Source organism: Tripterygium wilfordii, chromosome 8, assembly GCF_013401445.1.
Source record: "Tripterygium wilfordii isolate XIE 37 chromosome 8, ASM1340144v1, whole genome shotgun sequence".
NCBI classification, from domain to species: Eukaryota; Viridiplantae; Streptophyta; class Magnoliopsida; order Celastrales; family Celastraceae; genus Tripterygium; species Tripterygium wilfordii.
The window spans coordinates 11,694,007-11,834,965 of NC_052239.1; the positions used below are offsets into that span (position 1 = coordinate 11,694,007).

At 36.7% G+C, this 140,959-nt stretch overlaps 13 protein-coding genes, 1 long non-coding RNA gene and 2 pseudogenes across 28 annotated transcripts in view; 9 read left to right on the forward strand and 7 right to left on the reverse strand.

Annotated features, from left to right (window-relative positions):
* The first annotated feature begins 7,758 nt into the window (after positions 1-7,758).
* LOC120003364 lies at positions 7,759-11,764 on the forward strand (annotated as a pseudogene).
* A 4,380-nt stretch (positions 11,765-16,144) lies between these two features.
* On the forward strand, positions 16,145-16,887 carry LOC120003366 (protein LITTLE ZIPPER 2-like). 2 transcript variants are annotated; one of them, XM_038852325.1, is made up of 2 exons: positions 16,145-16,472; positions 16,551-16,887. In XM_038852325.1, exons 1-2 carry the CDS (start codon positions 16,381-16,383, stop codon positions 16,792-16,794), a joined length of 336 nt encoding a protein of 111 aa, XP_038708253.1. In that variant the 5' UTR covers positions 16,145-16,380; the 3' UTR covers positions 16,795-16,887. The 2 variants fall into 2 exon arrangements, with proteins under 2 accessions (XP_038708253.1, XP_038708254.1); XM_038852326.1 differs by having other exon boundaries at positions 16,175-16,472; positions 16,554-16,887.
* Positions 16,888-18,213: 1,326 nt separating this feature from the next.
* On the reverse strand, positions 18,214-21,464 carry LOC120004290 (serine/threonine-protein kinase Aurora-3). 2 transcript variants are annotated; one of them, XM_038853595.1, is made up of 6 exons: positions 21,144-21,464; positions 20,556-20,798; positions 19,834-19,908; positions 18,752-18,966; positions 18,598-18,670; positions 18,214-18,511 (listed from the first exon to the last, which is right to left on the reverse strand). In XM_038853595.1, exons 1-6 carry the CDS (start codon positions 21,267-21,269, stop codon positions 18,404-18,406), a joined length of 840 nt encoding a protein of 279 aa, XP_038709523.1. In that variant the 5' UTR covers positions 21,270-21,464; the 3' UTR covers positions 18,214-18,403. The 2 variants fall into 2 exon arrangements, with proteins under 2 accessions (XP_038709523.1, XP_038709522.1); XM_038853594.1 differs by having other exon boundaries at positions 19,834-19,929; positions 21,144-21,462.
* A 1,331-nt stretch (positions 21,465-22,795) lies between these two features.
* LOC120004383 (spastin) lies at positions 22,796-33,854 on the reverse strand. 3 transcript variants are annotated; one of them, XR_005469519.1, is made up of 14 exons: positions 33,399-33,854; positions 32,068-32,159; positions 31,914-31,927; positions 30,300-30,552; positions 30,120-30,215; positions 29,897-30,012; positions 29,695-29,775; positions 27,760-27,883; positions 26,864-26,913; positions 26,269-26,359; positions 24,214-24,249; positions 23,853-23,950; positions 23,410-23,508; positions 22,796-23,163 (listed from the first exon to the last, which is right to left on the reverse strand). XR_005469519.1 is itself a non-coding variant. In XM_038853726.1 (13 exons), exons 1-13 carry the CDS (start codon positions 33,710-33,712, stop codon positions 23,047-23,049), a joined length of 1,470 nt encoding a protein of 489 aa, XP_038709654.1. In that variant the 5' UTR covers positions 33,713-33,853; the 3' UTR covers positions 22,796-23,046. The 3 variants fall into 3 exon arrangements, 2 of the variants coding, with proteins under 2 accessions (XP_038709654.1, XP_038709653.1); XM_038853726.1 differs by lacking the exon at positions 23,410-23,508 and having other exon boundaries at positions 30,300-30,540; positions 33,399-33,853; XM_038853725.1 differs by lacking the exon at positions 23,410-23,508 and having other exon boundaries at positions 33,399-33,852.
* Positions 33,855-35,077: 1,223 nt separating this feature from the next.
* Positions 35,078-39,814, reverse strand: LOC120004560 (disease resistance protein RPV1-like). The gene is made up of 5 exons (XM_038853926.1): positions 39,124-39,814; positions 37,721-38,822; positions 37,157-37,612; positions 36,101-37,042; positions 35,078-36,013 (listed from the first exon to the last, which is right to left on the reverse strand). The coding sequence occupies exons 1-5, from the start codon at positions 39,618-39,620 to the stop codon at positions 35,438-35,440; spliced, it is 3,573 nt and encodes a 1,190-aa protein (XP_038709854.1). The 5' UTR covers positions 39,621-39,814; the 3' UTR covers positions 35,078-35,437.
* Positions 39,815-42,519: 2,705 nt separating this feature from the next.
* LOC120004289 (cytochrome P450 704C1) lies at positions 42,520-46,201 on the forward strand. 4 transcript variants are annotated; one of them, XM_038853591.1, is made up of 10 exons: positions 42,520-42,981; positions 43,075-43,113; positions 43,327-43,415; positions 43,648-43,669; positions 43,789-43,912; positions 44,082-44,675; positions 44,850-45,134; positions 45,209-45,547; positions 45,631-45,834; positions 45,926-46,201. In XM_038853591.1, the coding sequence occupies exons 6-10, from the start codon at positions 44,151-44,153 to the stop codon at positions 46,118-46,120; spliced, it is 1,548 nt and encodes a 515-aa protein (XP_038709519.1). In that variant the 5' UTR covers positions 42,520-42,981; positions 43,075-43,113; positions 43,327-43,415; positions 43,648-43,669; positions 43,789-43,912; positions 44,082-44,150; the 3' UTR covers positions 46,121-46,201. The 4 variants fall into 4 exon arrangements, with proteins under 4 accessions (XP_038709519.1, XP_038709518.1, XP_038709520.1 ...); XM_038853590.1 differs by having other exon boundaries at positions 42,520-43,113; XM_038853592.1 differs by lacking the exon at positions 43,075-43,113.
* A 632-nt stretch (positions 46,202-46,833) lies between these two features.
* On the reverse strand, positions 46,834-48,254 carry LOC120003659. The gene is made up of 3 exons (XM_038852674.1): positions 48,079-48,254; positions 47,218-47,344; positions 46,834-47,134 (listed from the first exon to the last, which is right to left on the reverse strand). Exons 1-3 carry the CDS (start codon positions 48,252-48,254, stop codon positions 47,003-47,005), a joined length of 435 nt encoding a protein of 144 aa, XP_038708602.1. The 3' UTR covers positions 46,834-47,002.
* Positions 48,255-49,554: 1,300 nt separating this feature from the next.
* On the forward strand, positions 49,555-58,637 carry LOC120004143 (synaptotagmin-4-like). 2 transcript variants are annotated; one of them, XM_038853405.1, is made up of 12 exons: positions 49,555-49,774; positions 49,930-50,041; positions 52,821-52,922; positions 53,523-53,573; positions 54,239-54,359; positions 54,874-54,995; positions 55,127-55,225; positions 55,772-55,852; positions 55,943-56,028; positions 56,399-56,624; positions 57,528-57,692; positions 57,957-58,637. In XM_038853405.1, the coding sequence occupies exons 2-12, from the start codon at positions 49,937-49,939 to the stop codon at positions 58,278-58,280; spliced, it is 1,482 nt and encodes a 493-aa protein (XP_038709333.1). In that variant the 5' UTR covers positions 49,555-49,774; positions 49,930-49,936; the 3' UTR covers positions 58,281-58,637. The 2 variants fall into 2 exon arrangements, with proteins under 2 accessions (XP_038709333.1, XP_038709334.1); XM_038853406.1 differs by lacking the exon at positions 49,555-49,774 and having other exon boundaries at positions 49,901-50,041.
* A 2,576-nt stretch (positions 58,638-61,213) lies between these two features.
* On the forward strand, positions 61,214-63,508 carry LOC120004579 (receptor-like serine/threonine-protein kinase At2g45590). The gene has a single exon (XM_038853944.1). The coding sequence runs from the start codon at positions 61,301-61,303 to the stop codon at positions 63,239-63,241; it is 1,941 nt and encodes a 646-aa protein (XP_038709872.1). The 5' UTR covers positions 61,214-61,300; the 3' UTR covers positions 63,242-63,508.
* Positions 63,509-65,465: 1,957 nt separating this feature from the next.
* LOC120003510 (probable carboxylesterase 8) lies at positions 65,466-66,617 on the forward strand. The gene has a single exon (XM_038852522.1). The coding sequence runs from the start codon at positions 65,554-65,556 to the stop codon at positions 66,559-66,561; it is 1,008 nt and encodes a 335-aa protein (XP_038708450.1). The 5' UTR covers positions 65,466-65,553; the 3' UTR covers positions 66,562-66,617.
* A 28,924-nt stretch (positions 66,618-95,541) lies between these two features.
* On the forward strand, positions 95,542-101,994 carry LOC120003305 (UTP:RNA uridylyltransferase 1-like). 3 transcript variants are annotated; one of them, XM_038852235.1, is made up of 6 exons: positions 95,542-96,904; positions 97,307-97,675; positions 98,203-98,426; positions 98,733-98,796; positions 99,809-100,005; positions 100,630-101,426. In XM_038852235.1, exons 1-6 carry the CDS (start codon positions 95,720-95,722, stop codon positions 100,712-100,714), a joined length of 2,124 nt encoding a protein of 707 aa, XP_038708163.1. In that variant the 5' UTR covers positions 95,542-95,719; the 3' UTR covers positions 100,715-101,426. The 3 variants fall into 3 exon arrangements, with proteins under 3 accessions (XP_038708163.1, XP_038708164.1, XP_038708162.1); XM_038852236.1 differs by having other exon boundaries at positions 95,543-96,904; positions 100,634-101,426; XM_038852234.1 differs by lacking the exon at positions 100,630-101,426 and adding an exon at positions 101,573-101,994 and having other exon boundaries at positions 95,547-96,904.
* A 385-nt stretch (positions 101,995-102,379) lies between these two features.
* Positions 102,380-106,541, reverse strand: LOC120003309 (histone deacetylase complex subunit SAP18-like). Its single transcript, XM_038852243.1, has 6 exons — positions 106,331-106,541; positions 106,173-106,205; positions 104,770-104,880; positions 103,308-103,403; positions 102,788-102,862; positions 102,380-102,705 (listed from the first exon to the last, which is right to left on the reverse strand). Exons 1-6 carry the CDS (start codon positions 106,445-106,447, stop codon positions 102,673-102,675), a joined length of 465 nt encoding a protein of 154 aa, XP_038708171.1. The 5' UTR covers positions 106,448-106,541; the 3' UTR covers positions 102,380-102,672.
* A 74-nt stretch (positions 106,542-106,615) lies between these two features.
* LOC120003306 (pentatricopeptide repeat-containing protein At4g14190, chloroplastic) lies at positions 106,616-109,078 on the forward strand. Its single transcript, XM_038852237.1, has 2 exons — positions 106,616-107,044; positions 107,335-109,078. Exons 1-2 carry the CDS (start codon positions 106,646-106,648, stop codon positions 108,493-108,495), a joined length of 1,560 nt encoding a protein of 519 aa, XP_038708165.1. The 5' UTR covers positions 106,616-106,645; the 3' UTR covers positions 108,496-109,078.
* Positions 109,079-109,246: 168 nt separating this feature from the next.
* On the reverse strand, positions 109,247-115,719 carry LOC120003307 (MADS-box protein SOC1-like). 5 transcript variants are annotated; one of them, XM_038852239.1, is made up of 8 exons: positions 115,609-115,719; positions 114,436-114,631; positions 110,911-110,989; positions 110,425-110,486; positions 110,213-110,312; positions 110,079-110,120; positions 109,763-109,804; positions 109,247-109,614 (listed from the first exon to the last, which is right to left on the reverse strand). In XM_038852239.1, the coding sequence occupies exons 2-8, from the start codon at positions 114,615-114,617 to the stop codon at positions 109,468-109,470; spliced, it is 654 nt and encodes a 217-aa protein (XP_038708167.1). In that variant the 5' UTR covers positions 114,618-114,631; positions 115,609-115,719; the 3' UTR covers positions 109,247-109,467. The 5 variants fall into 5 exon arrangements, with proteins under 5 accessions (XP_038708167.1, XP_038708166.1, XP_038708169.1 ...); XM_038852238.1 differs by lacking the exon at positions 115,609-115,719 and adding an exon at positions 115,168-115,345; XM_038852241.1 differs by lacking the exon at positions 115,609-115,719 and adding an exon at positions 115,067-115,161.
* Positions 115,720-123,818: 8,099 nt separating this feature from the next.
* Positions 123,819-140,959, forward strand: part of LOC120004501 — a 21,731-nt pseudogene continuing 4,590 nt past the window's right edge.
* The window catches only part of LOC120004502, a 3,656-nt gene continuing 3,329 nt past the window's right edge, over positions 140,633-140,959 (reverse strand). The window contains exon 2 of the long non-coding RNA XR_005469553.1: positions 140,633-140,913. This is a non-coding gene — a long non-coding RNA (uncharacterized LOC120004502). The remainder of the gene's footprint in view (positions 140,914-140,959) is intronic.

Consider the following 140,959-nt stretch of genomic DNA (forward strand, 5'->3'; position numbering starts at 1 on the left):
TCCATATTAGTTTTAAACTTATCTAGTTAATTATAAACTTGTCAAACATTAGATCTCGCTCATGCTAGACCAGTATAACATTTCATGAAGGGATTAAATTAATCTTAGCTGGGATGGCTAAGTCTAACCAGCAAAAGGTCATGAGTTTTAATCTTTTATCGAGTTTGGAGCTCCACAATCTTAGAGTCTACGATTCAAATCTAAGGACAGAAAAAATATGGCAAGTTTTAAAATTAAAAAAACAAAAATTTTGTGTGATGTGACACACCTCTCAAATCATTAGATTTAAATTGTAGACTCTATAATTTTAAACGAATTGTGGAGCTCCTAGGTCCTTTTGGAGAACACCAAAAGATGTGGCTTATAAGAAAAGCTAAAACTTCTCCAATCAACAGAGGTCTTTTTCTGGGCTCAAGTATCGTTAAATGAGACAACCCATAAAAACAAATCCATGCGCTATCGATAAAGCCAAAACAGACAATATTTGTTGTTTGAGTGAGTTGAGATTTCTGATAGTTCTCCCTCATTCTCAGTAGTCATGAGTTCAAATCTTGTAAGTGTCAGGACTTACATTTCACATTGGTCTGACATAACTCAGCTGAGTAGTTTATAAGTAAAGTCCAACTCCTCACACATCAACAAGGTTTTTTTTTAGGCTCAAGCACCATTAAGTGCGACAAGGAAGAAGAATAAAATTATGCGGACCCGATGTATATAAAGTTTCACCGATAAAGCCAAAGCGGACAATATTATCTGAGTGTTTGGCCTAAAAATTTCAACATGGTATCGAAAAATCTACCTGTCCACTTGTTCGGTCTAGCATAACCTAGCCCCACAAGTGATGTGGATTAGGGAAAAGTACTAAAATGGCCCTCAAATTTTTACAAACGGATCGATTAAGCCCCTAAACTTTTTTTTGGCTATTTGAGCCCTTCAACTTATAACTTTGGTTCATGTTAGCCCTTATGGTCATTTTCCGTTAAAAACTACATATGTGGTAACTTTTTTTGTTACATAGCCATCAAATTAAGAAATAAAAAAAAATATGTGGAAATTATATGGTCCATGGACATGGAGCCCATTGAAGATATTATCAAAAAATAAAAAGTTAAATAAAAAGAAACCCTAAACCAATGACCTTAAGCCAAGTATCTTAGTGAAAGGATTGAGAACAGCCCTCCCTATTTAGTATCTACACCCTCATTTACAAGAGGTTTAGAGCAGTGGCGGGCTATACCACATATTATTACTAGGCCCCCAATGACCGGTGCGAATTAAAAAGATGAACATTATTTGCATCATATTTTTTATTAGGTACACTCTATTTTAGTATATTTTTAAAAGATTAATGAGGTGGACTTAATAAAAAATGGGATGTAAATAATATTCATCATGAAAAATACAAGTCCAATATCTAGTCCCACTGTCAATTAAAAATAATAGTCCAATTGTCCACAATACTATAAAAAATAGTAGTCCAATTGCTAAGACAGCCCAATCTTTGTTCGCCAAATCTTTTAATCTCAATTTCTTTTATTTTTTTTTCCTTCTCTTTATCTTTGTTGTGCAACGCGATACAGGGACAACAGTGCTCTTCCGACCTCACCTTTTGTGTGATTGTGTCACAAGTCACAACATAACTATCTATTCACTTACCAAAGAATTTAGTATAAGAGGTACGATTTGTTTATTTTCTTAATTTCTATCTAGCTTATTTTTAATTGGTTCTTTTGTAGTGATTCAATGCTTCTGAAGTTGGTGTGCCGTGGTGGTGAATAGTGATTCATGATGAGTTTGTGGTTAAGTAGTTATGTCTTTTATAATTATAATGCTGTTAAAATAGTTGTCTTTTATGTAATATGAGTTTATTATTGATACCCCAATTTTTAAATGATTGTCTTGTATGTTTCACTGAAAAAGAGTTTATTGGAACTAATGTTGTAATAGAACGTTTTCAGAAAATGAAAACACATAGAGAATAATTATGATAAATAAAGATTTATGTTTTATTACTTGAAATTATTATTAGTAGTTTTTTTCGTGTTATATAATAATCCAAAAAAAACCGTCACTTATTTTTGTCCCTAGTGATTTCAAATCCTGGATCCGCCACTAACTGGGGCTGGCCCCGGTGTAATTCAAGTCCATCCGCCCCTGGTTTAGAGTAAACATCTAAGTGATCTTGCCATAATCATTCCCTCACTACCCCGTATAAAATCTATCTTCTTCACAAGTGTAGCTGGTGCTTCTCCCATACTTGATTCCTTCTCAACTGTTTAATACTTTCTACAAAGAAAAGACATAGATTTCTCTATATATATAGCTTGTGCGGTTCTCAAAATAAAAAGATAAAAACTAGCTTTGCAAGAAAAGCCCATCTCCGACTTTCTTCATTTCTTGAAACTTTTTCCTTCTAAACTTCAGTCTTTCTCTGTATCTCTCCCTTTCTTCCCTGCAAAAACAGAGGTTGTACGGACATTCTCCTCCACCAGTAGCCGCATTTTTTTTAATATTTAATATTAGTTTCTAGTTAAGTTGTTTATCCAAGACTTCAGGGTCTCTTCACTGAGTTTACTTTCAGTCTATAAAAAGAATACTTTCATTGTCTTACTCACAAACGGACCTCTCTTTCTTGGGTCAACCCGTAAGCAGGTACAAAGATGAGGCTTTCCATGTCCACAACCTATAAGCAAGTACAGCCTCTAGTGAACTTCCAAGCACAATGAAAGAAGGGTCCTTATTTTGGTCTATTGTGCTAATTAAATGGTGAGGTACCCCGCAACACTCATCTTCAGTGACCTTATTAGTGACGATGTCAAGGCCTTTATTGGCTTGTATTTTATCTGAGTTAACGATCTCTGCTGGAATTTGGTTTGCTAGGTCGATAGCGAGTCTTGACTTGCCTGTGCCGGTTGCTCCAATTACAAATACGACCTTATCTTTCCGATGAAAGATGGATTCCAGGTTGGGTCCTCCTTGGAAGTTCAACCGGAAAGATAAGGTAGTATTTTTAATTGGAGCAACCGGCATAGGCAAGTCAAGACTCACTATCGACCTAGCAAACCAAATTCCAGCAGAGATCGTCACTAATAAGGTCATTGAAGAGGAGTGTCGTGGGGTACATCACCATTTAATTAGCACAACAGACCAATGCAATTTAAATTTGTTTTGTATAGCCTGGAACATCAATTTCTAGAGTCGTTGATCGTGGAACTACAAAGAAGAAGAAACCTTCTCAAGACGGACAAAGCGGGCAACAAGAGTAGCATGTAGTTTGCATTATACCTATGTATTTCTAGATAGTGTTTATGTGATATGTAATATTTTGGATCTTAATTGCGATTTATTAGGGATTTGCTTGATATGCTGATGTCCGTTATGGATATCATTTTGTTATGGATATTTTGGATGTGCTAATGGATTTTCTGGTTGTTACTGGTCAGAGTATGTAAGAACCTTTTTGAACCATTTTTCCAAACATCAAGGGCTTAAATGATTCATTTTCTAAAGTACAACGTTAAAGTTGTCTTTCAAAATTGTTACCAAAGAAAGTAGAGAGCTAGGTTGAAGCAGTAAATCAACCAGCAAAGCAAAGGTAAGTTATTATTACTATAAAAACAGTTTGTTTTGATGCTCACAGTTGAAACCCTAGATGTACTTTTCTTTCAAGTACTCAACTGCAATATTCCTTCCTTCCTTTCCTTCTTCTCTCCAACTAGAGTTTCAAGAGATTCTTTTTGTTATTCATGAACATACTAGCTAGTAATTTTATTTAATCCTAGCTTGAATTTCCCATTTCCTGTTGGGCTGATATATATACATACACAATACTATTAATGCAATGCATTATTCTTTGATTGTATGGCTTCCTGATCTTAATACTTCTTCCAAGCCTTATATTTATGCTAGTTTTGTGCATGTATATGCATATATTGTTTTTGGTATTGGATATACTCATTCAAGATGTATAACACAATTCATATTCGTCCATCCCTTTTAAACATGGTCATTAACATCATCATTCGAGTCTTATCCTAAATTATTCGCAGTCGGCTATATTTGAGAAAAAATATAAACTCTTCTAGTTACAATACGTAAATTAGTAGATTAATTCCCTCTATTTGATTAAATGCATGTCATTAGGGCCGTTTTGCTTGTCCATACTTTGTGATTACCTAGTTTTTGTGTTTTTTATTTGGGATATGGAGCTTGTGATTCAATCATATCATGATGCTTTCACTTTACATTTGGTCGTTTCCTTTAGAAGTTTGCTGATCCTGTGAATAGGCTTTTTATGTATCAACATCATGCATGTCACCTAGGCCATGTACAACTTTACATTGGATGTGATTTTAGGTGGACCATGTCTTTTGTACTTTGATAGAAATATGCCATTCTGGTTCATTCATTATCAACACCTCTCCTGATTCTTTGAACTGAACTTCAATTATTGTTGTGTGTGGCCCATCTTGTCTATCTTTCTTTTGGTGTAATTGTTAAGGATCTTAATGTTTTTTGTCCTTATATGTTATCCCAAATATTAAAATTGATGCACATGATCTATGTGAAATTATGAGTCTTACATATGATCCATACGAAATAGTTTGCATCCATCTTAATATTTGGGTAGAACATTGGGATCCGTGTAAGACTAATGATTTTTGGTACTTTACACATCTTATGACTGGAAAACAAAACCCTCTTCATTCTTTCGTTTTCTTCTACTTCATATCTTTTTCTGCCTTAATGGTTGTACTTGATTGCTTAGATTGTTGTTAGGTATGGCTCGAAAGTAGCCCTGCTAGCTATCATCACTATCTATATTTTTCTTCATATATATCCACACTCGTGGGCGCTGTAAACCAATGAATATATTGTTGTGTGGCGTTCTCAGGATGGACGACATGGGCCGCCGCCCAAGGCCTCAAATCCCTAGAGCCCTATATTTTCGAAAAAAATATCAATGTTATAATAGCCATAAACTCTTTTAAGTAGTAACATACAACAATTAATTTTTAAGAGGACAAATTTCTTAGAATTCGTCCAGGACCCCCGAAGACTAAGGTACGCCACTAAATCTTTTGTTCTATCTTCAATCATTTTTGTTAAATAGCTTATATTTATTAGCAACAATAGGAGAATTGCAATTTCAGAAAAAAAAAAAAAACTGGATGTGAATAGAGACAGAGGTTTTGATGATGATAGAAGGTCATGAAAAAGAAAGAAGAAAGAGAAACCAAAGTGATCGAGGAATAATAGTAAATATGGTATGAAGAAGAGGGTATTTGGGCCTTGTCATTGTTATTGTTTGGTGTATGTGAGACGAGAAATTTGTATACTACAAAAATAGTTAGTGCAAAGGCCAAACACTAACTGCATAATTTATTGGTAATTTTTCATAACCTTATTAAGTATAATTGTAAAAGCGAATATGTGGCCTAATGATTGTTGCAGATGTGTAATTTAAAGGTCACGTGTTCAAATTGTGGAAACAATCTCTCTACATATTATACAAGAAAGGTTGCATACATTTTTCTTATCTCCGATCCCGTCCACTATGGTGATTTGTCAACGTGATTTGTTTAGCTTTTATCTTTGTTAAATATAATTAATATATTTTATAGTCTTTCTAATTTAGGGGAAATTTTATCTACACACCATAAAAATATTATCTTTACACCACTTTTTAATTTTTTATAATTTACATAAATATTTTTTGTACAATGATATAAATACCCCTTGTCTGGATCAAAGGAAAAAAATCTTTGTATTTCTTGTTTATGGACGCGGTTTGAAGGAAAAGGGGGCAAAGTAGAATCGGACCCTACCCAATGTAGTCAAGCTGATGTAATGGAGAAAATATTCAGTGATATCAGCACACCACGTCACCGTGATGACGTGGTGCACATGACCCACTCAATATTTGACACGTATAAATCAATCATGATATTACTTTACAGGTGTTTGTTGGTTTTTGCCAGATCTACTTCGTCTACAACCTCAAGTCTAGCTTCCATGTTCAACCGGGACCAGCACAAATTAGTTGATCCAGGCGCCGGTATGCTGCCTCATGGACTTGTTGATGCTACCAGACTTTCCGATCACGCCATCTGCCTTCATTTCGTGGCAAAGAATTTGGTAGCCCGTTGTCACAGTTATGGGAGGAGAATCATGGGGTTTCGACTGTCGATTGCCGAACACGAAGGTGGTTATTGGTCATCGGGCCCATGGTGGCGGTTGAATCTGGGTTTGACCCTACACATATCGGCACATACTCTTGGTCGTAACAAAGGTTCCGTTTAGATCTAGATCTAGATCTCTCCATCAAATTCAAGGTCTTCCCAAATTCGTTCCTCCTTTTACGTCAACGTTCAAGATTAGCGCCTTTTACTTGGACACTGAAACTTTTCAAGGTTTATGATTTTGAAAATTACTCTGTGTTGAAATCAAATTTAAAATCTGCCAACTTAGTTCCTCTTTGTTTCTCGAGAAAGGGAAAGACAAAGCAACTCTAGAAGTTGAAATCCCTAAGAAAGAAGTAGGAGTCACGTGTTGTTGACTTGGATTAAATTGCCACATGTCAAATATTGAGTGGGTCATGCGCACCATGTCATCACTGTGACGTGGTGTGCTGATACAACTAAATATTTTCTCGATGTAATCTCGCTGTTAATATGATCAAAAAGTGTTCAATGATTGAAGAAATGGCTCTGAAAGCTCATAGTTTTATTACCTTGTTTTCATACGCAACGCCTGAGAATGCGCCTTCATCAAAATCGCTCGGAGCTTCAAGATCGGTGGTACCCATCTCCGGAGTGGGAGATTGTCAGAATGAGTCGAACACATGTTCCTGGAAGAGAGAAATATGAGAGAGAGCGTACCATCTATAAACAAGGGTAATTTAGTATTTTCATTACAATTTTGTGTGTAAACTTATAAATATTTGATGTAAACTTATTATGTTGAAAAAGTGATGTAAAAATAGTGTTTTTGTGATGTATGTATAAAATTTTCCCTAATCCAGTCCTCGATTGGATTGGGCCAACATCTCGAAGCCCATATATTCGACTCAAGAGCCCATCTTTTGTTGGGGCTTGGCCTGATTGTCCTAACCATTTGTACCACGGTAATATCTTGATCATCTGGACCATTCATCTTAATTAATCAAGATTTATCATTAATCATCAAGCGCCTCTATTACTTAATTTGAATAATCCATTCAAACTTACAACACACATGATAATTTTATTATATACTAGATGGTCTAAAAAATGTTTGAATGGTCTCACTCAAACAATCGTAAACATAATAATTTCATTAGATACTAATCCCTTAAAAAATATTTTCAATTTAAATATACAAAAAATCAATAATAAATACACCAACACACCCGTTGACTAAATGTCAAATTAACAAAAAGTCGGACTTAAATTGTATAAAATCTATTTGAAATTTCGGATCACCATTTTGTCTCATTTGAAATATTGGGTGGTATCTTTAAAACAAATACACATGTGTGACTGACTCGTATTATACCCTATCTTTCTATACTGATAAGTATAATTAATCATTTATTATATTTACACATTTTGGCACCCCACAAACTTTGAGGTCATATTTCAAGTTCATTGTTTCTTAAAAAATAAATTATGGGGAATTTTTTTTTATAGAAAAGTGAAAATTAATTTTTGAAGCCGAAAATAAATTTACTGATAAATTTATGGATGAGTTATTGAGAAACGCTTTTTTCGTAGAAATCGAACAGCGATGAACACTCGGCTACATTTGAATATATTGGAACCCTAAAACACTACAGCCACCTCATCTGGTCCTCTAGCTCGGGAGACTCCTTTACGTTTTAAGTCTTCGATTTCTTCGCCGGAATCGGACGTTATGGCCAGCCATAGCCGCAGCAGCTCTGTCGTCTTCTTTCCGTCTCACAATCGCCTTCACTACGATTATTACTACCACCAGTATTATGACGATTATCACCGAGACCATTCACTGAAAAATCTCGATTTTGCTTATCCGTTTGAACTTTGAGCTACTGTTCTGAAGACATGGTAGTATAGTACAACTGGTATCGAAAGTATAATTTGGTTAGGCTTGCGATTTCGGGCTTTATTGAAGCTAAAAAATGACAACGCTAAGGAGCTATGGTTCGTGCTTGAGGGAATCCGCTCCCCATTTTCCACGTCCTAATTGCGGAGACGATTACAAGAGGTTACTTTGATTCTCTTCTCAACGAATTTATTGATTAACATTATTGTAAACTGAATAATATATTTTTTATGTTATTTGAATTTGCAATTGATTACATCATTCTTTACTTTTGTTCTCTTTATGTATCTGCCGCTGAATGTTGAGAATAGGTTCTTTACATATTTCTGGGTTTCTTTGATTTTAACTGAATTACTTTATTTTACACCTGTTATTTGTATGTCCTGCATGTTATTAGTAGTTTGCAAATTTTTATTTTTTATTTTTGTGAAGCATTTTGTATTTGAGTTTTGCCTAATTATTCTAATAGAAATTTTGCTTTTTGTTTTTGTTTGGGATTGCTTGAGAATGACTCTGTAAAGAACAAAATAATTTTATGTTCTTGATCAATTTTGTGACGTTCCCTGTCTGCTTTCATTTCTTTTGGCCGTGCGGACATGCTCCAAACAGGAAGACTGAACTGGTCACATCACTAAAGTTATTGTACTGTTTTTTCTCGAAAAATTATATTAATTTCAGGTATAACTTCTAAGGCCTTGTTCTCGCTTCATAATGTGGGAGCATTCTCAGAGTAATTTTGTTTCATTTGATTACTTTGAACAATGTTGTCATAATTATGGTGGTTAGGCATATTGCATTCAAAATGTTGGTTAGGGATACTAATTTCAGACTTTGAGCCCCTTAGTAATTAGGAATTCAATGACTGTTCTAGTTATCATTCTTCTTAAGTATTTTTCTTCTATTAGTGAGTAATTCTTTTCTATTTAGTTAGAAGTATTTTGCTTTTCCATATGGCTCGGCATTCTTTAGCTTTGGCTTGTATGTAGTTATGTTTCTCATAAATGTTGAGAACAGTTTTCCTGTTTATACTTGTATTCTGGATCTTTTTATCTTTATTTTTTTGCTTGAACTTGATTCGATTGATAGCTGTTATTTTCATTTCATGGATGACAGAAAAAATCAATGTGGATTGGTGGAGGTTTTTATTTTGTGAAGCAGTTTGTGCTTAAGTTTTGGTGACTTTGGTTGGATTCTTTTCAGTAGAAGCTTGGAATATGAACATTCATATGATCAAGACATTTAATATATGTTCTCAGTGAAAATGTTTTCATCATTTATGACATGATTTACTTAAAGCAACCTTCATACGTTGTTGAAGTCAAATGAATCTTGGACTATTGATCGCAACCTGGAATTTTGGAATCTGTGTATGTTGTCAACTTGTCGTATTTCTAGTTTAGGTGATAAGGAAAACTAATTTAATGTCTAGTTTGATGTTATGATGAAGTATGCTTTACCTTATTTCGTTAGTGTTGTTCAATATAGGGGGTATTTTCCCCATCAAGGTATAGGTTGGCTGATGCATCCCTCTGGACCTTTTTTACTTGAAACTTGAATGCTAAGATATTCTTACACAATTCCAGTGCTTTTTAATTGCTAGCAGCAAAGGTAATGGGACTTGATTTCACTAGACATAAGATTGTTGATTTCTTCTTACATTCACGAAATTTTTTGTATTTTGTACTTTCTCTCAAGATGCTGATATTCCTTTTGAATTTGATCTATTTAAGTGAAATGGGTCATGATATATGTGTATTGATGATCTCTTTATTTAAGTTTGAAGCATCAAGTCCTATATATATATTTTCTTCTAAGAAAATGGATATTAAATTCTCATGGAATGAGGGATTGTGTTGTGAAGTCCTGCACTTCAATCTAAGTTGACGTCAAGTTTTGGTAGTTGGTACGCATATGAGAAAAGGATGCTAAATTTTTTTGCTCGACGTCCTTTTCTGCTTGAACTGCTGGATTTGCTAATGTCAGTACTCTGTGTGAAACAGGACGAATGTTAAATGGAGATCTCCGAGAGCAGCTGTATACCTAATTTCCATCTCCCAATGCTTAGTTTCGAGGTAAAAAATAGGTAAGTTAATGTATTATATAGATCAGCTTCAGATGCTTGTTTCATTGGATGGATTTTTACATCACATCAATAACATTTTGAGTTCCCATTATTTTGCAATTGTGGGGAAGCATGAGTACACATGAAAATAATATGACTTTAACCCTGTGTGGTTCTATGTATATAGATACCTTTGAACGAGTAGAAGAGATTTTGATAGTGTAAGTTAGTTACACATCAGATGGACAAGCAATTGAAACCCATTTCTTTTTTTGTTGATGCATCATGCGCATCTGCTAGTTTTTCTGTGCCTACATTGCTTGCTAATCAGACCTTTGTTTGCCATTTGAATGATGTTAGACTTGGGGTTCTTTGACATTTCTTTAGCAGATAACTTAATTTACCGCCTTGTATACTCATTATGATTATGTCTTTCTCCTGTTTTTGTAGGACGTCAACAGAGGATATAACGTCCATCAGGCTGATAAATGCCATCAAAACCCCATATTTGCCTGATGGGAGGTTTGATTTGGAAGCATATGATGACCTGGTGAATAAACAGATTGAGCATGGTGCTGAAGGTGTTATTGTTGGTGGCACAACTGGTGAGGGCCAACTGATGAGTTGGGATGAACATATAATGCTTGTTGGCCAAACTGTTAATTGTTTTGGGGGATCAATCAAGGTTATTGGGAACACAGGAAGCAACTCCACAAGAGAAGCCATTCATGCCACTGAACAAGGTTTTGCTGTTGGAATGCATGCTGCCCTTCACGTCAATCCATACTATGGCAAAACCTCTTTGGAAGGCTTGGTACTTCATTTTAATAGTGTGCTGCCGATGGGCCCTACTATCATAGACAATGTGCCGTCACGAACTGCCCAAGATATCCCTCCACGGGTGATTCATACTGTAGCACAAAGTCCCAACTTGGCAGGCATTAAGGAATGTGTTGGAAATGATAGGGTCGAAGAGTACACAAACAAGGGGTATGCGGTGTGGAGTGGAAATGATGATCAGTGCCATGATGCAAGATGGGATTATGGAGCGACTGGTGTGATTTCTGTCACTAGTAACATAGTTCCAGGTTTAATTCGAGAACTCATGTTTGCAGGGAAGAACCCTTCCCTTAATGCAAAGCTTCTGCCTCTTATTGAATGGCTTTTCCAGGAGCCAAATCCCATTGGGGTGAATACCGCTCTCGCCCAACTTGGTGTTGTAAGGCCAGTTTTCAGATTACCAGATGTACCTCTTCCTTTGGCAAAGAGGGTGGAGTTTGTGAATTTAGTGAAGCAAATTGGGCGGGAGCATTTTGTTGGAGAAAAAGATGTCCAGGTCTTCGATGATGATAAGTTCGTCTTGATCGGTCGATATTGATGATGATGAATTCTTCTTGATTGGTGGATATTAGTCAGATTTCATGTTTAGGAACTATAGTATAATGTCCAGTTTGAACTTGCCTTTCTTATTTCTGTTTCAAAAAAAATGTTGGTCAGAGTAAATCTCCTGTTTTCAGTTGATTGAGAAAGAAAGCTTGTTTAACAGCTTGTAGGCAATCGGTCAGTATTGTGGCCTTGGATGTTTTGATATGAATCATATGATCATAAGCAAAGTATCTTGATTGGATTGACCTCACCTAATTTTGCGAGACAGTAATGGATTCTGGTTTTATTTGATTGTGAGAATTGAGAGAACAGATTTTGTTTTTTAGTAATCAATAACGACTTTATACAAGTTTGTTTTTTACAGTTTTGACATTCGATATGAGTTTAAACTTAGGTCGTCAGTCTGAGTGTACAGAACTTAAACTTAGGTCGTCAGTCTGAGTGTACAGAACTTCCTACATAACCACACGTTAAGTTAGGCTAAGTTAGGCCAAAGTTCAGTGTGTGGCATATTCGATAAATACCAAAAAAATAAATAAATTGGATGTGGTATCAAGATGCAATAACCTGAGTTTGCAACCAAAAGAACTCCATAGAATTCAGAGATGGTGCAATTATATCATCATCATCTTGAAAGAGGGTATATGATTTCGTTATTGACTAACTTCACAATAATGTGTGGTGATAAAACAAGAAGAAAAATAGTGAGGCCCATCTCTTGTAGTCCTTGTCCTCATCAAATACCTCAACAGAGATATATATATGTTCAAAATATCATGATGTACAAGGATAGAGTCTGAGTTGCACAAGTTACTAAAAAGAAAGTAAAATACAAGACTTACCCACAAAAGTCAATAGATTCTCAATCTTATGTGCTATTTTGCATGATTTCAATGAATTATTGAATACCATCCAGACCATTATGGGCTGGCAAACTAAATGTTCAATTGGCCACATTAAACAATAGGGACCATGGGAAGCGACTCAGACGAAGTTGGACAAGAAATTCCACTATCATTATCATCATCATCACATACCATCTTATGGAAGAGAGCAGAGAGAGAGTCAGCCAGAGAGGAGATGATTTTTCTTTTAATTGAAAACGATTTTATACAAGTTTATCTTTTCTGATATGAGTTTAAATTCGGGTGTTAGATCCGCATACAAATAAATTTTTCACCTAGTGACAAGATAAATTGGGCCTCAAAATCCGATGTTAGATCACAAGAATATTTGTCCACAGAGGTGGTGATGATGATTAGGGATGGCAAAAATTCTATTTCGGGTTAGATAGTATCACGAGTTTACAAAATATTTATATGTCCAGATCATAACCCTGATTGGATTTCGGACGTACCTAATTGACCAAACCCCGATTCGTTTAAATCCGGACAAGTAAATCAGGCAACAATCTAATCCGAGTTAGGATTCGGATAAGTAAATCATTGTGTTTGGATTCAGACTCGTTTTAAACCGGATAAAAATTTTGTGTTTGAACCCGGATTTCAAACATATAACTTATGCTTAATCTTGATTTATTCTGAGTCGGACAAATTTGATCATCCAAACCGGATAAAGTTTTATCACCTCTAATGATGATGGAGAAGAAAGTAGAAGATGAATCGAAAATGGGGTTTCATTTTCCAATTAAATGAGCATGGCGTTTGCTACTCAATTACACCTACAAAATTGACAAAACAACAACCTAACTACATTGACTACCTACGTTCATATATACACATGTCCTCACTCCATTCACCCTTAAATCCTAACCATTCTTTCTTCCATGTCCAACTCATCCCCGACCCCCACATTGGCCCACTATCTTATGGTTTGAATCGAATATTGGACACACATGTGCTTAACCCAATCAAATCAACTCGCATTGGTCAATAACGATGTATCCTAACACTAGCTTTTTACCACTAAAACAATTCGATCAGTGAGGACAAATTACAAATTCATTAACTTTATTATAAGAGTTTTAGATTTACACACTTTCAACTTTGGAGGGTTGAAGAAGTAAAGGGATAGATATTCTCATAGATAAAGCAGAACCGTTATCAATTTGCAAAGAGTCTTCAATGAATTCTTTATACAACTTTTTGTGGAATCATCTCTTTGGACCATGTATGCATGTGTGGACAAAATTTTAAGCTCAAATATTCTCGGTAATTAATAGCACAATATCTTAAAAAAAAAAACTTAACTGTAAAGTCTATATATTATACGCTTAAATGTTTTTCCAAAATCCATTGTTTTTGATGATTATGTAAATGAATCAAGATAAATCATTATTTTTTTATTGTCAATTAAAAACAATTTAGTCTATAATAGTATTAGCAATAGCAAATGCATCTTTGATGCAGTCATTCATTCTCCTAAGAGTTCACAATTAGCGTGAACAAATATGTAAGACAGTGTTTTTTTCTTTTTACGTGTTTCTAGGGTCTTTTCTTTTTTTTCACATTTTTTTGTACTGACAAGTACCAAGAAAGATTGCGCTTATATGTTCAAATTTTGATTTGACAAGATTAATAATCATGTTTTAGACTCTTGAACATTGATAATAGCTAATTAATAGGCATATATATATATATATCACAAACATAATTAAGAGTGTGCCTTTGAAACTTTGACTAATTTGCTTTGTGTGGCTGTTTCTATCAAACATCCTGTCCTTTAGGTTTATATGCATATTGTATGCTTAAATATATTAAAAGCCATTAAAAAAAAACATCATGAGACCTTGTGAGCTTTTTGACCCCTTTAGGTTTGGCTATTTGTTAGACTTTCTTTGGTTTCACATCCATATTAGTTTTAAACTTATCTAGTTAGTTATAAACTTGTCAAACATTGATCCTTACTCATGCTAGACCAGTACAACATTTCATGGAAGGGATTAAATTAATCTTAGCTGGGATGGCTAAGTCTAATCAGCAAGAGGTCATGAGTTCTAATATTTTATCGAGTTTGAGACTTCATAATTTCTTAGAGTCTACGATTCAAATCTAAGGACGGAGAAAAAATATAACAAGTTTTAAAATTAAAAAACAAAAATTATGTGTGATGTGACACACTTCCCAAATCATTAGATTTAAATTGTAAACTCTACATTTCAAACATATTGCGGAGCTCCTAGGTCCGTTTGGAGAACACCAAAAGATGTGGCTTATAAGAAAAGCTAAAACTTCTCTCAATCAACAAGGACCTTTTTTCTGGGCTCAAGTACAGATGATCCATAACAAAAATCTATGCGCGACTGATGTATCCACAATGAATCGATAGATCTAAAGCAGGCAATATTTGTTGATTTGAGTGAGCTGAGATTTATGATAGTTCTCCCTCCTTCTCAGTAGTCATGAGTTCAAATCTTGTAAGTGTCAAGACTTAAATTTCACATCAGTCTGGCATAACTCAGCCGAGTAGTTTATAAGTAAAGTCCAACTTCTCACACATCAACAAGGCTTTTTTTAGGCTCAAGCACATTAAGTGAGACGAGGAATAAGAACAAAGTCGTGCAGGCCCGATGTATATAAATTGAACTGGTAAAGCCAAAGCGGACAATATTATTGGAGTGTTTAGCCTGGAAATTTCAACATGGTGTCAATTTGTTTGGTCTGACATAACTTAGCCCCACAAGTGATGTGGATTATAATGAAAACTAAGTCCCTACAATACTATTAAGTGAGACAGCCTAAGAAAAACAAAATCATGCGGATCTGATGTATTCACGGGAACTGAATAACCTAAAGCGGACAATATCTTTGATGTGAGTAGGGCTGAAATTTTCAACTTGATATCTGATCAATTGGTCCAGTTGGACATGACATCTACTCCATTTGTTGTGTTTGACGTAACTTAGTCCACAAGTGCGGGAGAGTGTCAAGACTGAAATCCCACATCGATTTGGCATAACCCAGTCGAGTGGTCTATAAGTAAAGCCCAACCCCTCACACATTAAAAGGTATTTTCTAGGGTCAAGTACCATCAAGTATTTTCTGGGTTCAAGTACCATTAAATAAGACAGTCTAGAAAAACAAAGTCGTCTAAGTCTGATATATCCGAAGTGAATTAGTAGACTCACAACTTACAATATTATTGGTATGTTTAGGATGTGACTAGACATTTCACAACTAGTGGATATCATAACTACTGCCTTAAGGTGTGCATGATCTATCCGATTCGTCTCCCTAAGAAAGATTTCAAATGTCAATCACCAAATGATGGCACACCACATTTTCTTCTTGCCCCAAATATGAACCCTGGAGTAGATGCAGCTAAGCTAGCAATGTTTGAATTTTTGTACAGTTTGGGTAAATTTCCACCTTAATAATGTCAAGTAAATGATTACACCCCACATGAGAAAATACACTTTGGTTTACCCAATTGGGATCTCAAATATCCAAACACTAATCAAGTTCCAAGAATCAAGTACCTTCTTGGAAATGAGAGAAACTTCTAAGTATATTCAACAAAGTCACTTGTAGCCTTGATTAGAGTTGAGATTGATCATATGCAATCAAAGAAACAACAAGACACCAAGCCCTTTTTGTTTTTCTTCTGCAATTTTTTCATCTATGGCTGGCCATTGTAATCATGGCTCTCTACTTGTCAGCATTACCATGTAAAGCCTCTCTCTCTCTCTCTCTCTCTCTCTCTCTCTCTCTCTCTCTCCCCCCTTTGCATATACAACCACAATATCTCCGGCTATATAAATTGCATCTTTGCTATGCAAGAAAATCCAATAAACCCATCTTCATTGATAACTCAATACAACTCCACCACTTCTCTTCTCTATCAATCAATCAATCTCTATTACATATACCCACATATATATATATATACACCCAAAAGAAGAAGATAGGAAGATGTGCAATAACATTTCAATACCAACTCCATTGTACTTTGCTCTTCGCTGTCCATCAAAGGGAAAAAATGTTCGAGTTCACTGCTTCAAAAGGTTAGTTTCTAGTTTCTATACAAACTCTCTGTTTCACTCTGTCTCTGTTTTTCAACATGGAAAAAAACTGTTGCATAGCAGGAGGAGAAGATTAACAAGAGAAGCAAGAGGGAAGGGAATGGTTGGGGAGAGGAGAAGGGTGGAAATAAAGAATCTAAAGCTGTACAAGGAGAACCAGAGCATCATGAGAGCAAATGAAAGGCTGAGGAAGAAAGCTCTTCTTCTCCACCAAGAGAACCAGGAGTTGTTATTTCAGCTTCAAAACAAGTACTCTGTTCCTCAGACAGACTTTGCTCACACTCACAGTCACAGCAGCATCTAACAAGAGCTATTTCTTAATTTAGATTTATACATAATTCATTACTGCAAAGTAGAGAACTATCAAGGAATTAAGAAGCTTTACTTTCTTTGATTATTAATGTTTTCTTAATGTTTTTTTCTTTCAATAAGTTCGAGGATAGTATAAACAAGGGGGGGTTTTTTATTTTATTTTTTATTTTTTGTTGTTGTTTGGGATAAGGAAAAGTAAGGCTGTCCTTTTGTTGTTATTATGTATGAAATCCAATATTAGAGTGGGGGTTAACATGAAAATGTTTATGTACAATAATTTTATTTAAAAAAAAGTTATTTAATATTATTTGGTATTTATTTCATTAGTCTCAAATGCAACAATGGATATAAACCCACTAAGATTGAGCAAAATGAAGTGATAATGATCACATAAAAAAGGAACAAAAATACTGGGAGAAAAAGCTACAAACCAATAGCACTAGAACCACTGTCAATACTTGAGAACCTTCATCAAACACCCGTCTTTAAAGGTATGCCATTGCTGTTCTTTTGATTAAAACGTAAGAACTCTTGCAGAATTTCTGTTATCTTGAACTTCATTTAGATGAATCTTATTTGCACCCCATTTTTTGCTAAGTACACCCCATTCACCCTTTGAAAATACATTAGATTGGGGTGTACTTAGCAAAAAATGGGGTGCAAATAAGAGTCATCCTTCATTTATTGTCTGGCGTTCAAGGCCCAGTGACATAAGGGAATAGTGTTAATAATCAAATCCCACATCGGTTTTACACGGGCAAAGCCCTCTCTCAACTATCAATCAAGCCTTTTCTCCTGAGCTTGGTTCAGTTGGGCTTCGACTCAACTGTTGGATCTAGGACGAACAAACTCATGTAGGCCTGATGTATCTGCTAGAACCGGTAAACCCAAAACGAACAATATGGTTGATATATATGGTGGTGTGGATTTCTGATAAATAGAACATGCAAGTGTAGATGCATACTCAATGGGATCAAGAAAGGATTAGAATCTTGTGAGACTCACTTTTGGGATCCTAGTACCAATAGAAGACCTTTTTTTTGGTGACGAGTGAAACCACCGAACTCCATCTCAAATCTCAATCGTAAACCCATGGGTCACATTCAATACCCACAAACCACATGAGCCGACTAAGTAATGGACCGAAACCTAGTGTGGGTTCAAGAAAGGGCTAGAATCTTGTGAGACTCACTTTTGGGATCCTAGTACCAATAGAAGACCTTTTTTTTGGGTGACGAGTGAACCCACTAAAAACCCAGTCCACCGAACTCTATCCCAAATGTCAATGGTAAACCCATGAGTCACATACAATACCCGCAAACCATATGGGCTGACTAAGTCCTGAACCGAAACCATAGTCTCAAGTGCAAAGACAGCCAAATCAAAGCTAGTATGTAAATAATGTTACACATGATCTAACGTTTCATATTTTCAGGAAAAATAAAATCCTTTTTTGTCCTTCAGGCTAGTAAAATATACAATGATGTCATTGCGAAGACAAGCTCACTAATGTAAGAAGACCATCTTTTTGGCCCAAATATAAACACCATTAGGTGCAGTTGTTTTCAATCCTCGTAAACAAGGTAAATTCAGAATGGAAGTTACTTAATCATGTTGCTGGAGCCTGAAGGGTCTGCATTCTTGATAATCCAAGGGTGTTCAAGGATCTTCTGAAGAGAGAGCCTTTTTGAAGAGTCCTTCACCAGAAGCTGCAAAATTTATGAGCGGAATATCAAGGAAGGTGAATTAAATTCATCCCCTGAGAATATTTCACATTAGTATGGTAAAAGCTTACTCGGGAAATGATATCTTTCGCTTCTGCAGAAACAGAATGAGTGGAAGGGAAGCTCAGGTCAACCTCAACGATCCTGCATCACGAGTTTGTTACTCAAGGTACAGTTCAGAACAAGTGTGCATATGAAGAGGTAGAACAGATAACCCTGTCTTACTTTTTAAATGTATCATTTTGACTCTCGGCCTCGAATGGAGGGACACCATAGAGGAACTCATAACATAGGATACCCAAAGTCCAGTTATCAACTGCATAATCATGAGCTTTGTTCTGTACCATTTCTGGTGCTAAATAATCCAATGTTCCACACATTGTGTGTCTCTTGCTTCTGGACTGTACAGACCACCCAAAGTCTGCAATTTTCAACCGACCCTACAACATGACCATAAACAAAATCACAAATCTAAAAGGTATAATTACCAGGAGACTCAGAACCACACATGAGATATGTTAAATGAAATATTTATAAGTTATAGAAGTATAGAATATAGATACAGCATAACTCGTACTTGTTAAAATAATCAGTGTGAAGAATATGACAATGGAATATTGGTAAGAAGAAATAGATTGCTAAAATTTATTTCCACCATCAAATTTCCAAAATGTACAAGCAAAAGATTTTCCCAATGTTGAGTTGTTGTATAATATTGTAGCAGAGCAGCCGCAGAAAAATGCGTTAAATTGACCTAGAACGTGCAAGCCATATGCCAAAGGGCCATGCCAGATTTCAAAAACAGCAATAAGAGTGAGAGCATAAATCCACCATATATGGTTGGCCACTACAAATACCATCATATGAACACTTGTCATGAGATCAATATTTCAAGGTTATGGGTGAGAAATTCAGACAATTATGAAATGCTATACCAAAAAAAGGAATTTTAGCAAAAGATTTGATCTTGTGGATACCAGTTTGATGTTTTCGACATTTCAATTTTAAGTTAGAAAATAAGATAGCCAGAGTAATTTAATGTGTTGGATTATTACACATTTAGACCATCCACTGGAAAAGAACACGTGGACAAATGAAGAATCAAGCCCAACAAAGTTCTAAATAGGGAGAGGCTAACTTCGCAAAGTTGGGTCAACTGAGGCCCTTCCTTGGGAAAGTTCCATGTCCTCCGAAGAAAAAAAAGGTTCCAGACATGGGCCTTTACTTCGCATATAAATAGATATGATTTCAAGCTTCTTCAATACTGATTTGACAAAAGAGAATCAAGAAAGATCCAAAAGTCTTACCTCATGATCAAGCAACAGATTTTCTGGCTTGATATCCCTATGAATGACATGCTTTTCGTGACAGTATGCCAATGCCTGGGTAAGATTTGAAATGTACTGAATTTCACAGAAAAAAAGAAATACAACCACATTAAGAACTGATCAAATGGAGGTCCAGAGTTCAGTTGCTATAAAAAAAAATGGAGGTCCAGGGCCTCTATAAAGAAAGAGCAAAAGTACACAAGATAAAGAGCAGTAAACCAGTAAACCCTGTGAAAACCACAATTGACGACCCTAAGGGAAACAGGAAGGAAAGTTGTACAGCAGAGCACAATGCACAACATCAACATTTCAAAAAGAAATAAACATAACACCACTAGACTATGATATCTAGTAAACTTCATTATGCGGATCACTACAATTTGGACCAGAGAATCAAAATTAATAACATCTTTTTCATCACTAAGCCTTATAAACTTTATGAATGCCACATTATAATAAACTCAGAATACAATGTGAACAATCAGACTACTCATGCCTCAATTTGTTTTGCTTTTTGACAAGTATTTTGGTCTTAATTTACCGAATGATGATCTAGGAAAGAAATTTTGTATCCTTTAAGTGGAATGGGCAATAAAGGATTTTAAAATGTTAACCACCTTTCTTCTTCCTTGATACCTACATCCTAACAAAACAATATTGAATGCTTGGTCTCGAATACACAAGAAGCTCAGAGATTTTACCGTGGCAGCCTGCTTCTCACTGAGATAGCTTTTTTTCCTTAGCTCCCTATAAAGTTCACCACCATGAGCATACTCAAGTATCAAGAAAATCCGTTCACTGTCATGGAACCAGCCATAGAGACGCAATATATTTGGGTGACGAAGACTAGTCTGTATCTCCATCTCTCTCCTCAACTGATGATGAATCCTGTACTTCTCCATCTGTTCCTTGAATATCACCTTCAATGCCACTATATACTTGCTCTTTGCACCAAAAAGAAAAATATTGGAAGAATTAAAACTAGGAATAAGAGTTTCATAACTTCTTGCACATTGAGATCAAAGCTCATCTTTAATTTTGTGATTGCAGAATAGCTGAAAGATGTATCCATGACCACCTGTCTTCCAGAAAAAAATTAAGGAAAAATAGGTTGATTGAACCCAAAATTTGGAACCCTGAACTAGAATCCCTAAATCACATTGCTAAGAACTGCTACTGCGCAACTCGTTTGTTTCTCGAGACCCTAAAAATTGAAAATTTTGAACTTTTTTTCTTTTTCACGTCTCGGATTTTCTCTGTAACCAAACAGAAAAGCTTAATAGAAATACCTTGACTTCCCTGGCGAGGTATACCCTACCGAATTTGCCTTTTCCGAGGGGCTTCCCGATCTCAAAGTCCTGTAACGACCACTCCCTCTTCGGATTCTCGTGTTGCTCTTGCATTTGGGAAATCATTTCCTCCGGTGACTGCAAATGACTGGAATTTTTCTATAGATTAGCGATTTCGAAGAGCGAGTGAGGGAATTCTGGGAGTGGAGGTTGAGGGCTCGTAGACTCGTGTAGATCGTCGTTGTAGCCGTACTTGGGAGAAATTTGAATTTCTTCGCCCGCACAAGCCTGAAGCCTCAACGCACCGTTTGGACTTCCTCGCCTTGTTTGCTACCAGTATAAAGTATAAACTTTAAAGGGTTGGCGCAAAAGTGATTTTAGTAATTTTATGTTTCTCATTTTCTATAGGTAATTATCAGCCTGTTAATTTTTTTTTTGGTATTAATAACGTATGCCCTGAGAAGACTTGCTAAGAATTTACTATAGCGATGAATACACTCTCACATATATTTTTTTTCAACTTAAAATAATATCTTTTTCAAGTTTCAATACACATTTTTCATCCTTATCTAGTGCCTTAAGAGTACACATTATCATTTTCTTTCTTTTTTCCAGAAAAAAATATTGTTCTTTCTTTTTTTTAGTATTATATCTTGAAAAAATACGTTATGCTTTAACCAGCTTCAGTTGTAGCTCGGCTCGTTTAATTGTGTAAATGTTCGAGCTTGACTCGCAAGTAAACGAACTCGAATTTCATCACAAACAAATTCATGGGTTTTGTTTGATAAGACATAGACGAACGTGTTCATGAGCTCATTTGCGAGTTAGGTAAGGAGTAGGTTGACAAACATTATATCACAACATTTACACTAACATATAAAGCAAAACACTTAAACGAGGTTATTCGTGAACTATAAACGAGCTAACTTGCGAATATCTTAACAAGTTTGTTCGCGAATGTAAATGAGTCAAATATCTTCATGTCCAAGCTCTACTCGTTTACAAAACGAGCTTAGAAAAGTTTTTCAAACTTGATTCAATCAATTAATCAAACGAGCTTTTAACGAGTCGCGTAGAGCTCAATGAATGCTTGAATCATTTACGCCCCTAGTTGTATGCGTGACCATAGAAGTACTCACATATTGTGAAATATCTCGTTTGAACCAAAATTATTGTCAATAAGATAAGCGCATCATCACAGTCAGGATGAGCGGGGTGTGTGTATCCCGTTTGAGTCATAAACTACAACCAATAGACAAGCACATCACCATAGCTTGCCAAAACGCACGCTGGCTGCTGGCATTAGCTTACTCCCCAACAGTATCTAACTTACAAACTTCATTCACCATACTTTGATCTAAAAACTTTGAACTTGCAACAACTGAAAAGTAAAAAGGTAAACAACTCACGTACATAATACTCTTGACGTGCACAAGCATTGTCATCACTTGCATTGATTAATATTGTTAAGAGTTACATTACAGTGTTAAGTGTTATATATGTAGAGACTAGAGAGTGTACTTTGGTCTTTTCTATTGCATATATAGACTTGAGCACACATTGATATTCGTCAAGCTAAGCCAGTTTATACTTCATAGTTCTGTCAGTTTCCTATATGTATACAAAATAGTCTTCTAATATGCAGTCATTACTTGGATAATGATTAAACGAGCAAATTGATATATTAATGCGCAAAACACATTTGGGACGCACATCCAAGTCATCGTCTATGGCTTTTACAATATTTAGCATTCAAAATGTGGCACCATATTTACAGATTATGGGAGCACTACAATTTTTTTATCCTCTCCAGCAGTACTGCCTCGCTTCCCATTATGGTAAGACGAATCAACAAAACAACTAGTTTGCATCAAATAAGGTTTTGCATAAACTGCAGAAGAGCTCAATTGGAGCCAAATTCTTCATTCCAATGCTCAAGCTCTTTCCACTTGCTTTTATTTAAGCTGGGTCTAATAACCGTCATTGCCTTTCGAAAGTCTTCATACCTTAGTGGTCTCACCTGGTGTCAAAGCATGAACAGCAAATAAAGTCTGAAATCCTTGAAACTTGAATAGTCCTAGAAATTACTTGTCAAATATGAAGTCTAGCAAATATCACAAATCAATAAAAGAGGGAATAGGAAGTTTGCATGATATCCACAGAACCTAGCTCGAGGAAATTACTCACTAGAATCTTTAAGCTATATGATACTCTAAGGAAGTAGCAAAAAGCATTGGAGGTTTTCAATTGGTTTAGTAAGACGAACCATTTCAAGTTGATGACCATGGCATGACACATATATCACACACTGGAAGGTGACCACTCAATCTTTGAATATATAGAAAGATCTCTCACACCTCAGTTCCTGTTATTCAATGAAACGGCAGAAGGGACCTCCTAGTTACATTAGACAGTTTGCTTCACTAAGTATCAACGACACCACCATTGCTTAAAGACAGCAATTGATGGGAATTTATTAAATTCAAAAATTAATAATAATCCAAAATCAGCATTTATGTTCTACAAATGAAAACTTTCGAGGATATTTTGAAAGTTTGGTGAAAGGAGCTCCTGTTAGACTACTATCCATTGCAAATCCAGTTTTGTCCACAAAAGACACCAAATTTGGTTTTTATTTTCAGGGAGACCAAAAAAAAACTTGTTACTCATGACAGTAGCACAAAGAAAAAAGATTTTCGGGGTGACTACCTGATTTGCCTGAACGGTAAGAACATTTGCACCAAGCTCTCTAATTGGCATCATTGCAGCTTCTTCACATAAGGCTTTTAGATCACTTCCAGAATATCCTGTATATAAAGAAGGGCAACTTGAAGTGGATCTAGTTTGAGAGTTACATACATGATACATGCATATGAATCCTCCTAGTGGCATAAGTAAATTAGCTGGAATCAGCAGCCATGCACGGAGTTAGAACTTAGAACACCTATTGCGGTATTGCCTAGTCTTGGCTGATGGCCCTTGCCAAACTAGATGACTCAAATCACTCCATCACCCTAGTAAGCAACACTAAAGAAAAGATACAAGCCTAGAGCATTGAAAACCATCGTACCTTCTGTGTCCCTTGCAAGCCTTTCGAGGTCTCCATCTGTCACAATGAGAATAAATTGTCTAGTAAATTCCAATGCAATTTTACTTTTTGATGGCAAAAGAGAATTTACTAAGAGGGGCACCAAGAAGGAAACCCCAAGAAGAAAAGATAAAGTGAAACCAAAAGGAATAGTAAAATCAAGAGTGTTTTGATTGCACTCTACAGAACTGTGCTGCAAAATGTGCACGACATTAATATTACTGTCACACATCCCTCGGTCCCTTAAATCTAACCTCATCTGGCAGTCATCATAACCTATTTGACGAGAATGACGGCATCAACCAAGTAAGTTCTGGTAGGTCAAAGAGAATAAATATTTCCTTTTGCACCACTGATAGTTAATTAGTTACCAACATGGCACCACCAAAGGCCCTCAAACTCAAAACAACTCGACATTTACATGTGTAAGGATATACACACATGCTTATTCTTTCCCTTAGTATCTTCTTAAGATATGCGAACAATCTAAGAAAAAGTAGAAATAAGTTATAATAATTGTAAATCCGCTCTTCCCCGACCCAGCATCCATTGCGAGAGCCTTGTGCACAAGATTTGTTTACCTTTAAGAATGTTCCATCAGTGGAAGAAGGCTAATTTTTGTCAATCATCAGTATTGTATAGCATCGTGATATATGAAACATAGGGGCAGGATCACAGAACCCTACAGTTACGTCCTCATTCTTCTCCCATCTCCACTTCTAATAGTCTTCTACACTATTTTCCAGAACTTACAAGAAAATTGATACCTGATAATACTTTATTCAATTTCTTGTCACAGCCTTCTGATTTCATGTTTAGAAGTTAAACAGAACCAGAACATGACCATTGGATTGGAAATATGTTTAGTAGATTGACTTCTATGACAGCAAGACTTAAAATCCAACTTAATCTTATTATATTTCACTTATCACGTCCCTCAGAGTTGTGGTCAATTGAAGCAACCTGTGTTCAGAAGTTTTTCTTTAAGAATTAATAAACATGTTTTCCATAGACATAACGGAAATAAGATTTTTTTTAAACCTACATTCTTAAAAACTATGTACTTTGTAATATTTTCATTTCAGTGAATTTCTGTTTACTGATCTGAACTATTATTGAATCGATCCCCTTCTCAATGCACAGCAATATGTTGGAGTGCGTCAACTCGGCATGTATAAAGGCACAAGGAGAACGTTCTTTTGCTGATATTATTACAATGAGAAGGAAGAGTTTAGGGTTACATATAGAGAGGGAGAATAGGGAAAGACTAAACTACCCTTAAGACTATAACTATTATAACATTACATAATATCTCTAACATATTCGATATTGGGTCATTCATAGTTATCTGATTATATATCCATGCAAATGCAATTTCAGTCCTACATTTACTCGTTCCTAAGCCAAATCATGCACATAAAATATTGGGTGTAAAAGCAGATAAAATCTTTAACAATATATAACAAAAATAGAGAATATAGGCTATTGTGGTAAAGATTTAAATGACTCAAATCATGATTCATGACCATGAGCACGTTAAATAATCATTAGAAATCAAAATAAGCAATGATGCAGTGTTTTGGGGTTTCAATGTCAATGGACTCAAGAAGTGGTGAGATTAATGGATGGGTGAAAAGCTCAAGCAGATAAAATCTAACAATATATAACAATCTAAACAGAGAATATAGCCTATTGTGGTAAGGATTTAAATGACTCAAATCATGATTCTTGACCATGAGCATGTTAAATAATCATAAGAAATCAAAATACGCAATGATACAGTGTTTTGGGGTTTCAATGTCAATGGAACTCAAGAGTTGGTGAGATTAATTGCCGTAGAGGCTTTTATTGTGTAATCAATATGTTTAATCCTGTAAATATTTAATAATGACACATTAACATGTCGAGATTAGAAATTTTGTCTGACAATATTCATCAAAATTGAAATTTTGAGCCCATAAGGAAAACAAAGGAAAAAGAGGGGAAAAAAAACGAAAAAAAACCCTCAAACGCATTAAGAAGGAAGATCACCCTTACCAGATAAAGAAGATGACTGTCCCTTAAGTTTGTGCTTCAAAAGAAGTCTTCGAATGTTTTCATCTGGTAGAGGTACATATATCCTCTTGACCTACATTGGGGACAATCGAAAGAAAATCAAGACAATTGGCAACTTGCAACACACTTTATGTTCAGACCATCCAGCAGGGATCCATGTGCCTTGATAAAATGTTACAACTCATTCTCGCAGGAACCAAACAATAAATAAAAACCAGGTATTCAAGAGCGGATCTAGGTCCAATTGAAGACGGTAAAACAAAAGTAAAGCCTCACCAAGTTTACTTGATACTTGGTCATACAATCAGAAAGTTAATTCCGAAGCCCTAGCCAACATCAATCAAAGCAATGGTGGTGGTATCATTTGATCAGCATTAAAATCCGAACAAGTAAAAATAAGCTACAAGCTATGATGATCATATCACCCCTCCATGATCAACATCAAATCTTGTCTAAAATAGTAAAATGTTAGTCTAGGAGACACTATATATGCAACGTTTCATAGAAGCTACAAAATTAACATCCATTTCTGTGAATAGGATACAGTAAATTCTTAAAATAAAAAAAAAATACTAACCAATCGCCTTAAAACCGCATCATCCAATTCTTGTGGCTTATTAGTAGCACCTGCATTAATTAAAAGAAGTGTACAACATGAGAAAACTGAATGCTAGATACATGATTTAACCATATTTACCAACATGAACCCAAACAAGTAAGTATTCGGTTTCGATAACTGATTAGGTTCTACTTGTACGTTAATTATTGAAGCAAGATTCAAAAATAAAAACACGACTTTCAAAATGGAAAGAAGAATTTATGACTGGCTCTTTGTTTGGTACAAACTCTATATAATAACTTCAACCGGAAGTTGGCGACTTGGGGATGGTTTACTTCTGTCTCCATCAATATACTAAAAGAAGTATTCAACAAAATGTTTGCATGTCCAAAACAAAAAGAAACAAAATGATACATCACCGTGTTAAGGTCACCATTTAAGATAAAAAATCTACATTGATAAAAGGTGAAAGGCCTTGTGGACTTGAAGAAAAAGATACACTAGAATATGGTCATTCAATAGATGCAGCAGAATGATGGGGTACCAACAGGCTGTGTTATGAATGTGTAGGTTCTAGAGCAATATGCAGCACAATCTCCTCTTCTTTTTTACTTCTTTTTCTTTAACATGATTAGTTCAACGAACTTTGGCTATTTCAATATTCTTGCAGCTCTTTGTTTTATCTTATTAGTGTTGTCAGAGCAAATGCAGCATCAAAATAATAAAAGGAGTGATGAAATTCAACTAGAAGGAGCATGTTTAAGGATCAAAAAAGATAATTCATCATAGGACATGACAACTTACTGTTCCACGTCAACGAGCATCACAAGCCCCTTTTATAAATTCTTCATTTTCCGTGCAAAAAAAGAACGAGCATGGCAATAGAAAGAAATAATAAAGCTCATATAACTTACCAATAACAATCACCAAATCATCAGGATTAGAGGTCACCCCATCAAACTGTATCAAAAATTCTGACTTTAACCTTCTGCTTGCATCATTCTCATTTGCCACTCTTGTTGACATGATACTATCAATCTGTTAATAATCAAGCCAAAAGACAAAGAAATTGAAAAGGTTGCAAGAAATGCCATAGACATATACATTCACTACACAACAAAGCCTTCTATGATTAGATCCCATATACAAGGAGAGAAAAGTTTGAGTAGGAAATAGGTGCAAATATGCTGCAAGGTAACAGATGTTGGGATCAAAACATACAGATAGTCGCTCAATATTACATTGACAAAATAATACAAAATTACTTAACCATGAGGTCCATGACTGCACCTATGTTTAACTAAACAAGAACCAAAGTGGACAGGGAAAAATTGCAAATATGGTTCGTATGAATATGATTTTGAATATCTACCAAACATCGTACAGATTAAAAAGAAAGATAATTATGACCTAAATACTGCCTCTTCCCGGCAGGCAGGACTATGGATAAGTTGGCCACGGGTGAACGCTTGCAGCTGGGAGACGCTGGTTTGAGTCGCCATAGTAAGAAAAAATCAGCAACTTTACTGAGTCAAGGTGAGGGGCTGCTTCGAGTGACTAGGGTGTTCACCTATTATTTCGAACATGGTTTTCCTTGAACAAGTCATCCGGGGCTTTAAGCGATTGAAGAGAGAACATATCGAAAAAAATATAGGTAACAGAAATGTGAATGCTTCGTTGGATGAGTGGTCACACGAGAGAATATAGGATAAGAAATGAGAAAAAAAAAAAAAAACCCTTTAAGATGATATTGGCATGTACAAGTGTACAACGTCGAGATAACGGCGCGACGATGAGGAGAATCGATAGAGTTTATACAGAAGAGAGTAGGAGGCGAAGAGAAAGACCCAAAAAGACATTACTTGAAGTAGTAAGAAAGGATTTGGATTCAATAGGAGTTGATGGAAGTATGATCCTAAATAGAAAAAATGGCGGAAAGAATATATGTAGCGAATTCCGGATTTCCGATTGATTTTATCATAGACCCATGTAGTCGAACCCAAACTTTTGGCATAAAGGCTAAGATGATGATGATGACCAAGGTGGTGTCACCCTGTACATACCTTAATAGCTTTCAAATTTTTTTGGACAATTGTTACTATTTCAAGATGGGATGATAGGAGATACTTCAGAAGCAGCAACAGAAAATGCAACCTTAGAAAGTACTAGAATAATATAACTAAAAGGAGAATTTGAAAATCAACACATCAAATATGGGGTAATAGAGAGTGTGCAAGCTCTCCAAAGACAAGATTTCCATAGTTAATTCCTATTACATGAAACAGTTTTAGTTCAATCATCACCTAGGTAGTTCTTCATTTCCCTGGTAGTGCAGTTGGAACCGTAAAGCCCCTCCTAGACTTGCCTTCTTCTGCGAGGGCAGAGTCTTGACTTTGGATATTCACAGAAACAATGGTTTTCCTTAGCAAATAGACGCTGCCTCTGTAAAGACAATCAAGAGTCTCTAAACCATATCCTCCTCCATTTTCCCCACGAAAGGAAGGTCTGGAACATTGTTTTTAATCTGATGGGGGTTAAATGGGTGACTGGCTGCACTGTAGATCTCAGTTGTGTTATATTTTGGTGTTCCTCTCTTTCTAAACAGTTTTCTTGAGGCAATTAATGATAAGCCTATCATCCTTGTAGTTCCCTTAGTGAATTAATACAAAATTTTCCATTCAAAAAAAGTAGTGGGTGTAGAAGCACCGCCATATTAAAAATTATCAAAAATATATATCAATTTCAAGCACTATTCCATCATCACCAAAACAAAGAGCAAAGCAGAAGTATAAACAGAATTGTGGTGTCTTTTAAATTGACACTCACAATGGGCAGAAGCAGTAGCATACTTCATCCATGAAAATTACAGATGGTTGTCTGGATATAGCGACCATGAATAGAGTTCGAACCAGCTTCTCACCCTCCCCAACCTAAGGTATTACCAATTACACTTATCAGAAATCCAAAAATAATATAAAAAAACCATTAAAAAAAAAACTGTAGCCAGCTCAAGTAATTAGAAATATATAGGTGAAGGCATGGGAGGCATACCCATTTCGATGTTAAGGAAGATGCAGAAACGTTGAAAAACGTTGCCTCGGATTCTGATGCAACTGCTTTAGCAAGCATGGTCTTCCCATTGCCAGGAGGACCAAAAAGAAGCAAACCTAACAAAAAAGTTCAACTCTTAATTCTTGAAACAAGTTCCCTGGCCATAGTGCCATCATTTTTTTTTTTTTTTCTTTTTTTGCTTAAATTTTTTTTCAGAAATTACCTTTGGCTGGCCTCCGAAGGCCAGTAAACAAGTCTCTCCTTCTAGTTGGAAAAATTACCATTTCCATCAAAGCTTGCTTTGCCTTCTCAAGCCCAGCTGCAAAAAACTTAGATGAGGTGAGTTGACAAATTTACAGCTTTATCTTTCTCACAAGGATAGAAAAAGCTTAACGTTTCTCACCAACATCATCCCATTTAACAGAAGGACTTCTATCAACAATAGATGTGTTTATCATTTCAACCAACTTCGCATCATAATTGGAACCAGATTCTTGAGCAGGTTTCGAGCTTCCAACTTTATCTGTCTGATTTCTTAACACAGGCATGCTTCCAGTAGGACGAAGACGTCTTTGTGACACGCCATTTCTAGAACTTGATGTAGCTGATGAAACAGCACCAGTTTGTGCATGAGTTAAAGTGTTCTGCAAATTTTTCTTCAAAACATAAAACATATACGACAGTCATCAACATCAATCAACAATCCACAGTAGAAAATCTTGCAGAAAAGGTACACATTAGGAAAGTACAAATCGCCTCTTCTAAAAATCGTACGCAAAAATAGAAAAATTAGTGATTTCTTCTCAGAAACAGATGACAAACACCAGTGCCATATGCAAAACTTACTATTTCATGTCCCAATGAAACTCAGGTAACTTTGGATGACAACATAATTTTAATGGGTTCCACCAGTTTTCTTTAACTTCCAAAATTATTTTAAACTCTCAGTTTTATGCTTCAATGTACATGAAAATACATGGCTTCATCAATTCTAGCTGTCTATGACTGGAGTTTTGCTAAGAAATATGATCAAGCAATTCACCGTGACATGAAGTATATACTGACGAGTCATAACTCACAAGTTTACAGGTTTGCGCCAATTCTAAGTTCTACCCTTTCCTGCCATTTCTAGCATAATTAAATCTCATAATACGTATCATCAGATTTATAATCAAGTGCTGAAAATAATTTTCTTTAATTCTTTTGTTAACGTGCTGAACATCACCAAGGCAGGGCTACATTGGACCCACCCCTGAAGTGTAAACCCTGGATATTGGCAACTACCTGTAAACCACTAGTATCAACTGAACCTTAAGTTACTAGGCAGGATTTATTCATTACTTCTCTCATTAGGTTTAACCTGGATATTGGTAAACGTTAATCACCCAAAAACTACCAATATCGCTTATTAAACCTTAGGAGCACCAGGCGGGCTTAAATTATTACCTATGATGTTGCTCTTAAATCAATTAATCAAACAGAAGTGTTATGTTTAATATAAACAAATAAAATTAAACCTATATAGGTTCAACTTAGCAACTGAAAATGAAGGCAATAATGAGAGAAGCCAACCCTATGTATCACTGTAAAAATTAAAGAGGCTTTCTTGCAGTAAAATGTAGGCCATTTGAGATCAAATAAACTACGGCTGCTACGTTCTGAAAGGGGTTGAAAATGAGAGAACTCTTAATATTAGTATTCCAAATAAGAATAATTGCAACAACTAAAAACTCAGCATGTCTAATGCTGTTAGTGTCTAAGAAAAGAAGCCGGAGTCTAGGACCCAGGACCCTTAATTTCATACAAAATACTAAGTTTCTCTCTTTCCTTAAGTGATTGCAAGATCCTATTTCGTGGATAACCATAACCTCTATTCTCCATGGATACCGCACAAATAATTGGAATACATGAAACGATAACCCCTTGTATATCTTGCAAATCAAATCATACACTCAAATAGAGGAGGAAAAAGGGGCAAAAAAACACAACGGCGACAGTTAATCCAAATCACGCATACCTTTGATGCTCCACCTGAAATGGAAAGAGAGAGAGAAAAATATTAAGAGGAAGAATAGAAAACTTGGGATGACAGAGCACAAGACAAGACTACCCCAGTTTTTCTAAGAAGTTTCAAGAAATTTACAATAAATTTTATCAGCATGGTTACAAACCTGTTCGCTGATTCAATGTTTGTAATCTCTCAGATACTTGGCTTTGCCATTTTGATATTTTCTGACGATAAGATTTCACCTTCTGCTGTTCACTGTTACAAAAATGATAGATTTACAATAGAAAGCATGAGTACATTCCAGAATGTCCAAAATAAGAAATCATAACCAAAGGAAACAGAAAACTGGGAGACTACCATTCAACTCAATTAACAATTAGGCTTTGTTCTTTGAAACCAAATAGGATACCAAGTGAAACCTCCATTCAACTTCCAATAACTAAAAAATCCAAAAGAATGTTTAAATAATAAATAATTGACTACTTTGCGATCCCGTATCGCACCATTTGAAATCACTCATCGAGATTTCATTTCAAAATGCTGCTATGATATACCCAAGTCAACCATGACTTCCCAGCATTCCCTCTGACTCATTTTTGTAGCCATTTTAGATTAAACAAATCATCTAGGGAACTGCTATATTCATAAACACCACAAAATTCTAATTTCAGAAAGTAAGAGCTATAGTCCCACAAGCCTACCCTCCTGCTCGGGAAGAAGATGCACCTATTATTTTTCAGAATATTTTAGGCATACCATGGAAAATTCTAAGACCAGATAAAAATTATAGACTTTTAGTTGCTTCAGTTTCATGATGAGAAAAAGAGAAAAGATATTGCAGCATAAATAAGACTACCCCTAGGCGGCTAGGCCGATATGAAAGGATCCTATTTACCAAGACTTCAATTTGGGCCCTTTTATAGAAGGATCACTTGTGCCACAATCCAGCTGTAAATGCAGTAATTAACTACTTATGCACACCATTCCAATCAAATTGAGGAGCCAACTAACAGATCATAGAATTTCACTGCAAAAATCCTGGTACAATCAAACTTGTTTATCATGTGATATTTACAATGCCAATATAAACAAACAGAGAACTCACAAGTCTCTTGAAAACTTCCCTACAAATCGACCCATGAAATGTGCAGTCCTAAAACCAATCACATTGATGTTGTTGATAAAGCCAGGCTCATTTAAATCATCCAGCAAAAATAATTCGTGACTCCCATGTAATATTTTTTCTACTGATGAGTTTCGATCATTCTAGCTCCTTAGACTTCATTTTTCTCAAAACCCACAAATTAAAGAGCACACGCACAAACTGATGTTACAAAAAAGAGGCGCAAATAATTGGTAGAATTTTCACACTGCAAACTGAAATAGTCAAATAGAAATATTTCTCACAACTCTTAAGCACCACCAAACCACCAAATGAAAATTGTACAATAAAGCAAATCAAATTATCAGTTAAGCCTAACGATTTCTCAATACCTAAAACTGATCAAAGAAGGCACGGTGGTGGAGCTGGCTTCAATGAGAATTCGCTGAGCGTTCCTGTAATGAATAATAGCATCGTCAACGAGACCCCACTCTTCGGCCCTGACAGCCTTGTCGATCTCTTCCGTAGCCAAATCGTAATAACCTTTAAGCTTATAGGCGACGCGTTCGTTTGAGGAGGAAGTCGCAGCTACGCCTTCCATGGTTGAAGGATTGGGATGGCTAGGGTTTGATTGGGACACGTACGAAGAAGTACTGTCGGAGAGAACTGAGCTCAGAGAATCGATTATACCTTTCAAGAAACTCATGCGTTTGATAGTGTGAGCAGCGATGCATTGAAAGTTCTGGACATAACCAAAATCAATTTAGGAATTGCGATAACCGGGAAGAAGATGAATAGGTGATTCTGTCGGAGTTAAAAAAGGGAGAGAAAAAGAAATATGCACATTAACCCCCAAAATTTGGGAAATATGCACATTAACCCCTGAACTTTGTGAAAAATCCCTCAACTTTCAATTATTGCAGCTCCTTTGAAAGAAAACATATTTTTCGTGAATTAAAAAAAAGAAATATGCTGAGTCCCTGAACTTTGAGAACTTTAATTAGTTTTTAAGTAAAAGTATTAGTTGGTCTTTCCAAAATAAAAAAGAAAATAGTTTCATTACAACTATTTTTACTGTTGTTAAAAGAGTTGTAATATATTGGTGACTTGGTAATGGGTTGTCTTGATCTAGAATTTCATGTTGTGGGATTTGAATCTACAATATCGGGTTTTAAGACTCACCACTAAGAGCAACCAAAATAGTGATTCTTTGCTAGGGACAAGAAAATATATTGGGAAAAAAAATTTGCTAATGTGGTTGGGCCACAAAATATATTAGTACAATAGTGTAAATTTATTGGTTTTACTTTTTATGTAATAAAAGTGGATACGATATTAATTTCTGTGTAAAAATATAAGTGTATTAGTGGCAGTACCCACATGAAGAGCAAACATGTGGGCAAATCAATGTCCCCTCCTCTCTCCATGCCACAACAAAAATAAATCAACAAAATCTCATTGTTGTATCCACCAATTCATCCATGTCCCATCAAATGTTACTTTAGAGCATCCATGCCCCGATATATTGTCATTGTTGTGGTTGCTCTAAGAGCAATAAAAATGAACTAAGCAATTGAAATGGTGTCATTGCCATTGGGGACATTAGAATTATTAGGAAGTGTGCTTTGGTGATATGGCATAAGAAACGATATGAAGATCACACAATAGTGTATTTTTACTTGTTTACGTTATTATTTGCATATGACTCCAAAAAGTTGCACTATATGACATAAACCAAGTAAGCATCGGGTCAACCAAAGTCCGTGCCCTCATAATTGACCCAACAAAATAAAGCCAATAAAGCCACCGAAGTAGCATTGTTGTGCTATCATTTTGATCCGTGCCCAACAAAATTTGCAAAAAACCATACCCATGCTCCAACATAATCCCATTAGTGCAATTGCTAATAGCGCTTTAATTTCATACAAGGATTCGATATGAATATCAATCTAGTCTATATTCATTAATTTATAACACAAATTTATTAATGGATTTTATATGCATGTAAGAATTATTAGTGTAATTGGTGGATATACTCTCATTGATATGCTTCAATTTTAAATAAAGATCGTCAAAAACCTGATATTTGCTTAATTTAATGAGAAAATATATAACACCAGAGTAAAAGATAAACAATTCCCGTACACAAGAGTTTTATAGAACCAGAGTCTACATAGAAAAATGATCCAACACATTAAGCCTCCAACACCTTAACCCACTTTAATGTGAGGAAAACATAAATTATCAGAGTTATTTAATAAAGCAAATGCTCTAAGCAATGAATACACCAAGCTTTAGCAGTTGTGTGCAGCTGCTAGCTCTTAAGACAATTTAATGATTTATCCATATTCATTCATCCTTCTGTCTGAACTCTGAAAAAGTTCCACACTAGCAATGAACTGCCAACGCCAAATTTGAAGAAAAACAAGTGCTAAAACTTGCTGAATTTGGGTAAATCTGACGCATTTGGTACCTTAAACCTGGACAGAGTCGACAGACTCAGTTTCATGCGGGGAAATTTGTGATGCCGAACAAAATATTGAGCTTTTGCTGAAACATTTGCATTCATCTCTTGACTGTTGTATTGAGTTCCCATCTCTTCCTGTTCATACAAGAGTTGGATGCCGATCTTTTCCACTTGAAAGCCTGATGCTAGATCCACAGAAACATTTCCTCCATTGCCAGCCTTCAATTGTTTCATCGATTCCCAATGGCTTAACCATATCATACGTTGACTGAGTTCAGGGATTCCATAAAAAGTTGGGGAATAGACTCGTATACAACCTTTGCTTTTAGCACTGATTCTAGCTGTGTGTTCGTCAGTGTCCTCTTGATTCCTTCTTTTGCCTTTTGCATACACAACGCATAGATTCAATGCCTGGATCTTGTGACCAAGAGGTGGGGAAACTTCAAAAGATATTGAGGAGCCCTCACTTTGATAGTTGAACCAGCTTGGAACCTCGTTACCGGGAAAGAAAATGCTCGATATGCCAAATTCATACAATACCTGCACCATTGGGAATGTTAGTTCTATAAAAGTATCAAATGACATGTTAAAGTAACAAGAATTTATGCTAGTAGGTAACAAGATAACCTGGAGTGGAATCTTCCTTTTTCTTTGTGCCATGACATTGTAAATTTTCACCTCAGTACTGCATAAATCTTCCAAATTGGACAAGCCCATACTGTTGATCACTTTTGAGTTGTTATTTGTCACTGGTTCTAGTTTGAAAAAGTTATGAACCTCAACTACTTGGAGACAACCGACTAAATCCAAGGACAATGGTAACATATGTGGCAGATACGCAATTCTTTCCAACGATGTACAATCTCTAGCACGGAAAGCTTTCAAACTTGTTGGAAGCACTGGAAGTGATCTGAGCATGTTGCATTGATTTAACTGAAGAGATTTAAGCATAGTGAGGCTTTTTATGCTTTCCGGTAGGCTAAGAAGGGGGTTTCCACTAAGATTTAAATTTTGCAAGAAGGGTAGGCCAGTGTTAAGGTCATTAGGAATATGATTATCTGATATGTTGCAGTCTGCAAGACTTAAGCTTACCAAACAGGGTGGTAACAGAGCCAGTGAAAAACTTGGGAGCTGTGATCCTTGTCTTGGTGATACCCATGACCAAAAGATTGAATGCCATGAACTTGTGGACAACAGATTGAGCCTCTTCCCATCTCTAAGGGTGGAACGCAATCCATTCATACAAGTTCCATTGGCAAGAAATACCCTCAGAGATTTCATTTTCTGCAGATCCTCAGGTAGCTGTTCAAGACTAGAACAACCCGATAAAACAAGTTCTTCCAAAGACTTCAGCATGGTTATATTTCTTGGAAGCCTCTTCATATTTCTGCATCCTTTTAAGTTTAATAAAAAAAGTCTCGTCAAGTCTCTGATACTTTCGTCAACCTTGATCAAATTTACGCAGAATTTAAGTAGCAACCTCTCGAGACTCGGGAGTCCGGTGAAGTTAGGTGTTCTAATGAGACCATGTGAATGACTGAGATTAAGGATTTTCAAACCTACAAGAGGCTATTGTTAAAAGAAAAAAAGAAAATTGATTATTTCCAAAGAAAATAAAATCAGAATAAAATGGTTGTTTGGGTGTTGCTAAGGAGAAGGGTGAGAAACAATGAGTATATGTACCTTAATTCCCTTCCAAACTTGTTTGAGACAACTATTGCGCATGTCAAGAACGACGAGCCTCTCCAGATTGAAGTTTTTTGGCATAGATTCAAAGGGGAAACCACGCCAGCACAACCATACTAGACTTTTAGGAAAATCTTCATACCCACCATCAAGTTTAACATGATTGAGCTGCAACAATTTTAGTCTCTGCATCCTTGCAATTGCCACCGTTTTCAAGTTTACCTCATCTGAACAGGGAAATGAGTATGCTCGAGAAGTACTTCCGAGTGTGAAGGTGAGAAATCCAAGACGACGTCTTTTTGAACAGTTTTCTTGGTGAGATAGGTTGCACTTATCAACATAGTCATCGTCCCGATTTCTTTTGAAACCACTGAAAGGGGGGATTTTCTTTCCATGCTCATTTTCCATTACTGAAGGCAGGCTTAAGGCAAATCCCCTTACAGTTTCTGTTCCCTGATTAAGGACAAAATTTTAAAAGAAAATGATCAGAAATATTGAACAAGTGAAATGGTTGACATTTAAAAATGCACACCAACACAACATAAAAATTGTAGATCTTACAGTATTTTCTCTCAAAATGTTTAATGCATCCTTATAATGCCACACTCTACTACGCTTCCCGGGGTCCATAGGTGATTCTTCGCGAGTGATACCTCTTCCCATATCTTGGATCAATTGGTGCATCATTAGCTTGTTCCTTTTATCGACTGTCAAGAGACATCTATCAATGAGGCTCTGGATGCCCCAGGCTGAGTAGAAATCACAGCCATCTAGAATTTTAACTACATAATCTTTGTCCTTCCCTACAAAGAAACAAGCTATGTCAAGGAATAAATTTCTGTCATGGTCATCTTCTAGAGACTCATAGCTTACTCTAAGAATTGGCTGGATCTTGCCATCTGGAAGAGCTTTCAGCTTCTGCAATTTACTTTCCCACACTTCGATACTCTTTCCCGACAGAGAAGAACCCAGAACTTGAAGAGCTAATGGAAGGCCACCACATTGGTCTACCACGCTTTTAGAGTTCGTCAGGTAGCCTTCGATTGGATGGTCTTTTCCAAAGGCATGCCAACTGAAAAGCTGAAGGGATTCACTGTAGTTCATTTTATGAACTTCAAACTTCCGAAAAACTTTATGGGGAGGAATTAGACTCTCAAATCTAGTTGTTAGAATGATTTTGCTTCCTGGAGATAGCTCCTCCCACTCCCCAATCAAAGCATGCACTTCATCGAGATCGTCCACATCATCAAGAACAATTAGGACTTTCTTATAAGAAATAACTTTCTTGATCTCGTAGATCCCTTCATCACCACTATGTATCCGCTTTTCTTTCCCCTTTATCATATCTTTAAGAAGCTGCCTTTGCAAGCGAACTAATCCCTTGGACTCTTTTAAAGTACCTTTGACGTCTGAAAGGAAACTCCCACCATTGAATCTCTCCAAGTTTTGGTTAAACACAGTCTTGGCAATAGTTGTTTTACCTATTCCACCAATTCCAAAAATGGTTGCTACGCCAACTTCATCAGAACCATCTTGTAACCACGAATTAATGTATTTGACACGAGCATCCATTCCAACTAGGTGGGAACGGACATTTAGTACTGTCCGATTTACCTTCCTTTCAACCTCTTTAACAATTTGTTCAATGAACTGTGACTCATGCCTAGGAATTGAAATACAGAAAATACAGATCACAGTCCATAATCAACATGTTACAGTAGTTGCAGAGTTGATTAAGCTTCTATGCACAGAAAAAAAAAAGTTTCTACTGCTAATGGAATTGAAGAATGAACATCCCATCAAATTGTAACTGAGAATATCATTCCCACTGCCATGTCAAATTGGTATTGAAATGTTACTGGAAATGAAATTCACAATCACATTGCAACAATTGCGAACCAAACATAAGCTACATCAAATACATCTATGGAATCCATTGGGTTCATAAAGATAGTAATGCTTACTGATTTTCCAAGACCATTCCTCCTAAATCAGCAGCCTCTCGAAGCGCAGCTCTCCAATGCTCCACCCTCTCCCTTTGATCCTTGAATCGCTTCTCATGTCCAACAAATGCTTTACGAAAACTTCCCGTCTGCTTCCTTACATGAGATGGATTGACATGGTAGAAAACTGGCAGTACAATGAGCCCAACGGTTCTCCTACGCTCCATGATCATCACAAGTTCATCGAGGCACCATCGAGAAGAAGCATAGTCCTTGGAGAACACAATGATCGCCGCTTTAGACCCTTGAATGGCTTCATAGAGTGCCGATTGGATGTTCTCTCCTCTGTCGATCTCATCGTCGTCTCTGAACACGTGAATTCCTCTCTGCACCAAGGCTGTGTACAGATGGTCGGTGAAGTTCTTACGGGTTTCTTCGCCTCTGAAGCTCAGAAAAACATGATAAGAAAATCGGGTTGTCGAAGAGGATTCATCCAGCTTGGATCTTGTGGTAGCCATTGAAGAATACACTCACGAGACCGGCTAACGAGGAGGCCGAAAATCGATACATAACCAAAAATGTCGAACTGCCATAGAAAGGAAGAATCGGAGACGAAGCCAGTAATGGAGAGATGTTCTAGAAGCTGTGTAGTCAACGTCGATGAAAGGGGGAAAAAATCAAAAAGAAAAGTACGCCTTTGTTTCACACGACGTATTTGGCATTTCTGGCCTTTTTTTTTCTACAAAAGAAAAGTTACACGAAGGAGACTGGAAATGGCTAAAATATTATATATATCCTTGGACTCTCATATTTTTATTGATTGTGTCCTTAAACTATTTTTTTTCCTCATTCTATCCTTAAACTATTGTTTTTCACATCGTTTATATCCTGAGTCAGCTTTCCGGGGTTGACTCCGGTAAAAACGCTAACGTGGCATCCAGTATTTAAAAAAAAAATCAATTAACACGTGTATATGCAATTGCCTGCGAAAGTCTATTGCTTTTCCGCCCAATTTTTAGGGTTTTCTTTATATGACATCGTTTGCTCTTTGTAAGCAGGAAAGAGAAACGTTGCAGACGTCGGCAATATTGAACGAAGAGTTGCTGGCACAGAGGTAGATCCATCCACATATGGGAGGATCCATCCACATATGGTTAACTACTTTAACGAGTGTAACTTCAACAGAACTGACATGAGAAGAGACTCAGCAATGGGACATCAAACTTATGTTGGTTATCATGGGGAGAGCTCTTCAAGTGCGCAAACGAGGCTGGATGAAAATACCTATCCAAGTCAACAATCCACTATTGATATGTAATGTAAACAGTCATTGGTTGTGGATCATTTTTTGTTAAACTTTTGGTATCATTTAGGATGACTATTGTAATGGCTTATGTCCAACTTTTGGATTTCTTGAAACTTCTTTGATCGATTTCGTCGAACTGATGATATCAGTCTTGCAATCAACCATTTTGGAATAGAAATCTTAGTAAATTTGGGTTTTATAAGATGTGTGCTTTACGATTTGAAGAGGCGAATTGGAGATTGAATTTTTTATAATTTTTTAGAGAATTTCCACCTCAATTATACACGTGTTAATTGAATTTTTTTTAAAAAAAAAAACACGTGGATGCCACATCAGAGTTTTCGTCGGAGTCAACCCCGGAAAGCTGAATCAGGATATAAACGATGTGAAAAACAATAGTTTGAGGATAGAATGAGGAAAAAAAAATAATTTAAGGACATAATCGAGAAAAATGTGAAAATCCAAAGTTATATATAATATTTTAACCCACGGGAAAGTTCAAAGAAAGAGACTCAGCTCCCTCGCTAGACAAAATTGGTTCTATGATCTACTTAGGCTTCGATGATATGCGAACATGCAATCATGTGTTAGGAATGGCTGGCTAAACAAGATATAATTTGGGTTTTCTGTCAGGTGAAGAAAATTTTCTATGCACGGAAGGTGTTCGACTAAATGTTTGACTATCCATATTAGGCTAAAACATGTATAATTTTCTCCAGGAGGTTAGTCCACTTTTTCTTTCTTTTGTTTCTGGCATAAGTAATAGGGGATCTTACTCATATCTTACATTCATCAAAACAGTCCGACACATTAAGCTTGTAAATAGCATTTAACTTCAAGATGCTGAAAAATGTAAGATTTATATGAAATTAAGTTACACTTAATTATCCTGGTTGGCCTTCCTTCTCATGCAGGTACCCTCCCAAGAGCTTGCTTTTATCTTCTCCTTGCTGTATCACACGTGGTTGACTCGCAATAAGCAAGTCTATGAAGCTGAAAATGGTGAGGAGTTGACATCCAATGTTACAATACTTGCAACATCCCAGAAACTAGTTCGGGACTATAGGGAAGCTCAATCTCATGTACAACCGACCCCAACCATGCGACCTACGGTCAATCATTGGGAAGGACCTCCCCCAGGGAGTCACAAAGTTAATGTTGATGGTAGTTGGGTGGACAATGACCCATTTGGAGGAGTGGGTGTTATTATCGGAGATCACAGTGGGATTGCTGTGGCTTCGGGATACAAGAGACTTTATTCTGCTGGTGGAGCTAGTACAATTGAAGCTGCTGCCTTCCTATATGGCATCCAGATGGCGATATAGGAAGCTCGACTGGACCGTTTATCTGAGGTCTCAGGATTTATTTTAGGTGATGTCCCTGCCGCTGTTAAGCAGGTTTATCTTAGTGATGTACCTTCCTTTGGCTAATATATTCCGTTTTTTCCCTCAAAAAAAAAAGTTATACTTGATTATCACTTTGAAGACTGGAAAAAGCAATCTATTCGAGCTTAACAGCCTCTGGGTCTGGGGAGAACCTCGAGAAACTTAGGCCATATTTGGAGACTGGAAAAATCAAGCCTGTGATTTATCCTACAGACCCATATCATTTTACGGATGTAGTTGAAGCTTTTCAGTATTTAGGAACCGGAAGAGCCAGGGCTAAGGTAGTTATCTCTCTCTTCCATCCATGTCATGTCCCTTCTCTTGCTTCTTGGGAGAGCAAAAAACAATCCCATGGCTGAAGTGATTTCGCAGAAGACGTCTGTCGACGTTGTTTACTGATGTATGGCCCAGGTACTTATAGAATGGAAGCCTTGAATTGTCAGTGCTGCAGTAGAATTTAAAGTTTTTGTGATACTTTTTAGTTTTTTTTTTTTTTTTCCCTTAATGAGCCACATGCAGTTTCATAAATCATAAGTATGTGTTGATAATCTGAGGGCTTTGCTTGTTTCAGGATCCACACCATTTTCAAACAGGTAAGGGAAGCATAAAAAATTCAAGGGTTTCTACACCGGATATAGGATGTGCCAAAAGTGTTATGATGTTACATTACTAATGGATTATTAGGCTGATACTATCAATAATATTACAGGGATACTATTTCATTTGGTTACTGCTATCCTATGTGAACCAGAAGTGATAGCGACTTCGCAACAAGGTGATGATGCACAAATTGCTGCAGAAAATGCATACTTATTGTCATTTTTTGTCAACTGCATCCAAGGAACTGTTTTATTCTCTACCTAAATAATGTTTACTCAATTCTTATTTCTTTATTTGTTTATATTTTCTTCATATCAATTCATACTTATCATCTTGAGGTGTCAGCAAGAACTATTATGTGGTGGCCAAGGATGATGCATCAATAGTTGACATAACATAGCCTCCATCTTATCCAAAATTAATTTATTCGAGCTTAACAGCCTCTGGGGAAAACCTTGAGAAACTTAGGCCATATTTTGGAGACTGGAAAAATCAAGTCTCTGATTGATCCTACAGGCCCATATCATTTTACAGATGTAGTTGAAGCATTTCTGCCTTTCTGGTATTTAGAAACCGGAAGATCCAGAGGTAAGCTTGTTATATTCTTTTCTCTCTTCCATCCACACACGTTCCTTCTCTTGCTTCTTGGAAGATCAAGAAAAATCCCATGTGATTTCGCAGAAGATGTCTGTCGAGGTTGTTTACTGATGCATGGCCCAGGTACTTAAAGAATGGAAGCCTTGAATTTTCAGTGCAGAAGTGGAATGAAAAACATGATTTATCAAAAAAAATGTTTCTTGTTATGGATTTCCTCTGCTATAACTGAGGATGCTGTTAAGATTTGTTTATGCCATCTTCTTAATAAGACAAAAGTTTAAAGTTTTTTTGTGATAATTGCTAATTAATTTTTTTTGTTCTTGATGAGTTATGTAGGACAAATTGCTAAACATTTTATGGAGCAATTGGATCACCGAAAAAAAGGATGAGAAGGCCCATATAGTTTTCAAAAGTTTACTAAAACGGTGACTAATTTTACTTAGTTGTTAATTTTTCGTAGCTGTTAAGTTATTCACTTGGTGGTTAAGTTCATGGTTCTATATTAATACCATAATGTAACCTTTTGAGAGTTAACTTTGATTTTGAAAAAATATATTGAAAACCTCGGAAGTTACTCTCAAATCTGTTAGATTCCAGTGCCATGCCCTTTTTTTTTATAAGTATGTGTTGATAATCTGTCGGTTTTGCTTGTTTCAGGATCCACACCATTCACAAATAGGTCAGGCAAGCATACAAATTTTATTGGTTTTTATACAGGATATAGGATGTGCCAAATGGGTTATGATGTTACATCACTAATGGATTATTAGTAGGCTGATACTATCAATAATATTACAGGGATGCTATTTCGTTTGGTTACTGCTATGTAAACCAGAGTTGATAGCGAGTTTGCAACAAGGTGATGAGATTGCTGCAGAAAATGCCAAGGGAGGTCACTATGATGTTAAACGTAGCGAATAAGGTAAATATTACATAGCGATTGGTTTGGATATATCTGTTAAATATATATCTGGTAGCATTACTGATTGGAAAGTAACTTGAAAGCTCCATAAACCCATGGCCAAGACACTTGAGGACATTCATTTGTTTTCTCTGTTTGTCTGAATTATATTCTCTTATTATGTTTGTAGAATCCAAGAAGATGATATGACCATTGATCACTCTGGCTTCTCAAGTGAAGGAGATTTCTATCACAAGAAATGGAAGTTCTCTTAATCATCTTCACCTCGATCGCTGCAAGTCCACTAGTTCTCTTCATAAGCTTCTTTTTATATGTCGTACTCCAGATCTTCGTTAACAAAGCCATCAATGATCCTCAATACCCACCTGTAAAAGGCACAGTTTTTCACCAGCTTATCCACTTCAAGAAACTCTATGACGACCAAACTGAAGTTGCCAGAAGACACCCTACTTTCCGGCTTCTCGCTCCAGGGCAGAGCGAAATATACACAACTGATCAAAGGAACATAGAGCATATACTGAAGACTAATTTTGACAAGTATTCCAAAGGAAAGTATAATCAAGATATTGTGACAGATCTATTTGGTGATGGGATTTTCGCGGTTGATGGGGACAAGTGGAGGCAGCAGAGGAAGCTTGCTAGCTTTGAGTTCTCAACTAGAGTTCTTAGAGATTTTAGCTGTTGTGTGTTCAGAACAAATGCTGTCAAACTGGTTAGGGTCGTTTCTAAGTTTTCTGCTGCAGGCCAGAGTTTTGACATTCAAGTGAGTTCCACATAAATTCGACTGATTAGTCTGGCTCATCAAATTTTGCTCTTATATTTTATTTTGAGAGCTATAGATTCTTTTTTTTCTTCTATTCACTGGTAAACAAATCATGGCCATACTAGATTTGTCAATTCTGCAATATTTGTTCATGAATTCAGCACTATTTTGTAGGATATCTTTATGCGATGTGCTTTGGATTCCATATTCAAAGTTGGGTTCGGAATGGAATTGAATTGCTTGGAGGGTTCAACTGAAGAGGCAACTGCGTTTATGAAAGCATTTGATGATTCAAATGCTCTAGTCTATTGGCGTTATGTTGATCCATTCTGGAGACTGAAAAGGTTACTTAACATCGGTTCTGAAGCTTCGCTTAAGAAAAATGTCAGACTCATTGATAATTTTGTATATAAGCTCATTAGCACGAGAAGGAACCTGCTTGTGAAGCAACTAGATAATGTGAGTTCATCTTATATTTTCGTAAGTATGCAAATTTCGTTGTTACTGAAGACTGATTTTTTTGATAATTCAAGAATGCTAAGGAGGACATACTGTCAAGGTTTTTGGTGGACAGTGAAAAGAATCCAGACAAAATGAATGATCGATATCTGAGGGATATAATTCTGAATTTTATGATCGCTGGCAAAGATACTAGCGCAAATACTCTGTCGTGGTTCATCTACGCACTCTGCAAGAACCCTCTAATCCAAGAGAAACTGGCACAAGAAGTGAGAGATGTCACTGGTAGTCAAGAGGAAGCAATAAGGATTGACGATTTCATAACCAAGACAACTGACTCAACACTTGAGCAAATGCATTATCTGCACTCAGCATTGACAGAGACTTTACGACTCTACCCTGCAGTTCCTATGGTAAATTTTTCTTCCAAATTGTTGTACGGCATGATATATCAGTAATATGTTTATACTATGATGTTCTTGATGCACTCTTCAAGGATGGAAGGTGCGCGGAGACCGATGATGTACTTCCCGATGGCTTTAGGCTCCGAAAAGGAGATGGAGTGTATTACATGGCCTATGCAATGGGGAGGATGCCACATATATGGGGAGAAGATGCAGAGGATTTTCGTCCGGAGAGGTGGCTTGACAGTAACGGAGTTTTCCAGCCCGAATCGCCTTTCAAATTTATATCATTTCATGTCTGTATCTTTATCTCAGCAATCTCTTTTGAACTCTTCATCAATAGATTCTCATGCTTTTTTAATTGTGTTTTTTTTCTTCCTCTTGAAGGCTGGTCCTAGAATCTGTCTAGGCAAGGACTTTGCTTATCGGCAGATGAAGATATTATCCATGGCGCTGCTACGCTTCTTCCGCTTCAAATTGGCTGATGATACAAGAACAGTAACTTACAGAACAATGCTCACTCTCCACATTGATGGAGGCCTCCATGTATGTGCGGTTCCAAGGACGAATTCAGGAATTTGAAGTATCTGTACACCCTTAGCATATGAATGTCATTTCTAATTCAAATAAAAAGGAATCTCTAGCTTGTTGGTTGTTGAGTCATTTGCTGCAAATTATTGAAAATGGAAGGCCAAGAGAAGAGGCAGTCTATAATCACTTGACGATAGGCATGATTGAATCAAAACCCATGCAGGAATAGACCTGGAAGTGAGACAAGCCCACAAAACCAAAATTCTATAAGAAAATATCTCAATTGGTTGATTCGAAACTCTCGACCTCGAGTACCGTACATTTCAAATCTATAAAGATAACCAACTAGGCTATCGTCAAGTGGTTACGAGGCAGGCAGTCTACAAGGTAAAACAATAGTACTTTTCTTGCCAAGATCAATGTCTTCACCTTACCGTAAGTTTCAGAAAGCTAGATTCAACCCAAAAAAACAACACTTCAACACAAACCCACAATTTCAGACAGCTGAACACAAGGAAGGCTATGATGCCGTAATGTCATCATCATGCCACCCTTAATACATAAGTTGGAATCCATTATTCATATTAGAGTACACTACTGATGAGATACACAAATTATGTTGTCCAAGCAAACACTCCCTTTACAACTTTGAAGTATGATTAAGAAAACATATGATCTACCGAACAGATGCCTATACAATAACTACCACTGAGAGACTAAATAATCGCAATAACCAAACACTTAAACAAAACAGGAGGAGGAAGGAAGGTGAAGCCCAGATTTTATAAAGTTTGACTATGTTGATTGTGTCATTGTCACAGAATTTTCGCATTTGTCATTAAGATTAAAAAAAAATTGACAAAAAGCATAGGAGTGTAAACTATTAAACGAAAACACACCCTATGCTGTCATGTGTGCACAAATTAATTACAGTTATGGTGAAGTAGTCACAGGAGGAGGAAGGTGAAGCCCTGGTCTTGATGACCATCCTTTACGATTCCTGTACGCCTCAATAGCCTTTAAACGAAGCCTCTCTTGTGAAGCATTTTGGGCGCTCTTAAATGCCTGCAGAAAAAAAGGGGATAAAATTTCCAGTTTACACCAAAAGGTATATTTTAATTTGTGCAGAATAAAGATTGAAATGCTACCTTAAGTATCACGGCCAACTTTGGAGGAGCTTCAACCACTTCTCCAAATTTTATACTCTCACGTCCAGGAAAATCAAGAACATCTTTCGTTTCAGCTTTCTTCTTCTTTTTCTTTTCTTCGAAATACCTATAGAAATTTAAAACTGACAGTCATCGTTTAAACAAATGCAGGAGACAACAAGAATGGAGCCAAGCTTGTGAAGATAAAAACAATAGCTAGTTACTAACATCCTGCTTTTCCACTGAAAAAAAGTGAAGTGTATATTTACACAAGGCTAATGAGATGATCCATATCAAGTGTTTCCAAAATACTCTTCAAAACTTGAGAGGAAAGTCACAAAATTCATGCATGTGTAAATCTTGGTATGTTATTAGAAGTTCATATGTATTCTTTCCCCATATATAGATGGAATAATTTCACCCAACAACTAAATTTTAAAGCAATATCATATAAATATCAATGAAACGACACATAGTAGATAGCTCATGATCAGCATATTTTCACATATCATGATTTCAGACAAATAGCTAGTCTATTAAACGACAGACTAAGGAATTTCAAGATGCAACTTCATGGAAAACATCACAAATGGGTCACACAAGGTAGTTGGCAGAAGAAGCCCAGCTTATCAGGACTGGGTACAGGCCATTTAGATCCATCAACAACAGGACAACATTTCAATGCTAGAAAGGGGCACATTCTTGTTTTTCACAAGGATTTATTTAGCCCTTTAAAATTGTTAATCTTCTACTCATTTCCATACACGAACTAACGAGCAACAAAGTTTTAAAAGTTGCAGGAAGAAAATGGAGAAGTTGACAGCTTTATTTCAGTATAATAATCAAAAACAGAATGCCTACTTTTTCTTACGCTCCTTTCTCTTAGAGATGGAGCCAAGCTCTTGCGTTGTTTCAAATCTCAAGTCGCTCACTTGTTTCCTCTTCCTCTTCTTCTTTCTCTTCTCGTTCGTGTTATTACTATGAGCAACCTCATTATCACTATCATCCCGCCTAGCTAGCTTCCTCACTAACCACATTCTTCACACCGCCTTTCTGTACAGACAATTATTTAGCACAACCGCTCCGAAAATATACACGAGAGAGAGAGACATAGAATTATTGAAGAACTTACTTTGTGACCATCACCATCTCCATCTCCTCTTTTCCTCTTCTCTTGAGCAACCATGGCAGAACCTGGAAAGATACACAAGGTTTTGGGATGCTAACCGGAACAAGAACTGACAAAGCAACTACTATTTTTTAGTTTTCCACAACGTAGTAAAGTTGATTCCTCACCTTTTTTTTTGTTCGTTTTCCATTTGTCCTTCCAACTACCAACCAGTGCATTAACTATGCTTGAATTCTACTAGTGAAATCCTTTATGATAAGGAACTCTGGTCTCTCTTTGCCTCTGCGTGCGGTTTCTTAGGAAGTCCTAGACCTTGGGTTCTATCAGTTGAGAACTATAACACTCTAGTTGAGCACGAATTCCTCTGTTTTTCGACTCTGTTTTGGGTATGGGGTGTATTTCTAAAATATAGGATATTTTATGTATTTTGATGTCATTAATAAAATTTACAAAAAAAATTGGGTTGTTATTAACATGGGATGCGTTTAGTAAAAAATAGGGTATGACTAAAGCTCCTCAAAACTTAGCCCATAACCTCTAACCGAATGATAAATATACGGCCTCTAAATCTTGGACGAAAAAAACAAAATGGCCAAGATTTTAGGGGACAAAATCGCCATTGACTATGAAACACAAGATAAAATATAATCTGGAAAACAAAATATAATATTTGGTTCCCCGATTATACCCATAGTTTTACTCTCATCCTTAATTTTTTTATCTTTTAACTTCATCCTTCAATTATAGAAAGATATATATTTCATCCTTTAAGTGAGAGAGTAGTCGAAAAAATATAATGTACCATTTATTTGACATATCACAGTAATTCTAATTGGTAAACTTTGACAAACATAAACGATATTATCCATAAACTATTAATGTTCATTGTCTAGTACTTTTAGTGCTTAAACTATATATAGTATATACAACAAAATAGTTGGGAAATTTTGAAGAGTTACGTATTTTGAGGATTTTGTGAGATGATAGGTGTGAAATTTAAGTCAAGTAAGATGACATGGTTTATTTTTCTGATGTCGAAATCATTTGAGATACGAGTAAGGTGCCTTTGAATAGTTTAGGGATGATTTTAAAAGAAAAACAATTTTGAGGACAAATATGAAATGAATGGTATAATTGAGGGATCAAATATATATTTTTGCCTATGGAATGACGTTAAAAATTAGAACTTACCGACGCGTAATTAAAACGAGAAATTAAAACGAACGTGGCGATGATGAACGAAGAGAGTTGTCTCTCTCCTCTGGCCTTCCAGATTTCAATGCTTTCAATATTTTTTTTCACACTTCCTTCCCATCTTGTGGAGCACAGCAACACAACACAAAGAGGTTGACACAGACGCTTAGAGCGAGAACCTGATAATTTTTTAGAGAGAGAGGGGAAAAAGCCAAAATCTCTCTTTCAGAGCCAGTAAGTGGTCCTTTGTTCATGGATCCGGTATTTGTCACTGTCTTCGAATTATTGAATTTCTATTTTTTTTTTGTAAGATTTTAATTGTGTTGTTTTTTTTCTAATTTCTTTGCGAATTTTCGGATTTGTTTTCTTTGGTGAATCTGTTTGGATAGGAGGAAAATGGGGTTGATCTCGGGGATATTGTTGGGAATGATATTCGGGATCGCGTTGATGGCAGGATGGAGGCATATGATGAGGTACCGAAGCACCAAGAGAGTTGCCAAGGTACCCTTGATTTTTGAGAAAATTTAGGGGAATCTTGAGTAGTTAAGTTTTCAATTGCTTGATTAGTTCGGTATATTTTAATTTATTTGGTTCTATATGCCGTGTTGTCTGTAAATTTTCTGGTGATTACTGGTTGAACGTGAGACTAGTTGAACTTCATTTTTTACGGTGTCCCATTGAAGCTTTAGAGATTTTGAAACTTATACATAAAAAGATATTTCCACTGATTCTCATGACTTAATTTGAGCGTGTTTGATGCTGTTTGAGTGATCATTGAATCTTGTGAGCTTTTTTCCTTACTACATTTGGGTTGATGTAACCTACATTGATTTTAGATCTTCTCAGAGAAGGAGAGGATTGAAGAGATATTCTAAATTTTGCTCTCGCAGTTTTTCTTCTTGATGAATGATGATGGAATTTTTATTGGTGAAAGAAATGGGAAAATGCGCCTTTATGGAGTAGAGACTTGTACTTTGGATAAAGAGCATATTGATCTTTAGTCTTCTTAACAGTAATGCGGATGAGATTTTTTATGGACAAGACTATCTTGATGCCTGCTTTTGTTGTGGATGATTTAATTTTAGCAGTCCTTCACTAGGTTGACCTCCACTGCATCAATGATTCAATATTCACTTTTTTGAGTTCTCAAGTTCCTGTAACCTCCTCTGCCTCCAGATGCACTTTTACGAGTTCTCAAGTTCCTATTGCAACTGGGCCAACTTAATATTCTAATTTGATAGGCCATTGTCTTCCCAAGTTTCTATATTGGCAGGCACAATTGTGCTTGTTATCTTGAAGTGAAATTTTTTTCATCCAAGTCTATAAACTTGCCTAATTAGTGTTTACCAGGCTCTACTCTTAATAATTTATTTTCTATCCAATACTTGGCGTTTTCTTCTTATGAAGATAGATGCATGAAAGAGCCGAACTGTGGAAAGAGTCATGACATGGTAAGAAGACTAACAGTCGAACAGTGGTGTTTATGGATGGATATGTGATATTGAGAATTTTTATTAATTGGATGTCTCTTTGCAACAACTCTTTGAGTGAGAAACGATGTTTGTATATGTTGGTGAGAAGCAGTCTATAAACAACACAGAAGCAAGGAGCTACAGATGAATAGTGAATACCATAATTTTGTGTAATTTGTTCACTTAATACCACTGGCTTTTGTCACTTGCTTTTCTGTTGGTTTGAGTGAATGGATGTGAGGGGAATGCAGGAAAATCCTTGTTAGAGGTCAAATGTTGAGCATTGGCATGCATTGATGGTCAGCATATAATATTTTTGTACTTTGGGTGGAGTTATGAATTTTTAAATGGAAAGAGAGGACACTTCCTATCTTCTTCTTTTTTGTTGGGGCGTAGCCTTAATAACGGTTATTATATATTTATATTAAAAGATAACGGAAAATAAGAAATTGGCACTGTAAACTTTCCTTTCCCCCCTTTTGAGCTACAACTCTAAACTAGGGGAGCTACTTTTGCAAAATGTTTCGAGTTTCATAGAAGCTTGTTTAGTCACAAATGAAATGCACAGATTATGGTTGATAATTAAGAGACCGGTTTTGATATAATTATCATGGATGTTTCTACGAAGGGGAAAATCACTCACTGCATATTCTTTCTTTAATAAGCCATGGGGTTATGTACTTATATTCTTAATTTTTTGAGGAAGAGTCCATAGAACCTTATGTTTTTTGTTCAAATGTAAAGAGTTGGTCACCTTTTTTTTTTGGCAAGTGTAAAGAGTTAGTCACCACTAGACTGCAAGATCTCTTTTCAATTCATTATTCATGTTCTTAATGTACTCTAATTCTGACTTGCTCCGAAGTCATTTTATTTCAATATTTTTTCTTATCTTTTGGACGACTTGGACAGAGAGGAATTTGACGGTCTTTGAAAGCATTGGGACTTGAGAGCCCAAGTAAACTCCTTAAAGATAGGTGGTTTCAGTCCCTAGGCTACCGGTTTTCTGTTGATTGTAAAATGGATGAAAATCTTAAGTTTGACATTTAGAAATTGACTTGGTGTGCTTGGATGGCTCCCTTTTCGTGCCTTCTAATATATTTAGTTCTTTTTACTACTAAAAAAATGTTACATGCTTTTAGCCTTTTCTTTCGGCTGACTTAATGGGATCTCTCACATATTGAACATATTATTACTACTAAAATAAGGAATGGCTCATTGTTTGTTCAGTTCTATGAGGAAGCAACTCTTAAAACATTTGAAGTCAACCTAAAAAGGAGCTCTTGGCCTAGTGGTAGCTACTTAGGACGCTAAATTAACAAACATTAAAATCAATATATGTTAATGAAAAAAAATTGAAGTCAACTCTCACCTTACATTTCACACATAAGTTTTTCATTAGCGAGAAAGATAAATATATTGCAATTTTTTGCATCATTTTCCTTGCTGAAAGATTTTACATAAGCATTCAAAACATAAGGAAAAAAATACCTGACCATTAACTATCAGAAAAGTTGTTATATAAAGATGGTAATTTTTTCTCTGTAACTATTGCCGTGCTAACTTTTTGTGCCTAGAAATAATGTTTTTCGTAAGTTCTTGCATTTTCTCGTATATTTGTGCATTTCTGGGTGTCCATATGTGGCAGACACTATCAATGGCTATGTGCTTATGTGATTGATTCACATACTAAATATCCAAGTCATTGTCAGCAATAAACAATTAGATTTCATTCTGCCTTTTAACAATTCTTAACTTTTGAATGCCTCTGAACTTTCTTGACCATTATTCATATGTCTTTTCTCCTGCAGGCAGTTGATATAAAACTACTTGGCTCCCTCAGTAGAGAAGATCTGAAGAAAATATGCGGCGATAACTTTCCTGAATGGATATCTTTCCCTGCCTTTGAACAGGTTGGTTTATTCGTTTTCATAGTCCTGGTGTTTTTAGTCATTTTGGTCATTAGAAAAAGCTACGTATGTATCTATCATTAATTCTTTTTATTCTATTGGCTTAGAGTCTGTGGATATTTATTAGAAAAAGCTACATATTTATCAACGTTTTTTTTTCCCAATAAGCATAAAGTACCAGTGATGTTATGATATTCAAGTGCTAAGAATAATGTAAGAGAAAATTTTCTGCTTCGTAATTGACATTTACTATGGTTAAGATTGGTTACTTTGGCATTCAACCCAATAAGTTAACTTGTTGGATTGGGTCATTTCACATCATTTTTACATATTCTAACAATTACTATACATTGCTTCATTTAAGCTGTCTACATTTAGTCAGTTGGACTAGTCATGCATGTCGGTCAGATTGAGATGTAATATTTTGTTGTTAACTATTGTTCTGAAACTAATCTTATGTATATGTAGTGTTTTAAGCCAATCTTGCTATATAATGTCCTACAATTAATATGCCTTTTGAAATCGTTACCAATAATATTGTATGAGTTGGTGTCATCTGTCATGCTCTTTCTTATAATGCTATATTTTGGTTGGTCCTTTCAGGTGAAATGGCTGAACAAACTACTTAGCAAATTGTGGCCTTTCGTTGCCGATGTAAGCTTCTTATTTTCTCACTTCATATTATTATGGATCACCTAGGATACTTTTTCTTAGTAAATTTTTTTAAGTCTACATGTCCTTCACTTTTTCTCTTGAGATATAGGTTTTAGTTAAAATGAATACCGTGTTACTAAGTATCCTGGACTTTCAGCTTACATGATGGTAATGAGATGCATACGTCTTTTGGTTTCTTTGTGCTTAATATTACCGGGAACTTCCTTGCATTCTTGCTGCATAAGATATTCTTTGGATCGGTGAGCCCCACCTTCTTCCATCTGCCAAAATTTCTTTGAAGCTTTGAATGATTTTGGGATTCCAATGTTTTGAGCATATTTAGTAGTGATGATAATCCAATGGATGACATAGAAGATAGATACTGTGATCACCAAAGTTTATTTGAAGCTTTGAATGATTTTGGGATTCCAATGTTTCGAGCATATTTAGTAGTGATGAAATCCAACAGATGACATAGAAGATAGATATTGTGATCAAATCTGAAAATTAATTGCCAAGGCAACGGAGATTCTGAAGGGGCTTATTCTCCTGAGGGGCTGGGAAAAATGAATGGCTAAATGTATAGCAACTTTGCTGCACCTGTGTAAGAATTCATGTATCTGAAAATTTTGGTTTTTTTTTTTATTTTTATTTTATGTTTTCAGGCAGCAACGCTTATCATAAGAGAATCGGTTGAACCACTGTTGGAAGAATATCGTCCTCCTGGAATTACTTCATTAAAGTTCAGCAAATTATCACTTGGAAATGTGCCACCCAAGATTGAAGGTATGAAGTAATTGATAGTACTTTTATATCTTTTTTTGTTAGCATACCTGGACATTGGGTTTCCTTCTCTTTTTAGTTTTTTTTTTGTTTTAACATGTGGATATCTTTGTTTTTTGGGGTTTGGGGAATACCGGAATACAAATGTGACGATAATTTTGGAACTTCTTTTCCACACTGCTGAATGTGAGGAAATTGCCTGAAGGCTCTGAATGTCATCACAGTTAATTCTGCTTAGGTTATAATGCATCATCCCCAGTACTTATATTGAGTTTTATTTCTTTTTTGACATTAATTACAATGTTGCTTTTCTTGTATCATTAATTTATCTTGCTTTAAAAGTTATATTAAATTTTAACACTTCTTTGCTAGTGCATTAATTTATAGTTATCCTTCCACACTGAGCAATGAATGCCATTGTCATACATAAGCTTATCTCATTTTTTCCTTCTCTTTTTTATGGACTACTCTATGCTTCTCTTTAAGCATCACTGCCCTCTCTCTTAAATCAATGTAGGAATTCGTGTTCAAAGTCTAAACAAGGGACAGGTAATTATGGATATTGATTTTCGATGGGGTGGTGATCCGAGCATCATTTTAGGCGTTGAAGCTGCACTCGTTGCTTCAATTCCCATTCAGGTTGGTGCACTGACAACTTTGGAAGCTCATGTTTTCTTGTGTTTTGTTACCAAATTATGCCGAGTACAACAATTACTTTTTTGTTTCGAAGAGAGTCTTAATTTGTATTTTCCATGTTACTTTTTCAACAGTTAAAGGATCTTCAAGTGTTCACTGTTATCCGTGTTATCTTCCAACTTGCTGAAGAAATACCTTGTATCTCTGCCGTTGTTGTTGCACTTCTTTCTGAGGTACATTTGGCAGAAATCTTTTATTTTTAAATTTTTTTATTATTCTGATGTGTAATGTGCTCATCGTTCCATGGCTAATAGACCGATATTTTGATCTGGGATTCTTGTCTTTCAATTCTCACACTACAATATATTCTCATACATCATCTGCACAAGGGGCAATTGTTGGATGAGATATTGCAAATAAATTATGTTCATCATGATCATCTTGTCGGAGATTATACAAGGTGAGGAAGACCTAAAAAGACATGCATGACAAGAATTACTCTATTACTGAAGGACAATACTGGCGCAACATGAAACACTACATAAAACAATAGTACAATGCTTAAGCATGCTTTATGTGGCTATTTCGAAATCCAAGCCTCCAAAGCCATTTTAGCCTACATTTTCTTCTCTTTGAAAATAATCATCTCCATTCTGCTTCTTGTTTCTGTTTCTTTTTGTTAACATTCAGTTATCAAAGAGTTCTTTTTTCATAATTTTACAACATTATCTGTCTTATTTATTTCTGGAAATGACTTAGCCTGTCATAATTCTTATCAGCCAAAGCCTAGAATTGACTATACGCTGAAGGCTGTTGGTGGAAGCTTAACGGCAATTCCTGGAATTTCAGATATGATTGATGTAAGTTTTGTGCAATTGATCCATATTTGTTGGTACCTATTGGCTTGGTATCGTTACTCTTTAGATTGGCCTACTCACATCACATTGCAGGACACTGTGGAATCAATTGTCACAGATATGCTCCAGTGGCCCCACAGGATTGTTGTTCCAATTGGTGGTACACCCGTCGATCTTAGGTACATTTTCCCCCTTTTCCTGGTTCATTTATTTACTCATATTCCTGGAGTTATTTTGTTGTTCCACCTCCTTTTGTTTCTTACAATTTACTAAGAAAGAATTAAATTAACAGACGTCTTCACAAGATGTCTTTTCTCAACTTTTGTTATATTCTTTGGCTTGAACTCCAATGTCTAATGTATTGGTTGTTCTTGATAGTGAGTGACAAATTTGAGAATTGCCTTTTCTTTATATTTTCTTAATGATTCCCGAACTATCTGATTTATGTGAAATGTTTTATTCGTCTAAGCTTCCATTGTTTCCATTCTTAGATGACTGATTTATAACACACATATTGAGTATTGTCATTTTCTTACCCTTTGAATGCAGTGAATTGGAACATAAACCACAGGGCAAGCTTACTGTGACAGTGGTGAAGGCGAATGATCTAAAGAACATGGAAATGATTGGGAAATCTGATCCTTATGTGGTTTTGTTCATTCGGCCTCTATACAAAGTCAAGACACGTGTGGTAGAGAACAACCTGAACCCTGTTTGGAATCAATCTTTTGAGTTGATTGCCGAAGACAAGGAGACACAGTCGCTTACGTTGGAGGTTTTACACCATCTATATCTTACACATTTTTTACTCGTGCTCTGATATTTTTCCTTTCTGAATATAGTTCTTTCGTAATTTTCTGATGGAAAGTATGTCCATTCATTGTTCATCCTGTTGACTTGTTATTCCTTTCTAATTAGGGATTCATTGTTCATTCTGTTGGCAATCATTCATTTGAATTTGAGGCTGATATCACAAGTTAACAGTATCAGCATTAGTAGAATAATGTTGAATGTTTAAGATATCATTAAGATTGCTCGCTCCCTTTCTTTGTCTGGAAAGCATAAAGACTTCAGACGCAGTTTTGAATCTACACCCAATGTAGGTTAGCATTCTCCTATTATTGATTCACACATATTCACATTCCTTTTGAGCAATCATTATATGATGGGATTTCAAAACGGATATTCCAAGTTAATAGTACCACCACCATTAGTCTAATAATTATGAAAGTTTTCAATATGGTTGTGACTGCTGTCTTTCTTTCTTTGTCTAGAAAGAGTAGGCAACAATTTCAGATGCAGTTTTGAATACTCGTGTCAACTTAGGTTAGCATTAGTCCTGCGTAACTGGGGTTGAGAACTTTGTCTGTTTCTACCTGTTACACAGGCATTTGTAGGTGCATGCGTGTGTCTTTTTCCTGACCTTTTTATTTTCCCGTTTGTTGTTTGGGTAGGTATGTGTCTTCTGTAGACTCTCTCGACTTCTGAAACATGTACCTTTGGCCAATGTTATGTTTTGTTTACTGCATATGCTCTCTCTCCTTTTGCCACACGTACACACCTGCACTACCACAGGGCTGAAACAAAGGGGTGATTCCAACTATCAGATTTTTTTTTTCATTTTGTAAGTTTTTGATGCATATTTATTATTACTAATCATGATAATGTTTTTTAATAGGTATTCGATAAAGACATCGGACAAGATAAAAGGTTAGGAATAGCGAAGTTACCTTTAATCAACTTGGAAGAAGAGGTTGAGAAAGAGGTTGATTTGAGGCTGCTACCATCACTTGATATGATGAAAATAAAAGACAAGAAGGATAGAGGAACTGTGACAGTTAAGGTTAGATGCTCGAGGCTATTATCAGCAGTTTTTCATGTTTGTCCACTTTCTCTTGCTTTTTCTATTATGTCATTCTATGGAAATTCTACTGTGTTGGGAACATTCGCATTACAATTTCTTTCATGATATTGTGGTGCCACACTGTTTAGCCTTTTCTTTTCCTTATCTTTTTCAGTTGTGTTCATATAGCTCTACGTTAACTGATATATTATATTGTTTATTTGTTTTGCCTAATTCAAGGTTTTATTTGGATTGGATGTCTAGGTCTTCTACCATCATTTTAACAAGGAGGAGCAGTTGGCTGCTCTAGAAGAAGAGAAGAGGATCCTAGAAGAAAGAAAGAAACTGAAAGAAGCAGGAGTCATAGGGAGCACAATGGATGCACTTGATGGAGCTGCATCACTGGTTGGGTCTGGTGTTGGGATGGTGGGAAGCGGTGTTGGTGCTGGCCTTGGCGTTGTTGGCAGTGGCCTAACTAAAGCGGGAAGATTCATGGGCAGGACCATTACTGGGCAATCTAGCAAGAGAAGTGGCTCCACAACTCCAGTCAATAGTGTGCAAGAAAATGGTGGGCCAAAGCCACTGTAAATTAGCTCCTCCTGAAAAGTATGTGAATTTGGCCTTTGGGTTGTGCAGTATGTTGGCCTTTAGCACGGATGATCCTCCCCTTTCGATCCTTTAGCACGGATGATCCTGCTTTCGATAATAGAGGCAGGATGGGCTTCGGACACAGATCAAAAAGAGAAGTAGAGCGTTCTTAGTAAAGGCTGGGCCGAGTCTTTTCCTAGCTCGCAACACTCCTACTATATGTGAATTTCAATAAGGATTGAAATAGAATTCATGCCCTTTCGCCTATAGATATGAATTGCATATTGAGTGAAGAAAGATATTCAATCAAGCAAGACATCTTTTTTTTTCTTCAATAAGAGTTAAACGCACGGCTACTGTCTTCTTTTTTTTTTTAAACAGGAGTTTGAAAAAGGGTAGGGTTCGAACCCATATCTAAAGGAAAGATGATTCTTTATATGTAATGTGATTGTCATCAACAGCTCAGTTACTGCACGGCTACTATCAGATCACCCTTTACATGTGTAATAAAATAAAGATGGAAGTAGGAGAAAATGCACGGCTACTATCAGATCACCCTTTACATGTGTAATAAAATAAAGATGGAAGTAGGAGAAAATGGACCAAAGAATTTATTGAAATGTCAGGACTAATAATTCAAAATCAATTTTGCGTTACAACTATCAGAAATCAGGAATATATTGAAAATAAAAAAAATAAGAGTGTGAGAGCAGCTAAAGTGCTCCAGCAACGCCAATATGTTAGCCTCATTTTTATTCTGAAAAAGATATTTGTCCCACCAATAATGATCCCAATTGTTAAGGTGTATGAATCAAAATTAAAGTACATGTGATAGGCTTTACATACACTTTAAATGATGTCCATACATCTTAGCAATTGGGATTCAAGACGATTAAACACTTTTGTTTTGTTGTGTCATGGATGTGGGCTTGTAAAATGTCATGCCCCATATGTTTGCTCTCAAGTGGGCCCCACAACACACACATTTTATCTTAAAATAAAATTAGTATTGGATTTCACCTCTATCACACAAAAATCAACTCAATAAATTTAGGACAATGCTAGAGACCCTCAAAATTTGATCCCCAAAAGTTCCTCAAATCTATGTGGCATTAAAATAGTCATTGATTAAAAACACACATGTAGGGCCCACTTCACATCCAACACTTCATATTAAATAGGGGGTCTTTTAGGGGTCACTTTTTGGAGGTCTCAAGCATTAACCTTATATTTATATCATTGTATCGATATTTTTTTTGCCTCAATCACATCAATAAAACATATCTCAATACAGTTTGTCAACCTCAATAAAAAATAAAAATAAAAAAGCATTGCAAGTGGCCGTCGGTAGAAGTGTAGAAGAAGAAAACTACAAACAGTTTGTTGTAGGTAAATAAGGACAAGAAAACTTTGTGTTAAGTGCAGTTTGCAGTGGCATGAGCTGTCACTACCAACATCCAGACTCGTGATATCGTCGTCGTCTTCTTCTTCTTCTAACCCCAGAAATTTGTCACGTCGAATCGAATATGTAGCTTAGCACGTGAATAAACAACCTGTTCAAACAAAAAACAAACAGTTCCATTCTTTTTGGCATCAAGCACCTTCATAATATCTTCCTAGGAATATCAACTACTATTCGACACCGTTTCATCTCTTATTCCTTGTGTGGCCCCTTCAACGAATCATATCTTGCTGAGATTATTTTGATTTTTAATAAAAAAAATTATTAATTAGTTTATTTATTTATTATTATTATTTATAAATTTGGGGTTTCAAAATTTCAATTGTTTAATCATTCCAAGCAGATTGTTTGAGGTCAACATCATTACGGTTTAGTTCTTGAAAATACCTCTCAGGCTCTCACGGTCGGAAGCACAGTAGACCCTGCCCTAAATAAGTTTAGGGACACTTTAAATTTGTTTATTTTTTATAAAAAAATTATGGTTATGTCTTGATCGGGAGGGATTACAAGTTCAACGATATTTTTTTTAATCTCAAACAAAAATTAAATTAAACATAAAAATTATATCGTTAGACTCGTAATTCGATCAAAACACAATCAAGTGTTCCTTAACTCATTTTATAGTGGGGTTTGTTGTAAAAAATTTATAGTAGACCCTTGACACTCCTCACGGTCACGAGTCAGCCTCACCCGCTAAGCTTGGCGTACAAGAGGGAAGAGATTGTGGATAGCTCCTGTTGTAGTTTAATAATCTGCCTAAAAAAATTATTTTTATCAGTTTTACGAATTCAACAATATATTTTTGTTCAAAATAAAAATTAAATTCAATATGAAAAGTGCATGACAATTTTATACTGTTGATCCGTTGGATATAAATAAAAAATATTACATATATTTTTCGAGTTGAATTTAATTTTTGTTTGAAAAAAAAATTAATAGATTCGTAAATCTAATCAAAAAATGAATATAATTTTTAAAAAAAAAATTTTGAGCCTTCCAAAATGAATTTACAGTGGGCCCCGGCCCCCAAAGGTCAACACCAAATCAAAATCGAAGAAGAAAGCATTGGGTTCTGCTGACGTGCGCACTGAGCGAGACAGCGAATAAAAATATCGGCTTTTCAAAATCCGGAAATAATATAAACAATCACGAGTATCCAAACACAGCACTCCTACGCCACGCGATCTACAAACCGCGCGTTGTTTAGACTCGTGGACCCACAAACCGCTGGATTTTGTTCCCCACTTGATTTCCAACCATTTAAAAACGCATCCCCGGCGCGTGAGCTAGACTTCCCAGCCGCAGCGGCAGTCAACCCATTCAGCTTCGCTATCAATAAATTCACAAGCTAAAACGTACTTAACTGCCACGACAGGGTTGGACTTTTAGATCCGCCAATAGGAAACTGCCACGTCTAAATAAAGTCAAAAATAAAAAAATAAGATAAAAAATTAGGATTGGTGATGCAGAGAGAAGCAAGTAGTAATCAGTGCCAGAGTGAAGAAAACGTCATTCTTGATACCTATCACCTTCGTCTTCCCCCATTTCTTTTACAATTATGCCATCGAGACAACCGCAGGCGGTGGCAGCGCCGCCGCCCTACCTCAGTCACCATCGCCACCCTTCGAGCATCCACCTCGCATTTATTCTTATTGGAGTCCTTGTATTTGCGATAATTTCGCTTCTCGTTTTTATTATTGTCTTGTATCGGAAACTTTCCCGCAACCGAACTGCCCCCACTGATTCCAGATCTCCCAATCACCACCTCCAAATACGGAGATTCTCGTACTCGCTCCTCCGCCGTGCCACAGCCTCGTTCTCGCCCTCCTGCCTACTCGGACATGGCGGATTTGGTTCGGTCTACAAGGCTACTATTCCGTCTAATCAAGCAGTTGCAGTCAAGCTCATGGACCCCAACGGTTCTCTTCAGGGGGAGCGAGAGTTCCACAATGAGCTCTCTCTCGCCTCTTCTCTTCATTCTCCCTACATTGTCTCCCTCCTTGGCTACGCATCTCACCGCCGTAAGCTCCTCCTTGTCTATGAGCTTATGGAGAATCGCAGCCTCCAAGATGCCTTGTTGGATCGTAAGTGCCCGGAGCTCATGGGGTGGAATGTTCGATTCAGTTTGATACTCGACATTTCAAGGGGTCTAGAGTATCTCCATCACTATTGTACTCCTCCCGTGATCCATGGAGACATCAAACCCAGTAATATCTTGGTTGATTGTCATTTCAAAGCCAAAATTGGGGATTTTGGTCTTGCCAGAGTGAAGAGTGAGGATCTACCGGAGGAGAGGAAGGAGGCTGTCAGTGGAGAAGATAACGGGTCGATTTTGGAGGAGACGGAGAGTATAGTTACAGGGTATGAGGAGAGTGCGGTGGTTGCCACTGATCGCTCGCCGGAGAGTTTTGCAGTTAGGGTTTTGGATTCAGAGGCATCACCGGATACTGCCCAGGCCTTGTCTCCGGAACTGGGGGTCGATAAAGGGAGTGTGTCGGATGCTTGTTTCGACAAGGCCAGCGTTGATAGTGGGAAAGATTTGAATAGCGGTGGAAAGAAAGGTGGTTCGAGGAGGGATTGGTGGTGGAAGCAGGACAATGGAGGAGAATCTGAATCAGGGCGAGTGAAGGACTATGTTATGGAGTGGATTGGAAGTGAAATCAAGAAGGAGAGACCTAAGGGTGAGTGGATTGCTTCAGCAAGCAGTTCTAAAATTGAAACCAAGAAGCGTAGAAAGCGATTGGAGTGGTGGGCATCATTGGATGAAGAGAGGATTCAAAAGAAAGAGAAGAACAGAAAGCCAAGGGAGTGGTGGAAGGAAGAGTTTTGTGAGGAGCTCACAAAGAAGAAAAAGAAGAAAAGAGGACTTAGTGGTGGAGGAGATGCGTGGTGGCAAAAGGATGTTGATGTGGTTGCGGCAAGGAAGAAAAGGAAGAGCAGGAGTAGCAGGGGAAGCATTGATTGGTGGTTGGATAGTTTTAGCGGTGAATTTCGACATGGCGGAAATAGCCAAGATTGGACAAGTGGAGAAATACCCAAGAGTGGAGGTGTTAGTAGCACGCCGAGTATGAGAGGAACGGTTTGTTACATTGCCCCTGAATATGGTGGTGGTGGCTTGCTTTCGGAGAAATGTGATGTGTATAGCTTTGGTGTTCTGCTTTTAGTTGTAGTTTCTGGAAGAAGGCCTCTTCAAGTGACGGCATCGCCAATGTCAGAATTCGAAAGGGCGAATTTGATATCATGGGCTAGGCAATTGGCTTACAATAGCAAGCTTTTGGATCTTGTTGATCCATCCATTCATTCAATGGATAAAGAACAGGCATTGCTCTGTATTACTATTGCACTACTCTGTTTGCAGAAGTCACCAAGCAAGAGGCCTACAATGAAAGAAATTGTTTGTATGCTTTCTGGCGAGGCCGAGCCTCCCCACTTACCTTTCGAATTTTCGCCATCCCCGCCGTCAAATTTCCCATTTAAGTCCCGGAAGAAGGCGCGGTGAGTTTTGTTTCAAATTCATAGATGTTTTATTAACTGTAGAGTGCGGTGAGTTTGTTGAGTTTTGTTTCATTGATGTTTTATTAACTGTAGGGTGTGAAATATTGTAGGTCACTTCTAATTATTAGTATGTTTTAATTTTCAACGTTAACCTTACCTTTTGAAGAGTTATGATTTTAGGCACAACTTGACCTTTGTGCCCAGATTGTTATTGAACTTTAGGAATCCCAGGATTTGGGTAAATGCTAAGATAAGATGATGATGATGGTGATATTTACTTTTGCTTTTCAACTGGTGATGCCCCATCTGTGGGCAAAAGTGGCTGGTTTGCTTTATATGATTTTTGGGTCTATTGGGGCCAGAATACATATCAATCATCATCATTTTTGTTGTCTGATACCTTTCAGAAGGAGATTGATTTCTGTGCTAAAAAAGATGGCATGAAATTTAGTAATATGTATTGTCTAAGGCATTGTAGTTGGGACAACTGAACAACTTTTGCACCACAACTAACTTTGTTTGCTTTAGAGTAGACTGAGGGGCACAGTGACAACTTATATAGGTCCTTTAAACTAACTTATTTTTCAAACAATTTTCCTTTTATTGACTACAGCAATGTTGACTGCTTTCCAGTGATCTTTATCAGAGCTTCTTCTCAAACCCTACCGCAACATTGATACAGAAAATTGTGATCCATATACTCATAACTCATGTAGCCATGGTGCAGTTATAATATCCCATGTTGCCTGCATATTATTTCCCATTGAAGAACCATACTCATTTCATTTCAAAAATGCATTATTATGACTCTATGAGTGCTTTTAAGAGAGTCTGCTTCGTAATGCTAGGTGTATATGAATGTTTTAGTTCCTGCATATGCATGAAGTTGTTGAATTACTGTCCTTAATTAGCGCAACTGAATCTACGATTTTTTTTCCCATCTTGAGTTGTATCATTTGGTTTGACTTAATTTAAAAATTACAAAGAATGCGTTTATTTGGTTTGTATGACAATGTTATTTCTTGCTTTGATTCTTTCTTATTTGATCTGCAATCTTTGGCTTCTGTCATAACAAAAATAAGCTCACATTTTGCATGAATGCTGGAAACTGGGAAAGAAGGGTAGCGCAGTTACTTCTTTCTCTTGTAGTCAGGATGCAGAAAGATGCTGTACGTATAGGCACATTTTTCCTATCCTCAATTAAAATGAAACCGCCGGAATTGTGATCGCAATAACCTAATTCATTGCGATCGGGGTATGACAATTTTAGTCCGTCAAATATAAATTCAAAACACTCAAATATTTTGATCGGGATTAATTTGATTTTTGTTTCGAACAAAAAATATATTATTAGATTTGTTGGGCAAATTTTCGTGCACCAGTCGTGTGGAGGTCCTTCCCCGGGTTCATGTTTAATACCCCATAAGAGAACGTAGAATAATCAATTCATCATTTACAAAGTTGCAACCACCCGCTGGCCATTGAGTTGAATGGAGTTATTTATGCGCTTTAATGCTGCCATTTGTAGCTCAACTCTTTTTTGGTCCTTTTGCACGGATCATCAAATGCTTCAATTTCATACGATTCAACCACGTTTTCTTGTCTCGAGAATCATCAATTGGCCAGAAATAAAAATTTAGAGCAATTGCAATGGTGCTATTTTGTCTGGGTCAACAAATATATATGAGGTTTTGTGTTTTGTTGATGTGATTGTATTGAATTTTGTGTTTTGCTGATGTGGTAATATTGAGAGAAGTGTTTTGTTGATGTGACCGTATGGAAGATTGTGTTTTTGTGTAGTTTATTATGGATGACATGGAGGGCATGAGAATTTGTTGGCCTCCATGTTGGATGAGGAAAAATGTATAGAAATTTTTACACTTTATATAATTAATCAATTATGGATTGTAAATTAATTATCTTTATTTTATATTCATTAATTATCTTTATTTTATAAATTTAAACTTTTATATTTATATACATTTATATGTCTTTCCTACAATTAAAATGGTTAATAGCCCTGCGCGTAATTTGTTACAATATACTACACAGAATAATTGTTATCAGTAAAAGTACAACCAAACACCTATCCAACATTCATGTAATATATCTGCTATTAAAATTGTCTAATATTTCTGTTATCACCATTTCTATTAATATATCTATTATTTTCAAAAAACTTTACCTAACTAGCCCTAAGTATTTAATGGTGAGGTTATCTCCCAACGACAGCATTAATGGGGCGGTCTAATGACTAAGGATTGAAAGTCCCAGTATCTCTCTCCCTATTCAGCGATCACTTGTAAACCTATCTTCATGGATCCCTATGAATTCCTCCACATCTCTCCAAACCCAGATGGCTCACTCACCAGAAACTACCCATTCCCCTCCGTTCCCCCATCAGATCGAGTCACTTCCGATTCCACCAGACCCCAACTCGCTCTCTCCAAGGACATTCCTCTCAACCCCACCAACAACACCTTCCTTCGAGTATTCCTACCTCTAAACCTTCCTCCAAACACCCCCAAACTCCCTCTCCTCATCTACTTTCACGGCGGCGGTTTTGTCCTCTTCAGTGCTACGTCGCTGCCTTTCCACCGGTCCTGCAGTGCCATGGCTTCTCAATTCCCTGCAGTGATCTTGTCCGTTGAGTACCGTTTAGCACCCGAACACCGTCTCCCTGCAGCGTACGATGACGCCGTTGATACGATCATGTGGGTCCGGGACCAGGTCAGGAATACCGACGGCTGTGATCCGTGGTTGAGAGACTACGTTGATTTCTCAAAGTGTTTCTTGATGGGCAGTAGCGCTGGCGGCAACATCGTCTACCATACAGCATTGCATATGCTGGATGTTGATCTTTCACCAGTTACAATCGGAGGGCTGATAATGCCTTCGCCTTATTTTGGTGGGGTCCAGCGGACTGAATCGCAATTGAGAAATCCCAACGACAAGATCGTGCCGATACCGGCTGATGACCTGCTGTGGGCCCTGGCGTTGCCGGAGGACGCTGACCGTGATCACGAATATTGTAATCCAATGCTCGGCCGCGGGTCCCTGGACTCCAAGATCGGACGGCTGTGGGGGTGTTTTGTGAAAGAGTACGGAGGGGACCCACTGGTGGACAAACAGAAGGAGTTTGCGAAGATGTTGAAGGCACGTGGGGCTCACGTGGTGGAGATTTATGACGAGGACGGTTACCATGGTGTGGAAATGTTTGATCCTAAAAAGGCCGACCAACTGTACGTGGAGATTAAGGATTTTATTTACACTTCGTGCTCACAATGTGAGACAAACGTTGTTGGTCCAAAATCAACAATGTGAAGGTGTTTTGTTGGCTTTGAATCCCAAATAAATAAAAATAATTATCCTTTTTAACATTGATTAGCAGATAATGCACGTTTATTAACCACATATGCCATACTTACCAAAAAAAGACGAGCACCTTTTCATGTCAATACGAATTAAGAAATTTTATGATAAAAAACAGCCCAACCCACATCGCAGAATTAGTGGTTTGTCAGCTTTAGTGGTTTGTCAGCTTTGGGTTTGAGTTCTCACGGATTTGTGATCCCAAACCCACTCCATAATAGGTTCAGAAAAGCATGTTCAACAATAATTCACCTAGGTCAAAGCCTCAGTAAAACTGTTGTTGATTGTTAAGAGAGTTGAACCCCTTATATTTTGCACTTTACACCCACGTCTATATGATGTGAACGAGTGCGTAACAATTTATTGGTTCATAATGCAATTTATAGCTACTGTTTTACACTTGCGTTTTGGAATTTTTGCAAGATTATGAAGGTGGTCGTAGGCCGGTCATTGCCTGCCCTACACCGAAGCCCAGTCCGAAATTGACACGGGACCAAAGCCCGATTCGGGATTGACCCAGGATCGAAGCTTTACCCGGGCCAACAAGTGACCGAAGTCCAGCCTTCTCTTTTAAGCAATCTTCACTAGAGAGAAGCAATGAGCTTTCTAGCTAAGGCAAATTGGGCTTTCTTGCTACTTGGAAATTGGAATAATTCACCTGGGCCTCACGACTACATAACGTATCAGACCTAGTCGCCTATTAAATCTTTGACTCCATGTCAGTTGACCTTCTCCTTGTGCGAGCTTTGACTGCCAGGTCAATCTTGACTTACCAAAAGATACAGTTGGCACACACGTGAGTTTATTTAGTACGAGAAGTTCTTTCCAATCAAAAAGATTGTCACAAGATTATTCCACCGGTCCCTAGAAACTTCCTCAACGGACGTTTTCTGATATCAAAATATTGACCGTGCATGTCCTCTGCACCGCTTAATCGTTGCCGTCTATATTGATCACTACACATATAAATAGAGTGGTTCATCCTTGTTTCCTGCATTATTCCGCTGGGTCTAATTTTTTTACCGTTTGAAGTTTTTGAAAGATTTCCTTCGGGATCTCCCATGATAACAATTTCTTCCCGTTAGAGTTGATGGTTTTAGTGTTTCGAATTGTAAGTGGTGCTCATAATTTTTTTACCGTTTGAAGTTTTTCAAAAGATTTCCTTCGGGATCTCCCATGATAACAATTTCTTCCCGTAAGAGTTGATGGTTTTAGGGTTTCGAATTATAAGTGATGCTCATAATTTTTTAGCGTTTGAAGTTTTTAAAAGATTTCCTTGTTTTTGTTTCTGGTTTCTACCGATTTTTCTCTCTTGAAGTCAAGGGTGGGATGGTCGATCGCATGGCATGGATTTCTTTCTGTGATGAATTCCCGACAATTTCTTGTTTATGTGTCATCTCTCTTTTGTACTTTCTAATCTATGTGATTATTGGATTGGATTGTCATTTGTAACAGAAAGCTTTGAACTTATTGTTTCCCTGTTGTCTGCAGTACCTTTTGAGCTATGGATTAATTGGAGAACTCATCTTGGATTCAGCTGACCAGGGTTGCGGTTAAACATGCCTTTCAACTTTCTATACTTTTCATGATCGTTTTCCCATTTGTCTTCAAATCTTTTGTATGTCCTAATTTTTGTAGGCATGATAATTTGGAGACACAATAAGATACTTATCTTGGAAAAAAAATCTGTTTACCGGCAATTTCTTTCTGTAATGAATTCCCGACAATTTCTTATTTATGTGTCATATATATTTTGTACTTCCTAATCTATGTGATGATTGGATTGGATAGTCATTTGCAACAGAAAGCTTTGAACTTATCGTTCTCCTGTTTTCTGCAGTACCTTTTGAGCTATGGATTAGTTTGAGAACTCATCTTGGATTCAAGTTATGGTTATGTTAGCTTTCAATTTTTTATATTTCTCTTGATTGTTTTCTCGTGTCTTCAAATCTTTTGTATTTTCTAATTTTTGTAGGCATGGTTATTTGTGACAGAATAAGACCCTGTCCTGGAACATCTATCTACCAACAATTTCTTTCTGTGACGAATTACATATTCGTTTGTCACCAAATGGTGCCGTACATATTTTTTCCTTTTTCAACCATCTAGGATTATGTTGAGTCATCATGTGAATATTGTATTTTTTGGACTTGCACACAGTTGACACAATTACACAAATTCCTGATAAGCATTAGACTGTTTAGTTTAATTGGGGCTTTATGGGTTGTGTTGGGTGGCTTCTTTTTACTGGGTGTTGATGTGACAAGTAAGAAATCTGTTGGAATTTTGTGACTTGCTGCCTTGGACATCTAGTTTACTAACTGTAGGGAAGCTATATACTTTGTTTTTAATTAATATATGTAGCAGATACTTGTGGTCCATTGGTGGAGTGTTGTTTTTCTTCCCTTATGGTCTTAAAACTTGCCTATTGACATTGTAATTGTTACTTCTGAAGCTTCAAATAGGTTTGTCACACATTTAGGACTATGTATGAATTTTGGTGGCAATATGACCGAGATGCCACTTTTAAACAAGACTTTTTTCAGAAAGGTCCTGATTGCAGCTTTTTTTTTATGTCAATTGTTACTGCTATGGATAATGCTATGTCGGTGTCCTGTATATAAGAGATATTTTTTTCTTATGTCTGAGAAGGGTTATAGTTTAGTTTTAATGTCGCTTTGGCGCAATGGTGGAATATGTTTTTGCATCTTGTTCTAGATAGTAGAGTGTTATTTCATTTCATTCATACTTTGCAAGAAAGCGTGAATTTGCTGTAAAATGCCAAAGAGGTGGTTCTGTTTCTTTCATAGCATTAGTGGTCTCATCATTGTAAAAGTTATTGATAGCACTCTTAGTATGTGACCTGAATATTTTTTATCCTGACATGACATGTTTTATTTTATTTATAATTTTTGTAGCTTCATGCATTTTATCTTGCTTTTTTCCTTCTTGCAGGTTCCTTGTGCCAACATTTTATATTAAACCTATCTTTTGTGTGTTATGGCCTTGTGCAGTTGGAAAATTGCTGCTTACTTGGCTAACCTCTCTACTGAAGAAGGTGCTTTGCCTTTTCAAGTGTATTCCATCCATGTCACCAATTTTTTGTTTGTTCTTGGCTGAAGCCTGTCACTTGATTTGGAGACATGTTCCATATGGAAGAACAACAGAATTTGGATTGAAATACTTAAAGTCTAATAGTGGTTGTATAAGGTGATTGGTCTGGTAGGTTTGTCTCCTTTGTGGTACTTGATTTTAATTTTTTTTTCAATATTTTAATCAATCTCTTTAATAAATAATATGTTTTCCTATAGGAGTATGGCGTTGGTTCCTGATGGTGAGATGCTTGCATTCTAGGTGATCATTTTTGCCAGCTTGTTGGAAGTAGTACATTTAGGTCTGTGATTCTCTATACAGTCTTGAGATGTGCTGTAAGATGTCAAAGGGGGGGGGGGGGGACTGATTGTAGATATTTAGCATTCTTAAATTTCTCCTCTTGTTCAATAGGTGGATTGAAGGTTGCTAATTGATTTGAGTGACAGTTATTGGTTAGTTACCATTTTAGCTTTGCATGTTCTTTCACCTTTCTTCACATTTTTTGTATTTATACTCACGTGTGCACGCACATATCACAATTTTTTGCATATGACGTCTGTAGATATTAGCTTAGTAGCTTGATGGCTTAGTGTCCTGTTCCATCTTGGAGAACTCATCTTGGATTCAGCTGACCAGGGTTTGCGGTTAAACATGCCTTTCAACTTTTTTATATTTTTCTTGATTGTTTTCCCATTTGTCATCAAATCTTTTGTATTTCCTAATTTTTGTAGGCATGATAATTTGGCAGACGAGACCATTTTGAAATAATTGGGTCGTTGGTTGCTGTCAAAAAATTGTATTCCTCACCTTATCATGGAGGCATTCTGTTCTTTGTTCTTATTCTCTCGTGACCTTATTGCACATGCTATTGTTGTCTTTATTGGAAGCGTCCTGGCATTTTAATTCTTATGGTTCTCATAGTGATCGAGTTATTCAATGCTAGACCTCCACATCTTGCAATTTACAGCTATGGTACTTCACAAGGTGAAATTTAGTTTGATGCGCATCTCTCTAGGGGGTTGATTTCTGTTAAAGGCAGCAGGCTGGCTGGCTGTAAGCTGATTTGATCTCACAGGTTTACATGGTACCCAGTTTGAATTCTGATTTTTCTAATATTTTGAATGTAGTTATCCGACAACTACTTGCTTGCTATGAATGAGTATTGGTTTGGTACTTTGGTTCGTGTTAGCTTCTCCGTAGCCTTGACTTTTTGAAGGCAGTACATTGTTGCAGCTTTTCCAAGATGGTATACTTTGCTATGCAGTTTGACATTCTGTAATATTTTTGGTGGTATTTCATGTTTTTATCAACATTTTAATCATCTCATGAATGTTGAAGGTTATTGCCAGCTTGCTAAGATATTGAGAATGTGACTTAATGGTTTTCTGGTGGACCTTCACATGTGTTAATTTCAATAGGTCTGGATTCTCATTTCACTTTTTGTTTGTTCCTTGTTTCATTGTTTGTTTTACGCTGGCATACTTACTTGCCTACCTGGTCAAGTGCTCAAGCAAGTCAAGGTGGTTTGATTTTTGAGAGGAGACTGTCTTCTTAAGTCTTTGCTCATATATTGTCCCCTTGAGTGCTTACTATGTTTCCTTGTGTTGTATTTGGTAGTGCGGCTACTGAGAAATCAGTCTTTGTTGTCTTATGTATTCTCAATTCTCATATACCCAGCTATTTTTTGGCTGCTCATTAACAGGAGAAGAATGATTTGACATGGTGGGTCTCCCTCCTTAAAGGTGGAAGTAAGGTGATTGGTCTCATCGTACCTGGTTAAAGATTCAATTGGTTGATTATTGCTTGCTACATGAGATGGGTTTTTGGTTTAGTTCTTGTCGTGTCTACTCTGGTTGCTTTTGTGATTTAGGGGGTCTGATTTTGCAGTTTGTTGAAGATGGTTACTTGTGTTTTGTTCTGCACTTATGCTATGAAGGTTCAAATGTTTTATTCTCGTCTCACATTTGATACGTTGATTTCCTTAATGATTCAATGAGTAGAGAGCCTTCAGCTGAAACAAGTTGAGGATGGTTGGTGGTGTGTGTTTTCTGTTCTAATCTTATTTTTCAAGCTTTGTGTCGTAACTTGGAAATTGCTTCTGGTGTTTGTTTATTGTGGAGATTCTGATGGCTTTGAGTTGTGGACTACCATGTTTATTGAAGCCGAGAGGTGCTTAATTGAGTTTCATGCGAAGTTATTCTGTGGAATATGTGTGGAATATTTAACAGGGCATTATCTACTTTGGTGGTTGTTTTGTTTTGGTGTGGGAGGAGTTCAGTATGCAATATTTTGCAGTTATTGTCATGGAGAAGTCTGTTTCTGATTGGTACCCCTTCTTACGATCCAGCCTTCTACTTCGTCTTCTTTTGAAAGTTTCAGCACGTTTTGTTCTCATTATCTTGTAAACAAAGTTAACATCCAATTGTCTTTTCCGGGTAGGCGGGAAGTGTACCTATGCAACACTGTTTCTTTAATTCTTGATCTAACTTAGTTAGAAATGATGTGCTTATTATGCAGATTGGGCAAAAGCAAGAATAATGTGATGGGCAAACTAAGGTGTGTTTATTTCTTTAATTTTTAAATCTGGGCAATGACATGTTTTCTGAGATAAGCTCCATTGTTGTGGTGTTTATGGGCGATGATCCATTAATACTGCTTGCTCAAGATGGTATAGTGTGTGCCGATGGGAGGGGCTCCAATTTTGCCTCCAATTCCCTCCCAAAACTCATGTTAAATCATGAATTTTTTTATTGAAAAAGACATTAGAGTTTAGGAGTTGGGGATTAGTGTTTAGGGTTTAAAATTTAGGGTTTTAAGGCTTAATGCTTAATTTTTGGGGTTTAGAGTTTAGAATTTTTTTTTGTTCAAAATCTACTATATTATAACATTATGAACACCAAAATATTCAATCACACATTTTTATTCATGATTTAACATGGTTTTGATAGAGAATTGGAGACAAAAATTGGAGCAAGTATTGGAGCTCCCCCTATCTTTTTTTTGTGTGGGTTTTTATTAATATTACATGGTGAAATTTAGTAGGATCCATCTGTTTAGGAGGTTTGTACCCTGAAGTCTTGCAAGGTTGATGGGAAGTGATTGCTCTCTTGGATTCTCTTCATTTTTTTGGTACACATGGTTCAGAGTTCGATTTCTTTAAATTTTAATTCCACTTAATAGCATGTTTTCTGAGTTTGGCATTGGCATTGGCTTTGCTAATGTTGGTTTTAGCTGCTCCATTGTACAGGTGTTTCTAAGCAATGATCCATCACGTTCAGCTTGCATTGGTTGAAGAAGTGTCCAATTTGTTGCAGGGAAGATTATTTCACAGATGTGGAATTGGTTTGAATTATATAACAGGGAGTTCTCGCCTTGGGTCGCTTGCCATGGTTTGTTGCTGTCATAGCTGCTTGTGTTCTTAAGTTATATATTGCAGTTTCTAATGTTATTTTCTTTGTTTTCTTTTCCAGAATTTCTCATTCAAGCTTGTGCAGGATTTTTTCTTTGCTCTCATTTTAATTCGTCTTTAGCTTAAGATTCAAATGCTTTTCTTTTGTTGGGTGCACACACTGATGTTATGTCCTTTGTTTTATGCTAAATGAAACATGCAGATTATGGAAACGAAAAATGACATACTTGCATCAAGGCTGTCTCAGGTTGAGGTAGTAGCTTTTAGGAGTTTTTGTGCTTGGCGTCCTTTTATATGATGATTCGTGCAATTGGTACGTTGTATTGTTGCTACTTGCTATATATGGATCAAATCCTCTGAAGTAAGAAAGATTTGTGATATTGGGATTAAGGTGCTTCTGCAAGCATTGTGGATAGGTTTAGATGGTTACTTCTTGATTGATTTTTTTTTTCTTTTTTTCATTCTTTATCTTTTGTACTTTCTAAACTTGTTCATGATTGGATTGGATAGTCATTTGCAAAAAATGCTTTGCACTTATTGTTCCCTTGTTGTTTGCAGTACCCCTTTTGAGCTTTTAATTGGGGAACTCATCTTGGATTATCTCAAGGAACTTCAGCTGATCAGGGTTATGGTCATGCCTTTCAATTTTATTTTAATTTTTCTTGATCATTTTCCCATTTGTTTTCAAATCTTTTGAATTTTCTAATTTTGCATGCTTATTTGGAGACAGAATAAGACTCATCTTGGAACACCGGCAATTTCTTTCTGTGATTGGCAATTCTTTTTACTGTGTCATTTGTCTTTTGTACTTTCTAATCTCTATGATGATTGGATTGGATAGTCATTTGCAAAAAATTTCTTTGCACCTATCATTCTCCTGTTGTCTGCAGTACCTTTTGAGCTATAGAGTAGTTGGAGAACTCATCTTGGATTCAGCTGACCAGGGTTGCGGTTAAACATGCCTTTGAACCTTTTATATTTTTCTTGATCATTTTCCCATTTGTAATCTTTTGTATTTCCTAATTTTTGTAGGCATGATAATTTGGAGACAGAATAAGACATATCTTGGAAAATCTGTCTACCGACAATTTCCCAACTATTTCTTATTTATGTGTCATCTGTCTTTTGTACTTTCTAATCTATGTGATGATTGGATTGGATAGTCATTTGCAACAGAAAGCTTTGACCTAATTGTTCCCCCATTGTCTGCAGTACCTTTTGAGCTATGGATTAGTTGGAGAACTCATCTTGGATTCAGCTGACCAGGGTTGCGGTTAAACATGCCTTTCAACTCTTTCTATTTTTCTTGATCATTTTCCCTTTTGTCTTCAAATCTTTTGTATTTCCTAATTTTTGTAGGCATGATAAGTTGGAGACAGAATAAGACACATCTTGGAAAATCTGCCTTCCGGCAATTTCTTTCTGTGATGAATTACATATTCGTTTGTCACCAAATGGCTCCCTACATATTTTTTCCTTTTTCAACCATCTAGGATTATGTTGAGTCATCATGTGAATATTGTATTTTTTGGAGTAGCACACAGTTGACACAAATTCCCGATAAGCATTAGACTGCTTAGTTTAATTGGGGCTTTATTGGTTGTGTTGGGTGGCTTCTTTTTACTGGGTGTTGATGTGACAAGTAAAATCTGTTGGAATTTCGTGACTTGCTGCCTTGGACATCTAGTTTACTAACTGTAGGGAAGCTATATACTTTGTTTTTAATTAATATATGTAGCATATACTTGTGGTCCATTGGTGGTGTGTTGTTTTTCTTCCCTTATGGTCTTAAAACTTGCCTATTGACATTGTAATTGTTACTTCTGAAGCTTCAAATAGGTTTGTCACACATTTAGGACTATGTATGAATTTTGGTGGCAATATGACCGAGGTGCCACTTTTTAAACAAGACTTTTTTCGGAAAGGTCAGGATTGCAGCTCTTTTTTTCTTTTTTTTTTATGTCAATTGTTACGGCTATGGTTATGCTATGTCAGTGTCCTGTATATAAGAGATCTTTTTTTCTTATGCCTGAGAAGGGTTATAGGTTAGTTTTAACGTCACTTTGGCGCAATGGTGGAATATGTTTTTGCATCTTGTTCTAGATAGTAGAGTGTTATTTCATTTCATTCATACTTTGCAAGAAAGCGTGAATTTGCTGTAAAATGTCAAAGAGGTGGTTCTGTTTTTTTCATATTAATAGTGGTCTCTCATCATTGTAAAAGTTATTGATAGCACTCTTAGTGTGTGACCTGAATATTTTTATCCTGACATGACACGTTTTATTTTATTTATCATTTTTGTAGCTTCATGCATTTTATCTCGTTTTTTTTTTCTTGTAGGTTCCTTGTGCCAACATTTTATATTAAACCTATCTTTTGTGTGTTACGGCCTTGTGCAGTTGGAAAATTGCTGCTTACCTGGCCAACCTCTCTACTGAAGAAGGTGCTTTGCCTTTTCAAGTGTATTTCATTTTCATCCATGTCACCGATTTTTTGTTTGTTCTTGGTTGAAGCCTGTCACTTGATTTGGAGACATGTTCCGTATGGAAGAACAACAGAATTTGGATTGAAATACTTAAAGTCTAATAGTGGTTGTAAGGCGATTGGTCTGGTAGGTTTGTCTCCTTTGTGGTACTTGATTTTAAATTTGTTTTTCAATATTTTAATCAATCTCTTTAATAAATAATATGTTTTCCGACCGGTTTTGCATTAGATTAAGAGAGAGTTCTCTATTTTGGTCATCTGCTTGATTTTGTTGTTTGTACTTGACACTGGCAGCTAATGTTGTGGAGGATTTGTTGCTCATTGGTTTGCTATTAGACAATGTCTTCACTATTCATGTTCAGAGGGAGTTTCCATTTCCTTTTATTTGTTTTAATCCTATTCTGGAGCAGGGGTGCTTATTTTTTCGGGGTTGCATTTGTCAGATGAGACCATTTAGAAATAATTGGGTCGTTGGTTGCTGTAAAAAAATTGTATTCCTCACCTTATCATGGAGGCATGCTGGCATTCTGTTCTTCGTTCTTATTCTCTTGTAACCTTATTGCACATGCTATTGTTGTCTTTATTGGAAGCGTCCTGGCATTTTAATGCTTATGGTTCTCATAGTGATCGAGTTATTCAATGCTAGACCTCCACATCTGGCAATTTACAACTATGGTACCTCACAAGTTGAAATTTAGTTTGATGCTCATCTCTCTAGGGGATTGATTTCTGTTAAAGGCAGCAAGCTGGCTGTAAGCTGATCTGATCTCGCAGGTTTACATGGTACCTAGTTTGAATTCTGATTTTTCTAATATTTTGAATGTAGTTATCCGACAACTACTAGCTTGCTATGAATGAGTATTGGTTTGGTACTTTGGTTCGTGTTAGCTTCTCCATAGCCTTGACTTTTTTAGGCAGTACATTGTCGTAACTTGGAAATTGCTCGCTTTGATTTGGTTCAGAGTTTGATTTCTTTAAATTTTAATTCCACTTAATAGCATGTTTTCTGAGTTTGGCATTGGCTTTGCTAATGTTGGAGTTTTACCTGCTCCATTGTACAAGTGTTTCTAGGCAATGATCCTTCACGTTGAGCTTGGCATTGGTTGAAGAAGTGTCCAATTTGTTGCAGGGAAGATTATTTCACAGATGTGGAATTGGTTTGAATTATATGACAGGGAGTTCTCGCCTTGGGTTGCTTGCCATAGTTTGTTGTCATAGCTGCTTGTGTTCTTAAGTTATATAGTGCAGTTTCTAATGTTATTTTATTTGTTTTCTTTCCCAGAATTTCTCATTTAAGCTTGTGCAGGATTTTTTCTTTGCTCTCACATTTTAAATCGTCTTTAGCTATAAGATTCAAATGCCTTTTCTTTTGTCGGGTGCGCACACTGATGTTATGTCCTTTTTTATGCTAAATGAAACCCGCTTGAGAGGGCATTTGTTTTTGTCATGCAATCATGCAGATTATGGAAACAAAAAATGACATATTTAGATCAAGGCTTGTCTCAGGTTGAGGTAGTAGCTTTTAGGAGTTTTGGTGCTTGGCGGCCTTTTATATGAATGAGTCGTGCAATTGTTACGCTGTATTGTTTCTACTTGCTATATATGGATCAAATCCTCCGAAGTAAGAAAGATTTTTGATATTGGGATTAAGGTGCTTCTGCAAGCATTGTGGATAGAGGTGGCCTTTTGGATGTTACTTGTTGCTACTTGCTATATATGGATCAAATCCTCTGAAGTAAGAAAGATTTTTGATATTGGGATTAAGGTGCTTCTGCAAGCATTGTGGATAGGTGGCCTTTTGGATGTTACTTCTTGATTGATTTTTTTTTCTTTTTTTTTCGTTCTTTATCTTTTGTACTTTCTAATCTTGTTCATGATTGGATTGGATAGTCATTTGCAAAAAATGCTTTGCACTTATTGTTCCCTTGTTGTCTGCAGTACCCCTTTTGAGCTATAGATTAGTTGGAGAACTCATCTTGGATTATCTCAGGGAACTTCAGCTGATCAGGGTTATAGTCATGCCTTTCAATTTTATTTTAATTTTTCTTGATCATTTTCCCATTAGTTTTCAAGTCTTTTGAACTTTCTAATTTTTGTAGGCATGCTTATTTGGAGACAGAATAAGACTCTCATCTTGGAACACCGGCAATTTCTTTCTGTGATTTGCAATTCTTTTTACTGTGTCATTTATCTTTTGTACTTTCTAATCTCTATGATGATTGGATTGGATAGTCATTCGCAAAAAATTCTTTTATTTGATTTTTTTTTCCTTTTTTTCATTCTTTATCTTTTGTACTTTCTAATCTTGTTCATGATTGGATTGGATAGTCATTTGCAAAAAATTCTTTGCACTTATTGTTCCCTTGTTGTCTGCAGTACCCCTTTTGAGCTATAGATTAGTTGGAGAACTCATCTTGGATTATCTCAAGGAACTTCAGCTGATCAGGGTTATGGTCATGCCTTTCAATTTTATTTTAATTTTTCTTGATCATTTTCCCATTAGTTTTCAAATCTTTTGAACTTTCTAATTTTTGTAGGCATGCTTATTTGGAGACAGAATAAGACTCTCATCTTGGAACACCGGCAATTTCTTTCTGTGATTTGCAATTCTTTTTACTGTGTCATTTATCTTTTGTACTTTCTAATCTCTATGATGATTGGATTGGATAGTCATTCGCAAAAAAATTCTTTGCACTTATCATTCTCCTGTTGTCTGTAGTTCATTTTGAGCTATAGAGTAGTTGGAAAACTCATCTTGGATTCAGCTGACCATGGTTGCGGTTAAACATGCCTTTGAACTTTTTATATTTTTCTTGATTGTTTTCCCATTTGTCTTCAAATCTTTTGTATTTCCTAATTTTTGTAGGCATGATAATTCGGAGACAGAATAAGACACATCTTGGAAAATCTGTTTACCGGCAATTTCTTTATGTGATGAATTCCCGACAATTTCTTATTTATGTGTCATCTCTCTTTTGTACTTTCTAATCTATGTGATGATTGGATTGTATAGTCATTTGCAACAGAAAGCTTTGACCTTATTGTTCCCCTGTTGTCTGCAGTACCTTTTGAGCTATGGATTAGTTGGAGAACTCATCTTGGATTCAGCTGACCAGGGTTTCAGCTTTTTATATTTTTCTTGATCGTTTTCCCTTTTATCTTGAAATCTTTTGTATTTCCAAATTTTTGTAGGAATGATAATTTGGAGACAGAATAAGACACATCTTGGAAAATCTGTCTTCCGGCAATTTCTTTCTGTGATGAATTCCTAACAATTTCTTATTTATGTGTCATCTCTCTTTTGTACTTTCTAATCTATGTGATGATTGGATTGGATAGTCATTTGCAACAGAAACCTTTGACATTGTTGTTGCCCTGTTTTCTACAGTACTTTTTGAGCTATGGATTAGTTTGAGAACTCATCTTTGATTCAAGTTATGGTTATGTTAACTTTCAATTTTTTATATTTCTCTTGATTGTTTTCTCGTTTGTCTTCAAATCTTTTGTATTTTCTAATTTTTGTAAGCATGGTTCTTTGGAGACGGAATAAGACTCTCGTCTTGGAACATCTATCTACCGAGAATTTCTTTCTGTGACAAATTACATATTCGTTTGTCACCAAATGGTGCCCCACATATTTTTTTTCCCCTTTTTCAACCATCTAGGATTATGTCGAGTCATCACTGTTTAGTTTGATTGGGGCTTTATGGGTTGTGTTTGGTTGGTGACTTCTTTTTACTGGATGTTGATGTGACAACCAAAAAATCTGTTGGAATTTCATGACTTGCTGCCTTGGACATCTAGTTTACTAACTGTAGAGAGAAGCTGTATACTTTGTTTTTATTTAATATATGTAGGATATACTTGTGGTCCATTGGTGGTGTGTTGTTTTTCTTCCCTTATGGTCTTAAAACTTGCCTATTGACATTGTAATTGTTAATTCTGAAGCTTCAAATAAGGTTGTCACACATTTAGGGCCATGTATGAATTTCGGCGGCAATATGAATGTGGTGCCAGTTTTAAACAGGAAGTTTTGTCGGAAAGGTCTTTGGACACATCTCTTGCCTGGTATGAAGCTTGATGCGATTGTATATTGAATCAAGTCCTCGATAAGTAGCATGTTTTCTGAGAAGGGTTATAGGTTGGTTTTAATGTTGCTTTGGCGCAATGGTGGAATATGTTTTTGCATCTTGTTCCAGATGGTGGAGTGATATTTCATTTCATTCATACTTTGCAAGAAAGCGTGAATTTGCTGTAAAATGTCAAAGAGGTGGTTGTGTTTCTTTCACATTATTAGTGGTCTCATCATTGTAAAAGTTATTGATAGCACTCTTAGTATGTGACCTGAATATTTTTTATCCTGACATGGCATGTTTTATTTTATTTCTCATTTTTGTACCTTCATACATTTTATCTCGCGTTTTTTTTGGTTGGTTCCTTGTGTCAACAGTTTAATAAAACTATCTTTTGTGTGTTAGGGCTTTGTGCAGTCGGAAAATTGTGTATTCCATCCTGTTGGTGAGATGAATTGCATTCTAGTTGATCATTTTTGCGAACTTGTTCGACGTTTGAGTCTGTGGTTCACTATACAATCTGTGATTCACTGTAAGATGTCAAAGAGGTGGGCTTTTTATAGATATTTAGCAGTCTTTAATTTCTCCTCTTCTTCCTATACAATCTGTTATTCACTGTAAGATGTCAAAGAGGTGGGCTTTTTATAGATATTTAGCAGTCTTTAATTTCTCCTCTTCTTCAATAGGTGGATTTCGTGGTTGCTAATTGAGTGGACAGTTCTTGCGGATTTGATCTCGCAGGTTTACATGGTACCTAGTTTGAATTCTCATTTTTCTGATATTTTGAATGCAGTTATCCGACAACTACTAGCAGCTTGTAATGGATGAGTATTGGTTCAGTTCATGTTCTAATTTTTCTGATATTTTGAATACAGTTATCCGACAACTACTAGCAGCTTGTAATGAATGAGTATTGGTTCAGTTCATGTTAGCTTGCCTTCATTTTTTGTTGGCAGTACTTTGTTGCAGCCTTTTCAAGATGGTATACCTATGCCGTTTGACATTCTGTAAGATTTAAGGGGTAGTTTATATTTTTATCGACATTTTAATCGTCTCATAAATGTCGAAGTTATTGCCAACCAGCTAAGATATTGACAATGTGACTTGATGGTTTTTGGGTAGGCCTTCACATATGTTGCTTGCATTACATCTGGATTCTCATTTCACTTTTTGTATGTTCTACGTTTCTTGTTGAAATAGTTGTTTTACGTTCAGATTCTTACTTGCCTACCTGGTGAAGCGCTCAAGGTGGTTTGATTTTTGAGTTTTTTTTTTGTTCGTTTCTTCTTTAGAGATTGCTTTTTGACATGCATTTCGTGCAGTCTGTTCACATTTAGTAGTCTTAAATTTCTCCTCTTGTTCAATAGGTGGATTTCGTGCTTGCAAATTGAGTGATAGTTCTTGGTTAGTTACCATTTTAGCTTTTTTGCATGTTCTTTTACTTTTGTTCACATTTTTTGTATTTCTATTCACGCGTGTACGTGCATATCACAATTATTTTGCATATGACGTTCGTAGCTATTAGCTTAGCAGCTTGATGGCATGGTGTCCTGTTCCATCTTCCCGGGCCTGGTCCAAAAGCAATGGTATGTAACATGGAGATGGTTTTTCTGAAGCTGGTGGTTTTCACATTATATGAAGAGGGAGTTCTCTATTTTGGTCGTTTGTTTGATTTTTTTGTTTGTACTTGACACTGGCACTTAATGTTGTGGAGGATCTGTTGCTCATTGGTTTGCTATTAGAAAAACTCTTCACTATTCATGTTCAGAGGGAGTTTCCATTTTCTTCTATTGTTTTAATTCTATTCTGGAGCAGGGTGCTTATTTTTCCTGGGTCGCATTTGGCAGATGAGACCATTTAGAAATAAATGGATCGTTCGATGCTGTCAAAGCATTGTAGTCCTCACCTTATCTTTGAGGCATGTAGGCATTCTGTTATTCATTCTTATCCTCTCATGACCTTATTCCGTCTTTATTGGAAGTGTCCTGGCATTTTAATGTTTATGGTCCTCGTACCACAATCATTCCATATGTTGAGTGGAAGCAAAAAGTTGGGGATGGTGCAATGGTTGTCTGTGATTTGAGTTATTCCTTGCAAGACCTCCATATCTGGAAATTTACAGCTATGGTACTTTACAAGGTGAAATTTAGTTTGATGCGCATCTCTCTAGGGGTGATTTCCGTTAAAAGGCAGCAGGCTGGCTGTAAGCTGATTTGGTCTCGCAGGTTTACATTGTACCTAGTTTGAATTCTGATTTTTCTGATATTTTGAATGCAGTTATCCAACAACTACTAGCAGCTTGTAATGAATGAGCATTGGTTCGGTTCATGCTAGCTTCTCTGTAGCTTTGATTTTTTGTCGGCAGTATATTGTTGCAGCCTTTTCAAGATGGTATACTTTGCAACGCAGTTTGAAATTCTGTAAGATTTTAGGGGGGTAGTTTATGTTTTTATCAACATTTTAATCGTCTCATGAATGTTGAAGTTCTTGCCAGCTTGCTAAGATATTGACAATGTGACTTGATGGTTTTTGGGTAGGCCTTCACTTATGTTTCTTTCATTATGTCTGGATTCTCATTTCACTTTCTGTATGTTCTGTGTTTCATTGTTGAAATAGTTTCTTTACGTTGGGATACTTGCCTTACCTGGTCAAGCACCCAAGCAAGTCAAGGTGGTTTGATTTTTGAGTTTTTGTTTGTTCGTTTCTGCTCTAGAGATTGGCTTTTGACATGGAATTTGGTGATTCTGAAGTTCCACACAATTTGGTCACATGGCAGTGAAGGCTATGAGTTACATGAAGGTGAATGGGGATAATGGCAGTTGGGTTCTTGGAGCTTTCAAGGCATCGTGCTATGTTAAATTCTCATACAAATGTACTATTTGTGGCTGCTAATATCGAGAAATGATATTTACTGTGATGGGTCTCATTAGTGGCGGCGTTCAAAATTCAAGGAACGTCGTGGTGACGCGATTGGTCTTTGTGGTTTTTTATTGCCGTGGTACCTAGTTTGAAATTTAATTTGTTTTGTTTGTGGAGAAACTTATTTGGCATTACAGCTTTATATCTCAGGCTGCAATTTAGTTTGGGTGCTCTACTCTAGCAGGGTTTCTGTGAGGTGATTATTTGCTTCATATCCTGTCCCCTCGAGTGCTTACCATGTTCCCCCGTGTTGTATTTTGTAGTTAGGCTACTGACAAAACAGTCTTTCTGTTGCGCTTATTAATTCTCAATTCTCGTAAATCCTACTAATTTTTGGCTGCTTATTAACACGGAGAAAGATTTGACGTGATGGGTCTCCTCCTTAAAGGTGGCAGTAAGGTGATTGGTCTCGTGGTACCTGGTTAAAGGTTTGATTGGTTGATTATTGCATGCTTCCTGAGATGGGTATTTTTGTTTAGTTCGTATGGTGTCGTCTACTCTAGTTACTTTGGTGATTTAGGGGGTCTGATTTTGCAGTTTGTTGAAGATGGTATACTGGTGTTTTGTTTTGCACTTGTGCTTTGCAGTGTCATATGCTTTATTCTCGTCTCACGTTTGATAGTTATCCTTTGTTGCAATTGTGTAATAATTCATTGAGTAGAGCCTCCAGCTGAAACAAGTTGAGGATGGTGGTGTGTGTTTTCTGTTCTAATCTGATTTTTTAGGCTTTGTGTCGTAACTTGGAAATTGCTCGCTATGAATTGGAACTTCCGATGACTTGGATGATAGGAGTGTTGTTTGAATAGAACTTCCAGATCAAATATTGAAAGAGCGTGGGTGGACTTGGAGGAACTTATATCCAATCAATGGGAATGTCAGTTGTTATGGGTGTATGGATCAATCTGTGGGAGATGATAGCTAATTTGTTCTATTCAGCTAGACCTCTGAAATGAATTGCCAGTATTTGCCACAAAAAAGTTATTTTCCAGGACATTGGAAGTTGACAAATCTACAGCAACGAAGGAATTGGAATTCTGGTACGCAAAAATGGAAAATTGTCTTTTTCATGTTGTTAGTGATATGTGATTTTGTTTTCTTTACTTGTGGTGTTTGTTTATTGTGGAGAATCCGATGGCTTAGAGTAGTGGACTAGCATGGTTTGTTCTTATGGCTTTCACTGAAGCCTTAGTTGGAGAGGTGCTTAATTGGGTTTAATGCGAAGTTATTGTGTGGAATGGGTCTGGTACAGGGCATTATCTACTTTGGCAGTTTGGTTTTAGCATCGGTGGAGTTCGCTATGAAATATTTTCCAATTACTGTCATGGAGAAGTCTGTTTCTGAGTGGGGTGATGATCCATTAATATTGCTTGCTCAAGATGGTATAGTGTGGTGGGTTCTTATTAATACTACATGGTTAAATTTAGTTGGATCTATCTGTTTAGGAAGTTTTGTACCCTGAAGTCCTGCAAGGATGCTGTGAAGTGATTGGTCTCTTGGATTCTCTACCTTTTTGGTACACATGGTTCAATTTGTTGCAGGGAAGATTATTTCTCGGATGTGGAATTGGTTTGAATTATATGACAGGGTGTTCTCGACATGGGTTGCTTGCCAGAGTTTGTTGTTAGAGCTGCTTGTGTTCTTAAATCTTAAGTTATATATTGCAATTTCTAATGTTGTTTTCTTTTTAAGGCCAGTCCATAATTTTCTCAATTAATGTTGTTTGCATTGTAGATGGGCGGCCTTTTAGATGTTAGGTAGTCTTCATTATTTATTTTCTTTTTTTAATTCATTTATTTTTTTATTTTCTATTCTTCATGATTGGATTGGATAGACATTTGCAAAAAAGGCTTTGCACAAAGCACTTATTGTTCCCTTATTGTCTGCAGTACCTTTTGAGCTATAGATTAATTGGGGAACTCATCTTGGATTATCTCAAGGAACTTGAGCCAATCAGGGTTATGGTCATGCCTTTCAATTTATTTTTTTTCTTGATCAATTTCCCATTAGTTTTCAAATCTTTTGTATTTCCTAATTTTTGTAGGCATGCTTATATGGAGACAGAACAAGACTCTTATCTTGGACATCTGTCTAGACAGAATAAGACTCTCATCTTGGAACATCTGTCTATCGGCAATTTCTTTTTACTGCTTCATTTATCTTTTGTACTTTCTAATCTTGTTGATGATTGGATTGGGTAGTCATTTGCAAAATATTCTTTGCACTTATCATTCCCCTGTTGTCTGCAGTACCTTTTGAGCTATAGGTTAGTTGGAGAACTCATCTTGGATTCAGCCGGTGAGGGTTATGGTTAAACTTGCATTCAATTTTTATATTTTTCTTGATCATTTTTCCATTTGTCTTCAAATCTTTTGTATTTCATAATTTTTGTTGGCATGATTATTTGGAGACAGAATAAGACACTCGTCTTGGACCATGTCTGCTGGCAATTTCTCATATTTGTTCGTCGCCAAATGGTACTCTACATATTTTGTCCTTTTCAACCATCTAGGATCGTGTCGGTCATCATGTGAATATTGTATTTTTTGGACCAGCGCATGGTTGACACAAATTCCTGATAATAATTAGACTGTTTAGTTTAACTGGGGCTTTATGGTTGTGTTGGGTGGCTTCTTATTGGGTGCTGATGTGATAACCATAATATTACTGTGATAACTAGATGGCGTTGATGTGATAACCACCAATGCCATCTAGTTTACTGAACTGTAGAGATGCTATATACTTTGTTTTTATTTAATATATATAGCATATACTACTGGTGGGGTGATGTTTTTCTTTTCTTATGGTATAAAAACTTGCCTATTGACATTGTAATTGTAAATTCTGAAGCTCAAATAAGTTGGTCACACGTTTACGACTATGTATGAATTTCGGTGGCAATATGAACAAGGTGTTGCTTTTAAACAGGACTTTTTGTCCGAAAGGGCCTGGATGCACCTTTTTTCTTGATGGTCAGTTGTTATGGGTATGGATATGCTATGTTTCGCTGTCCTGTATAGAAGATATCTTTGGATATGCAACACTGTTCTTATTCTCAAGTAATCTTTTTGAGATGGAAGTGGTATGCTTTTCTTAGAAGTTTACAGGCAGTTGGTTCCTATTGCCAGGCAGTTAATCTCCCCAATGCTATATTTGGTCCATTTGGACATTGAGCCTAGAAAGATTCTCAACTAAGATTGCAGACATTCTTTCCTTTGTTCTTATTCTCTTGTAATCTTGTGAGATGGAAGTATGTATACTTTTCTTATAAGTTTACAGGTATCGTGGTGTGCTTATAATTCTCATTCAATTGTACCGATTTGCGGCAATCTTGTCTGGGTCACAGAATGAGGTTTAGTGTTATTGTTCTTCAAGGGTGGTGTACTCTGAAATTCTATGAACGTTGTGGTGATGTTATTGGTCTTGTGGCTTGTTATAGCCAAGGTACCTAATTTGATTTATTGATGTTTGGAATTTTTTTTGGGTATTACATCTTATTTATGTCAGAGGGTTCTTTTTGGTTTTGGATGTTCTACTCCAGCAGAGTTATGCGGAAATTGGTTTCATGGTTCATAGATGAACATGGGTGCTTGTAGAGTTCTTGTCAGGCGATGGGTTTTATTGTGTTGGAAGTAGTAAGGGATTGCTCTGCTTATCCCTTCTTTATTCTGATCCTTTTGCCAGACTACTTACTATGTTTTTATGTTGTGTTTGGCCTTTGAGTTATTGGGAAATCTATCCCGCTTTTTGGTAGCCACGAAAGATTCTCTTGGATGATTCAGATATTATGTTTCTTTATTTGGGTTAGTGGTCGTATTCTTATCTTGGAAGTTTGCAGGCATACAAATGTACTAATTTGTTGACATTTCATTTCCGCTGATTGACGTCTCAAGAGTTTTGTACTGGAAAATAATTGAAACATGTTGGTTACGTGATTGGTCTCGTGGTTTGTTATAGCTTTGATTGGTTTTTGCCACACTCCTTACTATGTTTTTATGTTGTATTTGGCCGTTGAGTTATTGGGAAATCTATCTTGCTCTTTGGTCGCCACGAAAGATTCTCTTGGAAGATTTAGGCATTCTGTTCCTGTATTTGAGATGGAAGTTTTATTCTTATCTTGGAAGTTTGCAGGCATACAAATGTACTAATTTGTTGCCATTTCATTAATGTCGCAAAATGAGTTCTGCTGATGGATGTCTCAAGAGTTTTGTACTGGGAAATAATTGAAACATGTTGGTTACGTGATTGGTCTTTTGGTTTGTTATAGCTTTGATTGGTCTTGTTATCTATTGATATTCGGAAAGCTAATTTGGTTTTACTTTTACATCTAATTTTTGTGGTCCGGCTGCAGTTTGGTTCGGGTGTTGTACTTGACCTGGGGGCTGTGAGGTGTTTGGTTTCCTGGTTCTCTTGGATGCATAATGGGAGAAAGTCTCTGCTTACCTTCTTTATTCTGATCGTAGTGCTAGAGTATTTACTTTGTTCCCCTATGTTGTATCTGGCAGTGAGCTATTGAGATATCTGTGGTTCATTTTGTTCAAATGGAACATTCAGTTCTCATATTCTCTTGGATATATACAAACTATCTGTTCCTTTATCTCTGTTTTGATCGTTTTCATGGAAGTAGTTGGGGATTGCATTTTCTGAGACAACACTCTACTTGCTCTTCCTTGTTCTGATTTCAGTGCAAGATAGCCTACCATGTTCCCCTATTTTTATTATCTTAGCTTACCATGTTTCCCTATTTTTTATCTGGCTGTGAGCTATTGTGAAATCTATGGATCGTTGCTCGACATGAAAGATTTAGTTCTCATCTTTTCTTGGATATGTTGTATTTGACAGTGAGGCTATTGTGAAACCTATGGCTCATTGTTTGAATGAAGCATTCAGTTCTCATCGTTTCTTAGAAGTATTCAAACTATCTGGTCCGTTGTCTCTGTTTTGATGGTTTTCTTGGAAGCAGTGGGCTATTGAGAAATATGTGGATTGTTGCTCGACATGAAAGATTTAGTTTTCATCTTTTCTTGGAGGTTCGTAGACTTATTATTACTTTGTACCTGTTTTGCAAACGTTATCAAGACTGAGTTAGTGAGTTGAATTATTCTTTTGGAAGTTTCCAGTCATTGTTTTGTGATTATTGACTTATGATATGCTGCATTCCACAGTGAGACTATTGTGAAATCCATGGCTCCTTGTTCGAATGGAACATCCAGTTCTCATCTTTTCGTGGAAGTATTCAAACTATCTGCTCCGTTGTCTCTGTTTTGATGGTTTTCTTGGAAGTAGTGTGGGATTGCATTTTCTAAGGAGCTCTGCGTACTCTTCTTTGTTCTGATTTCACTGCAAAAGTGAATACTATTTTTCCCTATTTTGTATCTGGCAGAGGTTTTCAGAAATTTGTGGCTCGTAGTCGTAGGTCAACCTGAAAGATTCTGTTCTCATCTTTTATGGGAAGTTCTCAGACTTTCTGTTACTTTGTCCCTGTTTTTTAAACCCTATTTGAGATTGAGGTGATATTATCTTCAAAGTTTAGAATCGTTGTGCTGTGATTATGGCTTATGATATGCTATATTTGCAGTAAGGCTAAAGAGAAATTTGGTTCTCATATTTTCTTGGAAGATTGCACTCTTTTTTTATGTTTTCTTGGAAGGTAGCGTGGGATTGCATGATCTTATATGGAGCCCTTAGTGTCATGTCTCCTTAAATGTGGCATTAAGGTATTTGTTATGTGGTTTACATCATTTTGGTGCCCAGTTCAAAAATTGATTGTTGATCTTTGATAATAGCATGCTTTCTGAGATGGATATTGGTTTACTTCATGCTAGTGGCTTTTCTGTTGCTTTGGCTATTTAGGCGAGCAGATTTTGCATCTTTTTCAAGTAGTATGTTTCATTCTGTACTTGCTACACCGCAGAAGATGTTTTGTAACATATTAAAGAGCTGTTATCATCAACGAGGTGCGTTGTTTTCAGCTTCTATGTTATTCATAGTATGAAAAGAGGGGGTTTTTTTTTGCTTAACATGCGTTATTTTTATTTTCTATTTTTGTTTCTTCATATGGTTTGTTCTAACTTAATGTTTTATAGGTTCTTGTAGCCAAAGAAGGTCATCAACTACTGCTGCTGGATCAACCCTTAACACACAAGAAATCCACTAGAGAAAACACTACCAGTAGATCTCCAGAATCACTACAAAAGACAAGCTTAAGCTTGACTTGCACACAACCATGCACGGGACAAATATCAACAAGAAGATAACCTTTGACAGACCAAAGAACACACAACGATCACAGAACCTTCCAATATCACTTTCTTTGTATATGATACGAGTACAACAACTGAAGTCGCACACTAACACTGAAGAAAAAACAAAAGACAGAGCATTCTAGAATCTAGAATATAACACACGTAGCCCTATCAGCACCACTTAAAAACATATAACTTAATACAAGGAAGGTCAAACACAACAAACTTAAGTTGACTAAAGTAACACAAGTCAAGGCAAACCTAACAACATCTTGACAGTTCCTTGGATCACAACTGTGTAGCAACTCCATTGTAATAGTTTTCAGACTTTTATGTTGGGGAGAATTGACATCTTCCCATATGTTTCTTATAACTTTGCTTGTGGCTTATTAATATCACGGATTGAAGTTTGCTGTTATTTGTGGCTTTTTCTTCAGGTCCAGACCTCAATTTTTCGTGGGCACTTTGACAGGATTTTATTATTTGCTGTCATTAAATTCTTTTTGCTTGAGATTCAGTCTTTTCCTGGATGAGTGCATGTATGACATTAGGTCTTTTATTTTATGCTAATGAAACTTGCTAGAGCGAGTCCATATTTGTCATCCTGTCTTGCAGATTGTGAAAGTCAGAATCATATACTTGGGTCAGAGTGTCTCAAGTCGACGTAGAATTAAGACGTTTCGTGCTTGGCCGCTTATTTTATGTCATAGAATGTTGTATGTTACTAATTGTTAAGTTGAAATTTGACAACAGGAATTCCCTCAGGGGAAGATGATTTTTTATACCAGGATTAAGGAGCTTTGGCAGCGTTGTGGTTAAGTGGCCTTAAATTTTTTTTTAAAATTTTTTTATTTCTTGCTTGATTCTTTTTTTCCCCTCCCTGTGGCCTTTATCTCATGGCTTGTTGGATAGTCTTTTGCAACAAAATGCTTTGTGTTTATTGTTCCCTCATTGTTTACTGTACTTTTCAGCTATAGATTTGTTAGGGAAGATCAGTTGTCTCGTGGAAATTCAGCGGATCAGGTTTATGGTCATGTCACCTTTCAGATTTTCTACCTTATTTCTTCAACGTTTTCCCATTTGTGCAGTCTTTTTGTACATTATTTTACCCTATGTTGTATCTGGCAGTGAGCGTTTCTGAAATCTATAGTTCATTGGTCGACATGAAATATTCAGTTCTCATTTTTTCTAGGAAATGCACAGGCTTTCTGTTACTTTGTCCCTCTTTTCTAAACCTTGATTGAGATTTAGTTGTACTGTTTCTGTTCGAAGTTTTCAGTTGTCCTATTCTGATTATTGACAATTATGCTCTTGAGAAATCTGTGGTTCCTTGTTCGCAAGGAACATTCAGTTCTCATATTTTCTTGGAATTATGCAGACACTCTGTTTTGATGGTTTTCTTGGAATTAGTGTGGGATTGCATTATCTTAGAGGGAGTTCTGGTTACTCTTCTTTGTTCTGTTTCTACTGCAAGCGTGCAGGCTATGGTACCATATGTTGTATCTGACAATGAGCTTTCTGAAATCTATGGTTCATTGGTCGACATAAAAGATTCAGTTCTCATCTTTTCTAGGAAATGCATAGGCTGTGTTACTTTGTCCCTGTTTTCTAAACCTTGATTGAGATTTAGTTGTACTATTTTTGGTCGAAGTTTCCAGTCATTGTATTCTTGTTATTGATTCTCAACTTGGGCTAATTTCTGGAAGCTTATTAAACATCACCAAATGAGCTTGAGTGTCATAGGTTTTACATCATTTTGGCAGTAAGGTATTGGTCACGTGGTTTACATCATCTTCTCAACCCAGTTCAAAATTAAATTGTTGATGTTCTTTGCATGCTGTCTGTGGTGGATATTGGTTTACTTCATGCTAGTGGCTTCTATGTTTCTTTGGCTATTTAGGCGAGCAACTTTTGCATCTTGTTGAAGGTAGTATGTTTCATCATGTACTTGCTACACCGCATAAGATATTCTGTAATGACGTGCGTTATTTCAGCGTGATATGTTATTCATAATTTCATAGTATGACATGAGGGATTTTTCTCACCTAACGTGCGTTATTTTCATTTTCCATTTTTATTTGTTCATATGGTTTGTTCTAACTTCATGTTTTATAGGTTCTCTGCGTCGCAACTGTGTAGTAACTCCATTGTAATAGTTCTTGGACTTTTCTGTTAGGGAGAATTGATGCCTTCCCATACGTTGTTAGTTTTCTCATAAACTTTGCGTGTGGCTTATTAATATCACGGGTTGAAGTTTGCTGTTATTTGTTGCTTTTTCTTCAGTTCCAGTCCTTAATTTCTCGTTGGCAGTTTGACAGGATTTTATTATTTGCTTTCATTTAATTCTTTTTGTTTGAAATTCAATCTTTTCCTGGATGAGTGTACACATTGACATTAGGTCTTTTATGTTATGCTAAATGAAACTTGCTAGAGCGAGTGCGTATTTGTCATACTGTCTTGCTGATTGTAAAAGCCAGAATAATATACGTGGGTCAGTGTGTCTCAGGTCGAGGTAGAATAAAGACATTTCGTGCTTGGGCGCTTATTATACACCATAGAATGTTGTTTATTTGTAATTGTTTACTAATTGTTAAGTTGATCTTTGACAATAGGAAATAAGATTGTGATATATATTATAGATGATTCCCTCACAGGGAAGATGTTTTTTATATCATGCTTAAGGAACTTTGGCAACGTTGTGGTTATGAGGACTTCGAAGTATTTGATCTTATTTATTGCTTGATTCTTTTTTTTTTTCTCCCCGTGGTTTTATCTTCTGTACTAACTAATCTTATAGATGGCTTGTCGGATAGTCTTTTTCAACATAATGCTTTGTGCTTATTGTTCCCTCATTGCTTGCGGTACTTTTTCAGCTATAGATTTGTTAGAGAAGATCAGTTGTCTCGAGGAACTTCAGCGGATCAGGTTTGTGGTCATGTACCTTTCAAATTTTCTGCATTATTTGTTCGCGTTTTTCCATTTGTGCAGTGTTTTGTACTTCCTAATTTTATAGGCTGATATTTTGGAGATGGAATAATAAGACTCATCTTGGATCATTTGTCCAGAGGTAATTTCTTTCCATTTCGCATTACATATTCATTTGCCACCAGAAGGGAACTTTGCATAATGTCCTTTTTCATCTGCCTAGAATAGAGTTGAGGCAGTCGCTTACCGTCCGCGACCTGCTTCATGGTATTTTGTGCCACAGCCAAATGTTGTTTCAGTTCCGCTAAAATAGCATCCCTCTCCTTCAACTGTAGGTTCACTTCATTAATCGGGGACTCATCAGAAAATTTTAATGACAAACGAGGATCCCTCCTATACAACGCCCGAAATGGAGTTGTTTGGGTCGAACTATGATATTTAGTGTTATGTAAATACTTGGTCTAAGATAAACACTTCAGCCACTATTTCGGGCTTCCTCCAATAAAGCCACGAAGATAGGTTTCTAAACAACGGTTTACCACTTTCGTCTGTCCATTTGTGTGCGGATGGTAATCCGAGCTCATCTTCAGTTGGGCATTGGCGAGCTTGAAAAACTCCTTCCAGTAGATTGATCAATAATAAGCCAAACACTAGTTTAGAAGGAGCTAGTACTCCTTACTGCAGCAGCAGCCCTTCTTTAATAGAAGATAATTTTGCATACCCTAACACTACGAACATAAGGCAATGTATATATTAGACCTACCAACACAGCAAAAAGAGCTGCACAGATCCCAGCTTGCATCAGTTTGATTTGATTCTTTTGTAAGAGAACATTACATAGAATGTTGTTTCTTATAAAATAGCTCGTGTGGCATGCGGTATTGCGCTTGGTAGCAGAAGTTATTTTTGAATTAATAAGTCCAAAGCCTGTTGAATGTTTTTTTTGAAAATGTATTTTTTGTGAGGTTTTTTTGAAAATGTTTTTTTTTTTGGTATTTAGAAATGAGAATCATTTCTAATCTTTTCAATTTATATTTACAAATAAGATGATTACTTCGTCATTTTAATTTTGTGCATTACTTAAATGACTAGTCGTTAACCTGTTTTTAATATTTTGTTTATTGAGTATTCTTGAATTAAGATGATAGTGTGCTATTTATATCTTTTTTTTTTCCTATGTGCATTAAATAATTAGTCGTTGATTCATTTTAAATATTGGGTTTACTAAGTATTCTTGAATTAAGATGATAGTTTCGTTATTATATTATATTATATTTTATTATTTCTGTTCTGTTAAATTTGTATATTAGTCCAAATAAGATTGTATTTCGAAATTAGAAATTACGTAAATTTGTAGGATTTTTATGCTTAAATTTGTACTTCAGATTTTTGTGTTTCTAGTTTTGGGTTTGACACTTTTATCAGACACTTTTATCATTAAACAATAACTAATATAAGATATTTATAATTTTATAATAAATATATGTTTGTTTAAATATGTATTTATAAATTATTAATTTTGTATGTTTTATTAATCTATTTGTGCCCAATCCAAAAATGGATAACATTGGGTCTTGGAGTATGAGTTATGTTATGCCCATTACTAAATAAACTAGTTGAAGAGATGAAATATAACTAAAGTTTATTTTTTTTATTAGAGGTTGATTCGATAATCAAAAGAAGAATTATGCTAAAAATTTTGATACATTATGTGTAAATGAAACTTCCATCAAATAGAAGAAAATGAAAAACTCTTCATAAATATTCTTGTTATAATTCTTGTAGAATCGAGAATGAATTAGTTTTCATTCTATGTGTGCCAGGTCATGAATTAGTAATTGCATCCAATCTCCAAAAAAATTTCAATTGTTTTTATTATCGAAAATTTATTAAATCTATTTATTACATTACAAATTAATTTCTTATGTTCTATAAAAGATTCAATTATAATATTTGTTTGCAATTCTATTCTATCTTCACACATTAATTATGAAGAATATATCAAAATATTATATGTTGTTTCTATGTCAATTCATCTCATCATCAATTTCTAGCTCCGCTCCTGGTCTCATTTGTGAAGCGATGGTCATCAATTCGATTTCGATAGGCGACTTTTCCCTATTTGGTTAATTTTTAACATGATTGATAAATGTCTTTTTGAAATTAAGGAGTATTGAAAAAGCTTATCTTCCCTTTTTTTTTCAAAAGTTCTGATAATTATAATGGGAGTATATCTCCGCCAAACAAATTGGGACTCCTGTCATTACTTTTCTTTAATATGTACTTTTTTTTATACACTTTTTTTGTTCATAGATTTTTAGAAATAGGTATGTATTCTATACAAAAATAAAAGATTTAGATATAAAAAGGAGTGTGACTATTGATAAAATGCATCTCATTCTTATTTCTATTGTAAGTACATATTTAGTTATCCCCACTTGTTTGGTCTAGTGGTTTGAGGATTAACGGGATACCCATCCACCCCAGGTTCGAGTCGAAACATTCACATTAATGAGTCGTGGACTCTCGGACAGGTGTGGGTTAGTGTGCCTGTTGGGTCTTGAGCCTCTAGGACCGGCAAGTGACTTGTTCGGAGGTTCGGCGGGGGTAGTTGGACTCTCCCCTTAGGATTTACAATATAGGGTTGACCCAAAAGACCGGGCCTTGTGGTGGTTCCCGAATGGTTTAAAAAATAGGTACATATTTAGTTAAGTTGCTTATAAAATTTCAATAAAAAAGAGGAGTTTTTATGTCACGTTAATTTTTTTTTATTCAATTTATTCAGCAAACGAAAATATTAATTTATTATTCAAAGTCCATATGGCATAGTGATAACATATGTTTTAAGTCTTGGACCAAAATAAGGATTAAGTTCTATTTCATGTTAATAATAATAATAATAATAGCAATAGGGATAATTGTGGACTTAACCCCTGTACTTTATCTTTTGGATAAAAAAACCTCTGAATTTTTTTAATGAAACAAGCGCCAGCACTTTTGAGATTGGGTTTCGTTAACCATTTTATCAAATTGTCGTTAAATATAGTTGACGTGTCAATTAATATGTGACATGTCTTTGAATTAAATAAAAATAAAAATAATGTGTAAAATGTGATATCGCTCGTTCTCTTTCTTCCTCCTAGGGTTTTGTTGGAGCAAGAGAGAGAAGTGGTGGATGAAAGACCACATCTGTACTCTTCATTTTTTTTCTTTTAATTTATGGTTTTTCTTTTTTAAAATTATTTTTAGTTGTTTTTATATTCCATGTGGCATTTTAATTTATGTTAATATTCCATGTGGCATTTTTATTTTTATTTTAATATCCTACTGTAGCAAATTTATTTTAATTTTGGTCCACATATGCAATAAGTTGACACCTCAGCAAATTTCGACGACCAATAGATCGGAATTGGACACTTATGACCTAATTGCTTAAAATTGAAACTCAAGTGACCCAATTTGAAATTTTTTTCTTTGGATGATCTAATTGCAAACGAAAGAATCTTTCAGTGACCTATATGCACTAAACCCAAAAAAAAATTCACAACGAGAGATAATTTGGTTGACAATCGATTGGGTAGATAAATATGTGCCCAAATTTTAATTTCAATATGAAACATTTTTCTAAACGGTATTTTAAAAAAAAATTTAATCCATATGAGTTCCAAATATGTCTTAGTTCTTCAAATAGTTCCTCCTGATTGGTCGATCAAAGGGGGCTCCACTAACTTTCTTCACTGAAATAAACTCCTTCCTAAGGAAGTTATCTCGCAGAAAAAATCGTATAAATTAGATTGTTTCAACATTTGGTCTTGGTCTTCCAGTAAACGTGCGACTAGAATAAAGGAATCCGATTAAGGAACAAATCTTCCCGCAGAAGAAACTCTCTCACTGCTGTACCAACTTCCTTCCCCGTCTCTCTCACTCTCATTGCGCTCAATAAACCTCTCCGAAATCCCACTGTCATGGACGGCGATGGAGCTGAAGGCGGCGAATTTCTCCTCTCTTTACTCCACAAGCGACAACACCAAACCGAAACACCATCACAGCAATCATCGGCCTCTCCATTACCCTCTCAAGCCTCTCCTTTCACCACTCCATTACCTCATCGTCGTCGTCAGCAGAAACAGCAGCAGCATCAGCATCAGCATCAGCTTCAGCATAACCAGCAATCCGTGATACTTGATCCTGCTGCTGCGGCGGCCGTCGGCCCCACCGTGCCGTTCCTTCGCGATCTTCCGCCTTCTTCACGGCCTCAAAATTTTTCACCTCCTTTTCATCCAGATTTTCTAGGGTTTACCCAATCCCCTTTGCCTAGAAATCAATTCCAAGGAAATCATTTTCGTGGAAGTCAACAAGTCAATGATTTGCAAAGATTAGGGCCTTTGGGAAACAGTACGGCTCATAGTTATTCTCAGCATAAGCAACCGGAGCATGAACAGCAACAGAAGCTACTTGGATTGCTAGAGCAGAAGCCTGTGTTTCCCTATCTTATGCAACGCAATGGAAGTGAACTGAACGGAAATTCTCTTCATGACTCCAAGTCTAGAAGCTATGTTGGCGATAGCGGATCGGACAGGAATAGGAATAGGCAATTCAACTCGCGATCGAATTCTAGTTCCAATCCTAATTCAAATGCCATGAGGCATGGCGACCTTGATTTGCCTCACCAGCGGAAAGAAGCCATTTGGGCGAGACAGCAGCAGGGCGGTGGAAATTACAGGTCAATACCTCAACCAGGGTTTTCCAGCGAGTCCAGAGCGGAAGTGAATCGAGAATCTGGGAGTAGGACAAGAGAATTTAAGCACAATGCGAATAAGCAAAAGGACCATAGTGAATTTAGCAACAGGAGAGATTATTCTCGTAACATTCACAGCAAGTCGCATGAATTGGATCTAATTGGTCAGCTGAATCTTCCTGGCACGCCTGCTCGAAGAACTCTTCAGTCTTTTCCAGCAACATATGTTGAAGAGCCTTTGTTGGAATTGCATAAAGAGGTTGTTGAAGATGGCAACGGAGGTAGCAACACTAGCTATGTTGGTGACAGTGAACTGGATGATTTAACTGAGCAGCTTGTTGATTCTTTAGTAGTTGAGGATGTATCTGTTGACAAGAATGGAAAGAAGCAACGTCGAAACTCACACCGGAAGGTTTACATTTTATGCCTTCTATGTCATGATTGGGTCCAATTTTGCTTCCTTACATATAAATTTGTTCATGAATGACTTAACATTGATTCTAGATTGACAAAATATGAATTGAATTTGACTATAACGCTTTAAAAAATCCGATGATGTTCAGTTGTTTACACTAGAGTGTTTGCTTTTAGGTTTCTCTTATCTTCAACAAGTTAAATGTTTTTCGCTTCCTCCATGAGTTAAAGAATATTCTCTTGCTTATGGGGAAAAAAAGAAAAGAATATTCTTTTGCTGAAATTATTACCAGAGGTTACTCATAGCATTACAATTTCCCTCCTGTATGTGTGCTCAAAGATATGTTATCATAGCAAGTTCTAAGAAAAGCTAGTATTAACTTCTAATTTTTATCGTTAGGATTCAAGATCAGATACCCGTGGAAAATATATTCTTAGCCAAAGAATGAGAATGCTTCGAAGGCAGATGGTTTGTCGGAGAGATATTGACAGCTTAAATGCTCCTTTTCTTTTAATTTATGAGTCTCTAGTACCACCAGAGGAAGAAAAGGCAAAGCAGAAGCAACTGTTAATGTTGTTAGAGAAATTAGTTAATAAAGAATGGCCTCAAGCTCAATTGTACCTCTATGGATCATGTGCCAACTCATTTGGTGTGTCGAAAAGTGATATTGATGTTTGCCTTGCAATGGAAGATGCTGATATTAACAAGTCCGAGGTTCTGCTAAAGTTGGCTGATATCTTACAATCGGATAATTTTCAGAACGTGCAGGTAAATCTTACAGCATTTTTTTTCTTTCCAACCATGGCTTATAAATTAAAGAAGTTATTTTTGAAAGGACTTTACTTAGGGGGGAATAATTGCAATATCTTATGCGGAAGCACTGAGTGTCCTGTTTTTAGTACGGTTAGAAGACTCAGAAAAGTAAGTTGTTGCTCCCCAATCCCACCCCCAAAAAAACGTTCCATAGAAGTCAATTAAATCTTGTGTTGCTTTTCTGAATATGGATTCTCAGTCCCCTCCACTTTGAGAGCCTTGCGCAGCCAGTGTTGTTTTTTAACTGCCATTCCATTGTTTGCTTCCTTCCTGTTTTGTTGATTTCAAATCATAACCTGATTTGAGGCATCGTGTGGATTTACTTTATCAATTGGTGTGTTTTTTTTTTTCATGTATCTCTTGATATGGTTCTTTATATATGCGGAATCAATTCTGTCTCAGGGTATTAAAATTAATTATCTATTTTTTCCCAGATTTTATATTTTTAACCTTTTTAAATTTGTTAAACAATTTTCATACAGGCATTGACACATGCTAGGGTGCCCATAGTAAAGCTTATGGATCCAGAAACTGGAATATCCTGTGACATCTGTGTAAACAATGTTTTGGCTGTTGTGAATACAAAGGTTCTTCGTGATTATGCTTGCATTGATGAGAGATTACGGCAGTTGGCTTTCATCGTTAAACATTGGGCCAAGTCAAGAGGTGTTAATGAAACTTACCAAGGAACACTCTCTAGCTATGCGTGAGTGATCGCCTCGGACTTTTTTTTTTGTCTCCCAATATTATGTGGGGATAAATTGGAGAAGATGCCTCGTAAAAAGAAAGTAAAAAAGAAAACAGTATAAGTAAGACAACAAGATTGCTTACTCATTGATAAGGACCTGCACTCCCATTGGAAATGAAGATAAATTGGAACGTGGTGGCCAGTATCTTCACATGACTTTCATTTTATTCAAAATCAGAGTGATGAGAATCTCTATTACGAAAAGTCCTTGAGACTTTTATGTGCCGTGATTGCATTTGTGATTACATTTTTTTTTCTTTCCAGGTATGTCTTAATGTGCATACATTTCTTACAGCTGCGTAGACCTGCGATCCTCCCATGCTTACAGGTATATATTTCTGGTTTGCTTCTAACTGTGATGTGATGTCTGAATAGGTGTTGTAGTACTTTGGATGTCCCTTATCCATCCTTTATTTGTAACTACCATGTTCATTAACTGAGCAATTGCTGATAGAAATAAGTGGCAGCAGCTTATTACAATTTACAAAAGGCGTGGAAAGGATACTTCTAAGGCCGATTTTTTTATTTCGCATATGTTAGAATTAGATGATGGGGAAATATCTGGGAGCTTACTAGTTTGGGCCTTGTGAATTTATTATATGTTGGTTTTTCTTAGTGTTTGGGTTTTATTATGGTTTTACTATTTTAGTATGTTTGTTTGGTTGATTTGGGATTTACTAATAAAAGCCTTGGCATCCAAACCTATTAGGCATATAAGCCTATATAAAAAAGGATGTAACATTTTATTGATTAATGATGAATAATACCAAGACGACTGCATGCAGCAACTTTCATAGTTTGTGTGATGCCTAGGAACCCTGGATGTGATGCCTAGGAACCTTGGTGTGACAATTAGGTTTTCCTCTTCAAAGATCTAGTTCTCAACCCTCAAATGTCCATTAAAGAAGGAATATATTGTTCATGCATGTAATTGTCCGCACGATTACTGTTCATCCATACTTTTCCTTAGCAATTGCCTCTGAGCTATGGTTATGAAAAATAGACTCTTGCATTTTGTGAACTTATGCTCTTCTTTACCATGTTTGTGATTTTAAGTTTACCACAAGTTCCTAAATCTCGTATGTTCTCAAGTGCTAGACCCTTGTTGACCATATAAATATATCTTTTTTCAAATATGAGTAGACAGATGCTATGGAATAAATTAATGCGGAGAGTAATCGTTATAAAGGAGCAGATGACATTACCTTAATTTCTTGTACATGAAGTTGTTTTTGTTGGTCCAAAAGCAGTCTCTCGTGTGTGTCTTGAAAGAAAGATTCAAGTTGAATGTTAACAATACATTTTATAGTTTCATTCCTTGGATTGTTTTTCTCATGCAGGAAATGGAGGCAACATACTCCGTGACTGTAGACGACATTGACTGCACTTTCTTTGATCAAGTTGAAAAACTCAGTGGCTTTGGATCCCGCAACAGTGAAACTATAGCTCAACTGGTGTGGGCGTTCTTCAATTATTGGGCATATTATCATGACTATGCAAATAATGTTATATCTGTTCGCAGTGGTAGCATAATAAGGTGGGTCACATAATTTCATATGTTTGATAATCTTCTATGCTCGTTGTGCGCTACTGCCTACTGACATTATATGCAAGTTAATTATTACAAGAAAAAATAAAAAATGCATAACTTTTTAGATGCTAGTTGGTTGTCATGTATGTGCACAGTGCACTAATGTTGTTAAGACTAGGATCTAATTCTAGACATTACAAATTGGGTTTATGCCAAAACTTGCCATATTTGATACTGGAAGGTATATAGAACCGTTGTTGAGGGCAAGGTTGTAAAAATCGCTAGTCGGCCACTAGGCGGTTCACGGGGACTAGAGATTAATCGGGGACTAGTCGGGGATTAATCGGATTAATCGTTTTGAGTTTTTTTAATTTAAAAATATATATATATGCAATACAGGCCTGCATATATATGATAATGCCCAAAATGTCAGACTAACATATATATGATAATGCAATATACCAGTATGGCACTCAGTTATATATATAACGAATATTTTGTGGAAAGAATTGCCAAAACTTGACTTAGTTTTACCTATAACAGTCGTATTTCCACTCAACACTCAACAGTTTACTTTAAAAATATTAATGCTTGCTAACTTCTGCTATTTGGTCTTGTTGTTTTCTCAAGACAGATCATCAAAGAAGAACTGACCCAAGCCCTAGCAAGTAGCAATCGTGTTTCAAATTTCAAGGATGATAAAAGGAAATATTAGATGTTATTACATGCAAATGTGGAGTTTCCATAACTTCATTTTTAGAGAAAAGGCTAACCTTATCAAGCTTTTCAAAGAATGATTTGTGTTCGTCACTGCTAGCAACTTTTTGGAACTCCTCAGATATTTCAAGCTGGAATTTCCATCAACCGTGCCCTAGCGACCGTGCTACTCAAGCTCGAAGATGGGGAGGTCGCCGCCTGCTTGTTCTGTCCCGAGAATGGAGGAAGAAGAAGAACATTCGGCTCTGTCGCGATTTAGGCTAGGGCTGCATTTTTTTTTTAAAAAAAATCCATCCAAAACGACGTCGTTTTGGATGGATGTTGCAGAAAAAAAAAATCGCTCAGCAACGACTAGGCCGACTAGTTGGGGCTTAATCGGGTCACTGATTAAGTGACCCGATTTCACCCTAGACGCGGCGGACAACGCCGATCACCACCTAGTCGGCCGACTTTTGCAACAGTGGTTGAGGGTAATTTTTCGCACTTTTAAGGTGCGCAAATATCTTTTCCGACAATCAAGGTCTCAGGTATTAGCTCATTTCTTTTAGTACAGGGATCTTATTTGATGGAGAGGGCTTGAACAACATTGGGTTGCGTTGATGTTGGGTAGCTAACAGGAGTCCTATATCACAATTTGCCTTGTGTTGCCTAAACTTAGGGACTTGTAGAGATTGAAGATTTTGTTATTTTATCAAACATTTGTTAGTGCATTAAGATTTTTGTTTGGGACTTGACTGGAGGCTGAATCTCTCTCTTTTGACATGGCAGATTTGAACCCGTCAATTTTCATTTACAATGAAACCCTATTGCACCCTTTTGCAGTTGACTGACTGTTCTACGTATTTTATTGCTGCAGCAAGCATGAGAAAGACTGGACCAGAAGGATTGGTAACGATCGGCACTTGATATGTATAGAAGACCCCTTTGAAATATCTCACGACCTTGGCCGAGTGGTTGACAAATTTAGCATAAAAGTTCTGAGGGAGGAGTTTGAACGTGCTGCCGAAGTTATGCAGTATGATCGAAATCCTTGTGTAAAGCTGTTTGAGCCATACGTCCCTTGCTGAGTAATCATTTTCAGTCGTAGATGGTATGAGTATGGCCAACTTATAGTGAGCTTGTAAAGTCTTGTTTATCTTCTTCCCTTTCCTAGCCCCGGCCCCTTTTTTGATGCTCCCGTTTGTATTTTGGGCTTTAGGTTTGTCAATTCTCTCCAATTGTAAGAACTTCTGGTAACCTGGTTTATGGAAGACGGTATGTGCGATTTCAATAGGATCATTGATGAACTGAAGCAATATGATGTTATTAAACCGGTTAAGATTCAGGCGATTTTATTCAGCTGACGTGGGTTTGCTGATTTCTGCCGAGTGGTAAATCACCACTGCCGATCGGTATGTGAAGCAAAGCAAGGAGAGCTGTACGATTTTCGTTTGGAACTTTGGTTTCAAACAAAAACGATAAAGATCCCAACAGTACTTTGTAACCTTGTTGTGTTGAATACACAAGAACTAAGTGAATTCGTATCCTGCGTGTACTATTCAACTGTTGGGATAAAAGCTACTAAGAATCCCTGAATTCCAAATAACAATCGTCTCTTTGTATTCAAAGCATACGTTAATCATAATGATATAGTTAATCAAAATTTAAATTTTTTCCTCATTCATATCCAGAATTAATATTTTCACACAATAATAATAAAGTTATACTAAAGACAAGGGCTTATGGTCAAATTATCAAAAACTGCCATCTAACTTGAAGTAACAAATCACAGGATTGTTCACACATTGCAAAGACAGCCACTTAAGAGTGAATCTCTTCCTAAGCTAATCCCTCTCATCAAATTTTGGAACTTTTGGTATCATTTGAGATGATCTCATACATGTAAGGATATGAAAATTAGAAATCAACATAATAAGATAGTAACCAAGAGGAGGTACTTGGTAATGTAGAGATTTCCTACAGAATCGCAACATCCAAATAATCTCCAATCTGCATTTTCATGGAACACAACTTAGTGATAAACTCAAAAGCAAAGTATAAGTTTTCTCTGCAAAAAATAATATTTTATTACCTGAAAGTCGAGTTCAGCTAATGCCTTGGCATCATCTAGTCGTCTCCCTGATCCAAAAGAGAATGTCTTCCCCACCTTCAAGAGGCAATGGAACACTTAACAATCAGAACACCGTTATGAATTTTGATAAAAACAGGTATGTAATTATGTTGTAGGATATTTCAATCGGAAAATCACAGTACATTTTCCCCAAAACATGATGATAGCTCATGGATAACAAGTATTCTTGCATCTACTACATACACAAGCCTACAATAAGGGGAGGAAGTAAAGATACGATTTTCTTAAACAACATTAAGACATGGGCACTTGCTTAATAAGATTTCTTTTTGCATTAAAGAAGGGTGGGGGGGAAGAACAAGAAGAAATAATAATCACAGGCATAGGCACTAGGGGAAACTTCTAAGTTTCCAAACGCAACATAAAAAGAAAACAACAAGAAGAAATAATAATTACAAATGCATTAAGCACTTGGGACCGCTCCTACATTTGCAAAAGCAACAGAGAGAAAATGACTAACCTCTCGCACAATAAAACGCCCATTTTTATCAGGATACACCAGAGCAAAAGACAGTCTTGCGTCTCTTCTTCTCGCTGCTGGTGCCACCTCTTTCACCTGTAGAAGAGCACCATCAAGTATTGACTACAGAGCCAAAATGACCAAAAGAATAATATAACATTGAAGAGATTGTGGATTAAGCACACACTTAAATGTAACAATTTCTAATTTCCTTCAATTGAGGGCATAGGTCAAAAATGCTCACTGCACAAACTTTATTTGTAATAAGTCAGGTCCGGGATCACAGGGAAGTCTTCTATTCTCAAGCATCAAAGCTAGTAAAAGATCACTAGGAGAAATCTAGAAAGGTAAACCAAGACACACTCTTATCCTTGGGATGTTGACATGTTGTACTCCGAAAGATATATCGATGACTCTGCACCAACCTGCTGCAACAGGAACAGGTTCTGCACTTTACATAAAGGGCTAAAAGCCTAAATGTAAGTCGGAGATGCAGGAGTGCAGGACAGTGAACTTATAGCAGCTTCAGATATCAGAGTAGGGCAGATCTTACAGCTCCTCTCCGAAAATAACTGATCACTGTCCACCATATACTGATCTTACCATGAAGATCTTCCTTGCCAGACCATTCACAAGAAATTTAGCCCAACATGCTATTCTCAGTAAATAAATCTTACAAACTACCAATTTAATTCCCTTGCTTATCAATTAGGTGAAAAACTTAAGACAATTTCTAAGGGGCTAACCCTTGGCCTAGTGGTAAGGTTGTTTTACAACAAACTATAAGTCACAGGTTCAAATCCTTGAACAGCCTCTCAATATTTCTTGGGAAAAGCTAAGTATTAACTTGACCTTCTCAGACCCCTCCTTCATTGCAAGAGCCTCGTATGTGGGAAATTTTGCCTCTTTTTGTACCTTATCCAATTTCTAGGGTATTATCTCCATACACCAATATCATACTGTTGGATGGTCAAGTTCACCTCTATAAAAGTTCCATCCTGTAATACAACATATGTTAAGTCCACAAACGCACCACAAATCAGTAATACAATGGCTTACAAGGCCATGCGGCAATTAACACACAATTTCACACACCCGTCCCATTGGCTTTGGACAGGTGCACCTGTAAACAACTTATCAGCGAAGCAGGGCCACCACAGCTCCTAATCAGCCAAGAAGACTAATCATGGTTGTCCAACTCAATGATTCCATAAAATACTATGCAGGCATCAAAAAATTCACTCACACTTCAAAGATTTAAAATGTAAATAGACAAGCATATACACATGCAAATACAAAGGGAATCATACATAAGACAAGCATATACAGTACCAAAACAAAATTTGTATTCCTCCACAGTCCATAGATAAAATTATTTCGTGATTTCACTTGACTGTCTATATATATATATATATATATATATATATATAGAGAGAGAGAGAGAGAGACTCTGTTAACATACCAGATCAGTTAATTCGCGAAGAGTAGCATCCTTCCAAGTATAAATTTGAACCTCATCCTTAGGCTCCTTGCCTCTCACCGCAAAGTCCTCCTTGGTATGATGGCCTCCACTCTATAGAAAACTGATATGTTAATGGACTCAAAGAACAAGTCCAAGTGAAGAAGGGCCATTTTAGAGTAAGGATAATAATCCATAAATAGGTCGACTACAAATCAACAGATAATGTGCACAGGTCAATTGGATTGCAAGATATACTAAAAGCAAATTCCCTTGAAAACCATCCTGGGTGTTGCCACTTAGAAAGCACAAATTTATTCCATTTCAGACTGAAAACTGAAGGATTTATCTCTACAAGAAGAAAACTATAATTCCAGAATTGGACGATATCTCAAAACTCTAAAAGACTCTATCTTTCCCTTTTCTTATATTTTTAACAAATAAATCTACTGAACTCCAAAGCCCTCTTTCCAAGCATAACTTAGTCTAACATTTCATATGAAAAATATTATAACTGATTTCTTGTACAATCTCTGCTCCTTAATTTCTGAAGCGATGCACAAATTCCATAAACAAAATAAAAAATTAGAACCAGATGAATAAAATGAGCCCTTGGATGACAGTAATCGACAGAACAAGATGAAATGTATAAAGAAACAAACGCTGCAGCACCATGGATCCATTCTGTAAAGGTACTGCCGTACTGATTCAAACTCCTTCAGAATTTGATGAATAAGAAAAAATATTACATCAGCATGATAAGCATCTAAGTGGGATATCATGATATAATGAATTTAACCGTTATACTTATATCCCATAAAGAAACTAAAAAATCAGCCTAGGTTTCTTCCTTAGACCTCCTATCATAACCCTAGGGTTGTAACAGGTGTACTCCAATTCATCCCATTGAAAGCATCCACTGAGGTCTAGTGGTAAAGGTGGTGACCATGGACTTGCAACTTGCGGTTGAGTCATATGGATTGGAGCGTCTATTCAATTTTTTATAAACATAATTATCGCTAATTTATTCAAAAAAATAAGTTAATCAAACAACCAGACATCGCAGCTCTAACTAACGAACATACCTTGGTGAAAACTCGAAGCAATAAAATGAATTTAACCGTTATACTTATATCCCATAAAGAAACTAAAAAATCAGCCTAGGTTTCTTCCTTAGACCTCCTATCATAACCCTAGGGTTGTAACAGGTGTACTCCAATTCATCCCATTGAAAGCATCCACTGAGGTCTAGTGGTAAAGGTGGTGACCATGGACTTGCAACTTGCGGTTGAGTCATATGGATTGGAGCGTCTATTCAATTTTTTATAAACATAATTATCGCTAATTTATTCAAAAAATAAGTTAATCAAACAACCAGACATCGTAGCTCTAACTAACGAACATACCTTGGTGAAAACTCGAAGCAATAAAGGGCAAGTCTGCATTTCAAACAAGAAGAAGTTAATTTGATTAACATACGATTTAATGCCTAGAAAAGAGAATAGAGACCAAAGCCATATGAAACCCTAGAAATCAAGAGTGGAAGAGTTTAAAGTACAATTACCTTCTCGCGATCGACCGGCGGAAAGCGAGGTCCTGGCGGAGGAGGAGGAAGACCTCTACCGGAAGGAGGCATTGGTCTTCCTCCAGGTCTCTTTTGTCCTTCTGCTGCTCCCGCCATCTCTCTTACTGAAGCTCCTGAGTCCTGGCTGCTCTTCTAGACCTTCCTAGGTAGGGATCGTGATCGATTCTCCGCTTCCAGAACGAGATTTTCCGATTTTGAAAGGAAATTGGGCCCATGAAATTATGCAGGCCCAGCTAAATAGGCTAAAACTTGAAGGCCCGGAGGGGTGTTTGCTGCCACACACCATACTTCCAAATGCAGGGCTGTCCTCTTCCTCTTCCCTTCCAAATTCACTGCATAGCAAGAGCGATTTGGAGGAACTACTGCACCAACATCGTCATCACATCCAAAACCCTATACCCAAAGTCATTGAAGGGAGACCCAAAACCAATTTTCCGTTGTCAATGCGATCCTTCCACTGTGCACGCGCCTGCATTAGTACCAGAATCAGCTGACCATTCCACGAAGCAAACAACTCTTCTCGTGGAGGCCTTTCATGAGAAACAGAGGCTCAAAGATTTACTTGAGAGGCTCAATATGAAAGACTCATCTCCGCTGCAAATTCTTCAAGATGAGGGAGATTGGCCCAAGGAACACTTCTGGGCTGTCATCAGATTCCTCAGACATGCCTCCAGAGCCAAGGAGATTCTTCAGGTTCTTCCTCATCTTATTGAACTTTTATGTGATAAGAAACTAAATCTGGAATTTGGTTTCTTGTCTTCAAGTATTTGAATTATCTGGTGAAAGGTCGTTACCTGTCTTGCTTCTTGTTCTTTTTTAAATTGAGTATTCCTTATTTGAATTTGATACCTATGCTCCTTTAGCCTTTCACCTCTGATTGATAACTATGAATGCTTTGAGAATTCTCTATCTATGGATTTCATATTGAATTACAGAAATTATATGTATTTTGCAAATATTACAACTTGATGAGTCATGAACAGGTGTTTGATGTGTGGAATAACACAGAAAAATCCCGAATTAATGAATTCAACTACGAGATGATAATAGGATGTTTAGGGGAAGAGGGTTTGATGGAAGAAGCAGTTTTGGCATTTAAAGAAATGAAAAGTCACGGTCTTCATCCGTCTTTGCAGATTTACCATTCAATAATTCATGGATATGCCAGAAATTGTGAATTTGATGATGCTCTATCTTACCTTAATGAGATGAAAGATGTTAATTTGGCACCGGAGACTGATACTTACGAGGGGCTGATTGAAGCATATGGAAAATGTAGAATGTATGATGAGATGGGTATGTGTGTGAAGAAGATGGAACTAGATGGGTGTTTGCCTGAACGCAGTACATACAATTTACTTATGAGAGAGTCCGCACGAGGTGGGTTGCTTACAAGGATGGAAAGAATATACCAAACCATGCGATCCAAGAGAATGAACTTTCAGCCTTCAACTTTGATTGCAATGCTTGAGGCTTATGTGGATTTTGGAATTGTAGAAAAGATGGAGAGAGTTATTAGGCGAGTATTGAACTCGAAAACCTATTTGAAAGAGCATCTGGTAAGGAAAATGGCAAGGGTTTATATTGAAAACTACATGTTCTCGAGACTGGAGGACTTGGGACTAAATGTTTCTTCAAAAACCGGTAGGACTGATTTATTTTGGTGTCTGCGCCTCCTTTCTCATGCTTGTCTTTTGAGTCGAAAAGGCATGGATTCGATTATTTTGGAGATGGAAGAAGAAAAAATTCCCTGGAATGTAACTGTTGCAAATATTATCTTGCTAGCTTACTTGAAGATGAAAGATTTTACACGCTTGAGAGCGTTACTCGCTGAACTACCCACTCTTGGTGTGAAACCTGATATAGTCACTGTTGGAATTCTTTTCGATGCAAAGATGAATGGCTTTAATGGGAAAGGGATTGAAGAAACATGGAGAAGGATGGGTCTTATCAACTGGTCTGTAGAAATGAATACAGATGCTCTTGTTCTATCAGCATTTGGTAAGGGGTATTTCCTCAAAAAATGTGAACAAGCATACTCTTCCCTTGAACCTGAAGCTAGAGAAGATAAAAGGTGGACTTATCGCTACTTAGTTGATATGGTAGCCAAACATAGTGAAAGGCCTTCAGCTGAGGAAAGTTGATTACAGATTACAGTTTAGCTCATCAAACTCACCTCAGCAATGTCAATGGATACTTTTTGTAATTGATCAGAAGAATCTTATCATGGCACAAGTCTTTTCTTTATGCACATTTCTTTGTGCTTGAGTTATGAAATTATCATTATATGCTATTGGTCCTTATGACCCATAGGGAACTCTGCTGTCATTTCACTGGTGCTCTTTATTTGGTCTCATATAGAAGATGGCCATCTAGAACCGGGAAACAGCATTGGTATTCCCATTTCGAGGAACGTGCTACTGAGATTGGTGATCTGCAATTCTACATCTGCCAATGGGAAAGAGATTGGAAGGTATAGGGGTGGATCAATATAAAGGGTTAAAGCTATCACTAGCTTGATGCATGTTTGGAAAATTCATAGCAGATTAACTTTCTTTCAAAGAAGCTTTTTCTTTGGTACTTAAATGACCCTCAGCAGCATTTTGTGAGAGGATGTATGAATGAATCTGAATGCGGTTGCAACACTGATTCTTTGATACAGGCCCCCCATTGTATATTGTTTTCAAGGTCAAGCAAGGTTCTTTTAAAGGCTTCTCAGAATGATCACTGAAGTAGATCCAATCATATCATTTTCCAGCCACAGTTGCAATGAAATGAATATCTGATATGCTTAGTGGCCTTTCCTAAGTACAACTCTGGTGGTATATTTGCCTGAGTTTGTTGAAGGTTTCCTTTATTGCTTTTGCACTTTTTCCATAAGAAAAGAAAGAACACTTTGACATAACAACACTGAAAATTTTCATTGACATGTGATATACAATAGATACAACATTCAAGCATAATATTTATTGGAGGTAATAGTCAACAAACAGAAAAATAGAGTCACTGTTCGCTCACTGAATGATTGTTTCTTCAAGTTGTCATAAATAGAGAGCAACCATGTGATGCTGCAACTTAGAAACAGCAGGCACATAAGAAGGCCTGAATGTTACCTCTCAGTTTTGCGGTAGCAACTGCTTTCTTCTCCCTTCTGGAGGTCCAATAAACAATTCAGTCTCAACGTCTGAACTAGGACTATTACTTTCTTTGTAGACTTCATTTTCCTTCTGCTCTTTCAATCTTTCCCAGGGTTGCAGACCACACTGAAAGAAAGTTTCTTGTTTGTTATGAAAAAGGTAGGATTCCAGTCCAAATTCTATATGCTTCAAGTAGATAACACAGGTTCCAGATTCTAATGGGTATAAGATCCTTAATATAAAAATTCAAACAGGAAGAACAACAAAGATTTACCTCCATACTTAGCCGGGCATTTTCGGCAGCTAAGATTTTCTCCTGCAATTTACACAAAGGTACAAAGCACATCAATGTAGAACTGAAATGATAAAGACCTCAAGATTTTGTATCCCAATGATCCTAACTGTTGAGTTAGACGCACGTGACCCAATTGAATTCGTGGCTTCACATGTTTCACATGAAATCTTGTGCACGCGTACAACTCAGTATCTAGGATAACTGAGATAGCAGCTGTTGGGATCCCTATCATAATGAATGTAGGACACTTTCAAGGTTGATGCTTGCCTAATAATTTTTCGGTTTGATTTCTTACCTTCTCTTTTAGCTTCTCAATCTCTTCTATGAAAACCTGATGCTGGACGAGAAAAAAAAAAAGCTGGACATGTCAGGACCATCCATTACATGATTTCAGGATATTTACTGCATATATACTAGTTTGTGGTGTACCTTTCTTGCTCTAATGCTGCTTACACTCTTCTCCAACTGCTTTTCTATCTGTTGTAGTTCTTCCATGTTACATTGTGCCAAGCCTTCACCCAAAAGCTTCCTGAGCCATTCAGAATTCCAAGTTACAGAGAATTTCTTTCAATGCTTTCTGAGCTAAATAGAAAAATGAATCCTACTAGTATATATAAATAAGGTAAAGTTAGGTCTTGGACCGCTTTGACAGTTCCAGAAATTCTATCTTCTTCGCCATGCATTCCGCTTCATCCTTCAAATTCTGCCATTTTCAAATCAAGTTGTAAGAAACTAATGCAAATACCATAGGGAGTCCTATGATATCGGGACTCTTTACTTTATCCTGTCGTACCGGTGTTTGGTATGCATGACATGGGTATTGGTATGATACTCGAACTCTTCACTTTACCTAATCTCCCTCTATGAGAGCTTTCAATTTGAAGAACCGGATACACGGATATGTATCCATACCCGACACCCGTACCCGAGTCTAGGTATCAAGATAAAGACAAACACATCTTAAACCCAAATATACATGAAATAAGCTTCCACTCTACATTTTCTTGATAATAAGGAAGAAATCTTGGGCAATGTTCTGAACAATGTTATCAAGCTCTCATCAACATTTGGAGCAAAAAGGTTTCATATATCTGTGAAAGGAAAAACAAAAACAAAGAAAAGAGAACCTGCATGTTTTGCTCAGTTGGCATGTTTGTATGTGTATCTTTTTTATGCCTTCGATAACGTTCTAGGGTCTCCTGCATTCTGAACAAAAGGAATCCAAAAGCCATGCAATCAATTCAGTTTTGTTGATGAAATATCAATCAAACATTTTATATATATTATACAAATAAATGTCATGATCAGCAGCCACATACTTATCCAGAGAAGAGAACGAAAACAATTAAATATGTCTCACATAAAATTCTCTTACCAAATCTTGTTGGAAAATAGCTTATAGGTGTGTTCCAAAAGTACTAAATATTGGAGTACAGAAAGTGAATTGATAAACAACACCTATACACAGGGGGTGGACGCCGGATTCTATCTCCGGGAGGCAAAAGCTATATGCAGAGTTTGAGGTGCAGTGCTCTGTAATTTTTGTGGGTCATTTATTAATTTTGCCTTTCAAAATGATGAAAAACAACACTAAAAGTCAAAAATTTATAGAATATCGATAAGTAATAATGAAAGTTGATTTACTAATATTTTTTTTTAATGAAAGACCTATAACTTAGGATGGCAAAAATGAGTAAGAATACCTATGAAAAACTGAATTTACTTATACAATACAAATGCTAATAAAAGCAAAAACCAATTTGCTTATAGTCACTAGAGCATCTAAAGTCTAAACAAATCAAGGAAATAAATAAGAATTATATTTAGGAGTTAATGGGAAGAAAGTAATAGATATTTGGATAGTGATAAAAAATTTTAAAATTCAGTGGGGCGAAATATAAAATTTGAGAGGGTGAAAGTATAATTTGCTTAAACAAAACTCCCGCAATAGGTGGCGTCGAGGACAGACAGGATATACGTACACCTTACTTCCACATAATATATGAAGAGATTATTGTCAGGAATTAAACTTGTAAACTTTAAGTTTGTATCTCATAAATTATTAAAACAATCTTTACTAGAACCAGAATCAATATTCCTGGAAACCATATTCTAGGAATTAGCAACAATAACGTGTGGACTCATCATTACATAACTGCTGTCATAACATTGTGGCAGAGGATCCATCAAATCTATCAAATGTTGTTAGACCAGATAACGGGAATCTAGGGACTAGGGGTTAGGACAAGAATTTGAACAGTCCTAAGTAAAAAGGATAATCTCTCTCTAGAGGGTTCATTTTGTCCTCTAGAGCTGCAAACTAGGGTTTCTTATTCAAGCTCAAATGATATTTTCAATAAACAGTATAGCTAGCTATTCCATTAAATCTCTCCTCATACATTTAATCTCAAGTAAGGATTTAGTAATTAAGTTTGAAAAACTTCTTTTAGTAAAGACAATTGTTCCAATGTTTATGTAAGTTCTATTTTTGATATTCATAAAAAGTTTTTCCTTCTTCTTAATATTATTGGTAATATCTTCGTTAACATAAATTGTCGTCTCATTATTTTGACATCATTTTCAAATCGAATCTAAAGGTCATGGATTCAATTTCAGAAACCAATCTCTCCACACCATGTTTATCTCCAAATCTCGCCCATGCAAAAGTCTTGTACACGGGAGTTATTTTTTCAAATTCATCTACAAACTAATGATTGTTCAATTGTTTGTTCTTATTGAACTGGATGTAACATAAATTTGTTATTAACAATAGAGAGTTTCATGTAGAAGTTAAACTAACTAACTACTCAATTTTCCTGTGTGTGTGTATATATATATATATAATTATATATAATAAAAATAATAAAAAAAGCTACTCAATTTTCAACGTATTTCAAAACATAATTATAATTTTTACGTATTTCAATTAGTAAAAACATTGCATTCGGACAACAGATTACAAGGATAGGGTGAGAGAGAATGAGAATCATGGGCCTCGTATACTATATATATATATATAATTCACACAATCAAAAGGTTATTCTTGAAGCAATTAATCTAGAAAGTGAAGTACAAAACAGTTGACAAAACTTTAAGGAAGCTCAAGAGGTATGGAACTATTTTGAGTTAAGTTTTCAATCATAACATAATACAAAACTGATTTTATATTTACTCTTGGAAAACGAATACCTAGCTAGCTAACACAGAAGCAAATCCAAGTAGGGTCACAGGAGCATACTACATGTCTAAAATGACACTTTCATAACATGTTTTTCATTATTTTCAGGGAAGGAAAAAAGCAAGATTTGAAGAGAAAATATGCAGTGTTTATTTAGTGCATTTGGGCAAGTATAATATATATCAGAGATGACCACCCATATTGAATATAGAGTAAGTGAACATCATATATATATATATGCATAATCTATATATAAATACAGATGAAAATAAAGCAGGGCCATAATCACAAAAGAAAATGAGGAAAAATAAAAGGCTAGCTAGCTGGTTTTGCATCTCAAATGATGATGTAAAGAAGTGGTCAACTATTCAAGCAGATCAATATGGATGTCCATAAAGAATGGGCTTGGGTTATGATACCCGGACTCTTCACTTTCTCCTGTCTCCTATGATAGTTTTCAATTTGAAGAATCGGACACACGGATATGTACTCATATCCGACATCCGTACCCGAATCCAGATATCATAGGGCTTGGGTGCAAAAGATGTGTAAAAGATTTTGAGTATCCACATGAGTGTTGCCATCACAACATCAAATCTAGTTCTTAAGGTAGCAATATTATCTCTCATCTCATTGTTTGGTTGATGTTGAGTAGAGGCCTTGCTCCACTCATAACCAAAGAAACAACGTACATTGCATTTATTTTCACTTTATTTGTGACCGTAAAACCCTAAAAGAGTACCACTAACCTAATCATGTAAAATATAAGTGTGAGTACGTATTTTGATTTTAAGCAGATTTTATTAGAGGGACAGTCACTTATTGCAAGTTTTCCATGACTTCCTAGAGAGTACAATATAAGCTTAGTGTGACTAAGCTAGTGTAGGACTAGTTAGGTACGTTAGTTACAAGCAAAGCCTCAGAAGACTCGTTTCTAACCCTACTTTAATTTTGTCAAATTTCACCGTTAAGGCCTCAAATGGACCTTTTTAGGGTTTATAGTCATTTTTTCGTAATTTTAAATTTTTGTGTTTTCATTTCATTTAGATTTGCGGCAGCCTCTAAGAATCATTATCTTTTGTTTTTGAAAACACTAATCAAAAGGGAGATCTGTGAAAACCCAGATGGAGAGAGATCTGTGAAACAATATATACATGGAATCAAAGGGAGATAAAACATATGTCATTAGTGCAATTCAGGCATGCAGAGAGATGTACAGAGAGATGAAGAGACGCCTAAAATCCAGGATGATTTATGTAACGCTAAGGAGCAGAAACCCACAGTCATACTATAATATATATATCACATATATATGTATATATGAAATAAATATGAATTAAATGAAGGAAAACACAACGCAAAAATCCACACATGTTCCAAGAAGACAGGAATCTGATTAATCGTGAACAGTAAATCCTTAAATAAGGTAAAAGGGATAATGGGAAGTGTGTGGAAAAAACCAATACTTACATACCTGGCACTTGCAAATTCATAAAGCTTCCCTCTTGGGGAGAAGACAATGACAGCAACTTCAGCATCACAAAGAACAGAAAGCTCAAATGCCTTCTTCAAAAGCCCATTTCTTCTCTTAGAGAAGGTGACTTGTCTGCTTGTCGCATTCTCTATGCGCCTCATCTGGGTTTTCCCTCTCACCATCTCTCTTTGATTACCTTCACAACAACAACAACAACAACAAAATTTATTAATTAAGAAATCTTACTAAAAACAAAAACCAAGGAAAAAGAGGAGTGTGTACTGTGAACCCAAAGGGCTAGGGCTGGGGCTAGTCAGTACTAGTAAAGCCCTCTTTATCAAATAGTGCATGGGGGAGGATTCTAAGTAATTGCTAGTGACTCATTAAAGAAGGCAAAGATATAGAACCACCAGAAATACACTTTTGAATCAAAATTAGCCAAAAGGGTCTCTGATGAGGTATTTCTTACCAAATGGGTAAAACCCAGATGTAGTGTTAAAAGGAGTAGAACAAGAAATACCCAAAAATGGAAAAACAATAAGGAAATCTCATCGAATCTGAAGATTTTTGCAAACCCAAAAGAAAGAAGAAAAAAAAAAACACAGTTAGGTATTAATTGAGAGAGACTGACTGATTGATCGATCGAAACAGCATCTATAAGATTGTAGAAAACACGAAATCACATTCAACACACTCAGAGAAACAAGAGCCAAAAGGAAGAGCAAGTCTAACCAAATAAACAACAAATGTGCTAAGAAACCAGAGAGAGCCTTTGAAGAGAAGAAAAGAAATATTCCAAAAATAGCAAGAGCACTAAGAAGATAAAATATGGGACTTTTGTGACCCAACAAGAGTACTTGGAATAACTAGGCATGTAAGATTAAAAACAAGGGATTTTTTTTCCTTTTCTTCCCTTTCTAGTTTTTTTTTTTTTGGGGTTTTCTGGTTTGTGGGTGTGTTTGAGAATTGATTGATTCTCAATCCTTTCACTGTTCACCAGTAAAGCAAACAAGCACAAGAATAACCATCTTCCTTAAAAATCATATATCTTTATCTCTTTAAAAGCATCCACCAAGAACCCACCTAGCTATTTGAAGAAACAAAATGTGTACGATTTTGCTTTATAAAAGGCAAAAGAGAAGAATACAACAAATTTCATTCATTATCCTTTACCTCAAAGAAGACCCTCTCTTCCTTCTGCTTGTTTTCGGTAAACTCACATTGAAGACCACGAACTACCGAATTTAGGTTAAAATGGAAAGAAAAGTCTGCCATAGAGAGAAGACTTACGGTGGAAAAGTCAGAAAGGTAGGAGCTTTAAAAGTTTATGAAAGAAAACAATTGGAGAGAGAGAGAGAGAGAGAGAGAGAGTGTGTGAAAATAGTACAACGTTAGCAAGAAATCAACATCTTCCGTACAAGTTCGTATCGAAGCAGACCAATCAACCATTTGACAGATGTGGACGTCATGCCATGGCGGGTTGATGTCTTGATCTTAATATAATTAAGAATAAAGTTAAGTTGAGAAAAAATTCTCAATTTTGAAAATAAATCTCGATTTTTATTTAATTTTATTGATTAATAAAAAAATATAACTCTACCCGTTTATATAGAAAACTACCTCTTAACCTAGACTAATTAAAAACAAATCTCAACAAGAATGTAAATACTAAACAATTACTAAATTATTATAGGAAACTAAACTAACTAAAATACTAAATATTATAGGAAATTAAACGTACTTATGAAATATTTACATGTCTGGATTCTAATCCAGATTGAATTTCGAACATACTTAATTAAAGAAACTCACTCATATTGGTTTAAATGCAGACAAGTAAATTGGACAATAAACTAATCCGGATTAGGATCCGGACAAGTAAACTAGACAAGTTCTCTTTGTTTTGGACCCGAAACCAATTTTAAATCGAACAAAAAAATTTGTTTGGACCCAGATTTTAGACATATAATTTATGTCCAAACTTCGTTTAATCCGAATTGGACAAATTCGATCATTCGAACCGAACAGTGTTTTGTCACCCCTATACACAAGTGATTTGTTTAATTACATGGTCTCGAATCTAAGAGTCCATTTAAATTTGTCAAGCTCAAGCTAGAAAAAATGTGGTTCCTAGCTAGCTCTATAATAATCATCTTGATAAATGATAGGATGTTTTAGTTTTTCTTAAGTTGAGAGAGATTATACTACAAAGTTTTTGAGGGTTAAAATGAAGGATGATTGCATATCCTAGAAGTAATAAACATCTAAGCCAACAATTTGAGAGGTGACGTAGTTGTGAATCTCTCTAACTCCAAACTTTATAAACTCGAAAGGTCATAAGTTCGATTCCTCAATTAATCATACTATTTTTGTTAGTTTCTTACTTCTTCCTTTTTTTTTGGAACAGGGGTTTGAGAAGGGGTAGAATTCGAACCCACAACCTAATGGGTGGATGATTCCTTACATGCATTGTGATTTCTGTTCAACCAACAGCTAGTTTTTATAGTTTCCAAATTTTTAGGTTTTTCAAACATTATGTGGACCAGAAACTTGTTGGTCAATAGTACGTGGAGTTTATGACAACTTTTATACATTTGCTTAGGTTTTTTTGGGGAAGGTTTAGGTCCCCCCACTGCGATAGGGACCAGTACTTCGCGTGCTAATGCATCTCGGTTTCAACTTTCAATACAGTGTGTTAGATTTCATCGGACGGCCCATAATGGTACTCTATGCATGGGATCAAGTTGATCATGTTACTCAGAGAATTATAGGGTTTGTAGTTTAGAGTTTAGGGTTTAGAATTTAGTGTCAAGGGCTTAAGTTTTAGTATTTATGATTTAGGGTTTAAAGTTTATAATTTAGATTTTTTTAAAAAAATACTATATTCTAACATTATAAACATCAAAATCCTCAGTTACACATTTTAATTTATGATTCAATATAGTTATGTGGATAATTGAAGTCAATAATTTGAGCTCCCTATACCCCGTCGAAGGGGGTGAGACCGGGCTTTGCTAATGTCATCATGAACATTAAATAAGGTCTATTCGGCATCGAGTCCACAAAATTAAATGAGAAGATCTGTGCTCTCTCGAGGCTTAACGTATATCTTACCGTTCTCCAACTCTATTCACTATCTATTCAAGAGTTTTTTTTTTTTTTTTTTACCTTCACAATTTTCTTTAAAATAATGAAAAAGATCTTCAAAAGCTTCAACCATGACTATCCATGAAGAAGGACGAGACAAATCTTGCACCACAACCTTTTATGCTCTCTCTTTTTGAAATGACAATTCTAATGAGAGGGGGGATTTTTGAACTCCCGACTTCATATCGGGAGGGTTGAGGCTTATGTCAATTTTGGATACTTGGATAATCTCATTCTCCCCAACTAATTGATAAGTCGCAGAGTGTTAATGTGAAAATGTGAATTTCAATCTCTATCTAGAAGAAACGGTTCATTTCCAGCCAACTCGAACACCTCTAAATGGTTCAAATTCATCAACACTTGGATCTTTTACTCTTTTGTAAACATTTTCTTTTATAAGCGACAAGGTGTAAGTGAAATGGGTAGTCTATTCGTGCATTACATGCACATGGGCCATTGAGGTTTGGCTTGTGGGCCTCCCATTTTTAAAGGCAAGAAGCCTCCATTATTGCTGTCAAACATTGTTCTTGATAGAATTCCATTCACCAAATGATGTGCATGAAAGTAGCAAAAGGTAGAGGGATTCTCCGTTGTTGGGACCAAGATATTCCTTTTACAATATCAACAACAAAATAGAAATTCAACTCGAGAATAATAATACAGTCACAATTCAATTCAAGTAATTTACGTGGAAAACTCCATAATCGAAGAAAAAATCACGGGTGTTGTCAAAAGACAACCAAGATAAAATTCTATAATGTAGAAAATTTGTACAATAACATACTGACAATTTTCTCTCACCAAGAAACTCAAGAATACCCAAGAGCCAAAGAGATTATCATTGGCCCCAATCCAGTCTATATCTCTAACACTCTACATTTTGAATCTCTCACAATCTCATACACATAACCCAATTACATCAAGACATAAATCACAAAGTTTCTCAACCCTAATTTACAACTCCAAAAAACACTTTTATTTATATTAAAAAACTATAGTCCCGATGGCTACTTAACCCATCTGGACAAATCGTTATTCGAATGTGTTGTCCAACATACTCGTCCGGACGGATCTTCATCCTTCCTCGAGTAAGACCTTCCAGTAAGGCCACATGAGAGGTGATAGAATGATTAACCTCCAACATTCTTTATATTGTTGTTTTCTGTTAGTTGTGGACGTGTGTTGCTAGAGCTCAAATTATTAATGTTTGCACGCTATTTGTCTTGATCCTGAAATAAAAGTCTACATTTTGCTCACTAGGTCATACTTCCACATTGTTATATTTTAAAAGCCCCACACGACACAGCACTGACAATAAGTAAGACTATGTCGAAATTCATGCAGGTAGGAGTTAGGAAGTGGGAAAAGCCCACGAAATCAAGTTACACAACAGAAAAACCTGGCTGGTTGGTTCGAACTTCCAACCTCGAGTATACCGTACGTCCTAAATTCGGAATGATAACCAATTAAACTATTATCAAGGGTTAATTATTCAAGAGAAAAGACACCACAAAGAGCTCCACTAGTGAAAGTAATAAAACATGTCAGTACATATTGGGCGCTTTCTTGTCGTACACTTTCCAATTTACTTTCATTCTAGATGAGACAAATGAGAAAAGACATAGAAGAGGTCCCAAAGGAATGAAAACGCGACAATTATAGAAGAGAAACAGACACCAAAGAGTTCCACTAGAGGTTCATATGCTCTCACACGCATACATCACATTGTGAGAGAGATATGAGAGATAAGCCTAAGATTGGATGCATAAGGAATCACTTTGACAGCTTCTCCTGGTTATTTCGATGAGATTTTTTTTTTCAAGGAGTAATTTAGGGATTTCAGCTGTGTGTATTGAATAAATTTTGAGGTATGTTAAGTAAACTATGAATCTCATGGAGAGTTCAATCCTAGCTTAGGATACACGCTGGCGGCATGCTTAACACATGCAAGTCGTACGGGAATTGGTGTTTCCAGTGGCGGACGGGTGAGTAACGCGTAAGAACATGCCCTTGGGAGGGGAACAATAGCTGGAAACAGCTGCTAATACCTCGTAGGTTGAGGAGCAAAAGGAGGAATCTGCCCGAGGAGGAACTTGCGTATGATTAGCTAGTTGGTGAGGTAAGCTATTACAGATACGAAAATAATGGGAAAATTTTGATTTGATTGTTGACTGCTCCAATCGGAAATAGGAGTGACTACAAATTCGAGAGCAAATAACGGCTCTTTTTCTATAATTAGGGAATGTGGGCCTTTAGAGCCCAGTTGAAATGAGTAGTGTATGGTGAGCTCTAGTTCCACCCCGCTCTTTTCTATTTACTAAACCAAAATACATACAAATGTGTGAGATTTACAAGACCATAACCTTTTCTTCTAAATATTCATCTCAAGGCATTCACGTTCCTGGCTGCCAATATTTCCTCAAGCCATTTAATATCTTTATCATTACCTCCAGGCCCTCCATCCTATTGGATTCAAACACAGCGTAACCCTAAAATTTGAGAACATCTCTAATTCTTCTAGTTTAAAACCCAAGTATCTTAAATTGGAAAGCAAATTCAAGTTTTCAACTGACAATGAAGGAAATTAAACTACATTATTCTGCCCATGGCGTCCACCTTCTTCTAATTGGAGGAGGCGAAGAAGATGAGCAACTGCCTTTTGGAAACCAAAGGAGGTGGCGTCGGAGAAGGGAGGTCGTCGAATAACAATCTCTTGCTACCACACACGGCCTCAAACATTGTCGTTGAATCAGCTTCACAACTTCACAAAGATCAACAAGACCGATACCCTTTGTACACTTACGCAGCTTCTTGGAAACCGGCAGGGTGTGATAATCCTAAACTTAAGAAAAGATAAATCAAAACTATGTCAACGTAAGTTGGGGTGTAGATAGAAAAGAGTGGGGTGCAACTAGAGCTCAGCGTAATGTATTGAGGGTTTGGCTTGTGGGCTTTTGGGCCATACTCTGTATACATATCACTTTTGTCAGAAAGCGTGGATGTCACCTACTGTTTCGCAAGCAACTGAGCAAGTAACAATAAAATGGACATGGCTATGATGGCAAGATGCCTTGTTTATAATGCCATTTTTACTTCTTTTTTTCTTGAAGCTTTTACCTTTTTCTTATTGGTTCGGCATAATTCTCCAGTTAGTTGAACCACCCACTCTCTTCAATCTCTAGAAAGATTGCAGGTTGTCTATGTGACAAGTTGAATTAGGGTAGGGGTGTCCATTCAGTTTTCAGTTCGATTTTTAACTGAAACCGAAATGTTCGAATTCGGTTATGATATTTTAGAATCCATAATCGAACCATATATGTTCTGATAACCAAACCGAAATAACCATATTTTTCATATTAGTTCGGTTTTCGGTATTTAAAGAAATGGAAGAAGTATAAATAAATCTTAAATAGAGGGAGAAAATAACCCATGATCGACTCCTACTCCATCTAACAAAGTTTGATAAAAACCCATGATAATGATAATTTTAGTCACTATGAGTTTCAATTAATCAATCTTAATTTATAATTTGTGTAATGATTAGGTTAATTCGTAGCTTAATTTATAATTTTTTTACAGAGACATAATTTAGAGTTTTACAAATACTACTTGGCCTTTCATGACGTCTCAACAATTCCAATATGTAACATATATATATATAGAGGAATTCCTACATATATATAATATTTTTTTGGTTTTTCGGTTATAACCGTAACCGAAAAAATCATAACTGAAAAAATATCCAAAAATTTATTAAAATCATAACCATAACTGAAACCGTAACCAAAAAAATCGAATAACCACGGTTGCAGATCGATTGTGGACATCCCTAAATTTGGGTTTGCAAAATTAGTTAGAAAAATGGGCCGGCCTCGTCAATGCTCGAGCATCAGCTTGAGCGGCCTTCAATTCAATGGACTTTTTATGTTCAAAAAATTGGGTAGTATGAAAATTGTACAATTAAAATTCTAATACTCATGCTCACTCTTCATTTTATAGCAAACATGATAATGTTCATCTCATACTGGCTTCAAGCTCGCCTCACAATCACACTCATTGGATTAGCAATCATATTCATTGGATTAGCGACCAAATGTCCTGCTAGTGCGAATAATTTCAAGCAGCGCAAGAAGGACCTATGTAACCCCTAACCGAATTGAGGGGCAAACCCCAATAATCCTTACCGGCCAGTAAGCAATTCATGAAATGAGTAATTGAAACACCAAGTGCATGCACATGCACTCACCAAGACACTCATTCTGACCTCTCGTATTCTGCATCATTCGACACTAACACTAAACCACTTAATATTTAGAAAAAAAAATCCAAGATTTCACAATGAATGACAATAGTTTAGAAGATCATCGGTCGGAGTCTATTTTTTCATTCTCCAAGTTCAAAAGATTATCGTCAACAGTTTGTCGTTGTGCCACAGAGGTCACGATATTCGTGAAAGGTAAAACCCCCTCGTCCAAATGCTGCATCAGACTGCAAAACACAACGTCATGAAAATCAGGTGACTTCATATAAAAATAAGACTCACCAACTATGGCAAAAGTTTCCAATAATTTGAAATTTATACTTCAACTTAAAACAATCAAACGCAGAGAACCGGGGCCGAGCATAATCACCAATGTACCAGCTGGTTTTGTCAAGTGTGATGTAGTCTTCACCTCTTGTTGTTGAACCATATGTTGCACCAATGGAAGCACAGGTGGCTGCTTGGCTTATTGGAATAGAAAAAGCAAGGTGTGAGTGTGACTGAATATAAGGTTAATGCTCAGAATATATATATATATATATTGCAACATTTTCAATGAATGACAACATTTCCCCGAGCGGAATCAATATATAGGCTCATCATCAGACATGGTTGACTGCGAGATAATGATTTCAGCAAACCTACAACACAACCCAAAAAGAAAACCTCTGTAAGAGGGACCAGCATAAACCACCTCAACGACCATGTGAGATAGTTAAATTAGCAATTGTAAACAGCAATATCCAAGTTGGAAAATCGAGGCGGCTCTCTTTCATTGAACGAAATGCTTTGTTAATCTTTCTTTCTGATTGCTTTGTCCACCTCCCCACCGGCCGCGCTTGAAATAACTGAAGTGAGGCCGTGAGGGGGTTTAACCTCCTCCAAAAAGCAGATTCATGAACTGAGTTTTTAAAAACACTGAGCGCAGATTGCACGCACCAAATAATTCTCTGTGCAACCTTTCGTATTATGCCTCGTTCAAAACCCCTTCTCTGATACGTAGAAGAGGATTTATGAGATGAACAGGATCCTTAACTATTAAACCTAAAAAGTTCCGTGAAACCGATGAGAAAGCGAAGCGTATTCATGGAGAAGGAAACGTGAAGAAGAAAGAGAAGTCTCTTTCTTTCTTTTTTTTCATTTGAAATATTTATTAATCGAATGCGTTAATTTTTTTTTTCTAATTGATTGATTGATATGAATTGCATGGAATTGATGTACTGCAATTAGGCAAATGAAGGCGCTGTAGATTTACTGCAATTTGGCATATTTTTCATTTTTAAAACAGGTTTTAAGAATTGATAAATTTATCAATTATCGGTTTACCATTACCGATCGATCGGTATATTGACTCTTCTTGTAACGGTAGTATTTTTTGATTTATCGAAGGGGTCGGTATGATAACAATATTACGTGTTTGGTAACGATAACCGTACCAATAACAGTTCTAAATAAAATGAGTGGTGGCACTGAGTAGTGAAGAAAGTTACGTAGTGTAATTTTCTGAAAAGATGTGTTAAAGATAAAGAGGTGGGAGAAGATAACTCTCAGCTCTCCACAATCGGGTAACGTCCAAGGACATCAAGAGATTAGACTGAGGTGAGCCCAAGGTAATGACTTTTTTACGATTCACTCGATTACCAAACTACCTAAATTTGATATTGAATGGAGCGTCGGAGTGTACCCGGATCACAAAAGGGCACCTACTCAACCAGCTTAGAAAAAAATTCTTCACTCCTTTTCTTTTTTTTATAGAAAGAGACATTTAAGAACAGAAAAATAAAATTACAAAAATAATTCTGGTGGAAACTGAAAACCAAATGTGTAAGGCTTGACTTTTTTATGTGAAATTATTTTTAAAAGTCATTAATCATACAATAGTCCAATGAGAAAGTTCCACGTGTAGTAATTAGCTACTCCAAGAAGTTGGGGAAGGTAGTTGTGTCCTGGATTTACAGAGTTCCGTAGGGAAAACGAAAAACCTCCCGCGCTTTCTTCGTCTCCTTCCTCCTTGACGTTGAAGCTTCCAAGAAAATTCATCTTCTCATGTCATCGAAACCCAATAAGGTAATCTCCCTGAAGTTTAACAGACAAGAATCATTCTCGATACTTTGTATTTTTCCAGCTCTTCCAATAAGCATTGTTTCTTGCATTTGCTCTGTTTGTGAAAAGGCTCCCGAGAATAATCTTTGTTCTTCCTTCGTTTACAGGGAGGATTGAGTTTCGTGAGCTTTGTTTGAAGTGTGTATCAAATTCTAGGTCTTTGTTGATTAATGGATAATTATGGTCCATACAGACACCCAAATCCTTACCCTTACCACTATCCTTACCCTCCTCCTCCAAATCATGGATGCCCACCTACCAATTCAGATCCATACCAAACCCACACATATCCATATCAATATCAGTACAATTCACCACCTGCTTACCCGTATTCACAGCCTCCATATGCGTCAGCACCACTACCACCAGCACCGGCCTCTTATTCAGGCCCTTTAGACTACCAGCACCATCCACCATCTCCTTCAACAAGCTCCCATTCAGGCCATTTAGACTATCAACACCACCAATCACCACCTCATTCAGGGCCCATTCCCTTTCAGTATCCATACCCACCTGCCACGATGCCTTCATCGACCCTTCAACACCATGGCAGTTTCCATTACGGATCGCCCCATCACACTTATCAACAAGAGTCTGGCGTATATCCACCTCCTGAGAGCAATTCACATGTGCCTGATAGGGTTGATAGTCTATCCAGTCATTATCGCCAGGATAGTTGGAGTTCTGTAGCATCTGGGTTACCGAATAATTCTAAAGTAAATGAGTCTCCCGATTCTCACTCTACTTTATATCCATCTATTGATGAGCTTTTGAGTAATGTGCATATATCTGGGGATAAACCCACTGTCCCTGCATCACCCCCTACGCCTTCTGCGGCACAATTGCAGTATTCACCTCAAGTTAACTATGGTTCTAGTCTGAGTCTTGATGGCAGAAGGAATTTTTATGGGTATTCCAATGACTCATTTTCAGGTAATTGTGAAGGACCTTTGTTGGGTCGTCCTGCTTCATCCAATCACTCTGCATATGCTCATTCAGGCTCCGTTAATGGATCACAACATAGCCAGAGTACACAGGTTGTGCCATTTCAGAATAATAAGGTGTCTCTGAAGGTCTTGTTGTTACATGGAAATTTAGATATTTGGGTTTATGATGCAACAAATCTTCCAAACAAGGATATGTTTCATAAGACTTTGGAAGACATGTTTAATAAATTGCCAGGGAAAGTGAGCTCCAAAATTGAAGGACACGTGATCCGGAAGATTACTAGCGATCCATATGTTTCGATTTCAGTTGCAGGCACTGTTGTTGGTAGGACTTTTGTGAAAATCCTATTTGGACACAGCACTTCCATGTTCCTGTTGCACATTATGCTGCTAAAGTGCATTTTGTTGTTAAAGACAACGATGTTGTGGGATCACAGTTGATAGGAGAAGTTGGAATCCCAGTTGAACAGATATATTCAGGGGCAAAAATTCAGGGAATTTACCCCATCCTGAACAATAGTGGAAATCCCTGTAAGCCTGGAGCTGTCTTGAGGCTTTCAATTCAGTACATACCAATGGAAAAGTTGAGCATTTACCATGAAGGAGTAGGGGCAGGTCCTGACTATTTTGGAGTTCCTGGCACATATTTCCCTCTTAGAAGAGGTGGAACGGTGACTCTTTATCAAGATGCCCATGTTCCTGATGGCTTTCATCCAAACCTGAAACTTAATCATGGGATGTCTTATGTGCATGGGAAGTGCTGGCGTGATATTTTTGATGCAATTCGCCTGGCCCAGCGTTTCATCTACATTACAGGGTGGTCTGTATGGCACAAAGTTAGACTTGTTAGGGATGCTGATGCTGGTTATGCAGCAGATTGCACCTTAGGGGATCTACTGCGGGTGAAGTCCCAGGAAGGAGTAAGAGTGCTACTTCTTGTTTGGGATGACCCTACCTCAAGGAGCATTTTGGGACTTAAGACGGTAAAGAAAGTTATCTTGTATCTTGTTATTGCATTTCCAATTGGATGTTGTCGCTTGAGTGATTGTGGTTTGATGTATGTGTGTGCATTTATAATTTACAATCTTTCTTGCTTCTATTTCATAAAATTTAATCAGTTCAAAAGATACAAAGCAAGTTCTTAGGTTGTCTTTTTATTCTTGTCCTTTGGAACAGTGCAATTAAAGAAAAGTGAAGTTAGTGACCGACAATAGTTGGGGTTAATATTATTCCCTTTTTTGTTGGAGTGCAAGTGGAGCTTGAGAACATTAATATATTTAAAACTATCAATATGTAAGGAATTATGGTCCAAGTCATTAGGATTTCTTTATGAGTAAGATTTCCTTTTTTCTTCTTAATTAATAAATGTAGGGTTTCCTTGTTCTTTTTCTCTTTTTTTGGGTGTCATTTTCCCTTTTATTGCCCTTTAAAGTATTTTAGAGGCTTGTTGATGATATATTATATTGAAGCTCTTCTAAATTGACTAATGCAGGATGGAATCATGGCAACCCATGACGAGGAAACACGCCGCTTTTTCAAACACTCATCTGTTCAAGTGCTGCTTTGTCCTCGTATTGCTGGAAAACGACATAGCTGGGTCAAGCAAAGGGTTAGTCATACGACTCATACCTCTGGCTAAAAATGCCTAACACCATACGATCTGCATTGCTCTCATTTTTGGAAATATAAAAGTAATTTCATCTTGCATCGTACATTTTTTTTTGTAAAGATTGTTGCTGCTTTAGCAGTTTCACTCCAGAACATACACTGAGATGTATCGAGGTGCTTGGAATGGGTGTGAGGCACTTCAAAATATTTTCTTTTTATAACTGCTCTGCAGGATATGTTGATGCTGAAAACATGAAAAAAAAAATTTCATCTTTTATTACATTAACTTTCACATCCGGACAAATCAGTTTACTGAAAATCTTTATTTCTATGCAAGTCATATGAATTTTTTTTTTTAGTTATATGATTGTTTTGTATGTGTAGAAATTTTTGCATTTACTGAATATTGGTTTTACCATGTGAACTTTTCCCTATCTGTTTTTATTTTGAATTTCTTATTTATCAGGAAGTTGGAACTATCTATACACACCATCAGAAAACTGTAGTTGTTGATGCCGATGCCGGGAATAATCAAAGAAAAGTCATAGCTTTTGTTGGTGGACTTGATTTATGTAATGGACGGTATGATACTCCACAGCATCCTATACTTAAGACGCTGCAAACAGTGCATAAGGATGACTATCATAACCCTACTTACCAGGTAATTTTAAAATTTTATTTTTAGACCCCTGATAGAGGAAATACTTTTCTCATTTTCTTTTTCATGAGTTTTTTGAAAATGATGAAGTATTAGACTTGTTCTTTATGTTTATAACAATATTAGTTTAGAATTCTCCATCATTGGTGAAGGGGTGGGGGAATATTTACATATGCCATGCAACATATTAGACTTGGTCAAAATTTATCCAATCCCACTCAGCACTTGTTATTTTATCATGGATTGGATTGACAAGCACCAAGCAAGATTGGACTAAAAATTTTCTTACGCATTGAATGTTAGATAACACTTAAAAATTTGAGCAAGCTGCTAGAAAATTGGTCAATTGTGCAATGCATCATGTTTACTTGTCTGCTTTTTTTAAAAATGTTAGAAATTCTTGATGGAATGCACTGGAAGATAGCCAAGACAACACTGATTTGATTCTGCTCCTTGAAAAAGTACTGAATAATTACATGGCTAGTTATTTAATTGAAGAACCTTAACCAGTATGTTATACTATTTATGATCTCTCTCTTATGACCCTGACTAATAATTATTTTGTTTATTTGTTACTTGAGCAGGGTAACACCAATGGTTGTCCTAGAGAACCTTGGCATGACTTGCACTGCAAAATTGATGGTCCTGCAGCTTATGATGTTCTGACAAACTTTCAGGACCGCTGGTTGAAAGCTGCAAAACCCAAAGGGATCAAAAAACTGAAAATGTCATATGATGATGCATTGCTTAGGATAGAAAGAATTCCAGACATTTTGGGTGTATCCGACGTTCCCTGTGTCAGTGAGAATGAACCTGAAGCTTGGCATGTCCAGGTAATTGGGGGTTACAATAGGTTTTCCATTTGGATTTTGCCTTACTAGAGAAGATCGATACTGCAGAGAAGTTTTTTCCGTGATAGAAGGTTTAATTATATATTAGATATGTCATGTGTTTTCCTTTCCTTTTAATCCACTTACATGTCTATATACATTATTACTAATGTAAGTCTATTCAAATGCAGATCTTTCGTTCTATTGATTCAAACTCTGTTAAAGCGTTCCCAAAGGATCCAAGAGAAGCAACATGTAAGGTACAAAAAAGTTTAGCTATTGGTTTTGTCTTTTATTCTTTTTTGGCCGCTTTCTCTTTGTTTTTGCTTACGGTTGTTGATTGTTACTGTGCTGTAAACAGAACCTTGTTTGTGGGAAGGATGTACTCATAGACATGAGCATACATACAGCATATGTGAAGGCCATTCGCGCTGCCCAGCACTTCATTTACATTGAGAATCAGTATTTCATTGGGTCCTCATACAACTGGAGTTCTTATAAAGACTCGGGTAAAGAATTTTACTTTCCCCATAAAGATGTCACGTTGATAATTATTATACTTGTCCAGCACTATTTTTTTTATCTTAATGTAAAACTTTGTTGTTTTGTTAATTTTATTAACTTTCGGGCTCAGGAATGAACTTTGCAATTTGTGCAGCATAGAAGGGCACAATAGGCATGTGTTTGTATCTGTGTGTTCTTGATGTTTGTATGTGTGTTTTTCCCAATATCATCAGGATTTACAGTTATTGGAGAGGGTAGGCTTAAAAGGTGTTTTCCATATGTAATTTCAGTTTGCAAATCACAGAGTATTATCATGATGCTCTTGTGCAGGTGCTAATAATTTGATTCCAATGGAAATCGCTCTAAAAATAGCCGAGAAGATTAGATCAAATGAGAGATTTGCTGCATATATTGTTGTCCCAATGTGGCCTGAAGGTGTTCCAACTGGTGCTGCAACACAAAGGATTCTATTTTGGCAGGTGTGCTCCAACTGTAAAATTTGCAGTCTTAAACCATGTTCATTCAGGATTGCTTGGGGATTATATATTATATGTCTTCTGAAAGCAGTTTTAAGAAAAGAGAACGTCAACCGCTGACCAAAACATTTACAGTGGGTATATTACTATGGACAGATGATTCCCATGAAAACTTCCATAAAGCTTTTGGCTCTTTTACAAATAGGTTTGAAATATTGCATTAACTTAGAGCATGGTATAGAAGTTTAAGTATTTTATGTCCATTTATGAGATTAATATTTATTTGCTGGAAATGCCTCTTGAATTCTTAGTAAAACTAACACACATTCCAACACACCCGACACATTCCAAAATAACCCAACTCGGCCATCCCATGAAACGCCTTTGGTTTTCTATACACTTACTGTTCTATTTTCTTTCTCAATTGAAGAATAAAGGAACCTCTGCTTAGCATTTTATTTTTGTAAGGTTCTTATGTGGAATACTGCTCAGAGCCTTGTGTAGAGCCTGAATTGAGTGTGCGTAATTTCTGTCCCTGAACATCTTGATTCAGCTGTTAATGTCATTCAATAGATTGTTTCAGTGGAAGCATAACAATTTGTAACAAAGATTAGAAATTCTGTTGATTGGTGATAGACCCACTTGAATACTCATTTGACATATTTTTAAGTTAACTTAGTTTCTACATACAAGAACTGGAGAGTCATGTAGTCATCAAATTATGTTTAACAGCACTATGGATTGGTCTGGATCAGGTTTGTTAACATTGACTTATACAACTTTCTGCAGCACAAAACTATGCAAATGATGTATGAGACAATTTACAAGACTTTAGTGGAGGTCGGGCTTGAGGGTGCTTTCTCACCGCAAGATTATTTAAACTTCTTCTGCCTTGGTAATCGTGAGGCTGTGGATGGATATGATGCTTCATCTGTGGGAAGTCCTACAGATGCAAACACTCCTCAGGTATTCATTCTTTGCCCCCAAAACCATTTTCTTCTCTTCTGGTTCCTCTCTGCTGATGTTGGCACCAGTTGTTCTGATGAGCACTGGAATCCTCCTGGTCCAAAAGACACTTTTTCCTAATATCTTTTACTTTTCTGAATCTTTATAATGCCTATAACATAGTAGAGACTAGAGACAGCTTACCAATCATAAGAATTTTGCTCAATCAGCTATTTCCTTAACTTCTACTTTTTTTATCCTAGAAACCTTTTTTCTTCTTCTTCCTAGTCGAACTTTCCACTTTTTTTACTTTTATGAAACATTGTACAATATCTATGATATATTATTAGAGGCAGTTTTTGGACCAGAAGAGTTTTGCTTAATCAGCTAGTTTTCCTAACTTCTTTGCTTCTCCCCTGTAATAATATAATAAAAGAATTCTTGACTTTTGGAACCATCTATCTTCTTTTCTAATTTAATGCCCATATTTGTTATCATTTCTGTGGAATGTATGCATATGAATGTGCCATATCTTGGTGTTTCCAGGCACTCGGTCGAAGAAACCGACGATTCATGATTTATGTTCACTCTAAGGGGATGATAGTTGATGATGAGTATGTGATATTGGGGTCTGCAAACATCAATCAGCGTTCCATGGCAGGGACGAGAGATACTGAAATTGCAATGGGAGCTTACCAACCTCACCATACCTGGGCAGGGAAACAATCCAATCCTCATGGACAGGTGATATTTAATTGTATCATATCAAATTCGTTGATGATGATGATCTTTTTTTCTCTTATTTAACGATCCATTCAGCTCTGGAAATACTGGTGTTCATTTAGGCCTGAAAAGATCTCTTCCCACAAAGCTTAGAGTATAGGGTGGCTCTTGTATGTCTCATCAAATTGCCTAGAATAGGTAAAAACTTGGAAACCATCATCAGCCTCTTCATCATCTTATTATTCTTCTTTTTCGTCAAAAAAACTATAAAGCAGATCACAATTTGGTTATTGACCTCCTGCAGATGAGACTATGAAGCAACCGGCTTGAAAAACAATGAAGTCGCCACCAATTGATTTTTAGGATGCAATTGGACATCCATTCTGGTCTGCGAGAAAAAATGGGCAAGGGGGTCTATTGAGCATGGGGAAGGTGTTAGGCACCCCACAACTCCCGAAATCGGTTACCTTTAAATGTTTTCCTATTTGACTCTAATTTGTTTTTGAAAATCTCATTTTGATGAGTCTTATTGAAATGTAAATGAAAAATCCACTTGGAGTGGTTTGGAGAACAAGGTGCACGGGATCATTGGGGCCATTCCCGGCTTGGCCAAGGATTGGAGAAAACACCACTTGGAGTGGGTTTGGATATTTGGAAAAAGGAGTTGCACGGGATCATTGGGGCCATTCCCGGCTTGGCCAAAGATTGGATAAGGTACCACTTGGAGTGGGTTTGGATATTTTGGGGAAAAGGGAACTCTTGAGGACTTGGTTGATGTACCAAAAGGGCCCACAATCAAGGAATAATGTTCAATTCAAGTCTTACTCACAATTATGTTCTTCATGAGAAAAGAAAGAATCCATTTATGGCTCATTGAATGGGTCAAATATCTTTAAACCCACCGTTGAGTCCGTAAATAAATTCTCCTAATCCCTAAAAACACATTTGCTTTCCGGATCCACGAAATCCAAATGTTTTCAATGAATGCCAATGGAACCCCAATATCTTGAAGGCTCTTTGGTATTTAATCAAAACATAAGGATTCCATAATTTAATCTTGATGTGTTTTATTAATGTGAGACGGCTTGGATTAATCCAATGACTAACGCGTTGCATTTATTTTCATGACATTCAAATAATCCTAGCATACGTCTAAGCATCATGGCATGGTGTGAAAAATCAAAATCCTAAGCATGCATTCTAATGCAATCATCATTCACAAAATCATCTCCTAATGTCTATATGCTTCTAGCACCCTAAACATTTATGTATGCATTTCCACTATTTTCCACTATACTATTACAAAGATTTACATTTTACAAGGATACGTGACAAAAACGAAATTTATACAAATGTACAAAAACCCAATATTGCCCTTGGGACCCATTGCTCCAATCCGGCCCAGATCTTTTAAGTATGCCCTCCGGTCCAAGTAGGGTCAAGCCCGATCCAAGCCCAACATCAAACACAAAAATAATGGGGGGGTTAAAATGGTGCTCAAATATCATAGAAACTCCAATCAAATTAGGCCCATATATATTATAGTTATATAACCACCTATACAAATGTGCAAAATGGTACACGCACTGTAGACAATATATACACACACACTGTATATAATATATATATACACATCCCATATATATATACACACACTGTACATATATATACACACACCTATAGACATATATCTCCGGGCCCTCAATACATATAAACATGCATACAAACCCTAACCCTTGCGCACATAAAAACTGTATATACACTACAAGCACACACAAACTTGCAAACCGTGTACAATATATACGAACACATATACTGTATATAATATATACACACGCACACCATATATGCATGTACACAAACAAGTCAATATGAACAGATTGGTATGAACAGGGACTGTTATAGACAAATCTAAAGAATCGATACAATCATACAAACAATAAACATGACACAAAATATGAACAAAAACAGTGTAAACAAGAATTGAAATAGCAACATGGACATATAGAATAAACATTCGAAATCCAAAAAAAAAATAAATAAATAAAGAAGCCTAAGGAATCAGATAGATCAAAAGAACCAAGAGAAACCAAACCAATGAAATACAGAATATGAACCCAATAGAGAAACAAGAGATACAGAGATGTGTGTAGGTCATTACCCTTGCAGAGAAATAGAGCTTAAAGGAACAAAATCGTCTTCTAGTTCTACTCTCCTTTCTTCTCCTGATGTGCAGCGAATCACCCCCTTTTCTCTCAGTTTTTCTTCTTCTCTCTTGCTTTCTCCTCGTTCGCCATCTCCCTTTTTTTCTTCTCCTTTGGCCCTTTTTTTTTTTTCTCCCCCTTTCCTCCCTTTTCTTTTTCCCCTTTCTTTCTCCTCTCCTTTCCCCCTTTTCTCACGCCATTTCCTCCCTTTTCTTTTCCACTTTCGGCCACTTTCGGCCACTTTTTCTTTTTTTTTTTTATTTTTTGTTATTTTTTTGTTATTTTTTAATATATTTTATATTTTTTTTTATTTTTGTATTTTTTTTTTTGGCCGGACGAAAACCGGTTACTACAGCTGCCCCCCTTTGTATGTCTTTTATGAAATAAAAGGCAGACAAAGGTGTAGTTAACCGAATTTCGTACGGAAAGGATAAGGAAAGATGCTCGGGATCACTGTAGCCATTCCCGGCTTGACTGAAAAAGTGCTCGGGATCATTGGGGCCATTCCCGGCTTGGCCGATGCTTGAATGAAATCCCACTTGGAGTGGGTTTTGTAAATTGAAAAAAACAGTGTGCTCGGGATCATTGGGGCCATTCCCGGCTTGGCCAATGCTTGAATGAAATCCCACTTGGAGTGGGTGTTGTAAATTGAAAAAGACAATGTGCTCGGGATCATTGGGGCCATTCCCGGCTTGGCCAATGCTTGAATGAAATCCCACTTGGAGTGGGTGTTGTAAATTGAAAAAACAGTGTGCTCGGGATCATTGGGGCCATTCCCGGCTTGGCCAATGCTTGAATGAAATCCCACTTGGAGTGGGTTTTGTGAATTGAAAAAGAGTGTGCTCGGGATCATTGGGGCCATTCCCGGCTTGGCCAATGCTTGAATGAAATCCCACTTGGAGTGGGTGTTGTAAATTGAAAAAACAATGTGCTCGAGATCATTGGGGCCATTCCCGGCTTGGCCAAAATTTTTTTTTTTTTTTTTTTTTTTTTTTTTTTTGAGAAAAGCTGCTCGGGAGCTTTTGTAATCTCACCTTGACAGAAAGATGTTTCGAGCAGATGATATGCTTTGATTTGAGGAGAATGACTACGTCCAAGCTGTATCTTCTGCATAAACCTGCCATAATACAAAAATGACAAACCATATGCAACAATGATGCATGTAATGACCGATTTTGTTCAAATATGAATGTTTCATTAATGAGTGAATGTATGCTCTCTTAAGGCTGTGCCGTCCTCAGTCACGCGTACAGTTGCGAATTGCTAGAACAAATCTGCTTCTTTGTAGGGTTTGACCTTCTGATTATGGATTTTCGATGCATCTTCTCTATACTGATTAGCAAAAGCCTTCGCTCATTCCCAAACCCAACTCTTCAGCTATCTCTTTTCTTCTCTGCATGTGTGCCCACTTTTGAGCTCAAGGCTGCCAATTCATCTGGATTTATTTTCATTTCGTTGTGCGCGTCACATGATTATGATCTTCCCTTTCCTGCTAATGCTTACCTCGGCTTCAAGTCTTTTATTCAAATCCTTTCCAGCTTAGGATGCCAAAATCCAATCAAATTCCTAGCAAGAGTAATGTCCTAATGCATATTCCACATTTCCTGTCAAAACTTTATCAGTGATAAATTCAATAGTATAGCCATGCATGTCAATTAATGAATGCAGGTGATAAACTTTTTGGAACATGGATTGAGAATGGAGTTGGGGTATGGAAAACAGATGCCACAAGTGACAAAACTACAGAAATGAATTTCTTCACCATTTTTATTGAAAGGACGAGTGCCGATTGACAAAGGTATGTACAAGAATGTAGAGAAGTCAAAGGAAGAAGGGACAAACCCAACTTCTCCAAGATGAAATATGTAATAATTCAAAGATTCCACCAAAACTGCCCCAGTTTTGGTGTGCACCCAATTAACAATGATCAAATCTGACTCGTCTGAGACTGTCTCTGAGTCCTCCATTTTTGCCAACAAACTTCTCATTCTGTTTAACGAACAAACAAATGATAGCCTAAAGAGCATCCCGAGAACTGCCCCAGTTTTGGGTGCTTGCCCAAATAACTGTCCTCCAATCTGGCAACTACGAGGTCGATTCTGTACTCCGCACCAATGTCAATGCAAGACAAGTTAACAACCAACAGACTCATGTCTCGACCTCCTTTCTTGCAGCCATAATTAGAGTACCCGTGAGGGTTTTCACTCCAATAAAAGTTCTTGTTGTCCCTAATTTTTGCCTAGAGCGCCCTTTCGGGTTTTCACTCTAGCGGGTTTTTTTTTTTTTTTTTTTTTTTTTTTTTTTTTTTTTTTTTTAAGCATAATACTGCCTGAGAACCTCAACATTTACTGGGTGAGGCAAATCATCTCCATCCATCCTTGTCAAAATTACTGCTCCACCAGAGAATGCTTTCTTCACCACATATGGTCCCTCGTAGGTAGGAGTCCATTTTCCACGGTGATCTTTTTGAGGTGGCTGAATCATCTTTAACACTAAATCCCCTTCTCTGAAACAACGAGGGCGAACCCTCTTGTGATGTGCTCTTATCATTCGTCTTTGATAAAGTTGTCCTCTACAAAGTGCCCCTAATCTTCTCTCCTCAATAAAATTTAGATGTTCATAACGGGCTCGGACCCACTCCGTCTCCTCCAAGTTGGCCTCCATCGCTACTCTTAGCGAAGGGATTTCTACTTCAATGGGAAGGACCGCCTCTGTCCCATATACTAAAGCAAAAGGACTTTCACCAGTGGATGTACGCACCGAAGTTCGGTACCCATATAAAGCGAAAGGAAGCTTTTCATGCCAATCTTTGTAATTCTCTGTCATCTTCTGGATGATTTTCTTGATATTTTTGTTAGCCGCCTCAACAGCCCCGTTCATCTTGGGACGATAAGGAGATGAATTATGATGCTTGATCTTGAACTGCTCGCATAAATCATTTACTATCTTGCTGTTGAAATTCGTGCCATTGTCAGTAATGATCCTTTCGGGAACCCCATAGCGACATACAATATCTTTTCTCAAGAATCGGGCGATAACGTTACTTGTCACTTTAGCATAAGAATTTGCTTCCACCCACTTTGTAAAATAATCAATTGCAACCAGGATGAAACGATGTCCGTTGGAAGCTTTGGGCTCGATAGGGCCAATAACATCGATACCCCACATTGAAAAGGGCCAAGGTGCTGCTAATACCCGCAGAGGGTTCACTGGGACATGAGTTTTATCAGCATAAATCTGGCACTTATGGCATCTGATTGCATATCTAATACAATCTCTTTCCATGGTAAGCCAATAGTAACCGGCTCGCAATATCTTCCTTGCCATTGAATATCCACTCGAATGAGTACCACATATTCCTTCATGAATATTTTCCATAATCTGTTTGGCTCCATCAGTATCCACGCATCGAAGAAGTACAAATCCCGAGCTTCTCTTATACAACACGTCTTTATCCAAGAAAAAGGAGCTTGAGAGCCTTCGGATGGTGCGTTTGTCATTATCTGAGGCCTCTGGAGGGTATTCTCCTTTCTCCAAATACTGCTTCACATCATAATACCAGGGTTTGCCATCAGGTTCTGCTACTATATTCAAACAGTGCGCCTGAATTTTACGCTTCTCAATCCTGATAACCTCTACTTCTCCTCGAGGGTCCAAATCAAACATAGCTGCCAGAGTGGCCAAAGCATCTGCCATCTGGTTTTCTTCTCTTGGAATATGATCAAATTCTACACAATCGAAAAACTTCATCAATTCCTTGATATGCTGATAATACGGGACTAACTTGGCATCCCTGGTTTCCCATTCGTCACACAATTGCCTGATCACCAATTGAGAGTCACCATAAACCTGAAGCTTTTTAATCCCAACATCAACAGCAGCTTGAATTCCCATGGCACAGGCCTCATACTCGGACACATTATTGGTACAGCTGAAATAAAGCTTAGCAGTAAACGGGGTAACTTTTCCTTCTGGAGAAATAAGCACAGCCCCAATCCCATTACCAACGATATTAGAAGCGCCATCAAACAACATAATCCATCTGTCAATATCTTTCCGACTCTCCATCTCTAAGGACAAGAATTCTCCATCTGGGAACCCTGGATTCATAGGCTGAGAGTCATCAATCGCCTGCTCTGCTAAGTAATCTGCTATTGCACTTCCCTTCACTGCCTTCTGAACAACATACAAAATATCGTATTCTGACAACAGCATCTGCCATTTTGCAATCCTCCCCGAAAGAGATGGTTTTTCAAAAATATACTTGATCGGATCCATCTTCGAGATCAACCAAGTAGTGTGATAAAGCATATATTGCCTGAGCCTATGCGCAGCCCATGCCAGTGAACAACAAGTTTTCTCCAACATGGAGTAGTTTGCCTCACAACTGGTGAATTTCTTGCTCAAGTAGTAGATCGCATGCTCTATTCTTCCTGATGAATTGTGTTGCCCCAACATACACCCCATCGACTTGTCCGATATAGTCAGGTAGAGAATAAGTGGTTTCCCAACAACCGGAGGCATCAAGACCGGTGGATTTTGTAAATACTGTTTAATTCTCTCAAAGGCACTTTGACATTCATCATTCCATTCTGATGGGTTATTCTTCCGAAGTAACTTAAAAATTGGCTCACACGTAGTTGTCAACTGTGAAATGAACCTTGCAATGTAATTGAGTTTCCCTAAGAAACCTCTGACTTCTTTCTCGGTGCGAGGGGCCGGCATCTCTATAATCGCCTTCACTTTATCCGGGTCTACTTCAATACCTCTCCTACTGACAATAAAACCCAACAACTTCCCTGAGGTTGCCCCAAATGTGCATTTCGAGGGATTCAACTTCAATTGGTGCCTTCTCAACCTCTTGAACAACTTCTCCAGGTTAATCACGTGATCTTCATCCTCCTTTGACTTAGCAATCATGTCATCCACATACACCTCAATCTCTTTATGCATCATATCATGAAACAGAGTAACCATGGCTCGCTGATAAGTAGCTCCCGCATTTTTGAGACCAAATGACATGACTTTGTAACAAAAGGTACCCCATAAAGTGATGAAAGTAGTTTTCTCCTGATCTTCCGGTGCCATCTTGATCTGGTTATATCCTGAGAATCCATCCATGAAGGAGAACGCAAAATGTTTAGCAGTATTGTCTACTAATATGTCAATTTGGGGTAAAGGAAAGTCATCTTTCGGGCTCGCCCGATTAAGATCCCTGTAATCCACACACATCCGAACCTTACCATCTTTTTTTTGGGACTGGTACGATATTCGCAACCCACTCGGGGTATTTTGCCACAGCGAAGAATCCTGCATCAAACTGCTTTTTTACTTCATCTCTAATCTTCAAAAGCATCTCCGGCTTCAATCTTCTCAACTTTTGCTTCACTGGCAGACAATCTGGTTTTAATGGCAATTTATGGACCACTATGTTTGTATCAAGTCCTGGCATATCCTGATATGACCATGCAAAAACACCCTGATATTCATGTAGCAAACCTATCAATTTGTCTCTATCTCCTCCTTCCAAAGCTGCACCAATCCTAACCTCCTTTTTCTGATCTTCAGTTCCCAAGTTAACAACCTCAGTAATTTCTTGGTGTGGCTGAATTATCTTTTCTTCTTGATTAACTTGTCTCAACATTTCTGGCGATATCTCAAATTTATCTTCAGTGTCGGAATCAGATTCAACATTGTTAATGGGTGCCCCAAAATCTGGTTCATTCGGTTCATCTTTTTTATTATCATCAATTTCAGTCCTGTTAAAATGGAATGTGTGAGATTTGGATTTTTTAGAAGTGATGTGTGAAATGAAATGAATAGATGTGAGAATTATGAGCAACGATTTTTGTGTATGATAAGCATATCAGAATCATCAGAAACATGAGAACATGCAAAGGCCTTACTATGCGAATTCATCAAAAGATAAAGTAAAGACATGCTCATTACAAAAACCCAATCAGTGGCCATGAGCTGGGTCACAGATCATAGTGCACATGGATATTACTCTTGAAGGCTGTTGATAGAGACTGGCAATTCAAAACTGGTCCAGTTGTTGAGCTTAAAACCTGAAGGACATGGCAAGGCTTAACAGCAAAGTTTTGATCATTCCCCATAATAGCAACATAGAATTCCTCAAACTGCTCACATAACTCCCCAAAATTTCTGACTGTTGGATTGCTATGTTTTCACTTCCGTATCATATCCATGACTGCTACCAACATGTGCTCCAGCCTGTGCTGTCCATCTTCTAGTGTTTGTAGCCCCATCTCTAGCCGGGCTATCGCTGCACGCATGCGATCTGATTGTGGAGATGCTGCAATTACTGATGAGGAATCACCAGGTGGTGATGCTGAGGGACCCTCTTGGGTCTGCTTCTTTCCAGCAGAAGTTGTTTTCAAATGGTTGATGCTCTGAAGCCATGTCCTTCTTTCTAGCATGGTGACTTGATATCCCAAAGATGCTTGAGGCCGAGGAGGTCGAATGCTTTTGAACAAAAGCAACCTTGTGATAAGCCGTGGGAAAAATAACTTCCCCGCCTTTGTTGGCTTCGTCTCGACAAAATCCTTGGCTTTGAAGATAATGGCCAGATAGATCTTCCCAATATCAAACCACTGCCCTTTATACATAGAGTATAAGACTGACAAGAATGTTCCTCGTCGTTCTTGCTCATGGCTAATAGGGCACAGATTTTTCCTGACAGCATCATCCAGCAACCACATCTTTGAAGGCAAGTAAGCACGACGTGTAGCGTTGCTGTGCCTATTCTTTTTTCCTCCACACATATCATCAACAATTTTCTGCTTTGACGCACAGATCGGTTGTTGAGATCCAGTGGGCTTATCATCTACTGGTGGATATCCCAAGCAGTAACACAGATCTGCTGTCGTGAATTGAACTTTTATACCATCTAGAATGACCTGATAGACCAGTTGATTCCTAGTCCGCTCACTTCGTGGTAGCTCGATGAGAGTGTGATAGAAGGAGCGAACGATCTGAGGATACACCAGTAAGTCATTTCCTGGATCTGGGTCTACTAGAAACAGCAAGGAATGCTCCCTCAAGTAGCGCATCGCCCATTTGTTGAGTGCTTCTCGCTGTACCGTTTCGTCGATTCTACATTCAGGAATAATTTCAGCTTTGTTGAACAACGCAAGCCTCGACTGTAATCTTGAGGCGATGGTGCGCGAGCGTCTCGGCATAGCTCTTGATCTTTGTGAGAGAACACACTTTTGTCAGGAATGATTGAGATGAAGATGGAGATGGAGATGGTGATGAAGATAGCTCAGAGAGAAAACACACTTTTGCAATTGAGATGGAGATGAAGACGGAAATGGCTCTGCATATACGAAGACATTTGCGGTGCCTGTCACATCAGTACTTACTTTACTGTCACCATCCACTGTTATTTTCCCGCTTGAGGACAACTCTTTTCTTCCTTCTTTTTTTCAACTAGATGATAATAAAAAACAAAACTATCACACTCAACTATTCATTTCCCGATTGAGGACAAACTTTTTTTTTTCTTTTTTTTTTTTTTCTTCAAATAGATAATAATAAAAACAAAACTGTCACACTCAACTATTCATTTCCCGACAAACTTTTTCTTTTTTCTTTTTTTTTTTTTTTTTTTTTTTTCCAAATAGATAATAATAAAAACAAAACTGTCACACTCAACTATTCATTTCCCGACAAACTTTTTCTTTTTTTTTTTTTTTTTTTTTTTTCTCTTTTCTTTTTTTTTTCAACTCAAATAAAAATAAAATAGAATAATAAAAAAAACTTTCGCACTCCCCGAGAAATTATGAATATTTGCACAATGAGACAGGGTACATAACGGACGGTCAAGACCTAATCCAACTTCACTGGCTTTACAATAGATTCCTCTGCTCCTCCTCCCAAGCATCTGTCAATTCGAGCCACTACGGTCTCAGATGACATGATTACTCTCAAATGACATGATTAACATCGGAATCTCTCTCAAGGCAAACGATCCCTTGATTTTCTTCAACAACTCATATCTTGTCATTCCAGGCATACAGTAGTTGGTGATGATCAGATCCACCTTCAAACTATCAAACCCAATAGAACAATTATTCTCCTCGTTTAAACCCAGAA

Coding starts and splice junctions, on each gene's coding strand:
- LOC120003366 (XM_038852325.1), top strand. CDS start 16,381: ATGTGCAATAACATTTCAATACCAACTCCATTGTACTTTGCTCTTCGC. Junction 16,473..16,550: donor CGAGTTCACTGCTTCAAAAG/GTTAGTTTCTAG, acceptor ACTGTTGCATAG/CAGGAGGAGAAGATTAACAA.
- LOC120004290 (XM_038853594.1), bottom strand. CDS start 21,269: ATGATTTCCCAAATGCAAGAGCAACACGAGAATCCGAAGAGGGAGTGG. Junction 20,799..21,143: donor ACCTCGCCAGGGAAGTCAAG/GTATTTCTATTA, acceptor TTTGGTGCAAAG/AGCAAGTATATAGTGGCATT. Junction 18,512..18,597: donor CGAAAGATATCATTTCCCGA/GTAAGCTTTTAC, acceptor TAAATTTTGCAG/CTTCTGGTGAAGGACTCTTC.
- LOC120004383 (XM_038853725.1), bottom strand. CDS start 33,712: ATGAGTTTCTTGAAAGGTATAATCGATTCTCTGAGCTCAGTTCTCTCC. Junction 30,013..30,119: donor CCTTCGGAGGCCAGCCAAAG/GTAATTTCTGAA, acceptor CTTTTTTGTTAG/GTTTGCTTCTTTTTGGTCCT. Junction 24,250..26,268: donor ACAGTCATCTTCTTTATCTG/GTAAGGGTGATC, acceptor TCATTGTGACAG/ATGGAGACCTCGAAAGGCTT.
- LOC120004560 (XM_038853926.1), bottom strand. CDS start 39,620: ATGGCTACCACAAGATCCAAGCTGGATGAATCCTCTTCGACAACCCGA. Junction 37,613..37,720: donor ACATTTTGAGAGAAAATACT/GTAAGATCTACA, acceptor GTCCTTAATCAG/GGAACAGAAACTGTAAGGGG. Junction 37,043..37,156: donor AAGTTTGGAAGGGAATTAAG/GTACATATACTC, acceptor TTTTAACAATAG/CCTCTTGTAGGTTTGAAAAT.
- LOC120004289 (XM_038853590.1), top strand. CDS start 44,151: ATGGAAGTTCTCTTAATCATCTTCACCTCGATCGCTGCAAGTCCACTA. Junction 45,135..45,208: donor TTGTGAAGCAACTAGATAAT/GTGAGTTCATCT, acceptor TGATAATTCAAG/AATGCTAAGGAGGACATACT. Junction 45,548..45,630: donor TCTACCCTGCAGTTCCTATG/GTAAATTTTTCT, acceptor GCACTCTTCAAG/GATGGAAGGTGCGCGGAGAC.
- LOC120003659 (XM_038852674.1), bottom strand. CDS start 48,254: ATGTGGTTAGTGAGGAAGCTAGCTAGGCGGGATGATAGTGATAATGAG. Junction 47,345..48,078: donor AGAAAGGAGCGTAAGAAAAA/GTAGGCATTCTG, acceptor AAATTTCTATAG/GTATTTCGAAGAAAAGAAAA. Junction 47,135..47,217: donor AGTTGGCCGTGATACTTAAG/GTAGCATTTCAA, acceptor TTTTTTCTGCAG/GCATTTAAGAGCGCCCAAAA.
- LOC120004143 (XM_038853405.1), top strand. CDS start 49,937: ATGGGGTTGATCTCGGGGATATTGTTGGGAATGATATTCGGGATCGCG. Junction 55,226..55,771: donor TTGTTGCACTTCTTTCTGAG/GTACATTTGGCA, acceptor AATTCTTATCAG/CCAAAGCCTAGAATTGACTA. Junction 56,625..57,527: donor CACAGTCGCTTACGTTGGAG/GTTTTACACCAT, acceptor GTTTTTTAATAG/GTATTCGATAAAGACATCGG.
- LOC120004579 (XM_038853944.1), top strand. CDS start 61,301: ATGCCATCGAGACAACCGCAGGCGGTGGCAGCGCCGCCGCCCTACCTC.
- LOC120003510 (XM_038852522.1), top strand. CDS start 65,554: ATGGATCCCTATGAATTCCTCCACATCTCTCCAAACCCAGATGGCTCA.
- LOC120003305 (XM_038852234.1), top strand. CDS start 95,720: ATGGACGGCGATGGAGCTGAAGGCGGCGAATTTCTCCTCTCTTTACTC. Junction 96,905..97,306: donor GTCGAAACTCACACCGGAAG/GTTTACATTTTA, acceptor TTTTATCGTTAG/GATTCAAGATCAGATACCCG. Junction 97,676..98,202: donor ATAATTTTCAGAACGTGCAG/GTAAATCTTACA, acceptor ATTTTCATACAG/GCATTGACACATGCTAGGGT.
- LOC120003309 (XM_038852243.1), bottom strand. CDS start 106,447: ATGGCGGGAGCAGCAGAAGGACAAAAGAGACCTGGAGGAAGACCAATG. Junction 103,404..104,769: donor TTCGCGAATTAACTGATCTG/GTATGTTAACAG, acceptor GCTCTTCTACAG/GTGAAAGAGGTGGCACCAGC. Junction 102,863..103,307: donor GGCGTTTTATTGTGCGAGAG/GTTAGTCATTTT, acceptor TGCCTCTTGAAG/GTGGGGAAGACATTCTCTTT.
- LOC120003306 (XM_038852237.1), top strand. CDS start 106,646: ATGCAGGGCTGTCCTCTTCCTCTTCCCTTCCAAATTCACTGCATAGCA. Junction 107,045..107,334: donor GAGCCAAGGAGATTCTTCAG/GTTCTTCCTCAT, acceptor AGTCATGAACAG/GTGTTTGATGTGTGGAATAA.
- LOC120003307 (XM_038852239.1), bottom strand. CDS start 114,617: ATGGTGAGAGGGAAAACCCAGATGAGGCGCATAGAGAATGCGACAAGC. Junction 110,313..110,424: donor TTTCTGGAACTGTCAAAGCG/GTCCAAGACCTA, acceptor TGAATGGCTCAG/GAAGCTTTTGGGTGAAGGCT. Junction 110,121..110,212: donor GCAGCATTAGAGCAAGAAAG/GTACACCACAAA, acceptor TTTCTCGTCCAG/CATCAGGTTTTCATAGAAGA.